Here is a 144,179-nt window from a genome sequence, read left to right on the forward strand (position 1 = left end):
TATTGCAACTTAACCCATGAGTAGTTGTGCAGACAAGAATTTGAGACTGATATGTAGAAACAACACTAGTGGCCAGGGGTGCTGAAGATACAGAACTATAAATAGGCAGGAGGGCTTCGAAGGATGCCTCGGTTCAGAAACTGGTTGCTCAGAGATAATGAACAGTCTCTGAAATTGAGCACAGCCAGGTAAATCAGAATTGAGAAAGGTTTGTGTGGAGACACACAAAAACAAAAGGATATGGAAATGGGTATTTACAAAGACACAGGGCTTGGCAGAAGTTTGAAGTAGTTTCCTGAGCTTGGTATGTGGGACAGCATCAGAGCTCAGGTATCACAATTCTGATCGTTGGTACTTGTAAATAAACCTCTGGACTTCCCAGCTGGAGTGGTAAATTCATTACCGGGAGTTTAACGGTTGTTATCATTGGTCTGTATGAATCGGTCTCAACTTACAGTTGGTCTGTTTTGCAAGTACCTGAAGACTATCACTAGTTCGTGTGTGTGCATATGCGTGTGTGTTTTTTGTTTGGTTTTTTTTTTTGTATGCGTTTTGTTGATTAGTAATCCATTAGCATTTTCAATAGGGCTTTAAGTCCAGTAGATTACGGGTAGTCAGTTGACAAAGATCTGGTTTACAAGAACTAATTAAATGTTTCATTGCATTTTGTAAGTACATAGAATAATTTTATAAAATGTTTGTAGTTTATAAATGCCTAAAATATAATTTAAGGGCACTTTTCTGTGTCTGTGTATGGATGTGTCTGTATGTGATCAGGTTTTTTTGATGGTACCAGTTTACTAGCTAGCTTTACAATATGCCAAAAAGGATCGCTAACTTGTCCAATTCATGGCATGTCCCTCTCCCCCTACCCGCCCAAGCTTTGTGTCCCAGTATACAGCGAATGAATAAAGGAGTTGGGGAAATGTTCTGTATCTTCAGTATCCTGGTCTTCCAGAGCCCTCTGGTTGGGGTGGGATCATCTTAACTGGTCATTTCACTTTACTGTCTAGGGCAGTTAACTTATGGATTACAAGAACCTCACTGGTCAGGGAAACAGAACAGGTTTTGCTGCTACCCAGTCTCACTTGTGCTGTTCAGTACCTGCTTTACGGTGGCCATGTGGTTTGAAGGATGTGACTGCGTTAGAGAAAGAGGGAAGATGGTTCTCGTAATTACTATTGAAGAACTTTGCAGATTTCTTATCACTTGAAAAGTTTGTGTGCAGCCTCTAAAGATGTTGAGCACCATTTGAAGCTTTGTTGAAATGAGCAAGGCAGGATCCCTATTTATTTTTATTTAAGAATGTTGAAGATCCCTTCCCCCTCACTCTCCCCAAATTTGACTAACCACATTGCTGAAGGGTGATTTAGATACTGTTTAAAAATCAGCTCTTCTGTTTTCTGAACCAGTGAGGTTTGAGATGAAAGGATTGGCCGGAGTTTGTCTACCTCTGGGACAAAAACAAAACTAGAAAGTGCTAAGGAATGGATGCAGTTGCAAATACAACATTTTCCAATTTTTCTTGTTTAAATTTTTTTAAGACAAAATTAAACAATAACATGGCCAATTTATTACATAAAAAGACTTGCTGTGTATAAATTATTCCTAAAGAAATTCCTGTGTTTATATTAAAATGAATCAGTAGATAAAAAAAAAAAATTCAAAATGTTTTTGTATATTCTGTTGTAAGAATTTATTCCTGTTATTGCGATATACTCGGGATTCTTTACATTATGAAAAGAAGAAACTTTGTCTATTTTGAATGGCTGAAGCTAAGGCTCCTTTAGTTTCTCTTACTCTGCTTTTTTCTAGTAGTTTCAGTACTACATGATTTAAGTTAAATAAAAGAATTCTGTATGCATTTGCCTGTTTCTGAATTTTTGTTGCTCCTTATGCAAAGCAAGTGCAGGTTAGAAAACTCACGGTAAATCTTCTCTGTTTTTCTTCTGCCCTTTTTGGCTGCATTTAATTTAGCTACTCTGAATAAATCTTAGTAGAGGTCAGTACTGCTGTTACGTTGTGTTGAAATCAAAAGTATTTTCAGCCAGCGACACCGAGTTTGTGGGCCCTTTCTTGATGGGACTTTGAGTCCTGTTTTGCAGTAGGTAGTTGCCTCGAATAAGGTAAGCATTTTTTTGAAATTTATTTGAAGAAAACCTGCTTATTTACCCTTGCAGCAATCCATAGATGAGGCATTCAGCCATCCAGCATGTGGTTATCAGTTTTCTGTAAGTGTCACTGGAAAAGACAGTGGCAAGAAAACTAGCATTATTTCAGCATTTCCAGTTCCTCTGACTTTTGTCATCGAAGTGTTGACTAAAATAAGGCACGATGGTGGCCCAAAGCTTCATCGTGTGCCCGTGCTGTTAGGTTTGTCTGTTGTCCTTTTTAATGATGTGTTGCTTGAGGAATGGGCTTTTGTTGCCCTGGAGGAATCCCAGGTGTCCAGATTAAGCTGCTGCTGTCCTGTTCTAGTGACTCTTTCTGAAAAATACCTGCTAATTTTATCTCGTCCTTGTCTGTCATGATACTAGCTATCAAGGAGAGCGTGCATTGACATTCCCTGTGTGCTAAAGGGGACGTGTGGTAAACTTCTGTCATACCCAGCTTTCATGGCACAGTTCTTGTCTACATAGTATTTAAGACATGGGGGAAGCACAGAAGTGATGTGTCACTGTCCGATTCAGAGTTTTACAATTTGGGGTCTCATTTGTTTCCTGTTTTGTAAGTAATATAATGTGCCACAGCACAGGGCTTCAACGATTGCCTTTCTTGGGACAAGTTAGCTTTTTGATTTTGATATGTAAGCCCCTGAATAGCCGTGACCTGTCCTACTGAAAGACCGTTGTCTTTGTGCTGTGCTCTGTGGAAGGACTACCGTATCCTCCTTTGGGACAGGCACTGAGCGTTTGGGGCAAGCAGTGTTTTCGAGCAGCTGAAGCCCGAATTACTAATAGCATTACAGTTCCTGCTGGATTCCAGCTTGTTGTTCACTTTCTTTTAAGTCACCCTGGGTTCATAGCCCATTTCTGATGTGGAAACCAGCATTTAGAGCAGGTCAGTAAGAGAGAATTATAACACTTCACATAACAGGATCCATATGTGTGTTTTGTTTCCCCCCATATTTACATTTTTTATGTGGGCACGTTGTACACCTGAACGATCTCTCTGGACTTGGGCAGGGGCTGAGGGGACCCCTATTCTGTCCATCTAATGCTGAATGTCCTTACGGCTGTAAGCACCCATCTTGGTTCAGCAAGTCTTCATTAATGTCTTTCTAATCATCAGAACTGGGATTAAGCAGCTAAAATGTTTTTAAGTCCAGTTTTATGCCTTCTTAAATCTGAAGCAACCTTATAATTGTTAGCACTACATGCTGCCATTCATGCATTTTTTCTCTCAAGCTTTTTACACCACAAAGATCTTGACAGTTGCTTGGGTTTTGTAAGGAAATTTCATTCAACATGGAATATAAAATCCTTTCTGTAAACAGGTTTTTAAATAATCTTTAGATATGCTTCATTTAAGAGAGAAAGGAACTGCATTCTAAGAATTCCCCATTTTTTTCTTATATGATCCATCGTACTATCTTTCTTCCCCACACTGTTTTAACATTTCTAAGATAATTGTCTGTAATGCTTTTCCTAGAAGGTCCACTGTTACCAATTTGGATAGTGGAGGCACATGGATGAAGGCTGCTCTTCCATTGCCGTAATACAGAGAAGCGTAGTAGGTATAATCGCAGATATACCTGCAATGTTCAGAACAAAACAAAACCAGAAACCTGAATTAAGTAACAGTAAACTTTGATTAAATTTAAATATTCTTTAAGTAGCCAAACCGAATCTGGTTTATGAAATTATTAAAAACATATTTGCTTAGTGAATAAAGGACATGCTGAAATAAACCAAGTTTGAGAAACGTGTTCCTTATCTGATCATTGATTTCTCAGACACCCACCTAGAAGGAACTTAAAAAAAAAAAATCGTAAGAAGCATTCTTTTCTAGGTGTCTATAAGCAATGTGAGATAAGAAAGGCAACGCAGCTCACTGGAAACTACAACCACGCCATTCTAGTAGATTACTGCAATACTGGGTTTTGTGTAAGTCATACAATCTCATCATCTGGAGGTTGGGTTTTTTCTTATCACCCTACCCTCTAACTTGCAGGTGCAAATCCTGAAATTAAGGGCCAAAATGAGAAGATTTTTGGTTGTATTTTTTTTTAAAATGAGATCATTTTCTGTTTTCTGTGTGTTCCTTTTCAATGAAGACTAGCATAATAGAAAATTGCTTCAGTACTACTGAAACACATAATGAGATCACAGACATCATTCTAAAGTTACCTGTAATTGCTCTGTTCTTCAGTGTATGTATTTACATTTTGTATCCCTCCCAGCTGGGGAAAATAGATTAAAATCTGCTACTAGTCAGTATTGCTTTCTGACTCTCTTAATAGCTCAGGTTTACTGGGGTTGTTAATCACAGGGTGTGCTATGTTGAAACTTGTTTCTTTTAGAATTTACAAATCCATGGAAAAATATCTACTGGCTGTAGTTTTTCATGAAGGCTGCTTTACATAAAATTTACATTTATCCCAATTTCCTACTTGTGCCCCTCTGAAGACTTTGCTTTAAAGCAATTTTTGTTGGAGGAAAAGTGATTGCAAAGATTCTTCAAGGTTAAATGAGTTGATTGAGTTACTTCTGCTTTTACTGTGAGACCCTGATATGCAACGTTTACCTTCCCGCATCTCTGGAAAAGATTATATCAATCCCTTCCACTGAAATGTTTTTCCAGAAAGTCTTCATATTAATTGTAGATTCAATCTTTTCCGGGCCATCTAGCATGCAACAGTCACCTTCTGGGTGAAAACCACAAGCATCCATCTCTTGGTAGCCTTTGTTCTTCCCACACTGCTCAAGGATGATGATTGCTTTGGCAGATGAAGCCAGCCCAACGTGAACAGTAAGCTGTTTTTTCCCACCAGAGTGAATAACAGGAAATTAAAAATGAGACCTGTTTTTTTAAAAACATGTAATGCAATAGTGCCAAGCATTATGTGAAATACTAGCTGCAAGGTAGGGAGTCTTGCTGTAGCTCATGCCTAAAGAAAACTTTTTGATAAGAGATTTTAAATGAGAAGAAGATTATGCTTTAGTTTGTTTGTGTTGTGTCTAGTCAGCTCAGGACTTCAGAGCTGTGGTACCTTTTTTGCAGTTTACGGTGGATTTTTTTTTTCCTTTGTTCAGTTTAAATGGCATGGGGTTAAAGCAGCATGCTAATTATTATGTGCTCCAAATTTCAGTTTGAAACCTTTATCATAGTTTTAATAGTCACTTTCCAGAGCTGTCTGATGCACTTATTGTGCAATACTCTTCTGGAGATCTTTTTAGAGATCTATTCAGAATAATAATATTCGTAAATGAAGAGTAACTTTCTAATTACTCACCAGTGGCTGAAGAGTTTTCCATATCTTGAAGACTTGCTCCTTTGCTTTTTGGTAAACAACCGGCAGCTGCATGATATGGAGATCTATGTTTTTACCAAGGCCTCTCTTGGACAGCTCCTGTGTTTACAAAAAAGCCACCATGGACTTGCAAGAGCATTGGATTTCTCAGGCTGTGATAAAGAAATTGGGCTGAACCAACTAAGAAAACATCTGAAAGAGTAGTGAAATTCATCTGATTTGTAGTAGCTCCCCCTTTTTTAACTGGAAGAGACTAAAATGTGCTAAACAATTTCCTAATGTCACGTCCATATGGAGCCATTGCTGTGTTTTCCAGAGAGATGCTCAGTGTCCAATGGGTGGGAGTGGTTATTGCTTAGGGACAGCTCCATGGGGAACCATGAAATACAGGATCTCTCAGAAAGCATCTAAATAGGCTTTGATAATAGGTAAGACCTGTTCCTCTGAAAGGTCCAGTAGATAAACCTGCACTATCAAGAGACAGAAATGAAGGAGAATTCACATTAGCTGTCCACTCAAGTGACACACAATCTGCTGTCTTGAACTGGTTCAGGTAAGCTCTGCTGGAGGTGACTGTCAACATTGAGGAAGGTTACATTTAGAACAGGTTTAATTTCTTTTTTGGTCTAGAATATGTTTCCCTAGTAAAAGGAAATGTCAATTACTGGCATGTCACTTTTCTGTCATTTACATAGAGTTGAAGTTCCACACGGGACCTTTTCCCAAAGGAAGCAAAAATTATGTCCAGGATTGAGTTGAAAGGAGCAAAGACACCCTTCAAAGCAGCAGATTGGCCAGATGGTTGGAAGATGGTCTGGAGCACAAATGTCATGTGGAAAGGACTTGAAATTATTTTGTCAGCAGAGTAGGGCTAACAAACAAGGCATAAGCCTCTAAGTAGAAGGTAGGCTGCTGCAATGGCAGGATGCAGAAGGAAGGCATCTGAGGTAGAAAGCTTTGTCCCAGAAAAGTAAAATGGTCTTTGAAAATCCCTGTTGCATTTGAGTAAACCACTATCAAAGGAGGGTACAGATGAAGTTTCTGTGGGGTAGCATAGGCAAAAGCTCATCAGCAGAGGTATCTACTTAGCCAAAGAAACCTGTAGCATTTTATTAAATGTCATTGTCTTCTCAAGTTTTCATTTCTCTCTAAGGATGCTCGTGTGGATGAGGCCCACAGTTCTAAGCTGTGTTAACTGGGAAATTTGCCCTTCAACACTGGCTTCCTATATAAACTGTTCCAATTTTCTTGTCAGCGGAAACATTGATTAGCTGTGCTCAATAAACTATTTGACACAAGCAAGGAAACAATGCCTGCAGGGAAGTAAACACATTTGGAGAACAGTGCCAGCCTTTTTTCCTCTGGGCACTGACAGTCTTTGAGAGACCATTGCATCATCTTGCTTAAGAATGCTGTACTCTGTTTTAGCTTCCAAAAAAGAAAATCCCAGCTGGTTCACGATTAGCATTTTCTTTTCTAAAGCATCTTTAATTTTAACATTTAATGAGATTCTTCCTTTTTGACTGTAAGGCTTAGAGGATTCAACTAACCATAACTTTGATACAGAATGTGGAGACCCAAGTAAGTTGTTAGGCTGTTCTCCTCTCATGCTCTCTGGATTGACATTCTGTTGTCACCATTTGTCATGGGAGAAACATGCAGAAATACTTTTGTGCAGGACAAAACCAGAAGCTGGCCAATACCAAAGAGCTAAGAATTTGTGTCAAAGGAATATAGTTTGCTATGTGCTAAGCAATTTCAGCATGTTGTCAATAATGTGTATTACTCTGTTGTCTAAGAATCCTAACCATGGGCTTACACCCCATTAGACCAGATGTTGTGCAAACATGGAACAACAACAACAACAAAAGGTTCTTTGTCTCAGCCAAGTTTCAGCCTTAACCAAAACCATTTTTGCATTTAAGGTGAGAGACAGAAGATGGTTAGAGGAGGATGACTGCATCTGGAAACTAGAGCTCACACTGGTGAGCTAAGTCAGTAAACAAGTGCCTGTCTTTTGTAGTTGAAACTTCAAAGGAGGACAAAAGCTTTGGAGGACTTCTTTGTGGGGAAAGTGGTTCAAAAGAAAGTATGAAGATTCTTTGTTGGGAAGTTCTTCTGAAAGGGAAATGAAATTCAGCATTATCAGCTGATGACCTTGAGTTGTTGGTGAGTTATGGTTGTAGTCCCAGTCCACTGGAGTTCTGGCCAATGGTGTTACACAGCCCTCCCCAAAGCAGTGATTTGCACAGAACCGTTGTGCTCAGATGCAGCGGTTGTGTGTCACATGGGGTGTTGGAAGCATCTTGAACTTTTAGAAAACTCCAGAAAATTTCACTGAATTTGTCTGAGTTTTTACTGATTTGGGTTGCAAGGAAAGGGTGAGTGGGGCAGGGGGCTGCACGTGTTAATTTTGTGGACCTCATTCAAAAAAGCGCGTGTTGGTGCAGAAAGAAAACTGGAAGTTTTCAGTCCACCCAGTCAGTCTGCAAGTGTGTTGCAAACAAAGTTTATTTGTTTGGGTTTTGGGTCATTTTTTGTTTGGTTGGTTGGTTGGTTTTAATCCTGTAGATGCTTTTTTAAAGCTTTAGGGATGTAAGAAATTTCCAGAACAGAAATGAAGGCACTAAATAGCAATGTCGTCTTAGTTTCACAGACGATGAAACTAAAGCAGAGAGGGAGAGAGAGAGATTAGATGTCAAATTTCCAAAGACCACGTGGCCAGTGGCAGGATGAAAACTGCACTCGGAGATCTGATCCTCATCTCCTGATAGCAAACATAGTTCCCAGAAGCAGTTGGAAATGTGACCTGTTCTTTGCACAAACAGTTTAATTACTATGAATGCTGTCACTCAAATTTGTGCCCTATTAACTGGGGACTTTGACCTTGATGGTAGACTGCCCTGATAGGTGGTTTAGCTGCCAAGTTGCATACAGGAGTTTCTGGAGGAGACAAAGAAACAGGGTCAGATCCAGGGTTATTAGGTGGGACTGTCAATCTGTAATAGGGAATAAATAATTCAGGGGATCTGGGATTCTGAGGGTCCCATGTGGTACTGAAGAACTAACACATCATGGTAACTCAATGTGATCTGTCAGCAAATGCAGAGTAAATACTTGGTGGTGTTTTCCTTTAGAGAGAACGTCTTGCACTTCCAGAGTTAAAAGCACTACTGGTGGAGCTTTCGTGTGTATTTTAGGAGGGTATTTCAGGTGAATGGAGTTATGAGAACCATAAAAAACTTAGTGAGACAGGTTTCTAAAAGAGAAGCTGTCTTTCTAGTGCTAGACAACCATGTTGGGCCATGTGACAGTGTCTATAAAAGCTCTGAAGCTTTTCTCAATGACCCTGAATTGACAGGTTCACCTGTACTTTCAGATCCATTTGACTATCCTTTTCCCTGAACACTCGAGAGGTACTTGCTGAGGAATGAGAACTCCGTGTATGCAATGCTGATGAAAGCCTTGTGAGTCATCTTGTGCTGTGCTGAGAACCTGGGTTCATGCAAAAACAACAGGGTACTTGTCACATTCTTGGAAAATTATATTTTCATATTACAAAACAGGCAATGCAGGACAATGCACTGCTACATAGTATCAATAAGAAAACCAAGAATTCAGAATAAATGCTCTTTCTAAACCAACAGAAATAGAGGGTTGGAGAGTTTTTACTAACATTTATCATCTGATTACTGGAGATTTCAGAAAATGAGAATTGGCTTATTCACCAAAAAGGTAGTAGTAAATAGTTAATTTGTAAGAAAAACAATGTCACGCAACCATTTTTCTGAGTGTCCAATGAGGGCATAGAAGGGCTGTGACTGTTGGATCCAGTGTGCTCACTGGATCAATCTCTGATCCTCCCTACAGCAAGAAAAGAGGTTTGGGAAAACAGCTGATTCCATCAGCAAGGCAGAGCGCAAGAGCATCTTACGGAGAAGCTGGTAACAGGGATTTTAAGGAAGCAGTGGTGCGTAAGAGCAAGTATTGCTCACAGAAGTGAAGTCATTGCTCTTTGGCAAAGACTCTATTTCAAAAAGCATGAAGGGTGAGACTATGCTTTGAGAATTAGGACCCTGGAACTCCTGTTATGTGTGTTTTTACAGGATTTCAGATGCTTTTGGTATGAGGACCCTTCTGGAATGTGAATTCTTAAGATTACATGTATCGGCATTACAACATCACTGAGGGTGCCATGGTATCCAGGCTTTTGATAAGAGCCCAGTTCATTTTGAGGTAGTAATTAGGATAGCTCTGGATAACGCTACAAAGGCATGAAGCCTGACCAATCATGTTTAGTAGCTCTGGTCTAGCTGCTCAGTACTTTCTTGAGGATGAGTTGGAGTGTACTCTTGCTTCATTCTCAGAAAAGAGACTTGGCAGGAGGGCTTTATGTCACTTTAGTGATCCATGCAGGAACCCCAAGTCAAGACAGGATTACTTCCAGATGTAAACGCTAAATTTTGCTAACTTTAATATATGTGCATAAGCTTCCTGAAGACCATAGGGCTACTCTTGTGAACAAGGCCAATGGAACAATACCATGAGATTGCTATCTAGTGTGGAGAAGCCTATCAAAATTCAAAGTACTTCCAGATTTGCAGCAAATGTCCCTGATTTGCCTGGATTAACCACCTTTGCCAGGGAATAGGAAAACTAAGTAGCATCCCCAGTATGAATACAAATTAATTCCACACAGAGGGTGTCACATCGGAGGGAAATGGATTTGTTCTCCTCCATACACAAGACCTGACATCTGTTTCATTATGGAATGCTGTAGCCCCTGTTATATAACTTCCTGGCATAGCCAGCACATGGCATTGTTACAGAAAACTCATCTCATCGGTGCATTTTTGCTTTAGGCTGTTTTGCTTGCAGATAAAGAACATGTTTTATTTTCAGCCAGAAGAGGATGGTCTTGCACCCAAAATTAGAACCAATAGGAATCAGGAAATAATGAGCAAGAACACTGTCAACTGACAAATAGTTGTGGTTTAGGCCACATGTCAAGGTGGAATTAAGGTAATTTATGGGTCTCCTGTGATGACTGGGGTGTGAAAAGCTATCATAGAAGTATTTTTGTTTCTTGTTAGCCTACAGGGATAACATCCCTCATGACTTTGAGCGGGTAATAGATTTATTCTACCAAATACCAAACTGCACTCAGCATTCTTCACCTAACAATGCTAAAATAGAAAATATGTAAGGGTTGGTGGAGTTGCTATAGCTTTGGTCTCTGGAAAAATGGACTAGCTCCTTGTTTTTCAATTGTCTTGGCTTGACTGCACTTCATTTTCAAGACAGATCTTCAGTAGCTTTCACCAAAACTTGTAACATGGTTATAGTCCTGTAGAGTCATCATCTTTCTAGCACTACTAATACTTTCTTATAGCTACCTTTTTCATTTCAGTGTCCAGAAGAATTTAAATATTTATGGGCTTATTTCAGTCTCCATAATAGAACATAGTCCCCTCAGTTTGTTTTACATGTCTTGCTTTTCATTTTTACCAGTATTATCTGTTGTTTCTTGCAGATATTGGACTAATCTTCCCATTCAGTTTTACTCTCTTGACTGTTCCCCAACTAGTTTCAGGTTTCATTGTGTTAACCTTCTTTCTACCTTGGAATTGCTAAGAACTTGTGTGAAAGACCCTCTCAAAATAACTCTGTTCATAAATATCTTATGAGAGTAACTGAACTCAAGGAAAGGCCATTGTCTGTGCTAGGGAGAATGAATGAACCTTGCATGCGACTTGTACACATACTCAACTGTTCCTACTGTTTGAACATATATACTATGACCTTTCACACTTTAGATCGAGCTAGAGTACTAAAGTACCAAACTAGTAAATTATTTCATTGTAGCAGAAATATTCTTACATACAATGTTTGGGTATTTATTTTGTAAGACATATTTAAAGACAGAAGTTATGTTATTGTTAAAACTTAGATAATATTTTAAAAATGAATAATCCTGTTCCTGAAAAATAATGTGTTTGTGGAAATTTTTGGTGTGGCCCACAAAATGTGGGTTCATGCAAACAATAATTTGAAAATAAGCAATTGTAACAGAAAAGTTTATGCTGAAAGCCAGGTATCCAAACCATGTCTTTGTATCACCCAGCTAAATTTGTTCTAATACACATATCTAGGAAATAAGCAGGAATTTTCAAGACTCCATCTTAGACCTGTTACTGCTAGTCCAAGTGTATGGAGGGGGCAGAAATCTGAATGGCCTTGTTTTCAGTTTGAACTGTAGACTTCACTGTCATTTGACAGTGGAAGCCAAAGCTGAAATGTGAAAACATACTTAGAATTGGCATGCTTTAGGTTTTGTGTTCCTGAAGTAGGCAGTAAGAACTCAATAGGCTACACTTGTACGAGAAGGAAATCACCTCACACAGACATGATACAATGAGTTGTGGTATGAGATGATCTGTTTACTGAAGACAGAGATAACCTATGGCATATGCATTAGTTGCAGAGAAGGAACCCTGGGTAAAAAATACCCTTTTTAAAAATCAAGAATAATATTTTGAAAAGTGCTTAAATAGCACAAAAAATATATTCTTCCAAATAAAACAATGTTTTACTTCTTAATTATCCTCTTTCTTCCATGTTGGGAGTCTGCTCCAGCAGGCACAATTCTGTTTGGGTCATGAGAAATTACTTTTTTGAAGGGAATGGAAAGCCTGAAAACAGTTTGTATTGGGATCTCCACAAAATAAAACACTTCTCTGACTTTTTTTTAATGCTTACCTTCACTGCTTCCCAGCTAGAATTAACCAGGTATTGTCTAAAGGGACCGAAACCTGAAAAGAAAAGTACTTTTAACCTATGCTTGCTCTGCAATAGTTGACTAGGTGCCAACATGTATGCACACACATATTTGTTCTTTATCTTTGTATTTTTGGTTATGGAAGTTGAGATTTTTAGATAGGATTTAGCCTTTATAACACTTAAGGGAATAGTATTTTCATTTTTTGCGTGCACTGATATAAGAACTAATCCTGCAATCTTTATTCATGTCAAGACTTACTTATGAGATAACCTTAACTGAAGCTGGTAAATGTACTGGAGCCAATAGGACAGATCATGTAAATCATGATTTTGGGCAAGGATCATCATCCATAGAAATACTGCTACTAAAAGATCTGGTGTTAAATACTCCCAGGTCACAGTCAATGTACCATTCTTATTGTTAAATGCTCATGAAGATATGCATGTTTAATGAAAATGTTTGAAAGAGTAAAATTTTATTTCAATTTTATTTCAAGTAATGAAAACTTAAGCTTTCTGTCAGGGAAAATGTGCTGCTTGTGGTGCTGGGCAAAATCTCTTCCTTCACTTTTTTCCCCACAGGAAAAGAGAGGAGGAAAGGGAAAAGGACTATGAATCCAAAGTATTAAACTTAATTTTATGCATCCTTTTTGTGAAAGACTTTTTTTTTAAATAAAAAGGGAAAAAAACTCATTTTGAGCTAGATGGGCATTTTGTCATGAAAAAGTTTGGTGGAAAACTCCTACTATCTTTATTAATCTCAATTACTGTTCTCAATCCAGAGCGTTGCGAAATCTTAGATACTGGGTGGGAGGAAAACAAGTTTGTGAAATGGTTTTAATACTATAACTCTTATTAAATATTTAAAAATCCTTAAATGAACAAATAAATACTTGACAGCATATGATTGCTATTTTGCACAGTGGAAAGTACTTCTATGGGGGACAATTAAGCCTAAATGCAGGCTTATGACAGCTTAATTAATGCTAGACTTTAAGAATTTCTTAATTTGTTAATACTTATTTCATAACTGCACAATCTTTTCTCTTTAATATTATGAAAAGCCTGATGGTGCTAATAGTTTCTGACAATGTTTTCCTGAGGTTTAAGTTTGTACTATGGAGTAGTAACAAGGGAAATAGTACTCATTTCACATTAACAGGGACCATAAACCCTCACTAGTCCCACTCCACTTTCAGAGCAAAATTGGAGTGACACCTACTCCATTTTGAAGCTGTGATTGTTGTGCATGTTTGCGTACCTCTGTGTGCAGAACTGTAGAATTATAATAAGGTTATCAAATAGCTCAAAATGAAATACATGCATCTTGGTGGTGGCCGTAAGAAACTACTGCTTAGGATAAAATTGTTCTGTGAAAGAAATTATGAAATGCAAGAGTTTTACAGTACTGAAATACCTGCAACAACTTGGAGAGCTAACTGGCTGAATATTATTAAGCACTATATAATAAACTGGGCTCACTGCCAGCAGGTTTATATTAGAGCAGGTGAGAACGTGACAGAGGCATGCTGTGATAATCTCTTTAACAGCTTAAAGATGGACCTGTGTCTTTAATGGGACACCCCAGTCAAACTATTCGAACAAGTAGATCTGTGCACCTAAATGGCTATCTAAGGGGAGGGAAAAACTAATAGGGTGTTAAGAAGTGCGCCCATCAAGGCTAAGTGCCTTAAATATCATAAGAGAGAACCAGATTGTCAGCCTTTTAAGAGGTTAGCAAATACCTCTTGCTCTCTCCTGCACACCCATTCAGCCCAACTGCAGTTGTCTAGAGCAAGCCAAACTAGTTCTGCCCATCTTGCAGCTATTAAAAAAAAAAAAAAAAAAGTGTTTAACTGAAAACAGCAAGATGCAAATCTCTTTGATGTAGCTTCAACCTCATTCCTATGTCCTCAGATGACCTGCAGCAGAAAATTATCCAGCAACTCACATGTCAAGATATGTGTAATGATTGCCTTTAGATGAGCCAGTGGCAACAAGAGGAATAGCGAGTAGCAGCGTTCCTTAAGAGCTTTAACCTTTTAAAGCTCAGAAGTCTCTAGCTGGTGGTTCTGCCACTGTGATTCAGCAGTAGTTAGAGCCAGCAAGAGAAGCTCCAAATTTGGTCCCTTGTGCTGCATGTTCAGGCATGCTTCTTTGGTGTATTTAAATTTAATTGTCTAGTTTTGTAGTGATGAGGCAGCATCTCCTGTTTACATCTCCCTTACCTTGCCATGAAACAGAGACCCTGAAACTTGCCATGTGTTGCTCTAATTCTGGACGCTGACTATGTGACATTGTGATGCAACCTGGTTTTCTTGCTTCAGAGCTCCTTTTGGGTAAGCTTTATCTAATACTAACCTGCACTGCCTTGAGCTATGTGGTTTGGATCAGAGAGAATGTCAACAAAGATTAAAACATGGAGAGAATGAACAACAAACCAAACTGCATGGCAGTAAAGAGGGCAGACTGCAGTCTGTTTCCTCTGACATGCATCTGATTTTTCTTAGGAAGGCACAGCAGCACGTTATTTTCCATTTGGAATTGTTAGTATGACCATTTGCTACTGTCTTCCCTCCAGGGAACTGTTCATGACAAAGATCAAGCATGTGTGCATGCCATCTCCAGCTAAAAGAATAATAAAATAAAAATCTTACCAGTTACAACCACAATGTTGGAATTTGAATCCATGAAATCTATGCTCCAGAAGGTGGAATCTTGTTGCCTTTCAGTTCCAAACAGTGTTATAATTCATTTATCTGTGGCAAACTTCTTCATTTGGGTCACCTTTTTTTCTTCAAACTGTGATGTGTCTGGATTCATATGACAGGGATGATTTGTGATTCATGTAAATTTCAAAGCAAAAATTGTCACGTCTCTGTATTAAAGATAGCAGTCTGACTGACTGGCTGACTGACTGGGACTGCCCTAAACTTCCTTTTCCCTTCTTCAGGCATGCAATACTATTTAGGAAGAACAGGAAAGGCTTAAAGAAACTTCTTGCAAAATATCCAGCAATATTTTTAATCAGAAACCTGTTTATGTACAAGTAAACAGAAAATTAATTGAAACAATTTTATTGTATCTCTCTGGATATTCTATTTTTAGCACAGCTGTAATTAATTTTAATTGTGAGCAATGACTTAAGTACAAAAACATATCTGTCTATTTCCAGTGTTCTTAGACTTTTTCTTACTGACTTAACTCAGGGGTAACTTTGCTGGTCCTTTTCTTAGCAGTTATCTAATTTACTAATATTGCTCTTATGCTTTTTATAAAAGAGTCCAAACACCTTACACTTTTAAAACCAAACACCAATAGGAAAAGGTGTGTATTTGCTAAACCAAAACATTTACTCAGTAATATCCTTGAATAGGCAACATGTTAAAAAATCTCACTCCAACTTGCAAGGTCAAAGGAACTGTAGAAGCTGGGTTATAGCTTGCTGAAACTGGTGAGTTAAATAGCTGGTCTGTCTTCATTAAACTAAAGCATGAGAACCAATAGGGGGGGCCTGAAATAAAAACATATGCACATTGTCACTGCCCAAAACAAAGGCATATGAAAGTTCTCTTGGGAATTATAACTATGTGGGCAGAGGGTTTCGCTGGGTCTTGTTTTGAGTAGGAAGTGTGTGTGTGTGTGAGAGAGAGAGAGGGAGAGAGGGGAGAGATACGCTAAGAATAGAAAGCCACTATATAATCTCAAGAGAGCTGGTAACTGTGAGACCTTAAGAAAAAAAAAATCTCTGGAGAAATCTCTTGGATTGGGTGGTGGCTGAATGAGGTTTGGAGCTGTGAGCTGTGTCTGTCATTTAAATCCTCCTGTGCTGAGACACAGAGAAATTTGTGGACTCTTAAATAAAAAGACCCCGATTCCACCATCCATTGCTTTCCCTGACTAATACAGCTTGCAAAACTAACTTCTGCTAGCTGCTGAGGCTGAAGGAGTAGCTAATACAGTAAACAGAGAACTCTCTGCAGCTTTAAATAAGGCAGAATCTGCCACTGACATCAGTGAATTACATCTAAAATTCTACAGTCTTTCATTCTCTTACATCAATTAAGATTTTTATAAATTGATTTTTCTGTGTGACCAGTTAGTAAAACTTTTCCTATTATACTGAACAGGACAATGACATACCAGTCTTCTCATAGTTATGTCCAATTTTTGGTGGTTTTTTTTTTTTTTAAATAAAAAAAAAAATTAAAAAAATCTAAGTACAGGGTGGTCTAATGAACAAAGCATATGCAAGGAATAAAGCAAGATTTAAGGTCTATAGTTGCTTAACTAAATTCCTGCATGAGAAATTATGTGTTTTGTTTGGGACATTATAGCTGCTTTATAGATATATATATATGAACAGTATGGCTTGAATGCTGTGAAATAGTAGGTATTTTATTAGATATGCTTGCATAGTGTAGATATAAGTCTATTAGATCCATGCACTCTGAAACAACTGATATTACCTTTTTGGACCATAGTAATAGTTTTCAAAGTTTTCACAACTGGAAAAAGAGAGTAGAAAAAATAGAGAGCAAGGAAGATTATTTCACTAATCCTTTATGAAGAAGCTGATAGAAATCTGGGGGGGACGCCCCCCCCAAGACACTTTTTAATGACTCATCAGTTAAGTATCTTCTTCAACAGTTAAGTTAGTCCCTTTCCATAAGTAGAGGTTTACTATTTGGTAGTAAAGATTCCAAGACCTTTCCAGTGCTGTTATATGCTTGTGCGAATGTGGGAGGAATGCTAGTGATTCGAATAAACCAGGAATTTGACAGAGTGCACTGAAATTAATTTTTGCACTGATTTAATTGATTGCTTCTGTTCCCAAACTTTACATGGATGGTAGTATACTTGGAGGAATAATGTATGTATTGCAGCTGTGCTACATTTCTGTAACAAGCAAAAAAGAAAGGATATGGTAGATCAAAAATGAATAAAAAAATCTTTTGGTTAGGCCTAAGTTCTACTGAGAATTTTATTCAGAAATGAAACCTTTTCTTTCCTCTAACATTTCTTCAGCTGAAATCAAAGCTACTCCTGAAATTTTTTGTGAAAGTGTAATTGTAGCTTTAATATTAGCACTCACATATGTATACGTGCCCATAACAATAGGTACCCAAGTCACTGGATATATGAGGTCTGTGCAAATTAATCTCCCCATCCATAATTAAGAAACCAAGCCCTGGATATTTGAAGGCAAGTCACAGGCACAGCTGACTCAGCTAAACACTGGTTATTTTTCTTCTTGCTATACACAAATGTGATTGGCATGGCACTCATCTTGAGGTAAAGAAGAAGTGGAAGCAACTCAACTATGAAAGCCCTGGTTATCACCGTGAATATTTTTCTGTGCAGTTGTCTGATAAATTTAAAAATTATTTGAACTGCTGAGTAAGAGAAAAATATATTTTCTGCAAATGCATTCTAACCACATTGCAGAACTGCCAGAACACTGCTCAAATAGCTTTTTAGTACTGACAGTAACAAGAACTGAATATGGCCCTTCATTTAGAAACAGCTCTTTAATTTTTATCTCTTTTATTATCACTTACGTATAGATTTTTTTATTTCTTGTTATTGGCAGGCACTGACCAACGTTTTAAACTGTTAAGTGGAAGTATTTAATATATTCCAATTTTTATCTCAGCTGTTCAACATTTAATGAGAGGAGGGAGAAATCAAGCTGTTATGCTATTTAAAATTAAACTATAATGGGACTTTAAATAGGTATTTCAGGATCTAACACTCTATATTTCTTTTCCATTCTAATAAAAATAAATGATCCTCAGGAAAGACTGTAGCTGGTCTTTAGGTAGATGGAATGCATTGTCACAAAAAGAGAGGAGACAAACATTTCAGTGTAAAGCTCACTGTTCCTTGTGGACCAGTGCCTCTTCTATAACAAACTCCATGGAAATGGTAAATGGAAAAATGTACCAGCACTTTCACTTACCTTTTTTGGATAGAAAGTGTTATATATTTTCTGTTGTTGCCTTACTTATATTAGTTCTTCTGCAGTTGATACCATTGGTGTATACCCAGTGCCTAGCAATAATGGAAAAAATTGAAATTTATATAATTTAAATGTAGACAAGCTGTTGGGTGGCTGTTATAATTTCAGTTCTGGTCTTGCAGTATTAGCAAAAACTAATTGCTGTGTATGGACAGATTTTTTAATTTTATTTTTGTTTATAATAATTTAATGCAGGGAGAAAATACTTTAGCAGGAGAGCATGCAACTCATAGTCAATGGGTTGCTTTTGTTCAGGTGTCATTTACCATGCACAAAGAGACTGTGTAAGCAGGATATGCACAATTTAAGTAATAATTTATCAGCTAATATGCAAAGTAGATAGCTAGGACTAACAGATTACTAGGTTAAACAGTAATATACTTACCACTCCTGATAAGAAAACTTATGAGTCTTAGCTGGCCAGGAAGTTCCCAATACGCTGGGGAAAGCTGGTCTCTGCCATTTGTTGGTATGGGCTGATCCTCAGCATTACTAAGTTATCTTTGCATTTTCTGCTTTTCTTTCCCTCCGTATCTTTTCTCCTGAATCTCTGACCAGCTAACTACTGTCATCCCAACAACAGTGCTTCTGTGACTTTAGAGTCTTGTCTTTCACAGCTTTAGCTCATGTAGTTTCTCACAGCTTAACAATTTTCTCAGTACAACTGGGGCAAGGTCACACAGCAACGCTGCATCAAACTAGGCCTTGGACCATGACACAGCCAAACCTCTAGGTTTGAGTGTGACATGAGGAGTGGTGGAAGGTACAAAGCTTCAAGTGCTCATGAGAAAGTGCTGAAATCTACTGACGTACTGTAAAGTATGGTTGTGTGACATCTGCTTTCTGGGAGTGTTAGTGTGTGGGCTGAGATTGCTTTGTCCTGTTGAGGAAAGAAAATACAAATGTACTTTAGTATGTGTCTTAAACCATTTGAAAGGAGGAGCATCCTTATGGAGTTTCTGGTCACTGTGCTGACAGGCAATGGAGTACCTAACAATAATGTGAAGCAATGAAGACGCCATCTTGAAACCTTGTCTCCAGGTCACAGCCGTGCTCCAGGATGGCGCAAGTGCAAAGGTAAGTTTGTTCCTCTGCAAATTTACTGTTATTTCTATGTACTTTTCTCTTCACCTCTTTGACTTTGATACTTGTATCTGCTGCTTAAAAAATAATTGCACCATGGTACACTCGGCTCCCAGGAGTCAACACCTGGATTCTACTTCCTAATTTTGACAACTGTCTGTTTGTTTTAATCTCTGTACTTCATTTTTATGGTTTGCAATAATGAACAGCAGGCTGCTCACCTAGGTGTTCCAAAAGCCTCTTTCACATTGAAAATCATCACTGCAGTACACGGCTGACGAATGCTATAGAAATGTCATTTCTGTACTTATTTTCCCTCGTAAACCTTCCGCCTCTGCCACCCCAGTTGAAAGAAACTGGCGTTAGCTCTACGGTTTGTCATTCGGTGCGTTTTAAATGAAGAATTTGGAGCTTGCGTTCGGAGGTTTACAAGTTAAGACGCAGCCCTGGGCTGGCCCTGAACGAAGGCCGGGCCTCGATGGCGGAGGACGAGAGCTGCCCCCTCAGCCTGCGACAACCTTTGCCGGGAGCTTGCAGCCAGCTTCCCCTCGCCTCTCCAGCCTTCGCTCCCACAGCGCCTTCGCCAGACTGTTTACAGTCACCTCCCCCGTCCTTGCGTTTCCCCAGCCGCCCCACGGCCGCCTTCTCCGCCTTCCGACGGCCGCTTTTCCTGCCAGCCAAGCCCCGGCCCGCCCGGCAGCTAACCCCCTGCGTCCCGCCCCTCCGCGCCCGCCCTCCGCGGCTGCGGGCCCGGGCCGCACCGCCACCCCGTCCGGGGCGGGGGCGGGAGCCCGCCTGGGAGGAAGTGATGGAGGCCGAGGGAGGAGGAAGAGCCGCCGCTGGTAAGAGGGGAGGGAGAGCGCTCGGGAGCTCCCCCGCGGGCCGGCCTCCTCCCCGCCGCCGGCCCCTGCCCCGTCTCTCCCCTCACGCCGCCTCCTCACGGCGGCCGCCACGCTCGCCTCGCCTCCCTCCGGCTCTTGCCCTCACGCCGGGCCGGCTGCCCACCCGCAGAGGCTGGACGGCGGTGCCTGGCTGACGCACCGCCCGCCCGGGCTGTCCGGGGGCGCCGGCGGCGCCGGCCCGCGCCTCCTGTGAGGAGCCCCGAAATGGCGGGCTCCCCGCGGCACCGCGGCCAGGCTTTCCAGAAGCGGCCAAAACGCCGCAAAACGCTTGGGCCTTGCCAGCAAAAACCTTGCTCGGTCGCCTGCGGTCATGCCCGGGCGAGCCCCGGCTCTCTGTGGCCGTCCTCCCAGCGCCCTGCTTTCGCAGGACCGCTTGAGGGAGATGGTCCGGTCCGACCCCCCGTGCACAAAGCGGGGTCAACCAGAGCGGGCTGCTAAGGGTTGGGGTTTTTTTTGGTTTGTTTTGGTTTTTTTTTTTTACCTTTTTTCTAAGCTACAGGCAACTTTTACAGGTTTTAGGCTAGTCCAAACCCATCCTGAAACAGAGAGGAACTGGCCTGATGATTGCTGTCAGCTGTGGTTCGGCAGGTGATGCTGGTGAAAGGCTCATGGCTGTTTCCAATGTGTGTTCAGAGGTCTTGCAGCACAGGTGCATGAGTTTGGGACTTTAATGGCTAAGGACTTCGGAACTACTAAAGAGCAGAGGGAATGTTGTGTAAAAACGTGTCTACATTTTTAAGGCCAAATCTCAGGCAGCATCAGCAAGTGTTTACCCTAACTGAGCAAAACCATGGTTTAACAGGGACAAAAGGAGCAGTAAACATGTTGCTTCTTGACCACAGAAGAATAATTAGTTGGATTGTTTTGGTGTAGAGATGAGATATAAAAGGCTTTCTGTGCTGCAGTGTATTTACCCTTTCTTTAAAAAGCATTCAGTAAAAACTTCCTTTGCTGATCATGAGTTGACTGTAGAACAAGAAATACATGGTTTCTAATGATGAATTTTTTTGGGGAGAAAACCACTCACCCTTCATTTCCTTTCAGCAGAAATTAAATTTACTAGTGTTTCTGACAGTAGGCAGAGCTGCTCTGCCCAGCAGAGGCCAATAGAGAGAACTCAGCCACTCGGTACATGGTGGACTTACACTGCTTTGAAATGAACAGACATTATGCTAGTTCCCAAATGGCAGTGCTCCTAGTGATTGGTAAGGGAGCTGATTTTAGGACAGGTGGATCTTCTGCACATGCTCCACTGTGAATTTCCAAGGGAGTCTGGCGTGTGTAGTGTTCCTGGTTTATATTTGACTAGGAGAACTTCCAAGAATCTCTGTTCACGCACTTGTTTGGATAAGGGCCCATTGCATCACCTCAGTTAGCTTTTGCACTGCTTTCCCTCCTGCCCTGTTTTTATACTCTTCTTTCTTAATTTGTCACGCTAGCAGGTAAATGGAGAGAAAGTGAATTTATCTTCTGAAACACATTTTAAGTTGCTGCCATTTATCTAAAGCACCTACTTCATCCCCTTCAGTAAAATAATGATGTTGTTCATTAGTTCCTCTAGCTGCTCATGGCTAAATGTGCCGTAGTCAGATCGCTCTATTTAATCCTTCCTATCAGCCACTTATGAAAGTCAAACATTTGTAATAATGCTATTGGGTTTTTTTTGGAAGACTCTCAATTCTGCTGATGTTTTTAAATAAAATATCTCTAGAAGATGGGACGTGGTTTTTCACGTCCAGGCAAACATTGTACTGTTGGGCACTTCAGTTAATGTCTACATTAAAATTGAATGTTTAGAATAGTTCTTCCATCCCCTTCCTCTTTTGGGACACCTGGTATTGTTTTTAGGTATCGTCCGAGTTTTGGCTTAGTTATTTAATTGGATATACCTATGTTTAAAATAAATATGAGTGTACAGCACACTATAAGAGCATATTGGAATCAGCCATTAGCTCTTCTTGTGCAAATGGTGCTTTTCAGTCTTAAGGTTGCACTGTGATTGAGATGCTACAACTAGGTCTTGTGGTCTGTTCCTGTAACTGTTGTTCACAGGGCAAGATTGCTTATGCTTCCAGGTTTCTGAGCCCCTTTATAGGTCCTAGGTAAACCTTACTGTTGAAAAGTAGGCCAGCTGTTGACCTAGAACTTGAGGTTCTTGTTTTAAATTCAGCCTTGTCACAAGTTGTTTTTTATTTTACACACTTCGAAAGTCAGATTTGCATGTGTTAACCATTTAACAGCAAGGCTAGGAAGGACATTCAGTGAATAACAATGTATATACGACTCTAGAGCCTGAGAAATAGTTACCAGATGAGAAACCTGTATGTCTAGTTTAACAATTGCATCAATGAAGCCTTAAATTTCCATCTGTCTCTCTAGCAAGATGGAAATCTCGCTGCCCTCCATGAAATCCATGTTAATCAGTTTACAGGCAGGAGGTCAGCACCCTGGAAGGTGGAACCACAAAATTCAGGTAATGTATAGGCGCTATATATCATGAATGTGGTCCCCACACATAGAAAAGCTACTCAAAGCTCTAAGATGAGACTCATTAACAACCATACTCTTTCAGTATAACTAAAATCTTGTGTGTGGAACAGGTAGAATTTTACTTGGACTGAGGAGTGTGTGTATCTAAGAGGTAAGGGCTGTCATAATCTCCTTGCTTTCCATGCTACAGGTAAGGCAAGTTACTGAAACCATGCTTTCTTTAACCTAAGTACATTAAAGTCTAGTTATGGTCTAGAAGGAAAGAACACAGGAAACAAAACCCTAACTACTTCCGTCAAAGAAAAAATACAGTCCAAAACCCAGCTAACAAACCTGAGTCCCTTTCCATAATAGCACTGCAGTGAATATACTCCTTCCCTTGGGGGAAGAAGTATGAGAAAACAAACAACACAAGAGAAGGTCTAGCCAGTTTAAATTTGCAGGTGGGAGGTATGCAGACATGGTTGTATGTTCAAAGAACCTATGTAGAACAGGCTGGTATGTATTTTCAATATTCTATAATGGTTGCATACTGAGAAACTCCCAAACACTTTGCGTGGCAATTCACAGTTCTGGTGTTGTCTTTGCAAAATGATTGGCAGACCCTCAGGTTGCATGTATCCGAAGTAAACTGTGTCCTGCTCAGTTACTGAGAGGTCTGTGGATGCTTAAAAATGTTGTGCTTGTAACCTTTGAAACTGCTGTCTGGTGGCTGGTCTTTATAATATTACTGACAACAGATGGCAAATGGCTCCGCTGATGTAATTCTTGCTAGTGTTTCATTCCTGTGAAGTTGCACAGTTTCAAAATCTCAGAAAGTGCCTCCATATTTTTTGTGTGTAATGATTTCAAGCCAAACTAAATAAAAACATTTTATATTATTCAAATTCCCATGGTGTCATGTGACATTTTTGTAATGATTGCCTTGCAGCAGTTTCAGATAAGTGCACGTTTGGTAGCAATTTAAGGCCTGTGTCCTTTAAGTAATGCTTATTAGTACGTAACAGATGCCATTTAGAAACATTATGCCTTTTAATAGGCTCTGCTTTTAGACTTCATGTTCTCATTCTAGGCAGACTGTGGATCAGGCAAGCTTGGAGGTATGCTGTCGTTTATGCAAAGCCTAAGTCAATTTTCTGCTCTGAAGTCAAGCCATGTGTTTTTCCTTGTTTTTCCCGTTCTGGTCATAGCTGCCTTGCTGTGTTTCCCCCCCTAGTAATATCTTTGGCTGATTGTCAAACCATTACAATCAAAACCTTTTGCATTTTTAACCACCAGCAGTGGTTCCTTTTGTCCTTACAGAAGAGCCTGTGTAAACTGAATTTGAACACTCTCAGCCTTACTGTCAAGAGCACAGCAAGCACAGTTAGCCCTCTGTTGCCAGCCTATCCTTCCTTCTCTGCTTCTTCCTCCTCCCAAAAGGAGAAAAAAGGGAAAAGCAGAGCCGTGCTGATTTTGGAGCACCTTCAAAGACATGTAGAACAGCTGACACAATGACACAGAGAAACAAGAGAGATGTTTACATATTTCCTCCACTACTTGCATCTGTTTATTAAAGCAAGTTCTGAGACAGGCTAAGAGGCTTGTGATAGCTAGTGCAGGTGATGTATTAATTTGCAGCTGCATAATAAATTTAGCAAAGTGGAAATTACTGGGGGAAGGGATTTTTTTTGTTTCTTTCCTTTTTTTTTCTCAAATTAATTGTTTTATTTTGAGATTATTCTGGCTGTACAAATTGCTCCTTGCAAGTAATTCGGAGAAAGGCTGCTGGGCTTTCTTAGGCGGACTTACGCACTCTACTGGTGGGAGCAGTAGTTTTGTCAGATGTAAAGCATTTGCAACTCAAAAGTATGTGATACCTGAAACTGGTACCCCTGAAAACCTAGACAGTTGTCTCATATTTTCATCGCTACTTCGTTTGTTTGGGGAGCGTTGTCCTTTCTGATAGCAAACCAGGGCTTTCAGGTACTCTTGGCATGCCACACATACTGCCATAGTTTGTATGACATGAAGATAAGGGCCATGCATAGTGCAGCATTAGGTTTCCCATACCTGCTTTGAATGATGGTAGTAATAGGGAAATGTATTTAATGTGGTACTTAAATGCTAGCCCTGGTGCCAGGTTGTGATAGTGAGTGTTTCAGTAATAATTTTAAATGCTCCTTGGTCTTAAAATATGGTTGCTTTCTGAAACTGTCCTAACTGTCAGTCTGTCTGGCTTCTCCCCATGGGATGAAATCATCTTCATGCTAGATCATTTGCCAAACTCAGTTGTCATTCCCTGCCATTTCACTATTCCTGGTTTATCACTATGGGAGACATTGTCTTCCTCTTTTTCCTTAAGTTATAGGATGACATTTGACCAATGCATCCTCCTTTCTTTCTTCCATTTTTGTAAAACTGGATTGAATTACCACTATCTACATTTGAACTTATGATTCATAAAGGCTCTACTGCTGTTCATGGAATCTTCTCTGTCATTTTCCTTTCATATCAGCTTCTTTGAATAATGAAGATACTTCAGTGATATATTTCAGTGTCATTCATGGCCTCCTACTTCTTCTTTGCTTAGATTTTAAGAGTCAGACTCTAATTTGAGGACAGGCCTGGACTATGAACTTCTGCTGGCATAGCTATTTTGGCTATGGGTACGATGAAATGAGATGTAGCACTGACATAATTGCTGGAAAAAGCCCCTGATAGGGACACAGTCATTCTGGAAAACTTGTATATTTTTCTTGTCTATTTTATTTGGTTTAGGGGGTAGACAAATAATTAAGTTGACAAATTTAGATTTTTTTTTTCTTACATATGCAAGAAAATCCATACCACTGCCTTCAGTAGTTGAAGTTCGACTTTTCCAGGAACTTTTCTGCCCATTTCTTGGTTGTATGAAGAACAGTACATATTAAGAACTCAATTCTGATGTTCATAGGTTCAGAGGTATTAGCAGCAATCCCACTGAATCAGTGGCATTTCCTTGAGGAAAACCTGATGTGAACATGAACCTTAAAGCCTTAATTAATTACAATCCTGAATGCCCCCTTTCTTCAGGACTACATCTTCTCTGAGTTATTCTGTAAGGCCCCTCCTTCTTTTTTACATCTAAGCTCTGTGAAAAAGAGAGTTAAATGTGCAGAAGTATGAATTCCTGACATGTCATAGTTACAGCTGGTAGCACTTCCATGGTTTAACAGTATGCTACAGTTTTTATTTATAAATTCTGTTTCTGGGCCATAATACCTCATCTTTTTTCAATTACATTAGGTTAGAACTTCGTGCAAAATGTGCCAGTCCAGATGTGCATTCTGTGTATAATAGGACGGGGTAGCCTGTTTACACAGATGTATTTTGATTATCTGTATTATGAGTTGGGTGTGGCTTTATTTTTGTAAGTGTAACACTGCTCAAGATCCATCTGAGGAAAAACAGATATAGTTGGAACCTGTTTGCTGGAACTTTTGGTAGGGCAGTACTGCAGGTTAGAGTGGAGGAAATATCCCTTCAATATGCACTTGTCATTATGTGATCCCTTCAATATCCACTTGCTTTTCTAGCTTTGAAAACATTTTAAATAATGTGGTTTCATCTAGGTATTTTTCAAAAAAGAGCTAAATAATTAAATCAATTATTTAATTCCCTTGTCTAATTTTTTTCTATTTCATAAGTTACTTTAAGTTTTGGAAAATAAATAATGTGTTTTAGAGACCCCAGTCATATGAGGTTCTGAGAGCTGTCAGAGCTCATTGAAGTGAGTGGAAATTGAAGGTGTTTGACCTTTTTCAGTTAGGTTTGTCTAGTCTCTGCCTTTGCTCATCTACATTCTGTTAAATATATGTGTATACTTAAAGCTTTTTTCTTCCCTTTTCTGAAATCAGTAGTAAAAATGTGTTAGCAGGAATGGGATGGCTAATATGAGAGCATCCTGCATTTGAGATGCCTAACATTTGGTCTGCCTTCCAGTTGAGTGACAGAACTTGCAGTAATGACATGTATAGCTACAGTTGAATTAATCTATTTAATTTGTCTGGTTTCTTAATTGGGAATGGGATTAGGATTATTTATTTCCTTTCTGCCTTCACTTATTGATTCCACAGCAGAAAATTATTTACAGACAGAAACTTGTATTTAGTTTGTCTTCATAAGCCCTTCTTGCCATTTGAACTGTGATAGAATAGTAAGTAATATATAAATGGCATTTTTGGATCAAAACATAGAAAACTGTTAATGCCAATGCATTTTTTTCATCCTTTATGTTCCAAGAGTGATTGCTCTATTAGTAATGTTGAAAAGCAATGCAGTGGGAAAGAAAGTTGTTTTCATTAATGATGCACAGCATGTGGTTAAGAGCTGCCTTGCCATGTTGGACAGATATCACACCATGGTGTTTGCCCACTAGCTCCGTTGCCACCACACGTTGTTATGATACTGAAATTTCACTTACACTAGAACTTGGGTTTTTGACATGTACTTGCTCAATTAAATTCAGGATATGAGAGTCAGGTTCTGCATGTACTCCCAGGAACGTGCCAAAGACCTCTTCCTTCCTTTGAAAGGTTAAAGAAATATGGTTGTCTAATGATAACCACATGCATAGAGTTGTTTAAGCTCATTGGAAGGAAAGGAGAAGAGTTGATGTTAGGCACTGCTGTTTAACACAGGGCTCGCACTCCTGTGGAGTGATGGAAAGCACTTTTGTTATATATGCACTATTTAGAAGGGAAAAAAAGTTATTTTTAGATCCTAGATGCTGTCATGGTTTTGCTGCCATAGTGTGGCAGTGACAATCCACAGGAGAACAGAGAACGTTTTATGTTATATGACTTCTTTGTCTTCTTCTGTTGTGACTTCAGAGGCACTGATAAGGAAAACGTCACACCCTTTTGAAGTGGTAGATAAGACATACACTTAACTGATAAGAAACCAGACAGAAGATGAAGTGATTTGTTGGGGCCACAAAAACACACCTGCATTAAGAAGAAATCTTAGGAGTTCTGGTCTCAGTTGCCTGGTTTAATTACAAGAACACTCCCTCCTAAATATTGACATCATATACTGTCATTTTGTGTTGGTGCACATGTTTGTCTCATATTGCACAGTGGTTTTTGATTAAAAAAAAAAAAGGGGGGGGAAATACTTCTTGGACAAAAACCCCGCACAATACTGTCAGAAACAGTTAAAACCTGCTGAAGTGTTTTGTTTTTTTTTTTTATTGTGAAATATATTGGCATGAAAATAAAGCCAATAAACAAAACCAGTACTACTATTGCAAGCATTAGAAATGGCAAAACTGAATAAAAAATAATGAAACTTGAAAGTTAGAAATGTTGTATTCTTTTTATCTGTCTTGTTTCTGCACCACTAGAAATCAGACTTAAGTGTTTTTCATATTTTTACATGTAAAATTATGCACAAATTTGCACAAATGTACAAAGAAGCACAGTTCAGATACAAATCCTGTGGTGACTGATGGCTCTTCTGTAAATATACAATTCTTAATGGATGCATGTAGTATCATTCTCTGTGTTTGTAGAACATGAAAAAGTAGTTGTAGGATAAATGATTAATTTACTTCAGACATAACACTTTTCATGCTTCATCTACGGTGAGGTTGACGTATTTTGCTTTACAATCTGGCTGCATCCTAAATGCCCTTACAAATCTCTGAAATGGGCTTTTCAACAAGTAAGTCTTCCCTGGGAGTACCAGCAATACCTCAATGCATCTTAATCAACCCAGTGGTGTGTCTAGTCTGAAAAAACTGCATCACCAACTTTGTTGGCTTAAGGAAACAGTATTAATAAGCTACACATGAATGCAGGAATAGAAAATTCTTAACAATGAAAGCAAATATCTCTTCTTTAATAAATTGTGTACTGGGTTCATGGTCAAAAAGGACTTAAGTATATTGGCAGTACATGTTAATTTGAAACTTAAATGAGTATTTAAAACATCTTTACAAATAGACAGAGTTGATTGTCCCAAGTTGTAACTGATTTTTTAGATAATGACAAAATAGTAAAACTAATATATAGGTACTAAAATGACTAGTCTTGTGAAAGAGAGCTTGAGGGATATAATGGTGATTTGAATTGCCATATCATTATATTAATGAGATAAGTCTATGGTTATCTATGTTCTAGTTAAATTATTTCTATTATGGCACAGGGTTTAGTGGCAGAGGACATAGAAGGATCATCAAAAAGAATCTTCAGAATATCTGATTAGATTGAAGCATGTCATTTACCTTCGGGCGTTACAGCAGTCTGTAGTTTCACTTCTGGAATTTCACATACAAGTGTGTGCACCATGTGTTTTCTCTTGTATTGAGAATAAATTCTTTTGCCCATGGAAAAATATTTCCTGCTTGCTTCAACTGACAGAATGGAATTCTTGCTGAATCTGTAATGATGGGGGTCTGTCTCTAATCTACAAAAATTAGTTTCTAGTTCAGGGTAGAATATTGTCTTCTATTTTGTGATTGCATTTGTTATTTATCTGCCTGATGCAGAACATAAGCATGTTAATCAGATCTATCTGGATTCCCACATAGTGATCTTTTTGGATCATAAGTGGAGTGAACTTTGTCTGACTTTCATCTCTCAAGAAGGATACTTGTCCACTTCATGAAACCACCATAAAATTCAGCTCTGTATTCTGGAGAAAATCAGAGGTGGAACAGCAGTGGGTTTAGAAAAAGCTGAGTTCAGGGATCAGGACTGAAACAGGGGCTTTGGTTTATGCCTTATTGGCTGAGTTGTGTCATGTTTTAGGCTGGGGTACCTTATAGGTGCCAGAGGGTAGTATCTCTTAAAGATGACTGAGTTGTATGGGCAGTGCCTGCTTGTTTGTATGGCTGGTTTTAGCTGTAGATTTTCACTTTAAAGATCAGATTCTTAGTGCAAATTGATGACGGATCACTAGAGTGAGATGAGATGCACTTACACATCCTTGCTTGAGAATGTGGCCCAGACTGCTCCAAGGAAACAAAAGAGAGGAGAAGCAGAACCAGTGTTAGTTTTTGCTTTAAAATCTATTCTGTATGCTTGAAATGGAAATACGCCCATTCAGATTTCTCATTTATCTCTAGGTAAGTTTTTTTTCAGCGGAATTGCATACACTTCCTCCTCCTTTGCCCTGAATGCTGGTGCCCTGTAAAAGACAACGTCTGGTACCTGTCTGCAAACCCTTCGTTCTAACTGCTGCTGTAGAACCCGCCTAGATGATGTCTTCACCTTGTTTACCAGCTTTGGCTATTGAAGATGTCAGCCACTTCAGCGTGAATGGCAGGAATCCCTCTAATGCAGTAGGCCTGCCATTCTAAATTTATTCTCCTTATGGTTTATGGTCCCTCCTCTGTGGCTGCAGCAAGAGGCCCCCTTTTTATGACTCCCCCCTCCGGCCCCCCTTCGCTCCCCCCTCCCTCCCTCCCCCAGATGGTAACCCTTTGTGCACACTGCCGGTTTGAAAGAAGTGCTTGCTGGGTGTCTAGCAGATTGGCTGCCACAGTGTGTTCTTTTGTTGCCACTAGGTAAGATCAAATTCGAATGAAATCCTGTAATTCAAATTAGGTTAAAAGGCTGTCCTTGGAACTTTGCGATTTTGGTATCCCAAGATGCTGATAGGGGCCTCAGACTGAAGCACTCACAGGAGAATAGTGCTGCTTTTCTTTTAAAGCAGAGTTAACAGATTATTTTGTGTTTGATTTTGGAACCTTTATAACATCCTGTTAGCCAGCAATAATTATTTTTGTAGTCAAATGCCTAATAACAATAGTTACGGTTAGACTTTCTTGAGGTTTTTTTTTGTTTCTGTATACAAAAAAAGCATAAAAGGGACATATACAGGAGGGCAAATATAATTCCTTCACTTTGTACTGGGGAAAACTGGGAAACACATCAGTTAATGTAAAAAAAAATTTCAAACTAGTGATTTTTCTCCTGCATATGGTAGCTGAACAGTATTCGTGGTATGTGCATGTGTGTGCAAGTTTTGGAAGCATGTTCGCAAAAGCCAGCCTTAGCACAACTGACTTCTTGAGGACACTCCAGGGTATCTAAAGTTAGGCTTCTGCTCCGTATTGTCCCTAAAGGAACCTCACTCTCACTCCCCCCCCCCCCCCCCCCCCCCCCGTCTCCCTTATATACAGAAGCTGAGACAGATTTGTTTTCTTTATGAAAAATTTTTGAATTTCCCCTTTATTGGAATATGTGCTCCTAACTCGCTTGGACATTTTCAGAGTATTAGACAGGAAAGACAAGTTAACTGAAAATCTAAAAGGATTTTTTAGAGAAGAAAATTACTTCCATGAAAGTTGTTCAGAAGTTTTCTCTAATGCCTCATTATTTAATCTGTGGCATTATTTCATCCTTCAAATGGTCACTATTACTTTAGAATACAAGCATATTACGTACCAGAAAGCTAATGTAACTTTGAAGGTACTAGTTGTTTCATTCAGTGAGGAGAAAACGTGATGGTGCTTATTAAATTGCTTTGGCTTAACAATGGCAGGATGTAGCCTTGTAAGCAGCATCTCATGAATACAATTTATTAGCATGGCCAATATTTTTCTTTGTGCTAAACTTAAGTCTTACATGCTGCTCTTTTGCAAAGAATTAATTTACTAGTAAATTTACTTCAGTAAATTACTAAAGTTTTTAATAATCTTTAATTTCTTTCCCTTATATGGCTTCTTTGCTTGATGGTGTTACACAGTACACAAGGGAAGGCCGCTGCAGAAGAAAACTGCCACTGCTAAGTACTGGCTGGGATTTTATAATGTGACTCAACTTGCCAGTGTTGCAATGCTGTTTGTCTCCCATTTTGCCACATACAAACACACTATGAAAACCATTTACAGAGTAGCTTCTGTTCAGCATCCTGACTACATAGCTTTGCTGTCAAGCCTCAGGATGTAAGCTGTTGGCTGCAAAGGGCAGGAAAATAGTGTTTAAAGCATTTTAAGCAGTGCAGGGTGGTGGTGAATTATCAGTTGTAGTTTCTTACCCCTTTGCTGAGGAATCAGATAGTGATCACTGCCAGAGGGAGAATGGTGGGACCATGGGTGAATAGTCTGACCTGTACTGCAAATCCCATGCTCCTACTTTTATATGGAGAGGTATCATTTTCAATATAGTACTTTTATGATTCATAGTTTCTGAATCTTAATATAGACAGTTCTTGCAATGGCCCTTGTAAGACTGTTCATTGTCTCAGCCGTTTACTTTGCACTTACAATCAGTGCAGTTATTTTCACTTTAAACTTGGGTCACAGGAGCTGCCATGTGAGAGCAAACCATGATTAAAAATGGAGGATTCAGAACTAAGATTCCAACTACAGCAGTGTCATAGAAGATTTTGTCTTCAGTTTGGGGTTTACAAGAGTTGCAAGTGTAGCATATTGATTGGAAGTGCCTTAAATTGAAATTATTTTCTTCCTATGATAGAAGACTGGCAGAATGCTATTTGGACTGCTAACGCATTTCTTTTGATGTTCTTTATTTGAGCTGGTGATGAGCTACCAATCAGTCTGGTTTGTTATGCCAGAAAGAGGTTGCTTGGTTCCTCACAAGCACCAAGTTGGACTTTGCACTTCGGTAACAGGCATCAGATGTATGTAATTTTTGTTTCCATGCGATTAACAAATACCTTGCATGAATACCCTTCAGCACTGAGTCACATGGATTAAAAGTTATGTTGCATAAAAGATGATGGTTACTATTTTGGGAACTCTTATGTAGGTGAATATTTTAATATTTTTTTACATTATTTCATTGTTGTGCCCAACTGAAGTTACTCAAAAAAAGAGAAAGAGAAAACTAATGATATGCAACAGATCATGGACTGACCCATAAAGGGGCAGTCTTCCAAGAAAGAGTGGAAGTTTTGGAATTCTTTTCCTGTTGTATTTTTGGACAGTACTAAAACTCAGGCAGTGTTTTGAAGAAGTTTTTTTTGCTCTTCCAGCTTTAAAGCAATTTACTTACACCTGGAGAAATTTGAGACTGTGCTTTTTGAATTCAAAGGAGACAAATGTGATTTGATGCTGTCATGGTTCTACTTTGTAAAATTGCATGTCAAGAGGTAAATAACATGTAGATAGGTTTTTACCAGCCTTACTATTTTAGACTAGGATTATAGAAAAGGCTCTAATGGGAACAGTAAGGGCCCAGCTACAAAAAGCAGTTGCTCAGGAAACTGCAGTTTAAAAATTCTTGTTTCTTAGTTCATTTAAAAAGTAAAAATATCGTGTGTTTTATTTTAACTACAGGTTGCCTTTATTTGGTAGATACCTTAGCAGGAGATCCAGAGGTTCTTCAAGTAGATGCTGAAGCATACTATGAAAAACTCTTGAAGAAATCGTCATCCACTCCTGATATTTTTTTGATCCCTGCAGGAGAAGAGGTAATGGGCTGATGTTTTTCATACAGCAAGTTAGATACTTGCAAGCTAGTTTGTTGGTTATGCTCATAGTCTGCCTGTGAATAGGGGTGAACTGGTGTGGCTGGATTACAAGTCTCTTAAAATCAGCAAATTCTGCATTATTTCAAATAGTTTGCATGCTGCAAATGAGAGGTAAGCTTAAACTACAAGTCTAAAACCCTCTGAGTGTGGATGAGGGTTTGAAGTACTTAGCCGAACTTTGCATCTTGACCTGCCTCCTTACAGGGCTGAATCAAAAGTGAGTTTGCTAGCTGTTTATACCATGGCACAGCTCTGTATTCTGCTTCTACTGTGCAGTTTACACAGGTATTTTGTAATAGTCTATCTTTTGTTTCCATTCTTTCCCATACTTATATTGATAATTTTGAATATGGGTTCTCCCAAAGGAATTCTGATCAGATGTGATTGATAGATGGTATAAATACTGTAGGTGCCAATGCTTTAGGGTCCATTCCTGAGCCACCTAGGGGGAATGCATTGGAGATGACTGAGCGGGCCTATTAAAAATTCTGACTCCAGTCAACCTACGAAACCTTTCATTCTGGGCATTTTCTAGATCATAAAAGGTGTGCTGGGCTAACTATTATTGTACTATCAAACCAGTAAGTGGATTAGTTGAAATAAATGTTTGGAATATGGTGGCTTTTCTACAATTTAGGAAAATAATATGCAGTAGTTTCCAGAAAAACGCTGTTTCGGGTGGATAGCTTCATCTTTGAGCCGTGAATATAACCAGTTTTAAATACTCTTTTAATGCCCTCTAGTGGACCATGTAGGGTTAAATACAAACAAACCTGAAAATGCAAAGATCCCCCAGTTTAGGGCTTCTGTGTGCTTACCTCAGCCTTTCATGCCTGGTTGTGCTTTTAGAGGCTCATTTGCTGTCCCATTAGAAGGGAGGGTAAGTTAAATCCCAAGCAGTGCTGTGTGTATTCCTGCAATAGCTAGACACAGTGAGATCAGTTTAAAGGTGGTCTTATGGCTTTTGATTCAGAACTGTCTTGATTTTGTGGCTTGTCATCAGACCTTAAATATATCACATGACTGATTTGAGTCTCATAGCAACACATTTCTCTTTGCATTCATTTAATTCAGCTCTAATCTAATCTGCAGTCAGCTAGTCAAGGCCATAAGTAACAGTAATGTTCTTGCTGTATTGTTTTTTTCTTATACTGTATAATAAATAGTTTGACAAATGTTGATATTTTGTAATTAAAAATAAATTAAATGTGGTAAGGTGAAGGTCCATCCCCAGTGAACATCTCGGTTAACAATCTCTATTATATACCTACAACCTGAAAGATGAGGATTTTGGTGTTTGAATAATGGCTGCAGTTACCAGGTGTATTTTTTTTCTCTGCATCTGAATTAAAGCAGGTTTCAAGTGGCAGGATTGGCAACCATGAATAATTATTTAGCAAGTGTTAAGTGGCTGTCAGCCCACTTGCTCAGATCACAGAACTTCTTTTTGGTATGGTATGGTCTTTGGTCAAGCATTTAGTACACAAATAGCAAGGATTATTGCAAGTCAGGATGGAAGCACATTTCAGCTTCCATCAATTGGCAGCATTCATACACAGAAAGCTATGCTTGGCTCATGTTGATGTTGTTAGCACCTGTGAAAGTGCACATTACCTTATAAAACAAAATAACAATCATAGCAGTATTGGAAATAGTGCTGGCCTTTTCATTATAGTAATGCTCCCAAGTGCCATAATGACATCAATGGTGTTATATTTGAAGCATGCAAAGAATGACTGAATCCCCAGAACATACTGAGATTTTTGGGAAGCTCATGAATACAGATTTCAGGCAGTTTTCAGTTTTTTTCCTGGAGTCCAGTGTTTGCATAGAGGGTCCCAGGATTCTGGTGCTAATAAACTAGTGAACACTAGTTTCAACTTAAAGTTATCTTGAATAATCCATATTCATACTACTCATTCCATGCACCAAGAAATATTAAATGTATCACATGACTGATTTGAGTTTCATAGCAAACTGACAAATGGGTGCAATTAGAGAGGCACACCCACACATACACAATGGACCAGATTTTTGAAAGTACAGTACATACTGTGCTAAATTATGCACGCTCTTTGCCTGTACCTAAACTTTACATGAGAGCATTTGCAATATTCATATGGAAATCGTCATTTCTGTGCATATAGAGCTGTTTGAGCACAGTAATTTTGTGTTTGTGTCACATCATTTAGAAATTTAGTCTAAGACTGAGAGCTTGAGAGCTGCATTTTGATTTTAGCTTTGCCTTCACCATAACCACCTTGTGCCAATTATCTACCCTCCCTGTGCCTCACAGATAAACTGCCCAGGCACTGCCCTGATGCTTTGATACTCCCTGTATCCTGAGGCTTAATTCATTGTTTGCAAAACACCACAAGTACTCAGCTGGACGATGCTGTAAGAAGTGCAAGTTGTATTTGTTTTTATTTGATGCATCTTGTCTGCCATAACACCATTTGTCTGCATGTAACAGTGTTCAAAGCCAGGTTAAGTACTAATCATAGTAAGTCAGCATTAAGGTCTTCACTAACTTCAGTAGCTTGATTTCTTTTAAATTAACATTACTTACTGATAATATTAGAATTTTATGTATGTTTCAGAGCCTTGAAGTTCAGGATTGAGAGGGTGTTGTGCTAAGCTTATAGCATGCATGTTAGTAAAACATAACTGCATCTAATACATGAAATACTTCTCGTGAGCTTTGCAGTACAAACAGCTACAGGGCTTGTTTGTTTTTTAGGTTAAACTTGAAGATTCCTGTGTGTGTTTTGTCCCTCTCTACCGAAATAATCCTACTTGCAGAATGTTGCTGTTAACTGATCCGAAGGATAAAGAGACAGGTTAGAATTGGTCAAAATATTTTGAAATTTGAGTAGTTGCACTTTCTTTGCTTTTAAGATGGTCTGCTTGTTTATATATTTAAATATTTTGGGTTTTGTTTTGAATATGAACTGGATTCAGTTTACCTGTCAGGGATTTGTGTTGGTGGGCTGCTGATTAGAAAGGAGGATTGACAATCAGGGCTTTTAAATTCTATGCAAAGCCTGCTGGTAGCTGAAAAATCACCTTGGGTAAATGTGTTATTCTTTCTGAGTTTGTTCAATGGGGTAACATTTTTCTAATTCAGGATGATGTGAAGTTAATGCATTATAGTTTGGATAGAATTCTGAAATCCTTAAACAAGGGCAAATATATATGTGAAATTGTATTAGGTTTTACTGATTCTTATTCATATTATTTTTACTTCTTCTTCAGTCTTAGGTTTAATTGCCTCCTATTTCCAGTACTGGTGTGTGAGGGGTAAATTTGGAGTGAGACCATGCCCAGGAGTTGAGTTAAATCCTTTTTATTTGGCAGTTCTCCCAAGATATTCTTTAAACCCTACCAGCTTTGCCTTGCCTACTGCTAGTAATGTTGGTGTTTTCCTAACACAGCCATGTGTCAGCCTGACAGGGATAAACTTCAATTGTGTTACAAGCAGTAGAAGTCAGTACGTGATACTGGTGTTTCTGTTTCATGAGTCACTGTTCAGAGTATCAACAGCTTATTAAGATTTGATCAATAATTGTATCTAAGTTTTATCTTCCTGCTATCAGGATCGCAGTATCTTCAGACAGCCTGATTTCTTCCTATTTACTCTCTTAGGCAAGTGTCTTTGACTATGGAATGTGAAAAAATGCAACTGTGTAAGTAATAACTCTTGATACCACTGTCATTAACGGAAATTTGACTCCAAGTTGCATAATACCAAAAGCCCAGGTTGCAACCCATCTAGATTAAATGAGGAGTGTTGAAGCTGTTGTGAAGTGATGGGCTATAGAATTTTTGGAACATTTACGGCAAAGACATGAACCTATGCATTGACCCACTGTGTCACTTAAGGAATACAGAACACAGGAAACCTCTTAAACTTTCAGCTTCCAAACTTGGCAGGAAACTAATGACATCTGTCATTAAAAACATACTTTTCTTTTTTGTTTTGAAAGGGTAAGCTATAAATTATGCCTGAAAGGCTTTAATAGTATTCTTAGTAATACAACAAAGGCAAGACAATGAAGTTCAGCACACCATGTTCATTTCAAGCTCCTTTTACATACAATCTCAATTGGACGTTTGCTAATGGGTTGTAATTCACATAGCTGAAGCTAGGAGACCTTTCCAAGGTACAAGTGTAGTCAAAAGACTTTCTGGTATTGGTATAGACTACTGGTATATACTATTGGTATATAATTAATTTCCTGACATTAATTTATATATTCCATTAACATTTTTCTGAAGCGAGATAGGCAGTGGTGTGATAATAGAGAGAAGTGTCTACACTGGGGGCCAAACTTTGTTCTATAAGTGCAGTTGTGCATACCTACTGATTCACATTCAAAGGAACATAGTTGAAAACAGCATTAAGTTTGTTTAGGCTGCACAAGAGGAATGGGGATCTGTAACAACTACAATGCAAAAATAAAGAATTATTAAATAAATGCAGGTGAAACTGCATTTGGCACAAATACTCTGTTAAATGATCTAATAGTATTAGGAACAAGTAGTATTAATGAGATACATGTACACAAGGAAAAAATTATTTCCCACAGGAACAAGTCAAACAAGTACACGTGGGAGCCTAAATTATATGATAGCTGTCTACATTAAAAGCTTAAACTTAGCAGAATAAACACCTTATTATATTATAAACAACAGACTGCCTGACTACTGTGACCCCCTTGCAAAACTTTAGCTTAAGTCACCAGCCCATAGTCACAGAAACAGTCTCACAGAGATCAGTAAGTCTAGTTAGTTAAGTAAAGCCTACATCATCTGGCTTTTAGTATTTCCTTGTAAAAGTACGATTTAAAGGATTTTACTGGAAGTTCTTTGTTTCTGGATTTTATATGCTATAAACATGTGGCCAGCCTTCCTACACACATCAAATTTGACTGACTGATGTGATTTTTTTCTTTATATGAGTTTTAGTAAATTTTCATTAGTTCTCTAAAGTCTGCTGGGGTGTTTGTATATGTGATGCATACCTATACATATGGATATATACATTTGAAGTATTTTGTCCAAATATTTTTCCCACAGTTCAACAGATTTGGAATTGACTCTTAAGGCAGCAGACTGTGTTAAAAGTGGCCAGTCCTTCTGGATTTGGCTACCTATGTGACCTTTTGTTCTGACTAGTGAACAGATCAAATTGTTTCAAAACCAATTCCTTCAGAGAAAAGCAGTACTTATTAACTCAGTCATTGTTAGTTAATGACATGGGCAGAAAATTAAAACACTAAACAGGTTGCATGATATTTTTTTTTCCCCTCCCTTGAGCTTTAAACTTTTCTTGTGAACTCAAGTTTCATCCAGATGGGAGAGGCAAACAGTCTTGCTGTAGTTGATCTCTTATCTTTCTCATGTGCTGTCCAGTGTGTCTGCATTTTAGTTTTACTTCACACCAGGAGTGCTCTTAGAAGCAAATTTCCTGATTGTCCCCATGTACTGTGCTTCAGTTCATATCAAGGAGCAGTCTCAGAGTGTGTGGATTACTTTTGGCTGAAATGAAATTAGAGGGTGCACTCCAGAAGCACACTGATGTACCCCAACCTCCAATGGGCTTTTTGTTTTCAGCACCAGGCTAGAATTTGTGAACATCAGGTTCTCTGCACCAAATGTTTTGCTCTCTGAATTCAGTTTTATTAGTGTTAGTCTTGCTACTGCAAACATGGCCCACTGATTTTTCCTCTTGCAATTCATGTGGACATTGCTGAGGTGCAGTCGGGAAAGGCAGCCAAGGGTGTCCCAGGGTACACTGGGTAGAGGTGCTTTACTGAGAAGCAATTGGAAACAGAGTAGAAGATAGAGCTAGTAAGTGTGTAGGGCATGTTTAGTTGTGTACTTCTCGGGTCGTGGTGTGGATAGTGAAGCAGCAAGAAGCATTAGAATCCTCATTGCTTGGTTCTGCCAGAGCTCACATGATGCTCTGAGACTGTATCACATTGCTCCCAAGAGCCACAACCTTCCTCTGCTCTGGTGGCTCTGCTGACTGCCAAAACCCTGGCTAGAGCCTCTTCAATTTAGTTCTCTTCTCCAGCTCTATCCCTGACACCATCGGTTCCTTCAGCTTCACTCCAACATCTCCACCTTTGCTCCTGGTGGCTCCCCAACATCCCTTGCCTCCTAAAATGAACTCTGTACAAAGCCTTGACAATTGCTTGGGTTAACCACATACCTGGGCAGTACCTTAATCTCAGTAAGAAACCTGTATGCCTTGTATGTCTTGTGTTCATATGTGGTGGGATTTCCTCTTTCAGCTTCATCTGTGTTTACATCTATAAAGGTTAAGTATTGCATAGGTAAAATGATGTCTATAATACTTATGAAATAAATATCCACTGCAATATACTTATTTTCCCACAGTTCCCAAAGAAAATATTGTCTATCTAATCATTTATGTTTGAAATTCTAGTAATTTAGACTCTGGAAAAATACTGAATTTAGCAGCCTGTCTACAAGTTTGCCTGTGAAGAGCTTTAAAGTTTGATGGCATTTAATTCTTGAACATGGGTTAAAGAGGGGTTGATTCCAACACTGAGATTTATATGTGATCATTGTGATTAGATGGGTTGTCCAGAAGCGATGTGTAGCTTGTGGTCTGAAATGACCTGCATATTTCAAAGAGAAAATGGGTATGGTTGCTTTTCCATAGGACTTGGTCTTGGTTGGGAGCATTTTTAATTTATTTTTGATGGGCTAAGTGTTCTGTTCTGTTAGCATATCTGTACAGATATTTTTATGAGAATGTAAATTGTGTTGTAAGGGCTTACAAAGCATAGCATGGGTGATTAACATCTTTATAACACTAAATAAACATACCTTATTGTAGCATTTTCTATATGCTGTATATAATAATTTACAATAACTGTTAGGTGCCATGGAACATTTATCACAAGACATTTGCAACAAATCACTGAGTAAAACTCGAGTTGTAGAAGAAAATGTAATTGGTTGCGGGAAAAATATCTATCTTAGATACTTGAATGGCTGCTGTTACTGCAGCAGCTGCATGCCTCCCAAGCTTTGATGTATTTATTTCAATAAGGCTCTTAGGAGAGAGAGAGAAATGCTTTTATTCCATTGTAAAGACAAGGAATTGGGGGACACAGCTATTCAGGCTGTGTCAACGTTACAGAATGCAGTTTAATGTAGTTTCTCTGAGCTTGCTCTCTTATCAGAGCTGACCTAGGCTTGGTTATGTGGAACTACTTGTTGGGGTAATTTACCATTCTCCTTCCAAGATGGAAATCTGGCAAAAGCAGCCTCTGTAAGTGTGTCATCAAACTGAAATACTGCCAAAATTAAGGTAAAGGTGACTTTAGATAAAGTAAAGCACTGGTACATTTTATATTTATTAAACAAACTCAAATTACATCTCTCGTATAGCATTGTCTTTAATTTAGTTTGTGACTGAAGGATGCGTTTCAGCAATTCAGATAAAGGCTGGGGAAAAAGCAGTACCAAGCTGGATGTTGCTTTAATTTTTCTGCTTTACTCTGTGTGTAGAGTCCTGATGTGCACATTTCATTGAAATAGCTGCACACCAGTGTGGGAACATTTGGCCAGCATAGCCTAGAAAGTAAAAATATAATCCAGACCTGGGTTGGGAAGGGATCCGTGTTTGCCTAGCAAAAGGAGACATTTCATAATCACAGTTGCATTATGCTTACTGCCTAATTCAACTCAGTGTTTTTCAGTACTATATTCTGAATACCTGTAATGGTATGGAATCGTGTGCTTCACAGGCTCTCAGCTTCTTGCAACACTCTGAATATGTCTGTCTGACTGCAAGTGATCAAAGTACTGAGGTTTAGCCAGCTGGTGCTTACAGGGCAAGCCACCCAGCTAAGCATGTATATACTGTATTAATTGTGAACTTAAATATATTGGTCTTAATCCGTTTCACCTAGTCTTACAATTGCAAGATCAAGCACATAAATTCTTGCAATTGCGAGATCTTTGTAATCATATACATCATGATTCAGAGGGTTCAGGTGATGTGTGTAGCTTAATGTTGGCAATAACTTGATCTTTTATGATCAGGTGAACATAACTGAATGTCTTGGAAAGAACAACAAGACTGGGAAAGGAGAGTGAAGGAACATGTGGTCTCAGAAAACATGTTTGCATTTGAAATAGTGTTCCTCAAAGTTGATTATAAAATGAAAATGAGAATATGGGGAAGCATGGATGGATTTAACTGTGGACCAGATGTTGACTTGAAAAATGATAACAAAAAGCAAAGTACATATGTTTGCATGAAATCTGGAGGAATGTTTTTCCTTCAAGGAAGGCATCCATATAGATAAGGTTGCTCAAGTAATGTGATGTGACAGTTGCTATGTCAACTAGTGTTCCCTTCCACACATTTAAATTATTGAATAGCACAGTAAATATTCTATAAAAGTAGCTCCTTAAAACATGGTTATGCATCTTCCTGTTTTCCGCAAAGCTTTTTAAAACTTCTGACCTTTACTATGTGTGTTGTATATGTCTGAACTATGTGCCAAACCTCTGTGCAGCTCCCATTAAAGTCAGCATTTGGCCCATTATATCCCCTTTGTCTGACTCAGCTCCCTTTGTAGCTGCATGTTTCATGGATATGTAATGGAGCAGTGGCTGCCTGCATTTGAAAGCAGAGTGAAGGGTTTGAGGGAACAGATTGAATCCATCACAGAAAGAGTATGAAACTCCCATGCAAGTAAGTGCATAATATTTAATGAATTGAATCTGGTGCTGTAAACAGGCATCTGCCCTTGCGTGCAATACTTCATTGTTAACCCAGTACACAAAGTGTAACGCTTTTTGGCACATGCTTTAATAATTTATTTGAAATATAAGTTAGCTAAGCGGAATCTCCAGCCTTAAAGCCGGTGGGAGCTGGTAGAGGCTGAAGCAAAAAGGGAAAACTGACCTGTGCGCATCAGTGACATTTGTATAACCTGAGGCTAAAACAGGTAAATGATGAGTCCTGTTAAAGCCATTTCACACCCTTGTGTGTGAATTTGAGTCTAACTCATAGACGGCTTTTAACTTTCTTACGTTTGTCTCTAGTTAGGTAGCTTAGAAAACCAGTAGATGGTGTACTCTCTTAGGGCTCAAGAGATGTGAACTCCATGCTGTTCTTAGCGACATACTTCCTATATTGTGTTTTATCTTTTGTCTAAAAATGGGGGTGCTAACTGCCCTATTTGAAGATAGTAAAGATATTGGTGTTCTTGAGCAATCCTGAAATTGTGGCCATGTACTTTCTTTAGGTAGATGTCACCACTGTATGGATAATAAAAATTGTTTTTGCTGAAATATTTGCTGCTTGATATATTGGGGGTCATAAATGATCAGATTTCTGTGTTCATTCTGAAACCTAATCTAAACCCTTAAAATCTATTCTCTATTCTTTGAAATGACCCCGTGTTAAAGCTTTTCTTTCTGAACAGGGCTTTGGAGCAATTTCAGTGTCACTGTTGCTGCTTCAGTCTTTCTCTTATAAATCTAATGGCAGGCAATGAATTCTGTAGATGAACATGTGAGTGTAGGGTTTAAATACTTGTTTCTGCATATGTCAAAGATTCAGGAAGGATGGGAAGAAGTAGGGTGCAAGTTTTGCATAACACCTACACAAGGACTTGTCTTACATGTAGGTTGGTCATACACTTTGCACTTAAGCAAAAGTCTATCTTACTTATGTGTGCATATGTCTGTCCTTTGTTGATAGAAACCTCTCTGCATGCATTTGAACTTCTGTGAATAAATGTCCATGTAGAGATTTAGGAGTCTGTATGCTAAAAGTATAGATATATAGAAATTCAGTCACATAGGCATCTGAAAAGCTATTTGATAAAGTGGATATGAAAACTTTTGTGTTTGACTTGCGTGGGTGCAAATATGGGCATGTAAGCATGTGGAGAGGGGAAAGTCTGAAAGAAACTTCAAAAATGTAACCTTTAGCTAGGTAGCGCTCTCTGTCCCAAATGCCGCTCAAACTTACTATGCTACTGAACAGATATTATGCAGGAAGTGCTTTGTTCATATGGCTCACAGGTTTTCACACCAAAATCACATCAATTCCTGAGAAAAATTATCTTCACTTGATGCCTCATGTGGTACTGAAAATTGGATATCAAGGGACACAGAGGTGAAATTGAAATACAATTGTTGTTCTGCTGTCTCACAGCAGATCAAACTGGAGTCAGCTGTAGGGAGAAGTAGATCTGAGACTGTTTGTGGAAAGGTTCAGAACAAACTTTGTATTTATTTGCAGGTAATGTGTTCCCCTGTCTTTTTCTTTTTGTAGTTTTGGCAGTTTATTTGAACCAGTGTTGGTGGCCTGTTGAAGATGTATTAAAGACGGCTGATCCTTCTAGAGATGGGCTAATTTCAGTAAGGATGCTATTTTAAACAGTTGCCTTTACCCTGGAACTTCCTGGCTAGAACAATCATATGTAATTGTCTCTGGTCTCCTATAGCTCATGCTTTATAACCTGGGGGATCTGGGCTATGTGGTTCACCAAGTACTTCACATGTCTCCCATTCACAATGACATGCACATTAATCCTCTCTAAACAGTTTTCTGCATGCATTTTATGATTAATTTGTGGGATTTATTTTGTTTTGTTTTTAGTTTACCCTCACTGCCTACTAAAGGAATAATCAGATAAACCAAATTACTACATTAGCAATAACTCTTCATGTTAGTGTTGCTTGACTGACTGATGGGAGGTGTTACTACCCTTTAGAACAACGCCTTATCTAGCTCGTTATGAATTTTTTTGCCTTGGGTAATGTTTATATTGTGTTCATTTTATGAAATGGCTGTTATTTAATAGTTTCTATATCTGTAATTCTTTTTCCCAATAAATAATCTTAGGATACAACTACTTTTTCGTAATTTGAGAGATTTGGGTAGCCTGTAGTGTGTTTTCAACTAAGAAATCTGATGCCTACTGCATATGAGATTTGTGTTGCCATGAGGTTGTTAAGTCAGTTCTGTTTCCTATCCAACCCTCTGTGTCCAGCTTTGGTCCTTAATGGTTCTGTTCCTTTATCATCTTTCCCTAATATCTGCCGTACATAGAGTTTAATTATTCACTGAATTAAGTAGGCTTTTTGTGGGTGACTGAACTGGAGGGAATTTGAGATACAAATCCTTGCAAGATAGAACTTGGGGCAGAAACACAGGCCTTCGGGCTTTCAAGCATCTGCTGTATCAACAGAGAATGAAAAAATACCTGAAAATAGAAAACTTGCCCCTTCTAGCTCATTGCTAAGAGGTAAGTTGTCATTATTTATGGAAATTCTCATTTTCTTTTTCAGCATTCATATAAAGCTTGTTGGCACCACTTTTTACCTTGATGACCAATATGATCTTGTTCCTTTATATTCCTCCATCTCCCTGTCCTGTTGGTTGTCTAGTAAGAAGCACAGCATAAAAACTAACTGTTCATGTTACACCTAGATTATAAGCTATTTGGGACAGACTGTATTTATTCTGTTTTGTATAGTGCCTACCTCAGTAAGGTCCTGACTCACTAAAGTTTTTTGATGCTGTGGCAAGACAGGTGATAGGGGAGAGGTGACCAGGATAACACAGTGAATCCTGTCTTTATTTCACTTCTGGGTAGGATTAGATTGCCTTGATCCTGTTTCCAAATCTGTGACTAGTTTGCTGTGACTACAATCAAGATACTTCTTTTCCTGCTGCTTTAGAATTCCTCTCTGTGACAACAGGAGATACGTCAAGCTTCATAAATTGTTACTAAATTATTCTATGCCCTCTGGATAGAGGGTGGAACACTGGGAAAAACTGTTTTTGTTATTCTGTCTGAATCAATTAATGAAGTATTTTCCCAAAATTAAGTGTACATGTTTCCTGACCTCCTCCATCCCAGCCCCTTTTAATTTGGAAGCCTTTTATGAAACACAAAATACTATTCTCTGCTTCATTTTTCTTTGGTCTGTTTTTGTTTGTTCTCTAAGGTCCAGACATTTCGAGAAAGGATTGTCCTCTTTGTTCTGAACTACATTATTTTCGGAATGCTGGAAGGGAGTTCAGCTAATGATGCATTCTTTCTACCTCACTCTGCCACCGAGTGTGCCAAGATACTCTGGAGAAATGGTGAGGCTGTTGCCTTTTACTCGGTCAAGATGAAAGGTAAGGTCATTTTAGAGACACATTTCCATTGGTTCCTAATAGTTAGAAATGTAATCCTTTTGTTTATCTTTCAGTATAAATAATCCTGGCTCTAATTTACATTTTTATATCAAATCTCTCTCAGAATGAATCTGGGGAACAAACCTTCCCAGAATTTGGAAGCCATCCATATTACTTTCATTTAACACAATGGTTCCAAACTCTATTCTCAGTTGCACTGAGTGATCTGAGGTACTGGCTTATCCCAATAAAATATATTTTAATGCAGCCAAGTAGAAGGTCGTACATCTAGGAACAAAGAATGCAGGGCCTACCCACAGAATGGAAGACTGCGTCCTGGAAAGAATGATACCTGAAAAAAGGAGTACAGTTCACAGTGGAAAACCAGTGTATCAGGAATGGATGGTGGCAAGAAGTGGCAATAACCTTGGATGTGTAAGAAGCAGTGGCTGGGTTGTGTAGAGGAAGGTGTGTGCACTTGATCAGTCCTGGAATGCTTTGTCCAGTTGTGGTACTCCCAGTTTAAAGGATGATTATTGATTTAATCATTAATTGATTAACTAGTATAGAAAAGAAACAAAATGTATTTGATTCTTTAGGGATACTCCCACCAGTATAAGCTTTAGCAAAGGTCTTTTATTAAATAGTGAGTTTGTATTAATGCAGGTACATTGCTGTTAACCAGTCTAGAGTGGAAAAGGCTTCATTAGAATAACTCTAGGTATGCAGTTGAGTATGTACCCCCATGTAGGAACTGGTTACCAGTCTGCGCTTAAGATTCATGGGTGTCATCTTGATACCAGCAGCTTAAATGTAGAGAAGTTGGTATCTTTGGAGGTAAATTATTGTTCAAGTCAGCAACCGGTAGCCATCTGTCCAAAAAGGGAGAATAAGAAACAGCTTGAGAGCTGTACAGGTATGGATTGCTTAGGATTCCAGAGGATAGTCTGAAGGTGCCGTTTCTGATAGACTCTCAAAGGCCAGCAGCAATAAGAGGTGTTCTGCTCTTCTGCTGCCTTGGGATATGCAAAATCCTTATTCACGCCAAGGTGTAGCTTGTACACCACTGTGCTGGTACAGTGCTACTGTACTATAATTGATGAATCAAGTCTCACTCTATAATAAAAGAATCTTGTAAATATCTGTGAATATGCTGGTGAACTGGTTTGTAATCAGCAAACACTTCAATTGCCATAGTACATTTTCCTTTAAGTCCATAAATATTTCTGAGCAAAGCTTTTGGAAAGAAACACTTGTATGGGCTGTAATGATTCATGCTTCAGTAAAATAAATTTGCACAGTAGTCTGTTATGGGTGGAGTATTAGCCAAGTTGAAACTGTTTCTGAGTAAGTTGAGAGTCACAGTTTGGTTTTAAACCAGGTCCACATAAAATACAAATTCTTCAAGTCCAGCTTTGTCAGCATCTGTCTCTTGTTGCCAGCGGTTTTTTTCTCTGGGCAGCTATATTTGTTAGTTTTTGGCCTGTGTCACAAATTACTGCAGTCTTTTGCCAAAGTCTTTTCGGGAAGCTTGAAACTGATTGTTTTTGCCCCTTTTTGCTATTTGCTGTATGCATTTAGAAAATAATTCCTTTTTCTGAAGTTCTGTGATTTCAATTTCATACCAGCCATGCTCTGGCTGATCCTATTCTCTCTACTTTCTAGGAGAGCCATGGATTTATTAGGCCCAAACCAGGCTAAGATAAATATCTTCTCTTAGAAGTTGTATTTCATATGGTTGTTTTAGATATTTTTTTTAACTTTTCTTTTTTTTTAATCATAATGCAAGTTCTTTTTCCTTTTACTGTCCTGGTCAGAACATTTAGTAGGGGCAGCTTAAGCACAGGACTTTACATTGTGCTGGACCTCTCTTACAGCTTCTGGTCCTAGGAAGAAACTATTTTCCTCTGTGCCCACCATGTGATTCAGATTCCCTTTACTTCCATGCTCTGCGATTACCTGGCCATTCTTTATAGTTTTGTTTTCTTCATTAGGTAATTGAGACTCTGATGCTGATGTTGTATTCAACTGTATTTCTCATCTGTGAATTTTCCATTATCTACGGTACAGCAAAAACCATGCTTCAGTGGAGCCAAATAAGCCAGAACAGATCTGTGGAGCATGGCTATTTCAAACATAAGTCATCTGGGTGAATCATGGAAAGGGTGACCAAGGAGGAGAGAGTCTGTTCTATCTTTGCTACAGATTTAGTGTGCCGTTATGCGAACTAAATTTTCAATGGACTTCAGTGATTCTAATTAACTATCTTGGCAATGTTGTAAAGTCATTTCCATTTGCCAGTTCCTAGGTGGCCTGTACAAAGTGAACTTGGTAATTTTGGTCCAGTTCCACACATCCATCCATCCATCTTAACTGGATCTCTTTTGATAGTCTAGCTAAAGAGGGACAGATGGTCTTGAGCACCCGCCTTGCTCAGAGATGTAGTAACTGCAAGTCAAGGTTTTGAGACAATTTGGCAACTACTGACACTGGCCATCCTGCACCTGTTGTGTAGATAAACAGAAGACTCATTCTTCAAGGCTATCACTTTTCATGAGCATTAGACACCTTAATTAAAACAAAATTTATTCATGACTACACAGATCATCAACCTAGCCTCTCTGGTATGTGCCTATTCCTGTCCAATGACAGGCATGCAGCATTTACCACTGGGTATACTAAAGATTGATGAGACATACTAAGCCACTAATGAGGCTGATAAGACACTTTGTCACGTGCCAAGATAAATGTCTCCAATTTTATCTATGTCAGCGGCTTCCATATTAGACAGCTGAGGAGTTAGACCTCACTGAATGTAGCTACTTAAAGGTACAACACGAAATGACAGTTCCCTGTCCCTGTACCTTTTGTTGCAGACAGCAACCTGAATATGAAATATTTTGCAGAAAGCCTTCATATAGATACTTTGGTTTTGAGATATGTTTTATGTTCTTTTAAGTATTTTTATCAGATTTTTTTCTTAGCATGTTCTAAATCTGTGTGAAAACCTCAAAAAGAATGTTTTGTGTAGTGATATAGGATTAATGATTATGGTTACTGACACTATTTTTTGTGCAGCGAGACCTTGTAATTCCCTGAAAGTTTTTCTTTTTTATTTACTGAGGACTAGTAATTACTGAAAATGGACTTTTACCACCTTCACATAAATGTCAGGAGAATGTAGAAAATTCATAGTGCAAATAAATCAGTAAGGAAGTTGGAGGATGCTATGAGCCAGGAGTGTCTTAGTCCCTTTAAGAATAAAAGAGAACAAACCTCATTTTTTATATACAGCTTTTTTTTTTTTTCCCCCTACTGTTAATGTATTACTGTTACTATAACACACAGGAGCAGCCCAGTTGCAGACCAAGCTGTCTGCGGTACAAAAAGCAAAGGAGTCAGATTGTCAAAGCTTGTCCCTTCCCCAGTTCGCTGTGTCCCTTTTGTCAGATCTTAGTAGTAGAAGTGTGGAGAAAGATGGTGTTCTCTGTGATGTGAGTCAAACCACCCTTAACAAAATTGGGTCCTCTGAGAAGGCTGTAAAACATGCAGTTGATCCAGGAGTAAATGCATTGTTGGCTTCTCATTCATTCTTTAGAGATGCTCCATAAATCACAGTTTGGGAACACCTGACTGCAAAAACTCTAAGCTGATATAAAGTAGGCAGCAAAGCAACTGTGGCCCAGTCTCTGCTTTTTGCTACCCCAGAGCCTTAGACAGTGGTCTTTGCAAGTGGCTACCCAAGCTAAAATCCATTTCACGCCCCTCTTCATATCAGCGTTCGCAAATTTCTTTTAATACTTTGGTGGTCCAGGTTGTATTCTCTACAAATAAATTCCTGAAAGATAATAGGATTTTATTTTTCACTGATTATATACATTTATTTTAGAAAAAAAATTAAATCAGAATTGAAGTTAACCTGACAGACAATAAGCTGAAATCTTGTTGGATAATTGCTTTTGTCTCCCTCTGTTTTCTAGCAATAATATTTTTAATGTGCATATCTAGGCAGACTGAAGGTTCTGGCTGTAATAAAAATTAAATGACTACATACCAGTCAAGACATGAATTCATTTAATTTTATTGAAGCCAGAACCTTTGTTCCTCTTCTCACATACAAACTCACACAATGGGTTGACCTTGGGTTCTATTCAGCAGAAATATTCCCCACCCTTTACACAAGTACTGAGCCTGCTTAAGGCCTGTCCAAACATGTGAGTGCCAAGCCAACTTGTTCAGCAGGGAAATAGTCAGTGTGCACAACCTTGTTTTGTTTGGGTCTGTTGGATGTGGGGACTGGATTGTTTTTTTTTCTGGTTTGTGGCTCTTTGGGAATGCTAATGGGTGTCTGCTTTCCTGCCCTTGTAATATCTGTTTACCATTTTGCTGGCTCATAAGTTGGTCATTTGGCACTCGTGACCTAACCAAACAGATCAAAGGCTTTCAAAGGGCAGACTGTATGAATACTTCCATCTCCATCGCCAATGCCCTTATTTTCCCTGTCTCCTCCCTCACCTCAAAACTTAGTCTCTTTGTGTGTTTCAACAATGAAACAAACCTCTGAACCAAATATGTGAGAGCCTAGTGGTCACCTGTGGGCCACCATTAGCTTATGGTAACCTCTTTGCTATTGGATGGGAACTAGAGACAAAGTGGCCTTTGTTCCAAAGGTTGGTTTGTTTGTTTATTTAGTTTCAAATGGCTGTGGGCTATGACTTCTAATATGTTTCCCAGGGACAAGGTGAAGAATGGCTTCTTGGTTTCTTTATTTACAGTGCCTTAAACATTACAAGTTTTTGTTGTCTTCTCAACACAAAATTAGGAGCACAGACATAAATCACTTGGCTCCTGGGATTGCTGTACTGCAGTCTCATCAGGATTTATAGGAGACAGACTATATGAGGTAGTAATAAACTTATAAGGACCCTTGCAACATGAAGGAATTCTTAAAGCTATTGATTTCATAAGGAAAAGTTTGTCCCTTTCTTAGAACGTATGGTGCAACACTGCTGGAATCCAACATCTCTGTTGGGCTGGCAGCTAACAATGGGACTGGGGATATACTCAATTTTTTGGCTCATGAAAAAAGGGTAACTACCCATCATGTGTTACAAATATTGAAAGGTTATAAACACCACCACAAATCATCCTTTTCCAACAATGTGTTTGAACACGTGTTTGAAGTTAAGCATGCACTTTGATTAAGCAGGGGCAGACCAAGCCTGGATATGAATTGATTGGTTATGTAGTTACATACTCTTGTTGTATGGCTGAGTATGTGTGATGTGGATTCTTGCTAAATGAAGAGCTACAGCCTTGACAAATCAGGGTCTAGAATTAAATATAGTCACGTATGCTTTGCTGAATTGTCATCCTAGAAAAGAGAGTAATCAAAGTCAGGCCTGGCAACTATCAGCAAAAGGCACTAGACACCAACTCAAGGAACCGAAGCAGACCTCAGTTTAAGATAGCTGTGGGGTTGTGATAAAGAAAAAAATGGTTCTATTATGTAAAAGTCTTATACTGGAATTTAGGAACAGCCATTCAATAGGAGATCTGTGAAACTGTGAAATAGGTCTTAAGTGAAGCAATGAAAGTTTCATGTGTCAAGACACTGAAAACTAGACTGAGTGGTACACTAGTAAGTGGTAAGAAAGAAAACCAAGAAGGTCTTGATGAGATTTAAGCAACAAATTAAGAAAATTTTATCTTTTTCTTTTAAAGGCCTGGATATCCATTTCTATTTAAATTGCCATGTACCAGCATAGAAGCAGCATAAAATCTTTATAAATATTTTCTAACAATGAAAATAAATCAGCAAGATGTTTCTATGGTGACCTTATCCTATATGTAGGGAGTTGGTGAACTGATGTTGGTCATTCATTTCAGGGTTGAATGCTTATGCTAAGTAGTTTGAGGTTCTGTCTTTATGGTATTGTGCACTGAATGGAAGTTGTACAGTGAATTGCTAATGTACCTCCTGCAATAGGACCCTAAGTTGTTTAGGGTGACACTACAATTTTGGACCCTGAATGTCTGTTCTTAATCAACTTTCTCTTGACTCCAGTTTGAGTTTACCATACATGATTGCAAAATAAAACCCTTGGTTCTAATTTTTTTTTGACAGTTTTCACTGAGGACTGAGTTTTAATAGTTTGGAGGCTTATACTTGAGTCTGTATTTTGTCCACATATAAAGCATTATGTCATGTCCCCATGATTTCAAGTGACTGACTTAATGTGTTTATTAGCAAGGACTGTCCTTGAGTGAAAACCCTAGTTTAACACTGATAGTAGCAGTTCAAGCAATGAACTAGAAGCAGGTACATGTGTGATAAATTACCACTCAGTAGAAATTGAGTGACTTACAAAGGCGCACTTACAGTATTTTCTTAAAATGCTCTACTCATTTGTTTATGACTTTATACCCAAGTGCCTTAATTAGTGTCTATACTCATCAAGTGATGGACTTCCTTTCCTCTGGCCCAGAGTCACCGTGAGCATGAGCAGTTAGGGATCTGTTTCCAGTTTCAGGTGGAGCAACCCCAACACTTCTTGTGTGGTTCTCTTACCAACAAAGGGTTGAAGATGACTGCTGAGTATGTGTTGACAGATAACTGAACGAAATATTCTTTTGTACAGTTGTCTGTGGAATTTACTGAACTAGAAGATCAAAGACTGAATATGGATTAAGAGGGTTGTATAACTTTCTGACCAGTAAAAGTCAGAAAGGAGGTGTAAATGATGGGGCCAGTCAAGTTTCATACTTAGGAGTATTATCACACCATTTGGGAATGCACAACAGCAATGTATGCAGAGGCCAAGAGAGCCTCTCTTCTCTCCCTGCAGACATTATGAAATTGTTAGCTTCAACAGTATTGGGAGTTTTCTCTGGAAGCCTTCTTCACTGTCCAGCTGCATCAGGCAATATGGACCTTCTGAGTATTTAGATCATGCTGCATTGTGTGGTTCAGTGTATTTCATGAAAAGAATTTGTGGGGTGATTTACCAGAATAGCCAAAAGCTAAAGGAATATACTGAGATTACATTCAGAATAATGATGCCTCTTCGGGTATAGCCCAGTTATATCTTTTAAGTGAACTTTCCTACATACATTGCCTGTGTACCTAGATGGTCTGATTATGAAGAATTTGAGTCTGGAAAATACTGTGGTGAGATCTTTAAACCACATGTTAAGCAGGTCCTCTCAGTTTGATGGCACAAATCTTCCTCCTGGAAAGTGTTTTACTGTCTATGCAAATGCACTTCAGTTGGGGTCATCCTCATAGCCCATGGAAAGGTATCAGGGCAGTATTTGTGGCTAGAATCACACAGCAGTTAGTGCAGCAATACTGGTTTTGTTTTCAAATTAATGTATTTTTTTACTGTCTGCTTTCAGGGAGCCTATGTGATGGTACAACCAGTCAATGTTACTTGCTGCCGGTTTTGGATACTATATTCGTCCGGAGAAAGTACAGAAGAGATGGCCTAGGGATGAAAATGCTGCATGATTTCTGTCAGTCTTTCATGGCTGAGGATGCCTTGGGGATCAGCTGCCCTATTTCTGCTGCCATGTATCAAGGTAAATCATTTGATGTGGAAATGTTAGGTAAGGGTTATGTATAATGTATAAATTTCAATATGGTCTTGGTAGGTTTTTCTTAACTATATAGGAGTTCAGTGCACTTGTCTGAACTGAACTGTTGTTAGCGTGCAAATGGTTACTTTTCTCGAGACATCTGGAATTTCCTGTAGCAAGGTAGGCCAATATTTATCTAAGACAATGAGAAGCATAGAAATCATACTGTATGTTTGACATTTTGCATTCTTATCTCACTCTTAGAAATAGAACTGTGTCATTGTCCTAGACAGTGACTTACCCATTTTATTTCACACCACAGGGAAAAGAATTATAAGATGTTGTCAAGCCTACACTATGCACATAATGCTCTTGTAGATACTGCATTTGTAAGAAATTAGATTTAATAAGCCATATACCTAGGCTCTGCTCATTCATCCAGTCACATCACTTCGTGTTTCATATTGACTGTCTTTGAACATTTGTCACTTTTAGAAGATCACTAAGTAGTTATACGTCTTCTCTGTGTTCAGGTCGAAGTTCTGGTTTTGCTAGTAAAATTTGCAGAAAATATCTGTGCTCACATTATTTATAAAACTGTTTTCTTTAGAAAAGCATTTTTTCCTAAAGTTGCTCTCTGTATGGTATACAGTCTTTTCTGTCATTTTTTGGAAGATGTTTCTATTCACTTATGACTTTACAGCCATTTCCTAATAAGTGTCAACAAAATTTTGACTATATCTGTTCTTTCTCTTGGTCAATATGTGCCATTGAATGTATGCAAATATACCTCAATGTATACAAATGTACCCCATGAGTTTCTGAGGTACTACTACTTCTAAATTCAGGAAGGAATAGTATTGACAACATTCTTTCTCTGCTCCCAATAATATCCATTTTTCCTATGGCAAGCATCAATGGGTTAGACATTATGGATCATAAAACTGCATTGTTTATGTGTTAACACTAGTGATATATTGTAAGACTATACTTTCATCTTAATTAAGTTTAGAGCTAATAGTGAATAAATTTGACTTATATCATGTTCTAATTAGGTTTTCTGGGTCCTACTTTTATAAAAATACTAATGCTGTAAATTTAAATTTTGAGTATATTGAAGTCACTGCCTGTTTTTAATTTTATTGGAACCACACTCTCATACTTTGACAAAAGAATGCAACCCTTTAAATCGCTGTACTAAATGTGCACAGTTTTCACTAGGATGTTATTTAATGTGCTATAGAGACCTAAAAGCAAGTAAAAAGCCATTTAGCAGATATGTCTATTTTGGCATATGTGTTATTTTCAGTAGCATTTATTGAAATGTTTAATTTAGTTTGGATATCCTTCAATAAAATTAATGACATCGATCTGCTCATTACTGTAAGGCAAATGTTTACATACCAGAATTCGGGTTTTTGCTTTGACATCCCATTGTTAAACTCAACTGAATGTTGAAGATAAATTACCCATTCTGTAGTATCATGAGCTACAATGGACAGAGGAGAGCATGAAAATAATTTTGTTGTCTACAGATTGCTGTCTTAGTACAGCTGATGGAACTGATAGAATGGTGGTTAAGGAAAGTTTAAAAATCCCCTTTAAATTTGTGGAACAGTTTGTCCTACAACATAGGCCTCCTCTACAGATTTCAGTTTGATAACATACCCAAACCTAAATTTGATTGTTTATCCAAATTATATTAATGTTCAGTATGTATTGACAATGATGGGAATCTGTGGAATATGGTTTCTAAAGGTGACCATACATCTAATACAGGTACCCCTGTTATTCCTCTGTTAGTTCTTCCTGTTTCCTGTTTTCCACACCCAAAGAAGTAAATGAACTCCAGCAACAGAGTATAGGGTAGCAGTAGTAAAATGGAGGATGGTATTGGCCTAAGAACAAACTGATAGAAAGGTTTTGTTTATAAATAGAAATTAGAGTAGCATTCTTAATGGTTAAAGCTGGAAGATACTGAAACACCTTTAATTTCAGAGTAGTGAGGGTGAAAAAACCCTTACTGCTGTTAGTGTAAAACCTGCTAAGTGTCTGGAGATAGTTCTGTGATGCAGTGCCAGAAGAAGGTGGCTCAGTAAGTCATTTTAAGTCCTGTGTTTCTGTGCTCACAAGGAAGTAATCTAGACTGAAGCAGATGGACAGGATTCACTTGTGAGTGTTCAGGTCATTCCACACAGACTTTTCCTAAAACCCCCAGCTAAAAGAAAAAAAAGGAAGATGAGAAGAGACAAGAAAATATTTCCAAAGGAACTAATGAAAGTAGGTCTGAGAGAATGTCGGGGATAGAATACACTCCCTCTTCCACTGCACTTTTCACTCATTCATGCTTTTACCCCTTGGTTTCCCCTACTCAGTTTGCCAGAAATTCTTGCAGACTTATCCCAAGGAGCAGAAGCGACTGTGGGAGGTGGAAGCACCAGGAGATTGGAGCCAGCGAGTGAATATCTGGTTAAAAATTCAGATGGAGTCATCCCCTTCAGGAAGTGAGTTAAAATAAACAGTGTGAACTTGGCCATGTTAGTTATATAAAGATAAGAAATAAAATCAAGGGTTAGGTTGTGATAACAGATAGGTGGTTTCTCTGTTGTTTGCAAATGCAGAAAATACTGAGTGTGCAGTCCAGTTCACTGGTCTTTTCCCAGTAAACAGGACAATTCTTAGAAATTTTGAGGTAATGAAATTGAACTACAGAGCTTCTGAGAGATACTGAACAAAGCATGGTCTTGGCATGAAGTGGCTGTAACTCCCATTGCAGTGCACTTACAGCAGGGTAGAAGTTAGCCCAAAAAATTCCTGTTGCACAACGCGATGTCTGGGTTATAGAGAGGGGGTTTCTCTTTGAAATTATTACAAAGAAGAAATTTGAATTGCCAATGGGCAATGTGTTTAATTACCTTCAAATTGCTGCCAATACCATTCTTGGATGAAAACAAACATTTTCACTATGGCTTTTGGAAGATTCAGAGTGCCCTCCTACAGGGTAAATCCTTCTTGCTGGGAGCATTTTCTGCCTACTTCACAAAAGATAGCACCAGAGTAGGAAAACCTTTTGACAATTCATACAGGGATCTTGTTGATGTAATCTGTTCAGCTGGCTTGAGTGTCCAGACAGGTCCCTCTGCTGCAGGCACACAAGCCGTGATAAGCATTAGGTTCCAAAAGGACGCACATTGTCTCTTCCTGGAAGTGCAGCAAGGAGTGCTGCAGAGCAAATTGCTCCCATGCCATCCCACATCCATCCTGCTTTCTATTGGCTTGGGGACCTTCAGTTGAGACATTGTGTTTCATCTTGTCTGCAGCACCCCATGGGAGAGTTAAGTCAGAATTTAGCCCTAGGCTGGGTTTCTCTCTGAAGCCATTATATTTATGTTCCTCGTGCTTTAAACCAACAAAAACTGGTGTTGCTCTTTCCTTTAATCCATCTTGCTAAGTTCAGTTTATTAATGGCAATTGAAGAGAACTGTGATCAGATCAGCAAACAGAAAGTGTATCCTGGAGGAGGGTATACTTTCTTTTTTCTTCTTTTTGCCATCTTCTACAAAAACAAACAAAGGAAGAGAAACAACCCAAAACATGGGTAAATATAATTCCACGAGAGTTGCTGTCAGTAAAAAATACACATGAGGCCTGGGAACTGCCTTGGCCAGTTCTGCACATAAATGAGATATCTCGTATCTAGAAAAAGAGGAAGGAGGGAAAGTATAAACCAGAAATGGGTGTGTGTTTGTGTTTATATATATTTATATGGATTGTGAATTGCAATGTGATCTTTATAGTGGAAGTAAGCAGAAGCAAGTGAATTTGGCACTAAAATGTATAATAAAAATCTGCTTTTTAAATTATATTCTCCACTCTGGTGCACAGCTCACTGGGCATCACTTTCTTTTACACCGAATATGCTGAACAGGCTTTATTTCATCCATCTTCAGTGGAAAATCAACCCACTGTAAAAACAGTATTTAAAACAGTGTGTAATACATTTATTATGTCTGTTTTACATATGGAACCTACTTGTGTGCTTCTTGTGCTTGCATATTATGCAGCCAGGGAAATACCAAGGGAGAGTGCAGGACAGATAATGCCTGCTAAAACTAGGGGAGAGTTCCCGTGGTTTTGCTTTGTCCTAAAGGCCGCATTACTCCTGCATAGCTCTGTCTGATAGCTGGTGAGGAAATAGCAAGAGAATTTTCCACGGGTTCATGCTATCTGTTAGGAGTAGATAAAGCAGAAACATTTTCTGAGTGCAAGAATCCTTTATCATCTGACCTAGTGTGCTGCTTACCATACGTGTAAAGAGAAGCTTGTGTTTCCAGAGTTCTTGTATAGGGACACAGAGAGGAAAATGATGTGGCATAGAATGGAAACCACTGGAGTTGTACACTTATGTGTTCCATACACACACAATCATTTAGATTTTCTGCAAATTTGCAGACGACACCAAGCTAAGTGGTGTGGTTGACACACCTGAGGGACAAGATGCCATCCAGGGGGACCTGGACAAGCTCAAAAAATGGGCCTATGTGAACCTCATGAGGTCCAATAAGGCCAAGTGCAAGGTTCTGCACCTGGGTTGGGGCAATCCCTGGTATCAATACAGGCTGGGGGATGAAGGGATTCAGAGCCACCCTGCTGAGAAGGTCTTGGGGATACTGGTGGATGAAAAGCTGGACATGAGCCAGCAATGTGCGCTCGCAGCCCAGAAAGCCAACCGTATCCTGGGCTGCACCAAAAGAAGTGTGGCCAGCAAGTCTAGGGAGGTGATTCTGCCCCTCTGCTCTGGTGAGACCCCACCTGCAGTACTGCGTTCAGCTCTGGAGCCCTCGGCACAGGAAAGATATAGACCTGTTGGATTGGGTCCAGAGGAGGGCCACAAAAATGATCAGAGGGATGGTACACCTCTGGTATGAAGAAAGGTTGAAAGAGTTGAGGTTGTTCAGCCTGGAGAAGAGAAGGCTTCGGGGACACCTCATTGCAGCTTTTCAGTGCTTAAAGGGGGCCTATAAGAAAGATGGGGACAAACTTTTTAGCAGGGCCTGTTGCGATAGGATAAGGCGTAATGGTTTCAAACTAAAAGAGGGTAGATTTAGACTGGATATAAGGAAGGAATTTTTTACAATGAGGGTGGTGAAACATTGGAACAGGTTGCCCAGAGAGGTGGTAGATGCACCATCCCTGCAAACATTCGAGGTCAGGTTGGACGGGGCTTTGAGAAACCTGATCTAGCTGAAGATGTCCCTGGTCGTTGCAGGGGGGTTGGACTAGATGACCTTTAAAGGTCCCTTCCAACCCAAACTATTCTATGATTCTATGATTCTATCTTTAGGGCGTCACTTGGGAACACAGTGCTTCATTCCTACTTGCTCTGTTATGTAGAAAGCAAAACACAATGTAATTCAATATTGTCAGCTCCAATCTGGATCTATGGCAACAACTATGAAAATAGACAAGTCTTATTCTCCTCTGATTTCTTAGATCCCCATTGACATTTGCAATGCTATATTTTGGAACAAAATTATTGAGAAGAAAAATTGAAAATTATGCTCGTATTACACCCCCCCCCCAGCACTCAGGCTTGAATACTATTAATGTTGTTGTAAGAATTCTGCAATCACAGATACTCTGAAAAAGGTTTCTATAACCCTGAGACCAGAATTTTGAATTTTGCAAGGTTATGTTGTGGCATCTAGTGGGAGTACGGGTAAACTGCAGCACTGCGTTTACTGCAACTGATACTTCAGTTTGGATGTGCACAGATATATATATTTCGGTCTCCATGTGTACATATATCTATAAAAATAAAGCTCTTTAGCATATTGTCACACATAGCTGCAATCATTCATTCTGAATTAATTCCTATTGTTTCAAAAATGGAGAGATTTATTTACAACAAATAGTCTCAGTAACAGGAACACAGTGACATTTCTCTTCTGGGGCTGACTGGAGGAACAGAAATTATTTAATATGATTTGGTCCTAGTTGCTAAATCTACCAGGCAGTGAAATGAGCTGTTTTTGAAGTAGTTTAGTAATATACATAAAGCATGTAAATGTGAAGATAATGCAAAAAATAAGCAGACCGAGCAAGAGTTAAAATCAATTTCAAATGACTGCTTATAATCCTTTATCTGAATTGATCAGAGTATCTGCATTTTCTGAAAGGGAGGAAGGGATATGGGTTTTCTGGGTGTAAGAGATGAATGGATTATCTATTTAGCAGAACTTTCAAGCTAAGAAAGACCCAGAGACATTTTGTTTCCAGTACAGTTGTTGACCTTGGTCTTTTGTGGTAGTGTCGTCAGGCACCCTGGTTTGGTTAATTGACAAAGCAAGGCAAGAGGGTTGAAGGTAGCATTCAGGTGGCTTTTTCTGGTGTGTTTTTTAAATGAAAATTGCCATGGAAGTCTGCTAACATTTTTTCCTTTTTAATCTCTTTCTGGGGCAAAACTATTTACCCCATTTCTCTAGAGGCTGAAGTGAGCTCTCACATAGAAAATGCTCAAACCAGTAAACCCAGACAATCAGATGTGGACCAGATGAATGAGGTACAGTGACTAATTTGCTATTTTATGACTTTCTTTTTCATTGGTGGCCTTTTGCCCTTTTAGTGAAGTAGTGAGGTTTAAATATGAGAGTCCATCACAGACAAGTACAGGTGTTTTTTTACTCCTGACTCATAGGTTTATGTGGGTAATCATAGTTGTATAATATATATATATGTACACGTATAATTGATTCATATAGCTAATTTACATAGCTGTTGTAGTTTGAGAGGCTAAAGACTACAGGATAGTTTTCGCTAAATGTTTTAGTTTGATCCTTACCGAGATAAGGGAAGTGTAACTAAGCTGGCATACAGGAAATTTCAAGGTTTGCATATGCAATGGCTTTCTGAACTGAACTGTGATTTTTCCTGTGCCTATACATGGGCTTGAGTGTGACACCTTAAGAATGCGTAAGCCAAGCTCTTTACTGTCCTAATTATTTTATCCCACTACTGAGCTGCAGATCTGACTGTGCTTAGCTTTTTGCAGGATGAAGGCCTAAAACAAGCTGAGAGGTTTGAATGAAGCCTAAATCTATTTAGGGGTACATGTATTTGAGAAAACAAATCAGACTAATGAAGCTTTTTCAAGTAATAAAGAAAAAGGAGAGACGAGTGGAAGCAAAACAAAGAGCTGTAGGGGTTGTTTCCCCAGCACATTTTGGTTGCTGCACAATTAAATCAGTTTGTTTTCTTCAGACGTGGGTCTCCTGGGGGAGCTATGACAGCACTGGCCCCTGTGGTCCACGCTCTTGCGTTATGTGCTGTGGTCATGGCTTCATAGCCCACCCAGCCAGATCAAGGCTCTGTGTACTCCCAGTTTTCTTTGTGCTGACACTTCTGGGAACTCAGGCAGAGCAGCAGGAGTGAAGCTGTTCTATACAAACAATGCAGCTAAGTTTCTTGCCTTGCACGTTTATGGTGGTCTTGGTTGACAGTGGCATTTTGTATTAGGATCAAGTCACAGTTGATGTTGTTTGTGTATAATTTGGTGTTCCCTCTGTCTTGGTTCTAATTTCAGAGCATTGAATATATTCCTGGTGTTGGGAAAGTGGCAGGAGGTGACACAGCAAAAAAAGATGACACAGCAACAGCAGGGACTCTAAACTCACGGGGTCCTGAACAAGAGGACTTAGAACAAGGTGCAAGCAATACTCAGCAATGCAAAGGATTCAGAAAAAGAGCAGGCCCCGGGGGCTTAGTTGGAGACAAGGCCACCAAACAATTTAGAATTATGCCATAATTGCATTTTCAAAAATCAGCAAAATCTCAGTATGGTCTTAAAAATTGTAATTGACCGTTCATAATTTGTAACGCTGGAGAGATTTCTTAAGGTAAGATACAATTTTTTTTGCAAGACACATGTTCTCCATCTTGTGTTTTGTTTTAAATAAAGCTTTTGTTTGCTAATTGTCCTTTTCGTTTTCTTCTCACCAAGTAATTAAGTAGTAGTTGAGCCTAGTTATTTCCCAGCTCTGAAAAGATTTTATTGGATTGCATGAGATGACCAAAAGGGAATAATTGGAGGGCTTGTAGATACTGATGTAAGAAGATATTTCTATGGAAACCACATCCTGCATTATGGACGAGAGATACCACAACACACGTTAGTATCAGAATGACAGCTGTAACCTTCCTTTCAAAGCAAACAATTGATCTTGAATTGCTTTAATTTGAGCTTTTCTAGCAGAAAAATCTCCCCTAAACCCTGTGGTAGACAGGATGGCATACAAACTCCATTAATGCAGAAGAAGTTTGGTACAGTGAAGAAGAGTGAGCAAGCTAAAGGCCTTAAACTGCCTTTAAATTCAGGCACTGTGATCATGCTATGTGTGAGTTCAGGGTGTTGAACTTTGTGTACATTACATATTGCACGTTTTATTTCCTGTAGGCTTTTTCCTAATGTTTTGCATTTGATTAACTTGGAATTATGTTATGGCTTGGTAAAGAAATTTAGTTCTTTCACTACAAGCTCGTTATGTATTAGAATTTTTTTTTTTTTTTAGTGGGGAATTTCTAAAGCTTGAATGTTGTATTAATGATTACAGGTGAAACTCTTAAGGATCAGGTATTTAGTCCAGTGGCAGAAGACTTTGCAAAGAGGTAGGCTCAGTGGTGAACAGCAGTAGGGTCTTGATGAACCTGAATAGATCCAGCAGCCTGTAATTCTTGTGTGGGTGCCTTGGAACAAGGAGAGTTAGCTGTTTCTTTCCAAAAACTAATCCAGCATTTCCAGGGAGACAGTTCTATAGGCAGGCATTGTAGGTACACTGTAGGGATGTGTATTTTTCCTCCTGTGCAGCATAATTTCTCACACAGAGTGCTGTCACCCTGTTTTTATTTAAGGTCATGATTTAACATAGCATTTATTCACGTATCCAAGTAACTCCTCCCCTGTTGAGCTGCTCAGTAAACTATATGCCTGAGACATATCAAAATCAGACCTTTCTAGGCATCTCTTTAAAAAAAAAAATAAAAAAAAAAAATCTATAATTAGAACTTAGAAGTTTTTGCCAAGAGGATTAAAACACTGAATTGCGTGCCAGCCTGAATCATGTTGCTATGGTTCTCTTGTCTCAAAGAGAATGCATTTAGGACTAACTTTATAATCAGTTGATCTTCAGGTTGTTGATTCATCAAGTCGCAAAGGGCATGCTATAAAGGCTGCTAGAAACCGTGCGTCCTCCTGTGCAGCAGCCTATATTCTTACTTAATGTATGGTTAAATACATACCCTTTTTTTAAAAAAAAATACAATATTTATGAAGAGTTGCAATACCAGTTGCTCCTAAGTATGACAGAAAATTATTATATCTCTCCTCATGAAAGCTGATGCTGGAGTTGCAGTAGCCTAGCAAACTAGCCTCATGTCTAATTTGCATGTAACAAGGTATATTATAATTGTCAGCATAAGGTAAACTGGAGTTGTTCCAGCAAGTGGGGACTATTAAGAAGTTTAATCTGATTTAAGTCTTTCAACAAAATTTTATTTAAGAAGGCCTGAAGAAACTGTACATGAATTTGTATTAGAATAAAGAACATGCATAAGGTACTGTGTGTGGAATGAGCAGATACCTAATTTGATTAAATTCATTCTATATCTGGGGACACTTTGAGTCAGAGGAAAAAACAACATTTTTTCAATATCCCCAAACTGAATTTTTTTTTCACTCTCTATTATCCAGTAAGCCACTGGCTGCATTAACAGCCACTTTACTGGCTGTTCTCACAGAAAAGTTGCTTCTTTCCTCTGTGTAAGAATTGTCTTCCTTGATTACGTTTAGCTTTTTGTTTTCTGTGTAACGCTTTTTCATAAAAAATGCTCATGATGGCAACTGGGCATATTATAGAAGTAAGCAAAGGTGCATTTGATGAGGTGGTGTTGGCAGATGGCTTGGTACTTTCTAAAGAAAGTGATCACGTCATCCTTCTAATTAAAACGTGTAACAATTAGGGATGTTCTACATTCAGTTCATCTGTCCTGCCTGGCAAATGAAATACAGCGAGCAGAAACAGTAGAATAAGAGGATACAGACATTTGCCCATGATCTATATCCGGTAAAGGACCAGAGCCAGGAGTTCTGAGTTCCTACTTAACAGTACTAAACTCCTGGGCTACAGTATGCAGGAGGACACAGGCTTGCTCCATATTATTTCAGAAATGCTGACTTACAGAACAATTAGTCTGAATATTGATTTTGTTTGGTGTTGGGTTTTTTTGTTTGTTTGGGGTTTTTGTTGTTATATTGTTGCTTTAAGGTATCTGATTAATTTAGAAGCTTGGACCTACAACTCATTCTTGGCAGTCTGAAGCACTTCTTAGTGAGATCACAAGAATCCAAAGAGGGTCTGAAGCAGAAACAGATCCAATATCTTCACTGTCTTAATAGAATATAATAGAAAAAAAAAGACCCAAGAGCACAAACATCTTTTTCTCACAGTGGAAGTTCTTTTATTTGAAAGAAATCTGCATTTACTCAAGGGTACGATGGTTTCAGAGTGCTGGAAAAGTTGGCAAAGGCTTGAAAGAGCATTCCAATTTTTGGAGTTATGTTTTCAAACCCTTGGATTTAATCTCTTTCTAAATCTACACTCTGGTGGTTGTGGCTTGACACAATGGTATTTCTGCTTAGGAGACAAGGAGGCAAGTCTGTGTGTGTGAGAGAGATGGCAGACCTGCTGAAAGGAAATTTGTACCTATTGTTCTTATAAGCATAGACACTTAAGTCTGGCCTACAAGTAACATGCTAGATATCAACATTAGTGTTAGCAGTGATTTGGGTGGGTGTGTGCCAACTAGATAAAGTGTTTGAATCGCTCTCAAGACAAGTAAACATATGGATTTTAAGGCTAGAAATTTCATTACATTAATCTGTCATGATGTTTCACATAATGTAAGCCAGACAATTTCATGCATGGTTGCTGTATCAAAAATCATTGGTTTTGGTTGAAACAACCCATTTTTTAGAAAGATTGTTTTGATTTGACAGTTTTGACTTTCAGATGTTGGGCAGTGGGAAATCTGCCACATTCATTGGCAAGTTGTTCTAAAGTTCTGTGTTTACAAGTGCTCCCTTTTTTTTTTAGTCTGAATTAATTTTGTTTTAGTCTCCTATGATGGGTTTTGCTTTTCTGTTTAATGCTGAGCTATGGCTCTGGTACTATCAAGGTTCTTTCAATGTGGGGATGGATACCTTGTGGTCCATCATGACATCAGTGAACAGCACTGTTTTTTGGATCTGTCTCTGTGAGGCAGATTTTCCTGACCTTGATTCATTCTTCTTGTCCTTTCAGAGAGATTTTCAATTTTTCAAATTCCTCTTAGAAGCCTGAACATCATCAGAGACCCAGTTCCAGTTACAATCACACTGACCGTTACGGGTTAGCATTTCCCGGCTGCTATGACCTGTGGTTGTAAATAATCACGGGATTCTTTTGTGCTTGCGGGTGTCTTAATGGTGAACATGCTCTGTAAAACTTAACGGCACAAAGGAATTAAGAGGTATCTGTTTTAGTGTGTTGACTTTAATGGCCACAATGGCTGCAGCGTACTACTGAAAATGTAGCCGATCCAGCGTCATCTTTATTGTTACCACGAGATGGCACCATTACATAGTTTAACATTGTCGTCGTTTCTTGGGTGCTTGAGACGGTGCCCAAGATTTAAATACATCACTGGTTGTCTTGACTTCTTCAGAGAAGGGTTACCAGTTCAGAGAAAGGAGGACGAGGGTATGGTAAAGCTTGTCTTGTGTTTGCCATTCAGTCACATTTTATCTGTGGAGTTTGTCTCGAGTGGGCCCTGGGTTGATTTTTTCAAATATTTGTGAATCCAAGATGAAGTCGTAGAGTAGCACAAAATGTAAACTGCACCCAAATTGTTTCCCTTTGTACTCTTGTATCATCAGAAAGCCTGGGTGGGACTTTTCCATGTTGTATTTCATGGTTTCCCAGCACAAAATGATTCTACCTCAGTTGTTTGACAGATAAGTTGAGCATCTAATTTTCATTTCTGTCCCTGCTCTGTCTACCACATACTTTGCATCAGAGTACTACTTTGACTTTCTTTGACTTTATTTTGTGTAATAACACCTGCTATGTAATATGCTGTTAATATTCCCAGCATTAGAAAAGCAAGGATGGTCTATATTTGCCCTAAAGGCCAAGTTTCTTCCTTTGCTACTGTGTTCTATATGTGACCGTTCCGAGGGAGAAAAGAGCAGGGTAAGCAAGCAGACAATTTAATCTAATTTTTATTTTTAAATTTTTTGAAATGTGTGATGTTTAGTTTAATTGATAAAATAATACTTCAGTGCAAAGATAAAGTTGTACATTAAAGACAGCTCTCCATCCTAATCAACGATTGTAATGCAAACATTTGAAAGCAAGTCATTCTCTGTTCTTTCACTTGCTTTTTGAAAGCCCAATGCTAACTCTATTTTTGGGGTGATTTCCCAGTCCTCCAGGCCTGCAATATCACACTCCATGATTAGCGTGGCATGATACATCTGACTGCTAAATGGTAGGAGCTCTGAGCAACTCTTAGGGTTTATCACATCAGTAACTTGGACCAATATCCTTCCCTCCCATCTCCGATGACATTAATGTATTATGGGATCTGTTTGGACACTCATGGACTGCTCTTGAAGGATCTGCTAGAATTCACCTTATAGAAAATTCCGATGCCTTCTTTCTGCTATGATTTTTGTGAAAAGTTTTTAGAGGTTTAGAAATACAAATTAAACACTTCTAAATAACCTCTTTTCACTTATATTACTTGATTAGGAGAAGTGAGCCATCCAAAAGACTGCTTTGTAAGTAGGTGCCAAAGTAGGAAAAAACAGCTAACTTGTCTGAACTCATTAGTCTGAAAAACAGACTAACTTGGCACCTTTGCATTGACTGTGTCCAAACAAAGGCTCAGTGACATCCTTAGAGCTGAGTGCCTAGCTGATGTAATTAGGATTGATTCTGAGTGACCCATGGTCCTAAAGAAAGCCTTGGCAGGTCAGTAAAACACAGCAGTTGATTTGGAGTAATTTCGGGGTGTTCAAATCCACATTTTAGTGTCTTTCCCTATGGAAGAAGAAGGGAGGGAACAGTCTAAACTTCAGTACCTAGCTGGATCATTCTTAACATTTGCATATCAAGGATGTTGCAGAAAAAGACAAAATTAACATGTCCAAATAGACTTTCTGTTTTGTCAAATTTATTGCTCAACTGCATGAGCAAAGAACGCATCTGCTATAGTTAGTTGCTTGGTATTGACTTAGGCCTTTCTTTATGTATTTCTTGTTACAGATGAGCATGCAATAAAATTTAAGTACACAGGAGACAAAATTAGAAGCTTGTAATTAGCCTGTTTTTCAGTTTGTTTCCTCTTGCAGTCCAACTTGATGGTAAAGTCCCAGTTTGATCTTCTCTATTTGTCTTAGACTTTATCCTTGCTTTATTTAATTTTTCTATCTTGAAAGTTGTTGGGGTTTTTTTTTGGTAGTGGTGTTTTGAAGAAATCTCTTTGGTTTTATTTTAAATTGAAGGCTCCATTTTTGGAAGATCAATAAACTCCATCTGGAAGAATTCTTTTCTCCCAGCCACCTGACACTTAGATTAAGTTGAGCTTTTTTTTTTTTTTTTTTTTTTTTTAATTCTCAGGGAGGAGATCAGAGGTTGCATTCACCATGATGAGTACATTTGGGTATGTCGGTATTCATTCACCAACATCTGATTTGTAAATTAATAGCTCAGCCTCTCTGGACTGTGGTATGTTAAAGGCCAGTGACCATGAGAGGAGAAACCCTTCAGAGCTATGTGTGCCCTCTGCTCAACAGGAGTAGCCTTGGCTTAAGGGCATTAATTTCATGCTGCTTTTAAAAGATACAGCTGTGCAGCATACCTTCAATCCTCCTACCTGGAACCAGTAGTCCTGTCCCAGCTTTCTGCAAGGAGCAGGGAGGGAGAAGAGAAAAACCCTTCCTAAAAAGATTAGTTCAACTGACTAATTTTCTAAGTTTCTCCTTGCTTGGCATGTCCCCTCTTCTCCAAGCCTTTGATAAGTATCTTAACTAAGATGCATTTTAGGTAAATGCTGTCTTCAAGCCTCATGATATAAAAGAGCTTTCTGATTCCCCCATCCTCTCCAGATCTTGGGGCTGGTTCAATCTTTTTTAAAGCAATTTCTCTTGTGCTGCATGCAGAGCCCATCTGCTGTAATACAGACTGAAATGCTGCTTTTATCCTTGTTTGCGTAGAAGGTTGGTGGGTAAATCAATTGGAGTGAAAGACATATTGTCCCTCTTTGCTCTATGTCACAAGCACAAATATCTTCCTTTTAAAGTGTCTCTTGGTAGAAGCCAAAGCCTTTGGCACAAGCCACCTCTGCTAGTTTGACCTCTTTTGTGCATCTGGAATGGAGGAGCAGCTCTGAGACGCACAGAACAAAACCAGCAAAATAGCAAAAGAAAAGGTCAAGAAGGGGTCTTGCTCCCTGTAGACATCAGACGTTTCTGCAAGATGATATTTAGCATGTCCTGCCTGAACAGTTAAGGCATCAAAGACACTAGCACTTCGATAGGTAATATCCTTGTGAGTTGTCAAATAGATTGCAAAGCACATTGCTCTGCCATGCTGGGGATGGGAGGGAGGGACCTTATGTCTTTCTACTCATTGAGACTGAGAGCTTCAGAGAGCCTTTGGCTTCCAACAGATGGATATACCATGCTGTGCTCTGTCCTTGCCTGGCTTTTGACTTACAGGCCTAAGCTTACAGAGTGGTGCTGTGGTCCTACAGAGGAATGGGAAAGCAGGTTTCTACCAAAGACAGAGCTGACATCAGTTATAAGCAATGGAAGTGCTTGCAGTGACTTACTCTCAGACGAGCTAGTCTCTTTGATTCAGCACAATTACAATGACAGAGATGATTCCCTGTCCCCTCCCATTCCAGCAATGGGATCTGAAGGGGAGGTAAGACATACTCTGATAATTCACGTCTCAACTTTGCAGGGTCAGGACAAACAATAGCCAAGGGAAAAAGCCACTGGTATTAGGAATCCAGGAGGCAGCCGGTATTCTGCTGCTCAGGACCTAAAAATGCAGGGAAATACAACCCTGGCAGCTTTGATGCTAGATTATTCTCTATATTTTTACCAGTGGATTGGTGTAACTCTGATCAGAAAGAATCATCTTTGCCAAATCCCATGGCTGAACCCCTGCGCAGGACAATAATCTCATATGGTGATGACATGGGCTGATTTGTGTTCTTCATTGTTGGTATAGATTTTTCACAGTTCCCTGGTTTCATCTGCAATTTTTCATGCACAGGCGCAGTTCTGCTTCTCTCCTTTTGTATCCTGCCCAGGAGTAGCATGGAGCCTCAGCCGAGTCTGCTTTCCCTCACAAAACCCTGCCAGTATCTGCAATTGATTCAAAACGACTTACCCTGGATTCACTTGTCCTTACTTAAAAATAAACATGGACTGCCAGGTTTTGTATATAATGCCTGAAAAAAAAGAGAAAAAAAAGAAAGAAAGAAAACAACCAAGCATAAAACAACCAAGCATAGGACAGAACTCAGTTGATACACAGGCACATGATATAATGCCAGTTTGGCTAAAATCTTTCCTGAACGTTGGAACTCATCCAGGGTGAAACTCACTGTGTTGCTGCTTTCTGAAGCCAACCTTGCTCATTCAACAACCATATTGGTGCACATTGGTCCTGCCTTTCTGGCCGCAGCATCCAAGTAGTTTGAGCCTCGCTGTGTCCTGACAGTGGATATTCGTGGCAGCCAGCATTCCATGCTGTGCGCTGCTGCTAAGGGAGCAGTTTGAACCCAGGGATGCTCAGACTAAAGTTAATAGCTGACTAATAGCACCACTTGTTGAGAAATGCCATTTGAATATGTGACTTCTGATGATGAGGAGTGAGCTCATTGTGAGCAAAACTAGCCAGGATATATTTTTGGCTTTGTTAAATTCCTTTAAAGCTTTCCAAGTAATTTGCAAAGGTACAAATGAGAGCTTTAGTGAGATGGTAGGTTAAGGAAGAGAATGAGACTGTTGGCTTGGAGGAAGGGGAGCGATGAATTAAAGTACCTTTGTGGAAGTAAGTGTCCTTCTGCATCAGACTGTAGTTTCCACCTCCCTAATTAACGTTATTGTTTTTCTTCTTACTGTATTGTAAGCTATCCTAGCCTGACCTATTGGTTCACAAGATGAAAGGGGTTACCTAATCAGAATGGAGATCCGCTCTACTGGCTTATCTAAATCTTTACTAAAAAGTGTGATATCCATGAACACAAATAGAACAATACATCTAAGAATTATGTATCTGGGAGGTTTTTTTTGGGGGGGGCGGGCGCGGCGCGTGGTAAAAAAAGGAAAAAAAGTCCATGTGGCTTTGAGGTTATTTTAAAAACTGAAACCGAATAGGTCAATACCCCTTAAGCTTTTTGGTCTTTAGTTCTCTTAATGGTATGGCAGAAATCGTTAATTGTATTATTAAAAAAGCTTTGAAGACTGTATTAATGTAACGTGACCTCGGATCAGTCAAGATCACATTTTCATTATGATTAAAAGATTCCTTGTCCTGAAACATTGATCTCATCTTCAGCTGAATGTCAGGCGGAGAGGGGATGTTTCACGTCCGGGCAGTAGATGGCAATATTGCATTTCATTCTGCAGTGTGCTCTGCTATAAAGGCTCACCTTAGAAAGGGGCCATGAACTTTTTCCCTCAGCTTCCAAGAGCGGGTTTGCACTTACATAGTGTGTTAAATATTCCGGAAGCAAAATAATTCGATATTCCATTTTGAATCCAAATTTCTTCAGTGACTGGTGTCAGGTGCCTGTGTCACAAACTGCAGCACCTAAACAGTCTTGATCCTGCATGTCAGCTCTGAGAATGGACATTTGCATGTTAGGGACCATCAGCGTTGTCTGTCTTGTAGCAGGGATTCAGTGAAGCAGTATATGACGCTTGAAATTAACATCTCCCACTTGGTTACTGTGATTTTTCCTAGCTTTTTCGTGGATTTTCCACCCTTGCATCAAGAGAGTGAAAGCTGTATCAACTAGTTTAGTTTATATCATGGTTGGGGAAGTTCAGAAAGGTACCTAGCTAATATGTTGTCTTCCTTTGTACTGTAATATTTGGACAGACCTTATAGCAGGTCCTGGGGAAGATGAGAAGAGACACTTTGCAAAGAGCTAGGAATCAGGAAGGTGTGTGTTATAGGGTCTTACACTCCTCGACTGTGCTATGCCCTAATGTGCTATGCTGCTGAGTAGGCGGACAAGGATTTCAGAATGAAAGTGACATCTGGGGTCAGAGATTTATGAAAATGAAATATGCTGTGGCAGCCCGAAGATACAGTGTATGTAAAGTGCTACTCCTTCGTTGTCCTGTGGGCATATGCCATGTGTCTCTGCAGTTTTGTGAGGTACCAAGGTAATTGCCTTAAAACTCCTTGCTACACAGGGTGTTGCAGGATGCTAGCACACACACTAAGTGATGGGAAGCAGAGGGGTGTGCTGGCTGGTGTTAAAGCTTCAGCACTGCTGACTTTTCTATAAATAACTGCTGTCTGCTGTAATAATTGGTCACATCACAGTCCATGGTGATCTTTTATATTATTGCTGGCTGCTGGAAAACTCCCGGAGGCGTAAAATAGATACCAGGAAGATCCTGCACCCAGCAGTGTGTTTCCCCATGCGGCACAACAGAGTAAAACAGAAATAGTGTTTACAAGGAGCTGATGAAGAATTTTCTGCAGTGGGGAGGATGAAAAAAAAAGAGATTGCACCTCCAAAATGATAGCAGCAGGCCATCTCTCATGCAGGATATTGCTGGGTCTTGTGGAAACAGAAAATCTTCATAGGGTTTCTAGTGGTGCACTGAATGGGTATTATTATTTGCCTCTGACTTACGGTTATTTTTCGGGTCTCCATAAAATAACAGTGTCTTGCAAGAAATTGAAAACTAGAGAAAAAAAACAAAACAAACCAACTAGGTAATTGGCTTGTGTGAAATGTGTGGGGATAAAATGTGTAGTGTTCTCTGTCCTGAAGGATTCAGAACACTTCACAGACCAAGAATGCCGAATGCTAGGTGCCACCCTCCCTTAAATGCAGCCAGCTTGGGGTGAGGCACAACACTGAGGTGAAGCTGCCCACCATCAGGAATCAATGTTTGTTTTAAAGGAAGGCAGAAAAGCACTGGAGTTAGTTGTTCAGGAAATGATTTGAGTGGAAAGGGTTGAATTGCCAAGCTTTGCTTGGTAGGGAGCATTTGAAATAGTTACTATCCTGAGAACTGAGAGCTATAGTGAACTGCTGTAAAACTGTAGTGGCTTTAAGGTCACCAGGTGAGTGTGTGTGTATGTGTCTCCTCACTTTGTTTCTGCCTCTGTCTTAAGATGCATTTGCCCCTCTACAACACACAGTGTGGTACACTACATGCATTACAGAATGCATGCTTCACTGGTGTAATAAAAACTTTGCTCATGTCGACAAAGAATTTATTAGAACTGAAATCTTTCCAGCATTACACAGAAGCTGGCACAGACAACAGGACTGTGGAGGAACTTGTCAACAGCCTCTCAATTGACTTTTGCTGACTGATATTTCAAGATTAGGTGCTATTGTAGGGCATTTAATGTAAGAAAGGATTGCTGCAAGATCTTAGCTTCTGTCCCGGTTATTTGCTATTGGTGGGAACTCTTTGGTTCCAGCAGTTTGGTTCTTTGTGATTTGGAAGAAGCATTCAAAGTCCACATAGCTTTGGGTCAGAAATGTATTCTCCTTCAAATTATGCCAGGAAAGTGTCAATGTGACAGAAGTAGGGTAAAATGTCTACAGGGAAGAGAACAGCAGGATGCTTTCTGTGGCCTCAGCCCCACCAAGTAATTCCTGGGGCCTAGCTTGAAAGCAAGCTATATTGCTTGCTGTAAAAAAGGCAGATACTGTGCAAAAGCCATTGGTCACTTATGAAAAAGTCTAGGCTATTCTGGCATGGATTTGCTCATCCAGAAAAGAATTAACTTGCTGTGATTGGGCAGGCTGCCTAGTTGTAGTAGGACATTATCTGCTGTATATACTGAAGTCTCCAAAGCAATGAAGAATCTGGCCCTTATGCAGCAGAGCACTCCAGTAACATGAGACTAGACTAAGACTTACACCTGCTGATCTTCAGCCTTGGTGTCAGCCCTGCTATATGACAGTATCAGTTTATATGCGTGAAGGTGCATACCCAGAGCCATATTCAGAACACCTGATCATGTTTAACTTTCTTTGGTTTCCTGTCTTCTTCCAGCCAGGATCCACTAACTATATAGCGATTGCCCTCAGTTGTTCATTGTGCTCATGAAGTTGTGTGCCTGTATTTGTCTTAAGTGCCATCATAAGCTGCCTGCATATGGTCTGTGTGTATGGGCTGGTCTTAAAATTTTGTAACAACAATGTAATGACTAATTTATAGCAATTGCCCCTCAGACAGTAAAAAAGCAAACAAACTAGAAAAATTGTGGAGGTAATTGGCAATTGATAGAATAGACTGGAGAAATGGGAGGAAAAACTTACTAATATCTGAAAATCCAGATGGAGGATTTCAGATGTTTGCCTTCATTTGAATACTGCATGGGTAGGAATTCAGCACTGAGACTCCTCAAACTAAAAGTGAATGATGTTGAGAGAAGACAATACCCATTCAGAAACAGCAAAGACAGTGCTCTGTGAGAAGAAGGAAAGCTCTGGGAGTGTAAAATCCCAGCTAAAAACAATGCTGCCATCAAAGAAATGAGCACATCTGGTGTAGCTTCTTGAGACCCAGCAGTAATCCTGAGTGACCAGTTTGTATCGGGAGAAGACAACAATGAAACAAAAGAGTTATGTTTGGAGAAGACTGTGGTCTGCAAACTGCAGTACAAAAGCTTTTCTCACCATCTACCTTTGAGGACTGTGCACCAGAGAAGAGCCCTGCCAATCTTCTGAAGTCAAACTGGTGCTTTCCACGCTACTCTGCGCTACTCTGGCACCTTGCAGAAAGATAAAGGTAAGCTGGTGAGACACCTTCTGCCTCTTTCTCTTATTGAAGCAGTTCTTTCTCCCTCAGATGACTAGTTCTCGTGGCAAGTAACTAAATTCAGGAGGGAAGGGGAGCTTCAGCTCCTAGATTGCTGATGTAGAGTTAGATTTTTGTTTCACTAACATATTTTTTTTGCTCTCATCTTCAGGTACCAGGAGAAGAAATGAACAAACTCCTCTGACACTGGTTTTCACCATGACAGTAATTTGAGTAGAAGCAGCTTTGCCTGCAAATAAATAAATAAATATTATATGAAAAGCTTCGGATGGAGCTGCCATGTTCATTCTTGTTTCTAAAGCCCCCACAGGCCATGTCACATATGTGGGTCATGAGGTCTATCGATTATGTGTCAGACCCTTAGGTGTCAGTAATCAATAACACTAACCTGCAGAAAATGCAGCAGAGACTTGCTAAACCAACTCTTCACATTGTTCTTTTTCTTGTATTTAAGTTTTCTATGCCTCACTAAAAATAACTGAATGCATACCAGCAAAGGCAGGGGAGACAAAAACATCATTTGGCTGCCAACTCATTTACTGTCCATTTTCATCTGATTCTGCATGGTTCTTGGTGAGAAGACAGGATGAGGAGGGGCAAGACAGGAAAGGATATTTCCAATTGAATGGCTTCTGAGAAGTAGAAATGAAAGTGATTGAGTTTGGAGGACCTAAACATTTTGACCCCGACAGCTTATTAATATTTAACAAGGTGCCAGATTTTTCTTTGACACTGGAAATTGTTGCGACTGTCTGTCTCCACCAGACTGAGTCTGCTTTCTTAGTCCACCATATCTAATGTACCTGTTTCCAGTCATGAATAGTCCTTATTTACAAATGCTTTCCTTTATTTGCTATTTCTGAGAATAAAGAAGGTAGTTTGGCAGATTAAGTTGTGAATTTTTTCATTCAACTTCATATCGCTTTATGTTCTCAATGGGTCACTGAGCAGACTGTGGTTTTCTTGTGTTGATTGTGGTTTTTAGAATCATTCCTCAAATAACTTTTAACAAAACATTTATTTGCCTGTTTAGTTTGCAGATTGCCTGTGAGCTGTTCACTGTGTTACATCTTTTACATGCAAGCAGCTCTGATGAGATAAATATCACAATTTGGAATTTGTATTCTTATTTTTGTTTGTATTAATGCAATACTTCAAGATGGTATATGAAACTGGGATCCTACTGGGGGTAGGAGAAAAGTCTACGCCATAAAGATAATGCAGCATCGAACGAGCAATACTCAATAGGGGAGATGAAGTGTAGGAGAAAATAATATCTTTATGTATTATTTAGGTGGTCTGCATCCACAGTCTTTTGGTTCCTGTCTCTGTCTCTCTGCATTATCTAGGTGGATTAGCTTCCTAATGTAGATGCAGAGACCTAAGTGACTTTTCCAAGGTCGCATAGAAAGTTTGTGGCAGAGCTGGATATTGAATCAGTTTACCAAATCTCATTCCAGTGTCCTGAATATGTTTTTTAAAAAAAAGACTTTCAAACATCCAAAAGCATTTATCTTTCTGTACTCCCAATTAAATCAGCGAAAAATTAAAAAATTCCCTTTGCTAAAGAGTTAGTTTTGTGTTAAATTGACAGAGAGGATCCCTAGATTAGAGAGCTGTTGGGTTTGGCTTTAGGAATTTCCAGTCAAGACCATGAATTCTCAATGCTATTTTTGTGAATGCTCCACAACATGGGTGTAAACTTTGAGTTTCAGTGTTTAGGGTTTTCTCGTGGAGATACTTGTCTGTCTACTTCGGTAATTATTTCATTGCATCCCAAGACCGATGTGAAGGAACTTCTGTCTTTTTGGCTTGTTTGAAGAGTAGTCCAGAATATCTTTTAAAATATTTTACTGCTCCAGCTGCTCTGTAAAGTCTGATTCTGATAATTCATCTGTTCCCCTTAATAGAACTAGGCAAACATTTGGTAATTTGAGTTTACAATGTGTATTTATGCCTTGCCATTGGGGAATTGGCTTCCATTTTTGTATTTAGAAAGTTTTAAAATGAAACCTGAAAATATTTTCCCTTTCTTTACAGTGTTTACATTGCAAAGCACCCTGTTGCTGCCTTGAGCTTTCTGCATTGTGTAAAATCACTCATTTCAATGATAATCTACTTACAACTGTGCTCAATTACGCACTTGTGCTGTGAGTTGCCAAGTATTTGCCTAGTTTCAGAGGATAAAACCTATTTGGAAAAATTGGCTAAAAAGTGAATGCTAGGAGGGGTAAACCTGGAGGGAAAGGCTACCGGGGAGGAGGAAGGCTTGAAGTTGAGAACAGAGGTACTGGAAGAGAGATGGACATAAAGAAGAAACATGGTAAATGCTGAAAAGGCAGAGGATCATGAAAGAAAAAAAAAAATCAAGAAAAGAAAATATGAAAGCAGTGTGGCTTGGTGGATGAGGTCTGGTCTAGCAGACGGAAGAAAAGATTTATGCCTAGCTTTGCACGTGAACTTCTGGGTGACTGTGGACCATTTGTATTGCCTCTTCGTCCTCAGTTTCACCTTCTGTAAAATAGGTCCTGTGGTACTCACCTTCCTCTGAGATGCATGGATGGAAAAGGCTAGACAAGAGCTACAGTAACACTGGTTATTCTGATTTATCATTTTTCCTTTGCTAAGCCAGCATTTAGCCAATGGCACTCTGTCCTTTCACTTGTAGGAGAACTAAAAACCTAAAGAAAGAAAAACACACTCTCTTTCGGGAAAGGAGGGAAGCTTTTAATTATTTAAGCATCTCCTTTTCATGTTGCTTCTGGTTTTTTAATCGTTATCATTATAGTTGTTAAGGCTATAGGCTCTACATAAATCATTTAAATAAATAATAAGTAAGTCATATCATTAAGTAATACACTGGTATTATTTATGGCTGTAGGGAGAGGGTAAGAATACTGTGGATAAGATTGTGTTTAAAATGAAAAGAAGCCTTTGTTAGGCTCATCATTTTAAACACTGCCTTCTGGAATTAAGGCATGAACTTTTGGAAACTGTCCTGGGAGGTGGATTTGCTCTGAAAGAATTAGCCACCAAATTGACTCTCTCTGATTCTGCTGTCCATTGGGCACATCACGTGTCCCACAGTGTGGCCCCTGCTGAACACAGTCCTGTCTTGCAGACCTCTTGTTCCTCTTGTTCTTGATTTTTTTCTCAAGAAGGACCAAAGGTTTCACATCAGGCAGCACTCGGCATTGTGGTGTTTTGAAAGGCAATGCTGTCCTGGGCAACACTATGGTGTTGTCAGGTTTTACAGCTGCTCAGGTCCTACGGCAGCACATGTAGAACATTGCCTCCAAGTTATTCCTTTGCTTAAGAGGATAAGGGCTTGATATTTACTGGGCTGCTCTGAAAGTCTTTTCTCACAGCTTTACCACTGAAATCCTCTCTCGCGCAGTAAAAGCAGAAAAAGTAATTTCAAGTTGGAATATATATTTTTATAATATGTATTTGTAAACAAAGTTAGAAAGGTATCACTTCAAAATCTTATTTCTGAAGTGAAAAATAAAATTAATTTAATTTTAAATACATGGTAGTTATTAACTTTTATTTTTGCTCTGAATTTTTGTTTGTCTGAATTTTCCATACAATTTGAGTATTTGAAAGAAGAAATTTGTCCCAGCTAGTCTTGCTTGTGGCTCATCATTCCAAGTGGCTGGGGAAACAGCAGTTCTGTAATTTGGTAAAAATAAGCAAGACAATTATAGAAGAATTATCAGTGGGTGATGAGAAGTATAATTTTATCAGTAATTATGTTTTTGCGCAGGGTGATAAATATCTTTACTGAACCGGTACCTATAAATGCTTAACTTTTTCAGGAGGACTTCTTAAACCCAGATGAGTCACGTGATCCTCGGGACCTGCCCTGAACACGGCCATGCTGCCGTGCGTGGGAAAACCAGTGCACGGCGATGGTGCCATTCCACACTGCATCGAAAAGCCAAGTCTGCAGTGAAACCTTGCAATGCCTTGTGTGCAGTAGGACAAGACACAGAGCCAGTCAGCATCCCTGCGAGGCTGCTCAGTTGCACAGGTAAAACTTTGGGTGCCTTTTAGTCTTGACAGAGAAGACCAGGGGAAGGAACTGGGCCAGGTGCTGGTTGCTCTGGAGATTTTGAGATAGAAGTAGAGCAGAACGATAAGGGATTGCAGGAGGAGGCCTTTGCCACTGTGGGGTGGGCCATAGCACAGCTCCTATTGTTGGGAAACACTTTCCTGCTTCTCTAAGATGTTACAGCCTTATTTTTTTACCTTCTCCTCAACCCCAAAAGTCACAATTACAGGTTGTTCCCATGCTGCTGCCTACTTTTTCTGCACCTTAGGCCAGCTTTGGTGGGAATCATACCCTTTCGTCTCTGGAAGCAATGGGTTTTCTCTTCCTAGGAAATATTAAGTTTCACAGACTGGATTTTCACAGTATACAGAGACTCAGAGACACAGACAGCAAAAATATATGAGGCTGACTTGCATGTTGCCTCCACCCTTGAGAGAAACACGTGGTGTTTAAACCCACAGCAAACTCCCACCATTACATGCTGTGTTTTAATATCACATGGTGAAACCCAGCTTATCAAAACCATGTAACGCTGCTGTAAGGGGTGTCCTGGATTAGCAGGAAGTGAGGAGCAGTGGTACTTGTTACTAAGCAGGTAGTTAGCTATATGATCTGTGAATCCTTTATCCCTAAGCAGGTCCTTTATTCCTAAGCAGAGATTCAGTTTTACTTTCTGAGGTGCTACGTTCCACAGGTAGTTATTTGCCTGTGTCCTGAATGCCTTGCAGAGTTCGGGATAGAATGGATGATGGATTATTGTCATAACTTCACTGAACTGAACTCATTGACAGTGATCTTGTTTATGCCTCATTTATGCAGTGCATGCCGTTTTCACAGGAATCTTTAAAAAACCAAACAAACAAAAAATTGCATTTCAGATTCAACTTCCAAGCACCTGCTTGAAGTTCTAGAGTAACTGTTGTAGGACTTACCTTCTCCTATATAACTGAGGAGTGTAGTTTTCCATTGGCAAGTCCTCTCGTAAGGATATATAAACACAATTTTTTGGCCTTTGCTTTTGAATCAGCTAGGTGGACCTGGCTCCAGTGAGGTGGAAAAACTCTGAAGTTTCTTCTCCCCTGGGGCAGGATCCATCCAACTCATTGCCAGTGAGAAATACCACCAAGTCAGCATGACTAACATTCGGAAACTTACTGCTGTCCTTACCCATAGTGCAAGTCCCCAGCTGGGACTTCAGCTCACTGCACTTAAAGGCAGAGGTTCAGTGCACTAAAGCAGTTAGTGCATTTAGCCAGCACACTTCCTGATCCCCTCACCCAGTCCCACCAATCACTGATGTAGTTTCCTCGTGCTTATTCTAAATTGGCTTTAATTTTCTTTTAAATAATTCTGAAGTGTGACTTTTTCAGTACAAGACTGGGAACTATGACTAATTATAAAATCATTACATGATTAAACTCAATTAACTTCAAATAACCCTTGAAATTTGCTTAATGTCAGCCCTTGGCCCTGCTTGAACCAATAAATATTGCTCACCTTTTGTAATGGGTATAAAAAGAGGTTGTTGCAGAGCATGATTGTTCAGAGTCAGCTGAGCCAGAGAATGGCCTTACAGAACAGGGTTAAACTGGTCCCAGAGAGTTGAATACTGCCACATCAAGAAGGGGAGCAGAGTCTTCTGCTCCTAACTGCGACATTTTTTTCCCCCAATATTTTTTCTTTCAGGTAATAAAGCTTCAAAAATTCTTTTCAGCCTTCCATTCAATGGTCCCAATCTGCTTTGCAAATGTTAATAAGGGTTAAACCTCCCAAACCCACCAAAGCATGGGAAAGTACTGTCATCCCCATTTAGACAAGGGATACCGAGGCATAGATGAGTGAAGTGAATTGCACAAGGATCAGTGGCAGGAGCAAAATCCTAAGAGTTGTGATGTCCTATTTTATATTTTAGCTAAAGCTGTTTCTCACATAACACTGCAAGTTTCATATAGCTGTATGAGAGAAAGGGTCTCTCTTCTCAATTATTGGGCACATCTGGTTGTTGGTTTTTTTTGGTGGGGTTTTGCTTTTTTTTTTTCACTTTATGAAGCCATCTCTGGATCCAGTCTGTCTTACAGCTAGATCCTGGCAAGAGAGCTGGCAAAAGTGTGCAGAAGAATCCCAGCAGCTATATTTCTATGTTCAGTTCCGGTGAGGACAGAAGGGGATGTCATTATCGCTACTGTTCCTGGCAATCTGCTCGGACTGGGAAACTGGAGCGGACAGTAGCATTGTTCTCACTGAAGGTAGATGATGAATAGAATTTTTCCAATAGGTAATTAGATGGGCATGGTAACTGGGCAGTCATAAAGATGCCTGATCATCTACTCACAAATGTCCCTTGTATGGTGTGCTGGCCATGAAATGTTCTCAGAATTTTATTGACTTCCAGCCCTTCTCCATGAAAAATCTCAGCATTCTTGCTGGGTCCTGCCTGAAAATGGATGTAGAGGCCCCTTGGGGAAAAGATTTCATCATTCCCCCCCCCACCCCCCCTTTTTCTTTTCTTCTGTTTTCTTTTTCCTGGAGACAGCACATAGCTCTGCAGTTGCTATTGAAAGAATAGTATTTGGGAACTGGCTCCTAAGGAACAGTTGATTAATGCACCTATGTGCAATAAAGCAGTGTATTTGGTCTTCAGATTTTTGAACACTTAAATTTTTTTTGTCTGTTTATGATGAATGTGAGTGGATCATCGGTGTGCACTATTAAGAGAGTCTCCTTTTTCTTTTCATTGCTGGAACTCATGTAGCTCTTTATACTCTTGAAGGACATCACATGAGGTCTCAACTCATTTATTAAACAATAGAAGTAGTGAGAGAGAGAGAGACAGGATGTAAACACTCATCCCTAAACATAAGCGTTTATATCCCCAGCTTTCTGTTAGAGTCTGGTTTCATGACTGGGAGTGCCCTCGGGTCATCATTGAGCAGCTTGTTCGACTGTGACTTCTGAATGATGAATGTCTCCACTTAAATTACAGATCACTACCCCATAACAAAAATCACCACTATTATTGGCCTCTGCAGGGGCACCAAAGGGTGACCAGGCAGTGGTGGAGGGCTTCACCTGCTACACCACTGCTCTCTCCCTGACAGTAAATGGAGATTTGTCAACAGTCTGTCCTGTAGGACGTGCAGTGGGGAAGTTTGGCTCAGCACTTGCTGTTCTGTCTTTTTACTTATAGACAGAGTTTTCCTGTCTGTGGTACTGCCCGTCAGATTAGTTAGGGTCAAAAGCTGAATACTTGGATTTTTGACCTTTGAATGAACCTCACAAAAAATAAAGACAAGGAATTCAGTTCTCCAGTGCACTGTCCAGTACTTGAGGATGGATTTGAACATCAAAGGATGGATCGTTCAGAAAGACAGAGACACAGTTGTGTTCTTGAAATCAGAAGAGTGTATAAATTCCCCTTATCTCTTCGAGGGAAAAACCTCCCCCATGGATCTAGGTCATGCTTGCTGTTTGTGTTGTGTTGCTCCTTTTGCCATGACAAGTCCTGATAAAAACAATTTAAAAGAAACAAATTGGGGTCCAGGATGGCTCGGAAGTGAAGGGACCATTATGTTTAATTAACTTGCATTAAAACGGTTTCTGGACTGGAATTAGTTTGGGAATGTCTGTCCCCTTGTTTAGATAAACAAAAAACTAGTTGTCATAGCAGACTGCCTGCTCATTGTCTACCTGCTGGGGGCAAAGCAAAGCCCTGTTTTCCCCTCAAAAATGAGCAAGTGTAGGAGAAGCAGCAATGGTGGGCATGCAGTAAAAGGTTGGGCCATTCTAGAGTGTGCTGCAGCCAGTGCAGAGTTGAGGCAAACATTTGGCACCAATTTCCTCCCAGCAGCCTGCGGACCTCCTCTTGCGTTGGTCAGTCAAGAGCCAGTTGCAGTGGTAATGCCTCCCTGCTGCCCCCAGCAGATTGATTTTGACCCTTAACTTCTCCTTCCACCTGCTAATTACTTGATCATGTTCTCTCCCAATGTCCTTTCCACATGGTGGTGGCCTGGTTATGTCATTCTCCCATTCTGCTGCTGCCCTCTCCACCTTTTGGCTATTTGTTCTTAAAACCCTTTCCTCCTCACTGCCTTCCTCCTCTTCATGCCCATCCCAAAGTTTGTCATTAATATCCAAAAATATTTGGATATTTTGGATATCCAAAATTTTTTTGATTTTGCTGACTCTCAGCAGTCTGGTCTCTAATGCCTACTGGTTGGTGGCAGCGGGGGGTGTGTGTGAAAAATCAGGGTTTTCCCTTTTAATTTGTGCTTTGTTGCTGCTGGTTTGACCTTTAATCAGGTGTCTGGCTGTTGTTTGCTTGCTGATGTTTTTTACAGAATGGTCCCTTGTAAATATATACAGAAGGGGCAGGAGAGTAACTGGAGATTGTAGACCACTCTTTTATTTCCTGGGAGCCTATTAAAGACGGTTTCCAGTTTATCCATCCATCTCTTTGTCAAGTTGCCTCCTGTGTCCATCCACTTGTGCATTTATTTAGTGGTAATACCAGCTGCTGTATCATCCTCTAGGATTGTAACAGTGTGCTTCAGAATAAAGCCAGAGATGCAAAGTGTGCTGAACCCATTATAAAAAAATAAAAGGGCTTTCCTTGATGGCATTTAGCTCAATAAACACAGTTTGTCAGAGATGTCTTTATCTCCCTACATTTAAGCGATTAAATGTTGGTAAAAATAGCTTCAGAAATAAAACATGAAGAGAGCTTCTGGCAAAGCCCTGTCCAGTTTAATTCATACATTAAATATTTGCTAGTAGGGTCAAAAGCTGAATGCTTAGATATTTTGCCCTTTGAATGAACCTAGCTAAAATAAAGACAAGGAAATCGGTTCTGCAGAAGCCGTCTCCAGAATACTAGGATCAATTTAAACATCAAAGGATGGAGAGATCATACAGATGGACAGCCATATTATTCTGCACAATTAATACTCGGAGAGGTGTTTTCTGAATTCTAAATCTTGTGCAGGGAAGATAGTATTAAAATTTCAGAGTTTTAATTATGTAAAACACAGTCCTTGATGCTTAGCTCCTGAAAACCAGAGCAGTTTATTTTGCATTAATGAATGTAGAAAACATCCCCCAGTCTGAATCTCTGCATTGATGCAATCTTTTTACAGTCAAATTAGCATTTATATTTCTAAAGGTAATTTTTAGACAACACAATAAATAAATGATATGCCGATAACCTCCAGATGGATAAAGGGGTGCTCATATGGCATTTACAATGCAAATTGGCAGAAGATTACATAATGGTCAGGTCTGTTGAACTTGGGCAGCAGTGAGCAGGGAGGGCTGAGCGGCGTTCTGGGTCTAGCGCCGGGCTTCACACCCCTGCAAACTCCTTGTGTCCTGGTAGAAATGACGCGCTCGGCCAGGCACTAGTTACAGGGCACAGCAAGTTTGTGTGGAGGTCAGGATCTCTCGTGACTTTAGGTATGCTAGCAGGATCTGTATCTCAGACTGCTAGGTTCAAAATGCACTATCAGTATAACAGTGTAGAGTTAAATTCTGGAAAAGTTTCTCCAAATTGAAGTTTTGGGGTTGAGCTCTTTGATTCTGAAGTCCTAAGAAGAGGGGAGAGAGCAACAGCCAATTGCTCTGAGCAACTGGAGCTGAAATTTGCCTGAAGTCTGCTGTAAGTCTGTATATCTCCACATAGACTGTGAGTTACACTTGTTCTTCGGGTTTCAGTAGTAGCTTTAATCTGGTTTATTAATTTCTCTATATGCCTTAGTTTAATAAGACACTGACCAGGATTTCAGGATTGAGGTCAATGACTTTTGTAGTTCAGAAGTATCATTTTAGGTTTGGGATTTTTTTGATGGCTACTGAAACTTCACTTCTAACTTGAATTTTCTTTAGGCACCTAAATAAGTGTCCTCATTTTTATTACGTGATTTCAAGAGCTCCTGTGCTTTTAAAGACCTTACCATGACTTATTAAAATACCTAACTTAAGTATGAGTCTTTTGAAAATCTTAGCCATGATTATTTTCTCACTGTTATCTCCAAAATCCCCTTGTTTGTTTTTTAAGTAGAGGACTGTGTTGCTTCATGTGGATTTTACCGTACTGTTTAGTGTTGGATGGTAAATGGCATTAAGAATGGATTAAAATAAACAAAATAAGGCCCAAGGACTTGATCTTTGTCCACTGAAAAAAAGGAGAATTTTGTCATTTACTTCCGTTGAATCTATCAGAGAAATTCTGTGTGGTGAAGTACACGGTATCTGCTTAGTTTGGCTCATGTGGTAGTCAATGGAGTGACTTGACTTCAGAAGCAGAGTGTTGCCTTGCTGTACGTAATTAACATTACAGTGCTGTAGATTCTGCATATGAAAATCCAGGCTATTGTAAACTGTGGTTTCCTTGCCAACCATATCTCAGCTCTTGCACTTCTGTAGTTGTCTCTATGATGCTTTGTGCAGTATTATTACCCCTTACCTAATACTGGAGCTGGATGGATCTGCAAAATCTAGCTATTATTCTTTCCATTTGAACTACATTAATATGAAAATAAAAATAAAATCTAAGATGTTTCACTTCCCGAGTAATTCTATTCTGGAAACATTAAAATAAACAGACTTGACATTGGGAATGTTTCAAAAAGACATTTTTTTGGCAAATGTTCATAGCTAATGAATTTGCATTCATAAATGTAAGCATTTATATCAGAATCATGATTAAAGCATTAAAATTGACTCTTCTGCCAAACTGTAGGTCACATAGCTTGAATTTCATGTTTTGAAAATTTCATACTTGGAGCAAACTGCTTGCCAGCAAATTACAGACCAAGACTTATTCCCAAGAAGTACTTTCTGGTGAAGTTCAAATAATGAATATATGTTTGTGTCTGTGGAGAGGGAGGAAGCTGATTTTGCTGGTAGTGTTTTTCACGGAACATTATTTGGGCAAGTGGCCATAGAGAAAGCTTTCTTGAATTTCTTCTTGTTTCTCTTTGATTTGTCCCCAGAAGATATTGATCTGGCTGGATCTGCGGCTGTGGGCAGGGTTCATTGGTTCTCAACAAATTTTTGCATGCTCTTGGCAGCATTTTCTGAATTGGAGATATCTATTCAAAATGCTAGTAATAGCTGCAAGTAGCGTCATAGTGAATGTACTTATAGTCTATGCTTAAGGTATAAGCAAGACCTTAGTCCTTCTCTTCCCTTTTTGAGACAATTGTTTGCATTGCTTGTTTCCATGTTATTTTGAACTATTATGTAGATTGGGAGATAAATCTTGTTTCTTCTTGATCAAGGTTACTTTGCACATGGAAGACCTCTCTAATCCAATTTATGCCTTTCCCGCATGATCCCCTGAGATGGAAATGTGAAGTCATGCCTAGGAATGAGTGGAATATGGCAGTCTTCCTCCCTCATGGTAATGTGGTACCACTTCAGGAGTGTACTGCAATTGCACCTTAAAGCTCGAGGAAAGAGAGCAGGATCTTGCACCATCCATCCCGTGGTGGAAGTTACCATGTTTTATTTTTATAAGTGGCTGTACTGCTACAAACAAAAGGTAATCAGGCCAGAACCACAACAGCTGTAATTTGGTGGCTTTGCTATCTTCAGTGCAACAGTGCTGTGGATCCTGCTCAGTGACCTCCACCTGGCTACGTGTCCTCTCCATATGTGCCCTTGTGATGTTCATACTTAACATTTACAGCCAGGCTAACTGGAGTGTCTAAGGTGTGATTCGATCCATTGCCCTTAGTTGCAAGACTTGGATGTTATTCTGCTTTCCTTGTCAAACCAGAGATCCTCGCTGTTCTGATTCCTTCACAATCCAGACTTGATAAAATAAGAGGTTTGGCCAGCTTTTGAAGCCAGATTACTTCCTAGATTGCAGTGCAGCACTTTAGTCGGGTGGGTGCAGAGGAGAGGATAGTGTGTTGTCCTGTGAGGACAGGGGCAAGGAGGGAGAGGTTGGAATACCTTAGGCTGGTTCTGCTGCCAAAGGCAATGTATTGTCAAACTATGGCCTAATTTTCTTACCTAGGGTGTGTTTAAAGAGGGATTAGCATCAGGAATAGGCCATTAAGCAATTGAAACTCTAATAGAAAAAACATAACCTTATCACAGATTTTTTTAAAAAAACCCTTGGAAAATAGCTCAAATATAAGGTTAATTGGAGCCAGAAATGTCAAACTAATGTAGCAATTTACCCTGGGAGACTGCCCTGGCCTTTGAGTATAGCAATAGTACAGACTACTGAGTAAGATAGTAAAGAAATATAATAGGATTTTATGTAGTCCCCTGTCATATTAAACGTTCTTTGCAATTAATTTCTTGTTGCAATGTTATTTTCACTGACCTATTTTTTTTTGACCTCCTACAATCTTTAAGCTACCAAAGTAGGGCATACGGGAATTCACATTTCTTAAAAAAAAAATTGAAAAAATCTTAACTTAAACCACCATCAATGTACACATTGCAGTGTAGACTGATACTAACTCAAAGCAGTATAAAAATGCCATTGGCTTATTCTAGAATAGCCTTTAGTCTATAAGCTGTACTGATCCATTCAGGAAAATGCTGCCTTTGAACAGCTCGTTCAGAAACAAGTGGGAGTTTTCTTGGACTGAGGGCTTGAGGATGTCTGCCCTGTGAATGAAACATGATAGGTGGTCTTCTTTTCCTCCTGGTTGCTGGCTCCATTTCTTCTACTCCTAACTGAACATCAGACCAAGATAGCTTGGTATTGTGATCTGGTCTGATTAATCCAAAACTGCTGGACTTAAAATTAGCAATGATAAAATCCCAAAGTTGTGGAATAGCCAGGGAATTCTGGTAGGTTCCAGCTGTTCCGACTCTAACTGAATCCCTTTCCACATGAGCTGGATGCATAATCCATTTTCACTTTTTAATCAAACATTACTGAAGTGATGTGCTCTGTGTATTTTTATACAGCTTCCACAGTTTACTACAGAAGTGGCTGTATTTCTCTGGAGGTCTAATGTTTCCTGAAAGCATCTCTGTCTGAAAGTGTGAGTGGGTAGGATAGTCAAATTCCAAAATAGATCACTCTGGGGGAGTATGAAACGTCCATCACAGAGACAGATAAATGTCTGCTAGAAACAATCAGGTGGTTTGGGAGGGAAGGGGAGTGACATGATCTCTGGAAGTCCCTTCCACTCCTGTTTTTCTATCATTCAAAAAGATAGAAAATGCTACCCCAGGAGAGTATACCTGGTGTCCAGTCTTGCAGTCAAGGTGACCAGCTCAAAGGAGAGAGAACAATACAGGCAATAAAACTTTCTGATCTTGAATAAGAACTCTTAACATAAGCCCAAGTGTTTTCCAAGCAAGTGTCCTTAATGTTTTTCCCTGTGGTAGTAAGGATTTTTTTTTTTTTAAAGTGGAGCTGGAACCAAATATCATTGAATCAAAGAAGCCAGCATTAATCGAAGCACATCAAAGAGGTTCCTCATCAGTTGCCTGGAGCAACAGAATCTACAGCATATCATCTTTCTTATGCTAAGCTGGAGGAATTCAGAGAAGAGAACTTTGTCTGTTTGCTCTCAAATGAACACAGAAATAGTGTTTTCAAGGTTTCTTTAATAGTTCAGTGAACTGGTCCATTTAGCTGTCATAATTTCTGAGTCCCAGACTTACATTTCCCAGGAATGTTTTTCATGTGAAAATCAATCAAACCGACCTTTAAAACTAAATAGGTGGTGGGTTGCCTCTCTTGACAAAGTTATAGAAGTGCTTCCTACTCTTACATTGTCTCTTTCTGTTCTGTCTCTCTCTTGGACATTAAAATGGTACCCCTAAGGCCCCTCCTTGCCTCGCTACAGCTGCATTTCATTCTTAGCTAATAGTACTTGGAGGGAGCAATCAACTCAGCTGGATAAACAAATACAGTTCCCTCTTCAAGTAAAAAACCCTCCCCTCAGATCAATATTTTCTAGTGTTCCCCAATACAGAAATTAGTGGTGCTTGTATTTACTATCTATTTCCAGAAGACACGTTTGTTACCTAAAAACTTATAGATGCTCAGTACAGCCAAGTGATTACTCAGGTGTAGAAAGGCCTGAATTTTAGATCTCAGCCAGATTGATTCTTACACTTGCTTGAGCAGTTGATAAAATGCTCACCAGCAAAACCTCTTTGTCCAGCCTAGGGATTTTCAGGGCAGCATTGATAGATACCCAGACCTTTCATATTGATTGCATTTGCCAGAAGTAAAATCCAACAACACACGAGCATTGTGATCAACTTGCAGTAATGCTGAGGCTGGAGCTGTGTTTTTATGGTTTTCTAGGTCACATGTTGTGCACCTCCTTACTAACGAGTCCCAGAGCATTTTCCAGAATGTGTACCCATGGGCTGAGTCCCGTACCCCAGCTCAGGTCTGGAATGTGTTGGCAATTCAGCATGGGCGACACTTTGCTCTGGTTGTTAAAAGAGGAAGTGAAGAACAGAAGTTCCCCAACTGAAACTGCAGGGGGAATTTTAGTGCAGTAGAATGTAATTATCCAAACTGGAATATGGCCAGGATCCTAGAGTTAATAATACCCTCTGCTCTTGCAAAAAGTGCCATAGGATCTTTTATGATGGCTAGTGGTCAGCAGGCTTCACCTCACATCGCAAAGATATCTATTAAACAGATCAGATAGGTGGATCAGAAGTGTAGGTATTTCAGTCTTTCATGTAACACAAATATTTCTGGATGGCCTCTGGCTGCAGCCTTCAGGTTCAGGAGGGAATTGAGTTAAACAGCCAGGGAAGAGACATTAGTCTTAATGAAAATGATCCCACTAAAGGCAAATGACAAGCAATTGGTGAAGAACAGCTGAGATGTACACTGAAGTACCCATAAGGTAATATTAGGGTACATCAAATCACCAGTCCTCTTCCTTGACCATCAGCATCATGTAGTTTGGAGGAATGGAATAGAAAAGGTTAACAGCATCCTTTGTATGATAGGGTCAACTCCTGTGGAAATCTGTATTATGAATTTACCCTGATTTCTGTAATAGTGGAAGCTATGTGCAAATGAATTGGGAAATGGGTGTAAGTGGCAAGATTACATTGTGTTAATTAGCCTGGCACTGATGAACTGTACAAAGCCTGGGAACTTCCACAGCAGGAAAGAAAGCACATCACAGAGAATCCCTTTCGTCACAACTGACTTGTGCCATGGGACTTCAATTAAAAACCAGACCAGGCCACTTTTAATCGCTTTAATGAGAATTTTTTTTTTTTTTTAAATCTTTGTTAAACTGTCTGTCTACTTTTCTACAGTGCAGCCCATCATGATGGTAGCTGAGGTTCTAATTACCTGTCTTGGCTTCTTTTTCTGAGCACAAGGTTTGTTATTCTATACTGCACCTGGCACCATAGGCTCTGATGTTTGGGATCAGTGGGCATTACTATACTACCAGCTATAATAAAGAGTAGAAGGCCAATGATCCTGTCTGTCTGTTGTTAAAATGAAGAAAGACTTGCACAGTTCTTCCCCTTGGTACATCCCAGTACATTGGTACTTACACCATAACAGTATTATCTCAGGGAATATAAGTCTGCTACAGGATATTGCCACTTTAACCACCTGAACTGCCTTTTAGTTCCAGTTTCAACTTGGTGTCAAAAATATTACCCCTCTTTAAGATTAATTTGTGACAAAATGTCATATTAATACAGCTATATTTCCCAGGGGATAAATACAGCCTTTTGAAGAGCAGCCATGGCAGAGTGCTATATAGGACTATAGAGAATTATCAACAGGCTTTTGCTTTAGCAAATGTCATGCTACCAGAAGAATGGAGCAGTTTGCAGGTAAGTATAGTGTACGGACAGTTTTATTGTAAGAGTGAGGTTATGATATTTTCTTCCTATTAATCCATATCTCATCCCTAATTATATTAGCACCTCTCAATGACACCTGATTAAGAATGTGAGGAGAAAACTGTCAGTTACCTATAAATCCATCAGCATTGTATCATGTTTATTTTTGGCATCTTAGCTATTTTGGGAGGCTGATGTCTACCTTGAGGTTTGTGCATTGTTGGTAGAATTACTTCTGATTTACACCAATGGGTGTGCAATCACAGTTGAGCCCTATGTGATGCTGAGGAGTTTACCTGTAAGGGGCTAAATCCAGCACCAGTTGTAAGCAACTGTAATTCCAGTGAAACCAATAACAGCTGCACCTGCATGTGCTAAGGCTGACTTTGGAACAGTTTATCAGGTATTCTCTTTGTACTGAAGTAGGATAAACTTTGTATTTCATTGCACCTTCGGTACCTGTAGTACACCTTGGATATGTCTGAGCTATTGAAACCAAACTTTTTAACAGCCCTCAGATGTAAAGAAAGGGAAGATGAAAAAAAGTCCTACAACTAATCTCTTGCCTCACAGCATTCCACCAAGATGACTCAGAAAATGACAAGGGAACCAAACTGCAAATTAGGCTCTAGTGTTTGTTGAAGACATTTGCCACCGGTAAAAATGAGTTATTGAAACAGTAAAGCTGAGGATTTCAGAGGAAATTTGATTGACAACAATAATTACAGCTATTCTTGTTCCTATAAGAAATACAGTGCAGGCTAGCCATAATAAATGTATGAAAATGATATTCTGAATCTGAGCAGAAGTAAATGTAGGTCCAAACAGTTTAAGTGTCTTCTGTACAAATTTCTGTGCATTTTTATGTGTTAAAAGTAGCAGTAGTTACCAGGTAGGTGTGTAAATTTGCTTTATGTGACTAGTAGGCTAATCATGGAATGTTTTCTAAATAAACCTCTGTGAATAAAGGCTGTCTTTAGTGTTCAGTCCAGTGGAACACTTTGGGTTTGGTACCCAAGCCAGGCTGTGTGGCAGCAGGGTCAGGCTGGGGGTTCTGCAGAGCAGATGCAGTTCATGGGACACTTTCATCTGATCTTTGTGTCCTGTCTCTGGAGGAGACGCCTAATGATTGTCTGAGCCACATCCAGATGCTGCCAGAGTGGTCAAATGATTTCTGTTGTACCTGAGGACTACCCCGTGCTCAGCCTGAATTTCCACAATATTCCTCATAGGCAAAGAGGAGATGAGTTGAAGCGCGTGGTCTTCTGTATCTGCATGCAGCTTGGTGCCTCAGGTGGGGAACCTGAGGAGGAGCTCTACAACTAGGAGCTCTTCTTTTTGGCTAACCAGGCTTACTCACATCTGACATGTATGTGTTACCAAACATCAGGCTTTGCTAGACAGAGCCTTAGAACAGGGATGGGTGCAAAAGTGTCGGGAGTACTTGAGTCTTAGATACTCTTTCTTATTTGTCTGTATGACCTAATGCTATGGTGGACTAATGTATGAGAATATAAAACAATGAATGTTTTGTAGCCAGTAACTTTTGGTTTTGTCTCACTAACTTGATGTCTGCCTTCTATTTTCTTCTCCTGCTGTTGCAGTTATGCTTGTTACCAAAAGACCCTGTATCCCTCCCAACTCTCTCACATAGTGAAGGCAGGCTTGTAGGTGTGCTCTGCTAGCAAGTGGTTCCAATTGCTCCACTAGATGTTTCTGCTGTGAGAAGATCACTTCCCCTCTCCCCAGTCCTGGTCTGAGATCTGGATTCATTTTATGACACCAGGCAAAGTGTGGAAGAAGGCAGCACTGCAGCTAACCCTTCTTACAAGGCCACAGCAGTGCCAAGAAAGTGACTCTAGACCAGTGGTTGGTTTTATTGGACCTGTTAGATCATGTCGCTGGGAGTTGTTCAGTAGAGTTAACATTAACAGGGAAAGGGAAAATAAGAAGTTAGTCAATCCACAAGTGCCGAGAAAGAGTTAAATTAATGGGGGAAAAGGAAAAAAATTCTTAATGCTGGAGAAAGATTATGCTGGCTTACTTATCAGGTTCATGCTGAGCCCAGTCGTAATTGGAATGTACCCTTTGTAAAGTTTATTGGGTCCTGGGGCAGCTTGTTACTGAACCGGTCAATTAATCTATTTTTTTTTTTAATGAGTTAGGGGATTTCCTTTTGTGGAAAATCACCAGGAAACCTGACCAAATGCCCACAGCTTGGGGAAAGCATGGCCTTAACATATAGAAAACCCTTCCTCCACAATTAGGAGAGGAAATAGACACCTCCCCTTATGGGCAGCATATTTGACCAATCCAGGGACTAAATAGATGGGATTTCACCATTGACTTGCAGGTTGTCGAGGGAGGATCACCATGAAACAAGATTACTTGAATGCAGCTTGGTGTTGAAGGAAATAAAACTGTTGAGTCTCCCTGCTGAGAGACAAATGATTTCCATTTAAAAACCTGTTTGTTCCATGCTGTAACTCCCAATGTAGCAATAATTAATGATATCAGAAGGTTACGAAAGACATTCTGTTGTGCTTGCTCTGTTCTGGGCATGAAATTGGATTAACATGAAGATAAACTTAGACTTTAAATCTGTTGAGGAAATCAGTAATTATGTCAAAATTCACAAATATTAATCTGTTTAAGTGTGGCAGGATACTGTTCGTCTATCAGCAAAACATCCTACCTTGTCAGAATTCTGTTGAAAGGTTAATTTCTTAAAATACTCGGATTTCCAATAATAGAATATTGTGAAGATGCAGCTTTTTGAATAAACACAAACAACCTCACCTCTGGAAACATGGTTATTTCTCTTTCAGTGGCAACCAGCCAGTACTCTCTCATGAGGAAGAATCAATTTGCAGGGTATTGAATAAACCCTTGGGCTCTGCTGTGGAGAGGTGACCACCCATGAAAACAACTGACATGAAAAAAACACAAGGTATGACAGTGCATACTTATTAAAAGTGTACCTTTGCTGCAAATGAGCACATGGAAACACTATTGGCTTTAGGGGCAAGAAGTGGGGATGGTTACAAAGGCTCTGAAATTAAGTTAGGTAGAAATTCACTGGGTGATTGGAAGGGGAAGGGACTCCATATCTTATGTTCTCAAATATTTCAGGAGTCCAGTGCTGGCCCTGATTCTGCTGTAGCTAGTTTTAATCTAGCTGCTGTAGAAAACAGAGGTGACACAGTTCTGTGAATATGTGTGCAGTGATACAGTCTGCAATGAAGCCTCCGCAGGTGTAGCTTTGTTGCTACTGATGGTCAGGAGGTGCAAGTTTGGCTTGGTGTGCCTACATAAGTTGCAGTCATACCTTCCCATTGCAATTTAGATTTATCCTGAGGGAACACGTTAGCTTTGAGTGCCCATTTAAGTAAGTAGCCTGGTAGTGCAATTGTATTAAAAATAGAAAAAATAACCTTCAGTGCTAGATTCCCTTCTCAGTGGAAATGGAGGTAGTGAGCACCTGTGTAAATCTGTTAGGAATGGTCCTCAATACCATCTGCCATGAAATGTGCATCTAAAACCACTTGAGACATAGAAATCTGTCTAGTGCAAGAAAATTACAGTAGTTTCATTCTATCTTCATTCATTTAAAAATGCAGGCTGAACATACCTTACAGAAAAAAAGGAGGCTTCAAATCAAGGAAGATGGTTAGGAAGCTGAGAAAGTGTTTCTATAGTCATGTGTTGTTGGGGCATCACAGAGATGGTATCATTCAAAAGACTGGAAAGTTTCTTAGGAAAATGTTAGTTTGCTTTTGTGCACAATGCTGGCAAAAAGAGAGGGTGTTTGTAGCCTCAAGTGTGTAGCTTGTAAGAAAGGTGAGTTTTGCAGCTGCTGAAAGTTAGGAAAACCTCAGCTGAAGGCTAACAGGTAACTTCAGTATTTTGCTGAGCAGGTCTTAAAGCAGATGAGATACCACTATACCAGAAAACTGGAATTTTGTGCCCCTAGGTAGAAAAAATTATAATAAGGAAATATTTTTACAAATAATAACAATTTTTAATGTGTTCTCATAAATAAAAACAACAACAAAAAAGCTTTTTATATATATGCTGGCCATGCCTGGCCTCTTCATAAAAGTCTGTGGTGAAAAAGAGTATACAACCTCCATAGGTATTTCTTGTAGCCATGAAGTGGTTTCTCAACACTTCAAAATCTCTTATTCTGCTTAATTGCACATAAAGCTAACTCCTTTTCTAGTGGGGAACATCTGGTTCTCTACTCTAAAAAAAAGCTTTTACTTTTTGGAAAGTGTGTATCAAATCTCCTGCTTCTCTTCTGTTTTCTAGATGAGCTGTCATCTTAGTAAACATGAAGTATGAAGGCAGAGAGTGGCTGTCGATGTATTTTCAGCTCTGATGTAGGGACTGGCAGCTCCCATTCAGCAGGTCTGGTCTTTGCATCTGGCTGATCCATAGACAGAACGTGGCTTTTCCATTTCCTGACTTGAGGTGTAAAACCAACACAACTCTGTGCTGTGCCATGTGGCCTTACTGGTAAGTTGGATATTTCTGCACAGTGCTCCGTGTAGAGATGTTGTAAGTGTCTTGGCTGAGATCATTGAAGTGCTGTGTGACTGGAAGGACAAGGAAGCTGAGCCTTAACCTCTGGTGACAATTACAAGACATTCCTTGCTGTTGTTGACTTTAGTGAGAGCTACAAAGTGTCTGTGTGTAGGAATTTTTTAAGTCTCTAGTGTTTATAAAATATCCAAACCGGTTTATATGAAATTCTATGATGACCAAGTCAAACATAAAGAGATTATCTCATTATTTTTCATTTTATTATGTACTACTTCTCTTTACCAATTTATTTTTCATTTTTTCCTATGCCCCTAGCTCTTTTCTTTTACCATAGAGTGCTTGCATGGGCTCAGCCATAAAATCATCTCTCTCTGAAAGAAACATCCTTCTATTTATTGTGTCTATTTTTTATGATGACTTTTACTTTGAATTTATGTAACAATACTCCACTTCTTTTCTTTCACTACATTGTAACTGCTCCTTCCTGTGTCATTTGGAACTGGCCAAAGTTGGCAGATCTCAAATTTCTTTTTCCTCTTTGAAACGTGCAGATTCTTTCTCCTTCAGTGATAATGGGCATTGTGTTTCCTTAGAAATATTTTTGGCGGCCTATTATTTCTCAGCCACTTCAGTTGGCAAACTGAAGGCTTGGAAACAAATTAGCTTGGATGGCAGCCCAAGCTGTCAAAATGAGCCTTCCATTCATTACTGAATCATCCACCTCCTGCATTTAGATCTTCAGCCCCACTCTTCCAGTTAGCTTCTCAGTTGAGTTCTTGGAATTTTTTTTTTCTGTCACTTTTGAACTCACTACTCCAGTCTACTTCACTTACGACCACATAGCAAAGCTACTTCCCCATTATCTGAAAGTAATGAACTAATAACACCAGTATAGAGGGCACAGCTGGTCATCATTTTTGGTAGAAGACATTAAAATTATATTTTTCTCACATATTATTTCTCTATGAGTTACCTGAGGCTGAGGCCTTGATCACTTTGTCAGGCAAGAAATTCCAGGTAGGAAAACTGGTTCCTACATAGGTATCATTAAAATCATATTATTAGTCTTGCTCTGAAATGTTCTGGGAATGAGGTAGGAAGGTCTTGTATCCCTTATATATTTATGTCCCTTGAGTATTCTCCCCCACTTCTTTCTAGGTTTTGGGTTTTTTTTGTGTGGGTTTTTTTTTTTTTTTTTTTTTCTCCTGTCTTTGACAACAAACATTCTCGCAGAGGAATAAATCTTTCAGAAATACCACGTAGCATCTCTTTCTCTCTTCTCAGTTGATGTCAGTGTGGACTTCGATTGTTAAGGGAATTTTCAGAATGAAATGTTTCCATTTCAGACATGAATTTTTTTCTGACCATTTTAGTCAACTTTTTTGTATTTCTATTTCAAACAGTATTTTTTAAATGCATCTAATTTTTATTTTTTTTTAATTACAAAAAAATTCTGATTGTTAGTGAAAGGTAGTTAAAACAAGTTAACAAGTTTGAAGGTTCCAGTACCAACTGGAAATAGGCTGAACCATGTTGGGAAATTTGTAGAGGAGGGTAGTGTACAGGCAGAGTCACATCCTTGACACTCTTTCTATGGGTAGACAAGGTGAGCTAGTGTAGAGCTTGCTACATCTTATCCCATCAGGCTGAGATGGCAACTTTGAGTTACTATCTCTAGAGTGTCTTACTGAGGAGAAATTCTGCAGGCAAGACAAGAAGCTTTCAGATTTCTACCGAAAATTTCTTACAAACCCTATGAAATTACCCTTGATTCTACAGTGCAATTCTAACCGGCTGAAATCTAGGAAAAGGAAGGGCAAAGAAACAAATTTCTTGGTCAAAACTCACGTTCTCAACATGCACAATGTTAATATTAGAGACTATGAAGAAATTTCCACTGGTGATGCAGCTGTTGGGATGAGGTGTACAGGAAAGAAGAAGTGTCAAATCTTGTAAAGTTTTAGAAGATAATGTTAGAAAAAATGCATGTATATGACAGAAAGTGAACTTTAGTCCTTCATTACTGGGTTTGAGGCTGGTCAAGAAAAGGTCTTAGATTTCTCCATGGGAAAGGTCACAGCTTTCCTTCTCATTTATCTCTAGAATCGTGCTTGCCCCTCCAGTCTGAATATAGAACAGCACAAATTAGGACCTGGACAATGAAGGCCTTGGCCAAAGATCACAAGGACTTCACAAACCTGCAGAAATGTGGATAGAGCTGGGGACGATTACAAGACTGTGTAACAGTCTAAAGAAGGTACCTATTCCCTTGGCTGCCACTATCTTGTTTTGCTCTCAGGCAATGTTTTGCTGCTTTAGAGCTGTACTCTTTATTCAGGCACTTGCCGATCTCCTTAAGCCCAGGTTGGGCCAATAACCCTAGCAATTCTACTTTTGCCATGGTTGTCAACAGGGAAGTGAAGGATAAGCTGGAAAACTGCTCTTAAGTTTTAGATTCACAGCTCAGTTGTAAATAAGTGCTGCTGTACACAAAAAATCAGCATGATAGTGCCGCAGAATGAACTGAATAATGTGCAAAGTTTAATAAAGCTTGATTTTTCAAATAATGGAACTCTTGACATATAGTAAAATCAGATCAGCTTTTTTTGATTATATCTAGCATGTGCATCTTCACCAATAGTATAGGAAGTCATTCTATCATGTATGGGGATGGCACCCTTGAACCAAGAATTGAAACCGTCAGACTGTTCAAGGACATCCACAGGCCTCTTACCATCAATAGCAGTACAGTTATTCATGGATGTGGCCTGAAACAGGTACAGCAGCAAGGCAGCAAGAGCTTGAGGTTTCTTTGATTCTGCAGTCAGGTGAAAACAAGTGTATTAACTATCACATTGATAGTGAGAAGAAAAGCACAGCAGGGCACACGTGGGTTGTCTGTGATGTGTTAACTGGGATAGTTTTCTAAGACATTTTATACTATGTCCACGTCAAGATGGACACTTACACAACTGCCAGTTAGCAAGGAAAATTTGATTGGTATTGCACTTACTGTGATGAAACTTTATCTCTTTTTTCCTTAACCAACTTCTCTGGAATTTTGACACAATTAAAATTCTGTTACAAAATTAAAATTTAACTGGAAAATTTTATAGGATTGTTCTTCTAAGCAAGTGAAGTCTATTTCCCTTTTTGGTATGCAAGAACGTTGCCTCCCAAATTAAATACGCATTTAGCATAAATACACTGTGGTGATTATTGCAATTCAGGGACTAACAATTTCCTTTTTTTTCTGGCTTTCCTGCTATGCAGTTGGTTGTGTTTCCACACTTACAGTGGTGAATTAATTCCCTGTAGATAATATAGCTTCACTTGCGGCAGATGTCAAGACTCTTAATCAGAATTTAAGTAGCCTCAATTGCATTTACCTTAATTCACTTTGGAAGTGAAGTAAATTAAATGGAATTAGGACTGCTTTAATTCTGAATAAGTATGTCCACACAGCTATTCAATGCATTTTAGCTAATCTGTTCTAAAAATTTATTCAGATTCTCTTTGCAAGTGCTCTCCGAAGTAAAGATACAGAGTTTGTGGGTGCTGGAGAGAAGGACTAGGGAGGATAGACTGTGCTTGCTGTGAAAGCAATGGTTGAGAACATTTGGGTGTAAAGGGTTGAGTTTTGGCCCACAAAGATTCTTGACTTGAATGTAAGACACTGTGCTTGGCTGGGCTGGGCTGGTCAGGAAGTGCAAGAGAAGTATAGCTCTGATGAGTGCAATTCCATAGCAAACACGAAATGTATTTGGCCACAATGCCCAAAAGTCTGGATCTTGTTGTGCCTCCTTAGAATGAAATGCATTCAGATAGCAACTGCCTCATGTCTGGGTTTGCAAAGCAGTCGGCTCTATGGGATGCAACTGTGATGAAGATAGTTGAAATTATACACATATAGACAGACGTGGTAAATGAAACCAAAAATGTATCTGTTCCTTTCTCTGTTAGCAACAGTGGCCAACAGCAGAGCTTCTAAGGAGGATAAAACTATGGCACTAATTCCCTGGTGCATTCCCCTGGCATAAGTTAGCAGGGGCTCAGGATCTCCTCAGCCAGAAGTGAAGTTTTGGAGCAATTATTAATTACTCATAATGGATTTTTCCCATGCATTGTTGAGCACTTTAGCACTTTACTAAAACAGAAGTGTTTACAATTGGCCTTTATTGTTTGTGTCATTTGTATTACCTACCCATCATTTGTATGTAGCATGCAGTTTTGGGATTAACCCTGCAGGTACATGGCCAGTGTGACCATTTCCTGTAAGTCACCATCAGCAAGCAGTAGGGTTAGCTAACTTAGGTTTGTCTGGCAACCTGCATAAAAATTGGTTACCAGCATCTACCTTCAGAAAGTCTGTTTTGTAGCCCCCTGTTGTGCAGTAGACCCTGTGCAAACTCATGATCAGAAAACAGCTCTACCCTGAAGAGCTTACAGCATAAATAGACAAGACAGAAGTGAGGCATGATTAAGTGAGAAGTAGACAACAAAATAGAAAATGACCTTATGCAACTTGCAAACTTATGATCCACTGATGTCTTGAACAAGCACACAGTCCTGATCATCGTCTCCTAAAAGGGGTATGATAGAAAAAGAGATGGTGCAGAGGAGGACAACAAGGATGTGCAGAGTTATAAAATGACTTTCCTAGAAGAGATTAAATAAAATAGGGCAGTTCGCTTGGAAGAGAGACAAGTAATACAGGTGTGTGTAAAGTCATAAATGGCATGGGAAAAGTGAATTGGAAATGACTATCCCCTGTTATAACACAAGACTAAAGGGGCAATGAAGGGAATTTTCAGGCAGCTACTTTAGACCAGAACAAATAGAAGTGCTTTTTCACACAGTGCATAATTCAGTTATGGAACTTATTGCTGACAGATATAGATTCAAGAAGCAATTAGACAAATTCATGGAAAATAGGTCCAGAAGGGGCTATTAAACACGCTGATGCAGATGCAACCTCTGGTTCAGGAAATCCCTAAATGGCGGATTGCCAGAAGCTGGAAGGTGGAAGAAGCATCACTCTGGGCTTGACGTGCTTCTCTGTTCTTTCTCTGAGTAACCACTTTGGGTTGCTATATAGTGTGGGTTTCAAGCCTCGATGGAAGGCTGTGCCTCTTAGGCTTTTATTTATCCTTTCTTGGGAATTGGTCATATTCCATGTATTATGTCAGTTAATTCCCTTTCCTTACAGGGCTGTGTTATATTTTAGGGATTTGATGTTTGACAATAGTTGAATTATACAGTATGAAGCATAAAGTATCAACCTGCTTTTGTAACACTACAGTAATGCATAAGCCACCATACTTAACCCTGTGGCAAAAGACACAGGTTCCACATCCCCATCCCCGCCCACATGGATGAATGAGAAAGATTAGCATTTCAGCACTTATAGAAAGTTGCGCAACTGAGGGTCTGGCAGAAAAAGGGAGGGAATGAATTCCAAAGTACCTACCAGTAGACCTGCATCCTTTTAAACCACTTTCAGATCAACAGTTACTGGTGAGACTCTGTCCAGCCTGCCTAGCAACATTATAAAGAAAGGTGCCACATTTCTAGACTAGACTTTGCCTCTCATAATTTCCAGTTGTAGAAACCTGTGGATTGCATTAATTCACCTGTAGAGGCTGAATTAAGCCAGAGAGATTGGTTTGCTGGAATAATGTCCCTGAGCAATGGAGAACATGAGGGAAGTGGCCCCTACCACAGCTGTGTGATAGGAATAAGCAGCACCAGGCACATCGTGGAAATACAGAGGCAACTTCTGCCTCAACAGTAACTTCTTGCACAACATTGAGCAAATCCTCTGTCCTTCCAACAAACTGGTTCCCAAGGGTGAATATATCTCTGTATATTCAGCTGCAGAAAGGCCACAGCTTCATCCCTTTGTCTGCCTTTTTATTTCTCTTGGGTTAGGGCTTAACAGAGCTCCAACCAACTATAGACCAATGTACCTGATACTCTTACTAATTCTGTATTCAGATTCTGATTCTGTGTTGAATGATACCCCACTAGTTCTGGGAGGAAATCTTTGTCTTTTTCCTTCTGTGACTAAGAAAGGGCTCGTGTTGCATTGAGCTTATGGGTTCTCTTTGATTGTAAGTGTAACCTTTCAGCATGAGGCTGCTGGTGCAAGTGAAATCAAAAAGCCTTTGTGAAAGTGTCTTAACAAGCCAGTTGCATGACCGTGTAAGCTCTCACCTAGCTCTGAGTCAGCCGGAGCTTGACCAGGTTCTTATATATTCCAGAAAACTGCTAAAAGGTGATTTCAGGCATATTGTGCTTTCTGATTATTTGCCACAAAATAATTAAAACATTGGTTTTGCAATCCTGGAGAGTTTGTCCCTAACACTGCCTAAATGAATCACATACTGTTTTTCTTTTCTTAACCCAAATGGGACAGATTTGGAGTCACACTGTGACAATTCCTGAGTACAATAAATAGAAAGATTTTTAGACATGTGTCATTGTTGTAGTGACTACCTCATAACTGAGAGGCTATGGACAAACAGACCTCAGCGTATGTAGAAGGCTGTGACAAATACCTCCAGTCTCACCCTTTGTACTGCCACTCAATGTGTGTGCCAGACTGCTTGTGCTGCTACTGACTCATCCTGAGGCTCACCTGGATTCCTGCCCAAAGGGACACTCTTTCTGTTCAAGGCAGCATGTGTCTTGCTCACTGAGGTGGTCTAACACTGTCTGTATGCAAGTTATTTTTCCAAGGACTCAGGTGGTACTGCAGCCAGTCGAGGGGCTAACACACTGTCCTCGAACTATTCTCCTGGGTAAAGCTGTGCCTGTACTTCAGCCTGTCTTTTTGGAGCTTCATGAGCATTAATGGGTCAAATGCTAAGTCTGTCAAACTGTCAAAGTGTGGAGTTTTTCCTCTCTCAAGCCAATCAACAAAACTAATTTGGTTGTAGAAAAGAAATGTCTTCAAATATTGCAGAACTAAAGAAGCAGAGTGAGGATGGTCTCCTGGAGAATGTATAGAGTAAATAAGTACCACTTCAGGGTGTTGCTTTTTTTTAAAAAAAGCCCAACCTCTTTTTAAAAAGCTCTTTAAAGCTTTATTTCTTTTGCTTGTGGTTTATTCTTTCATTAAAAAAAAAAAAAGGCAAACCCTTTTCTCATCACAGCCTCCTGAAGGGGAAACCCACAAATGCTCAACTGACTTTGCAAAATGAAAACAGTTGATGCCCAGGGCCTGCTCTAAGTGCAGAAGAATAAGAAAAACTATATCCAGGATAAATAAAAATGAGATACCTGCCATATACATGAGTCTGTTCCTCAGGGAGGCAGTACTGACTACTCTACACCGGTGCCTGTATGCATTGGCCTGCCTTCACCCCGAATGCTGCCAACATTCGCATTTTTGTCATCTAAAAGCTGTTGCTCTTTCTGAGTTCTGCGGCTATGTCTACATAGCACTAAGAAAGAGTGAAAAGCTTTTCTGTAACTATATAAGTGCCTAAATCAATCAATAAATATTGGTTTAAATGAGTTTTAGGTGCCATACAAGTGCTCATGATGTGAACTGGGGAGAAAAAGACAAGGCTTGAGTGATGCAGGTCTATTCCCCCCAGAGGTGTCCAAGTGTACTTATTTTCCTGTACTTTTAGCTTCTATAGTGGAAGTAAGCACCTAAATTCCTTTGAAGAGCTAAGCTTCTATTAATTTAGTAGAGGCTCTGCTAGAACCTCATTAATAACTTAAATTTTTTCAGCTAATCTTCCTGTTTTAAGGGTTTAACATAGTGATAGTGAGGGTCATTGACTTTCCAGAGGTCCTACAGTGGGTTAGTAGTAGGACTGTAGAAAGAACCCAGACCTATCAGTTCTGAGATCTGAGTACAACATGCTGTTTCTTTTCAGACTGGCTGTTGATTTGAAATATAGTATTTAGCAATAACCAGGCAGTCTTAATGTGGCATCTTACAGAACAGTGAGCTATGTAAAAGCAATCTGTAATGCATTCTGCCCAGTACAAATGAATTCACCTGCTGTATTGTTTACAGAAGTGAGTATTTTCTATCCTTACATGAACCCTGCCAGATCCCAAAGGGAGATGCTGAGAAAAGAGAAGGATCGAGCTCTCAGATACAGGCTCTTTTGCAGTGTAGAGGGAAAAAGTAGCAGATGTGTGGTGCATGTAGAGGAATGAAGGTGCCTGTTAGATTAATTATTAAGGCCAAAAATATATTGTCTTTCCTGCCTTGGAAGAAAGTGCTTGGGGAAGGAGACATAGGAAAAAAGCTTGGTTCTCATGGGCACCGTGGCACACTGAAGAGAGGAGGCATGGATCCTACAGTGAGACAGGGGTGATTCAGAGAAGGCTATGAGTAAAAGAGTTTCCAAGTCTGAGGCTCTGGTCTCAACAGTTCAGCTGGTTTGCACGTTGCAGTAATAATTATTGTTTATTAGGAGCCTATCCATCAACTGATGCCTCAGGTGCCTCTTGCTATTAGAATATAAAACAAATTGGGCTGCTGCACTCAATAAAAAGATTTTTGATCTATTTTTTTCAGAGCAACTATGTGACACTAAAGTCATTCTAAAGTTAAGTGGGAAGGAGTTCTTGGGAACTGAGGTTGTAGGAAAAGTATATGTACAAACAGTGTCTTTCTCCAAATACAACCAGTTTGAGGGTTATGCCTGTGCTTATTAAGGCAGAGTAGTATGAAAAGAGTTTGAAGATTGGAAGTATATCTTAGTGCCTGCCCATTAAATGCCTGAGAAGTGAGAACCAACTTTTTAAACTCTACTTTTATGATCGGCAAGTCTGTGACAGGTCAGTGTTTAGTCTATTAGCTTATCAGCTAGTGGCTACATATTCATTGGAGAGAGATGAGCTGTCCATTATATGTATTTTGTACTTTTATGATGAAAGATAATTTGTGTAAAAGCATCCAGAGCGTAGGCATTTTGGGATGCTTTTAACATATCAAAAGAGTCTGATCTGTATCTGTCTTTTTCCTCTAGCCAAATTATTCACCAGGAATACTGATTCTTTTATTTCCTTTCCATTCCCTTTCCACACAGTCTGTGTTAAACACTTACTTTTTTATTTTTTAAATAACGGGAGCAGAACAGGGAGTGCAGGGTAAGACACAAAAGAAAGAAATAGAAATAAGGGCCTCTTGGATGATTCTTAAAATATTTTATTCTAATTATTTCTTGCATCAAAATAAAATATTTTTTCTTCCGTCTATAAATTTTCCCCTATGTTCCCTCATATTTGTGAGATTGGGAGCAAAACAAACAATCTGGAAGAAACTATGACTTCTTTATAAACCTCTACTTTGTTATTGGCTTATTTTGAATGAGTTAATATTAGTATGCATCTCTAGTTATCCAACAGAGAGGATGCTTCTCTAGCTGCCAGATGGGAAGCTTGGAAGCAGTGTTAAGTAGTCAAGTGGGCTAGGTCTTGGGGTTGCAAATCTCATTTTTCTGGAGATGTTTTTGGTGAAGCCAGAGAAGTTTGGAAAGATGTTCAGTCTTCTGAATCATGTGGCAAGTTGGAGATATGCTGCTATAAATTCTTTGACCAGAAAAGGATATTATTTGACTGGGAAGCTGTCTTCCACCCTTCCTTCTTTTCCATGTATGCGGTGGTCATACACTGTTGCCATGGAGTTGTGGCAGGCTGGTCTACTCACTTTTGCAAGCCTCTCAAACTTTCAACCCTTTTCAATTTGCCAATCTTCCCCTCCCCCTTTTTCTTCTTGGATAGGAACTCTTGAATTTAAGCCTTTTGACAGCTCTCTTGCCTTTTTTTTTTTTTTTTTTTAAAGTTAAATTTCATTGACCTATTTTGAAGGGGGCCATGGACACCCAGGGCTCTGAAGACCAGAGATTAAAACCACCATATAAAAGATCTAGAAAGGTACAGAGCATATTAGTCTGATGAGAATTATTTTAATGGCTATTGCTTTTACTTTCAGATGTTTTACAGAGCATATACAATATGTATAATATGTTGTCTTGAAACAAACATGTGACTTGCTCCCATCAACCATAGGAATGGCTGATATATGGCTTTAGGTAGCAAGGGAATTCACAGCTGTGAGCTTCAAGTGTTTGTTTATGTTCAGGGTCTTCTCTTTGTGTTTTAAGAAAATGTTTCATGCTCCTATAACACCTTTCACTTCCAAGGGCTTGCTCCTGATCTATCAAGATGAGGAGTAACTACTTGATTTAAGTCAGAGATTTAAGGCAGTATAAATCCATGGCAAGATCAGTTGCCAGCTCAAATAGCTGAGTTTCCCCAACAAACTTTAACTGCAGTCTGCAGCAGCTGGTCTTGCAAAAGAAGTAGTTTCCGTGGAAAAGGAGAATAAAGAACCTCCTCTGCTCTGGGTCCTTCCGCGCTCCTTTCCCACTGATTTGGGTTAACAATCATAGTGCTCTTCCTCAGTCTCATCGTCCCACTATGTCACTTCTCTTGATTTCTGATTCCCCCCACTCCTGTTTCTACATTTCTTGGCATCTGCCTTTGCAACTCAGTTTGCCTAGTCCCTCTTCTCCCTTCACAAATTTATTGCCTCCCAAAGACACACAGACTTTTGCTGCTCAGACTGCTACCTAGACAGTGTTCACCCTTGCCCCCCCCCCCCAGTGTGTGTGCAGCCTAGGGTACATTACACAGTTCTTCCTAAGCTCTTTTTAACTCCCTATAGCTCTTTTCTTATCGGATTCAATCTCTTAGTCATTGGCCTTATGGGTTTGTGTGAAGTTTCGGACCGGCTTCTCCAATTATTACCTTCTTTCAGAGAGCCATCCATCCATCAGCACAATTAAACCAGCTCTCGTTCCCATTCCAATCAGGAGGAAAGGTGTTCCTATCATTCAGTAAGTGCTTGCTTTACATGCAAAAGTGCATGTCTGCATTTTGCCTTCAGTAAATAGTGCTGCATTTTTAATGAGCTTGTCCTTAAGTAACAGATTGTGCTGCCAAATGCTTTAAATTTCTGTCTTTTCAGATTCTAAAATAAGTTTTTGCTGACTTTTTGTTGGTAATGGCTGAAGGGGATGGTTTTCAAAATATGCATGGCCGGCACCAGCTGAAGATTGCTTTTTATTTTACTCATGCTGAGCGTGCTGGCTCTTTTCTCTCATTTATCCCAGGGAAGCTTGTTTAAATGTCCCTTGCATACTGTAATTGAATCCACTGTCGGAACTCAAGCTTGTAGCATCTTTCTCTGGGCCTCTGGAACTTCCTGGGGGTGAAAATCTGTGTTTAATGATGAACTTTGCAGTCTGAACCCTTGCGTGAGAGACTACCCAAGGAGTAAGACAGGAAATATGTTGATATGCTCCATTTTAATTCAAGAGGTAAATGAGGGCACCATGGGTCATGGCTATAGGTGTCAGCTTTGGTCTGAAATGCTCAGCTCGTTGGCTCAGCAGTTTAAACAACAGCATATGCAAAGCCTCTGCCTATTGCTTGTTCTGAACTGAGAAATTGGTGTGAAGAGAAACGTGTTCTTATTCTTTAGTTTCTGAAATAGATTTGGCAATGTAAAATCCCAAGAGTGCAATGGTGCTTTTTGAATTTTACTCGGAATAAGTGACTTGATTCTATTCGAATGTTAGTTTGTGGGGCCAACTTACTGGCTGATGCTACTCAACACACTTTAATAAAGCCAGTTATGTTTCATGGATGTCAACAGAGCCATGCTGGCTTATGTTTTTTAAGAATCTGGCCCCACACCGCTTACAAATATTTCATTGTAAGTGCTGTAATATGGAAAGATATTTTAAGATTTGGTTTTGGAATAGGGAGCTAGAATAGTTTGGGGTCAAATATGAGAGGGAGGAGTTTTCAGGGAGACCATGCATGGCCGTTGTTACATAGTATCGTGTATAACCCTCATGTTATGCCCCAAAGATGTGAGGTCTGAGAAGAACAGCTTGTCATCTGAAGCCAGTGTGAGCACATGAGGCTGGGATGTAACCGAAGGAAGCAGAGAAGTGTAGCATAATTTTATTTTTCGTGGTGATAATGGTTATTTTAATGTTTCGAAATGAGGAAGAGCTAAACTTACTCATAGACAGATGATATATGGATCTGACCTGGTAGAGTATTGTGGCCTGATCAGGTTTCTGGCATATACAAGAAACTCTGATATGAGATTGGAAGAAAGTCATGAACAAATTGCCTCCTGGGAGACCTGAGGAGCGCCAGGATGAAAGTGAAAAGAGGGGGAAGTAGAGAGAAAAAAAAAAGAAGTTGTGCAAGGTGCTGAATGTGAAAACAATACACTTTGATGTGATGAGCATTGGCTGGGAAGCAGAAGGATCTGAGGATGGCAGAGAAGGTAGGTGACTCTGGATAAATGGACTGGAGGGGATGAGGGCAGAAGCCTGGAGGGGAGAAAGCTTCAGTGAGATGAGGCGTGAGATGACTAAGCCTTGGCTGAAAGGCTTCAGCATTATAAATTGGGCACGCAGATTTAATGGCAGCTTTGACGTCTGGGATAAGAGGGAGGAAGAGCTAAAAATGCCCCTAAGAATATGATTCTGTGAGAAGGACATCGCCACTGGCAATGTGGAAAGGAAGGAGAAAACTCATTACCCCCCCCTCCCCCCCCCCCCAAAGGCTAACAGTTCAGAGGCTGAAATTCTGAGCGCACACAAGTAGATGGGGGGAGCAAGCACCGTCCGCCCCATTAAGCCCCTCTGGATCTCGTGCAGCGCATGGGTGGTGTGGAGCTTTCCCTTCAGTGGAAGGAAGGGGTCACACTTCTGTCAGTTCAGTGTGCCAGCTGTAGAGCTTGCTAGAAGTGTGAAGTAGGTATTTTAAGGCTAAAGTGAATTACTTCTCCCAGAGCAGAAGGGGATGTCAGGGAAATAATGTGGCTCTCTGTGATACCAATTTATTGTGCAGTACACCTGAACTATTGTATCTCATCCGTTGCCCTTATCTCATCCAAGGCTCTGCCCTGGAGCTCTTTCTAGCCTGGCTAACTAACACCTGGTCCATGTAGAAGTAGGCTGCTGCCTTTCAGGGCTGGATGTGGCTGCAGTGTTCCTGGGGAAGCTGTGCCAAGGCACAGCATTTCCTCTATTGTGTATAATACTGCGGTCCCTTGAGTCCTTCCTTTCCTTTCTCTTCACCCCTCCCAGTTAAATCTGGTCCTAGTTTTAAAGCTAAATCTGCTTTGTGATTTGGTACTTCAAGAGAGATCCTCATCCCCATGCCGCATCCCACTGTGCAGTGTGGGCCCTGGGATTGTGCGTGTGGGAAGGACGTTCTCTGGAGAGGCCTTGGGAGCTCTCTGCTCCCCTTCTGGCACCACCCAGAGTTTGTGTCTTCTGGATACACCACAAACCCCATCTTTTTCTTTTTTTTTTTTTTTTTAAAAGGGTTTTGTGGCTCTTTTTAGGCCACATGCAATGATAGCAGCTGTGATGACGAGACTAAGGTTGACCTAAGGGCTTTGTGTGCCTTTTTGGTATGGATTTCCCAGTCTGTGACTGTAAGGAAGCTTCAGATTCCTTTTCCCTGCTCCTTCTCCAGTTCTGGTGTGTTTGCTCTGGTTCACATGGGCCAGAGGCTGCTCCTCTCCTTTTTCCAAAATGCACCACAGCATCTGCATCTGGTCCTGCCCAACACCTCTGCAGGGCACTAATTTTCAATGCAGCCATTGTCAGTCTGGGTCTTTTAAGTTTGGTGCCCACAATTAGAGAGTGCTTTCAAAAATCTTGGCCAGATGGCTTTATAAATGCAAGGAAATAAAATGATAAATGGCAATATGGCTATGGTGAAAATGTGACTGTTCAGGGATATTAAAAGGATGGCATTTCACAGGGAGTCTCTTGCACTCCTTTTTTCTTTTCTAAGGATGCCCAATTTTTTCAACAAGCCACTTTCAAATATGCAGACATTGAAAGATCCTGAGTTAAATTTATCCCTTCCACAACTCCATGGACTTCAATAGAGTTGCACCAACACTTGTCCCATCTTTTGTAGCTGATTAATTTATGTTCATTTTACTTCTCTGGTGCCAATGAAAGAATTTAATAGACCTTTATTGTTCCCTGCAGATACTCCCCCTCTGCGCAGAAAGGCATCCAGCTCTTCGGTGGGTTGGCATTGTTGTTCTTTCTCTTTTTGATTTCCTACACGTAACAGAAAGAGATTACACTAGGGGAGCTAACTCTGTACTTGTCTCCCCAGGGAATTCAATACATGCCTGCAATTAACCTGCATTTAACTGGCCATTGGATGTTGCTATTCCTCTACAATAAACACAGATGGTAGGCAGTTTTGACTGAGTATTTGTATACTGCAGGTTGGCACAGCTCAAGTCAAAATAAATACAATTTCCAGACGGCACAGATCCTTGCCTCTCCTTTCTGCTTTCTTGACAGAGGAGGGGAAAATCTGAATAGTATCCAAAAAAGCTTCTTGTTTGGCCCCCAAAATAAATATTTCGCCTAAAACCTGAAGTTGATTTCAGATCTCAGCCCCATCAGTCTGTCAGGGAGACAGTAAAAGGGGAGAAAAATTTTAATCAGGATTTAGCAGGGAAAGTAACTCAGTGGGAGGGAAAGTACATTTTGAATTGCACTTAATATCACAAGCTCTCATCTTGCTAGTGCTTGGAATGTTGCACAGCTTTACTCCTCTCATGGGCGGCTTGAGTTCTGTGGATTAAAATAAGATTTTGGAGGTTTGTGGGCAAAAATACATGTTTATGTGTTTCTCAGTCTAGAAAGCGAAGAGAATATGTTCTGACTGGAATAGCTTTTTCTTTACTTGTTTGGGGAGGGAAGGAAAAAGCACCTCATTAGCTATTAATTATTTTCCTCATTCACAAAACCAAGAGGTTTCCTCCATTGCCAAAAATGGGTTGTCTGTGGGAAAACCTGAGTTCTGGGAAGATTTTAAAAAATAAAACAATAAAAAAAAGCACGGTTGTTAAGTTTAAAGAAATTGAGCTAAGCATATAAAAAATCTGCCACCAGGGTCAAACTTGATGCCATGTGTATTTTTTTTTTCATTAAAGGAGTGCAGATTTTGAGCCTGAGCTATTATTTCAGGTGACTTGAGGCCCTCCGGGGGCAGCAGTGAAATGGAAAAGAGCACGGCAGCCTGCTCTTGGAACTGATGCTCACTGAATCTGAAAGGTCATGTCATGTTTTCTGGCAATTGACTCAATGGGTTTGGATTCTACAACATAAGGTCGGGCCGTTTTCACTCAGCACATGTTTACTGGGGAATGTGCCTTCCAGTTGTTTTCACATTGACCTTATTACCCTGCCACACTGATGAGCCTGGCACAAAAACTACTTTTTGTATTGCTGTGTGCACCACGCTCCCTCTTCCTCTCCTGCCTCCCCCAGTGTTGTTACTTTGGGCTGCAGATGGAGGATTTGGTGTTCGCATTTCCCTCGCTCCTAACCCCCTGCTTTCCGTGTCTCTGTTACAACACAGATGTACAGAAGCCCATTGGCTGCACACTTTGGAAGGGCAAGAGGGTGCAATGGGACTGACTGATGTTTGGTTCCCAGATTTTGCGACAGGAAAGCTGGGGAGGAGAGGAGGCACAGGCTCTGGACTGTAAACTCGAGCAGGAGGGTTTACAGCGTCTGATGTAATAGCCCTTCTCAGTGCTCCTGCAGTAGATGTGGCCATGAGCTGGATAGATGCTGGGAGGGCAGGGCTCACAGCCTGGGGCTGGGACGTGCTTCGCACTGGGCAATGTTAAAAGGGATGGAGGCAGCAGTTCCCTCTCATCATGGTAAATCTGCTCCTTCAGTGCAAAATATACTGGCCAAGCTTTACAGGGATAAATAAAATACTGCTGCTATTTCTGCAAGCGCATTGGCAGCTCCCTCTCCTTGCAGCCACAGAAGTTCTTGTGCTGAGAACACAGTATGCGTCTCTGCCACCTTTTCAGGCTTAAAAAAGTGTTTGGGGCTTCTGTCAATTTTAGGAGTTATAAATTAAAGACGAAGAGTTTATTATTGCTTGGAACACTCCTGTGTTTTAAGCAGTTTGAGACAAAATGGAGCTAAGACATTTGCAAAAAGTCATTGATAAAGACAAGGAAATAAACCCATGAGTGCTTTTTTCTATGAATGCATTGCTTAACCTTGTCCTGCCACCTGCTTGTCAACCCTGGCTGCCCCAATAAGATAAAAATGTTGCACTGCTTTGTCATTGTTTGAATATTGTTCTTTCAATAAGGTCAGAGCAGACTTGCAGCAAATCCACTAGTCAGAGAGTAAGGCACACTGCGATGTTACCCGGGAGTGTCAGGACCTTGGGAGATGAGAGTTTTGGTTCTGGCTTGGACTTCGCTGTCCGAGCATGGTACTGGCAAGTTATTTTTGGAGACAACTTCACAGTCTGCTGAACAGAAACACTGCGTAAGACCTAGGGATCAGTTATTACCTTGGGCATGTTTCTGTCAATAAAATGAGAGCCTGCCTCAGAGGCTTCAAGGAGTCCCTGTTATATTCACCAGGATGAGGGCAGTGTCAGTGGTCTTTGCTGCTGACCAGTTTGATTAAAAAAAAACCAAACCATTGTAGTCAGTCATTGTTTGCCATCAGGATAGCTTTTGTCCGTGATTTGCACTTGAGGAGGGAACTTGCTGGAGAAGTGTGAAGGAGGCTTTCTCCATGCTATGGGGAATGTGCCATGACTGGATTCCTAACGCAGCTATCTCCTGTATCACATGCTTGATGCTGGTGGTCTGAATATCTTCTCAGGATATAAAGCACCATGCAGAAATACCCAGCATAGCTCTGGAACAGGAACATACAGCCATATCAGCTTGTTGCTGTGTCCAAGACCCATACATAGGCTAAAGGGGTGATAATGGCTGAGGAGGAGAAGGGTTAACACATTAACATAGCTAGGAGGTGCTGATCATGCTATGTAGACACACTGATCTGTTTGGCACTGGCTTCGTTACCACATAACCAATGGGCAGTGTAGAAGAGCCTGTCATGGCAGATTGTTCCCAGAGTCTCACACAGAACATGGCTGCTCATACAATTTTTAGAACCTTAATTTTTGCAAGACATGCAAACTCGTCTGATTTTGCAAGTCCATCTTGGGTAAACCCCTGCCTGACTTAAACCCTCAGGTGAAACTTTCTTGAACAAAATCCTGGCTTTTGTATTCACAAAGTGAAAGTTGTGTACTGAAAAGCATAGACTGTGCAAGCATAGCAGCTTTAGAAAATACTTCTAAAATTGTATTTGTTAAAGTCTAGAAATTAGTATTCACCTCATCAAGGCAAGGCTTGAGAAACACAAGTCCATTTTAACCTGAAATAGAGAGTCAGTGATATGTTGGTTCTGTGTGAAATTCCCTTGTTTTACAATCACATCAATTAGATTATTTGCTTTGATTCTTATAGTTTGACTCTGTTTTCCCAACAATTTTGTAGTGCTGCATATGTGTTCACTTTGACTGGAAGCCATTTTAATGGATCAGACTGCTGATTTCACAAGAGCCTGAAGGGTAAAACTCCTTGGAAGAGTATTCAAACCTCAAGTAGTTTGTCTTGGAAGGAAAAATCCAGTTTAAACTGTGTGATACCCTTTCTTAACTAAGATTGCAAATGCCCTATGGCTGGCTGTTCTGTTCTCACTTTAGGTGATGGCTATGGATTAAGAGCCTGAGGCTTTGGCTAACATCTATAGGCAAGGCAATGCATCCCTAGGGTCTAATTCAAGGAAAGTTGTGCAGGTGTCATAATTAGCAGTTTCCTGTTAAAGCTCCACAAATAAGCTTTAATCCTCAAGGCACTGGTCTCCAAAACCCCTTGCAGATTTGTTTTCAGACCAAATAATATTCATCCGTAACCTTTTTTTTTTTTTTTTTTTTAATTGTCCAAGCTGCACATTTAACTACCCTGGACCCACTGGCTTAGATGTTGCCGAAAATCAGATGTGAACAGGGATTAATGGTTCCAGTTGCTCACACTACCTAGCCACCATGCCGAGTGCAACTTGCCCTTAAATGAGGCTGAGGTACACAATAGTTGAGTCAGAGCTGAATGGAGGACTTCGTTTTCCTAGGTTATCCCTCCTCGCCCTTCAAGACCAATAAACATGTCATAAAGGGAGGAAAAAATGTGAAAAGTTAGGAAGCAAAACACAGCCCTTAATGGTCTCTACATGTGCTGCAGCCACCTTCAAGTGAAAGTTGAGGTACCAGATTTTTTAGCACTTGGACAAAGAATGCCTCCCCTTCCCAAATGCAACAGCACACAGACTCCCAACACAAGCGTTCTTGGACTAAATAATGTTGGCAGTGTGTGTATGCGCATGTGTATACATCTGCAGTGAGGGAAGAAGAAAGGGAGGGGTGTGCTAATTGCAGTGTAAGTACATGTCAGGCAGATACAGGAAAGTTTCTCAGCTCCCATGATCAGCAGGGCATCTGAGGACTTTAATGTTTTTCACAGTACAATAAAACTACCAGTGCCAGCTGGAGTCTTCAGTCAAACTGTATGCCTTAGAGCTTATATGTTTCACATCACTGAAGGCTACATAATACTTTCAGCTGGCATTGCATTCCATTTGATATGTCTGGGGATGAAGATAGTTAGTTAAATAATCACATTGGCTGATGTGTTAGCTCAAACAGTGGTTCTTTCCCCCTCTTTCCAAACACATTTTGGGAGTATTAGTTTGGGAAGAGGGGCACAAAGGCTTTTAATCTCTGTTTTCTTGATCTGTTTCTTTCTTTGTTTAGCCTCTAAGTGTTGACAGGTTGTGATGATGTCACTTCTCTTGGCATGAATTTTTGTGAGACAAAAAGAAGGATCTGGTCAGGTTTCTCAAACAGATCAGAGATAAGTCAGAGAGAAATGAAAACTTCAAGGCTTGTTTATTCCGAAGGGGAGAATTTAGCCTCAGTAGTGGATAGTGTGCGTTGGGAGGGTTGAATAGGAAACCATTTAAAATAAACTCAGTATGTGCTATCTCTTCAAGTTGCAAGTAAAAACCCCAGAATTTATTCACATGCAAAGCACATGGGAACAGAATCATAATTTTACTATTTAAATGTAAATAAAATATACTTTGGCCAGCCAGGAAAAATCCTTGTTCTTCAAAAGTCCCTTTAAACCACAAAAGCAGCACCTGGGGTACTGAGGTGCTTATCAAAATATCTACCTGGTGTTGTGACTCTGTGTCAGGTTTGACAATGGTTATGCCATTGCTTAGTTGATCATAAGCTAAGCAGAAATGAAGTGAGAGCTGCTGCAGGGATGTATGGCTAATCATCACAAGTAGTTCTGTAGCATTTTCTTTACTAGACCCTTTGCTGAAGTTTAAGATGTGTTTTTCAGTGATTCAAATACACAAAATTGAAATTTTGGAGCCAGTTAGATATATGGGTCTACGGCTTTCAGTGTATGGATTTAGGTTATGGATAGCATGGGAAAGGAAACAATAACATAGATAAAATTTTCACGAGTTCATTTTGGAAGGGAAGTCTGTATTATCAACCAGATTTTAGCGATATATCTGGATTAGAGTTTGTTTGGAAGGGTGATCTTACACAGCAAAGACTTCTAGGTCTGACAGAGGCTCTGAAGGCACTTTTAACTCAGCTTTGCTAGCACATGCACCATCAATGATGCATCTGGTAGTCCAAGTCCAAGGCTCAAACAGCCTCACATTGAACCTCATACAAGCAAGGTTCAAGAAGACCTGGATACCACAAAAAGGCCCAGCTGCATGCGTCTGTGCGCCTTCATGAAAGACAGTGAGGCACCTGACTTATTACAAAACAGGGGTTTTCACTAAATGCAAAGAACAGCCATCACACAAATGGATGTTTTAATGGGAAAAAAAAAAAAAAAGTCATGGGTGTTTTGAGGAAGCTACCCCACCAGAACCTTAAAAGCAAGAGCAAATTAGAGCACCTTTAGTGAGCTCTAGGAAGAGAAAAGAGGAATGCTGTTGGTATGTAACGAATCCCAGTCCGAGTTTCCAGATGCAAAACTGTTTTGCTTCCCAGTTCTTGTAGAGTTTACTGTGCTTGTCTGCATAGGTTCCTAAAGGCCTGATACCTTTCATTTCAGGTGATCTCAATTGGCATTCTCTACCATAAAAAAAAGTAGGCAGTCCTTAATCTTGTAACCTTATGTGTCACATGCAGCAAAAAACCTGGGCTGATGGACAAGAATAGATTCCAGCTCAGCTGGGCACCTGCAGGGCAAATGTAACACCTTGTGTTCATTTCCGCTTTACACACGTTGGGAAGTAGCAGTATGAACGCTTAGGTGGTGGAGAAGTTTTTCATATGGATGTAAAAGAATGAAAATGAAGGACAAGTTAGGATTTAAGTACCTAGTTTCATTCTTGTAATGTGTGTTACAAATAGGTAGGCAAGAGACGATGTTCCCTTTTGTTCTTGGAATGCTAAAATTACAGAGTCCTGTCTGGTTTAATTCCAGGACCAGAAACCTGAAGGAGGGCAGACTATTAGGGTTTGCTCTGTATGTGGTAATGCAGGAAGGATAAGACATGTGAAATGGAATGGTCCCTCCCCTTTCCTGCTTACCTGGAGATGGAAAGGGATATCACTTAATGGATTTCATCCTCCTACATGTAGTCTTTGCTTTCAGAAGTACTGAATTACTTTATCTTCTGCATCAGTGGATTGTCTAACTGTGCCTTTTCTTGCTTCTGAAGTTTTCATATGAGGATTTTCTAGGAACCTTGACAACCTATATAGATGATGTAAAAGAAGCTAACTTGATGCATTCTTGAACTTGCTTTCTATCTATTTCTTTCATGTCTCCAGCCTTAAGTGTTGCTAAAACGTAAGTTGTAAGCGTGCACTTTTCCCTGACACAGAGAATTTTCTTGCAACCTTTTGGCAAGGTGATAAAACCTGTTTTCCTTTGTCCTCAATTTGTTGTACAGTGCTATGGGAGTGCATGTAACCGATGATAATCCATTGTAATCTCTAAACCCATGTTATGCAAACAGTTCTATACCTTCTGTTTCTTTTCTGTGCAGGAAATCACTCTTATAAACAAACACAAATTGCTACTGTAATATTGTGAAACATTGAGACTATTTACACTGCCTGTAAATGATTAGGTTAGAAGGCCAGCTCTCTTTGCTTCCTCCATAATCAATGGAGAAAGCTGAACTGCCTCTTAATATTGGGTTTTGGGTCACTCTTCAGAGAAGCCTATCTCTTCCCACTGTTATGTAATGAATGTGGTCTCCCAAGTGAGACACGTACATTCACACTAAATTTAAGTGGGGTGCATGCCCCCGTTGCTTTCAGTTGTAGCTATCCCCTCCACACCGTCTGAAGAGACTGAAACATTCATCTAATTATGAAGAGGATCCTGTGAAGAGAATTAGGGGCTTCAATGAAGAGTGAGCATCAGGCTTCATTTGAAGTTGTTAAGCTCTCACAGTGGCACAGCACAGCAGTGTGCTTCTCGCTATCTGCATTGCTGGGTACATTGTGTCAAATAATGAAGCTACCTTTGCACCTGCAATCACAAGCTCTCTTGAGTTGTAATGTATGAGATGATATTTAAGAAAAGCATTAAGAGTTATGCATGAAAGACAGGATCCTTCTTACTTCCTGGCGGCCCTTCAAATCTTGACCTCGTTCCAGGAAGAAAGCAACCTGTGAAAACATCAGCTCCTGTCAGCAAATGCAACTCGGAAAGAGCAGCACATGTTCCATATGCTGGAGGAGCTGTGAAAATCCATAGAGCATCATGTGCTTGTGCTTAAAAAGCAGCTGTCCTTATACCTCCACTCTGATAGCAATGTAACTGTTTACTTAGTATTCTCCAGCTCCTTGATGCGGCCACTGTGAATGCCACAGGTGAAACCTGGGTGTAAATTTGGAGTGTTGTAACTTCCTCACTACAGGTTTTCAGCAGGAGTGTGTAACATCAAAGACATTCTCATTCAAGGTAAATATTAAAGTGATCAATTCTCTCATTCATCTTACACCTGAAAGTTACTGATACTGAAGGACGGAAGTGGGAGATGAGTTGACAGGATAGTGCTATATCACAGAGGCATGAATGGAGGACCTGAGATTGTCTCAGTTCACCCTTGATATCTGTCTGGAATTGGGAATATCTTCTCCTTCAGACTGCAGCAGCTTGTCACATTAGGCTATATTATGTTAAGTTATGTCACTCTGGAACCCTATCAGATGCCTTTATACTTTTGCACTGACTGATTTAAAGGGGGTCAATCAATGAAATCAATGGCAATGAATATGGGGCAGAAAAAAAAGAAATGCTTTCTCATGCAGCACAGGAACTTGCTGTCATAGGAGGTTACAGAAGCAAATGCTGTGGATGAATATCAAGACCTGAACCATTTAATGAGATTGCTGATCTTTGGAAAAAGTTATGCATATGAGAATATCTCTATCTCTTCTGTTCTGCCATTGCTTCTTGGTCCTGCCTCCTTTCTTAACACATTTTCTGTATTGTATAGCACAACATGTATTAGGGTAATTAATTTTGTTCTGAAACTTAAGGCAGGTCAACAGGCTTCATGCCACCCGGAGCACAAAGTGGGGGGAATGTGATGTGCTGGTCCAAAACCTAGTGGTGTTTCTTTAGTGAAAGAACACTTTTTTCCCTTCCATGATCCATACTAAATATCCCCTGTCTGTCCCTACATTACTGAGAAATTCTGTGCAGCAAAAGGTACCTTTTGATAATCAGTGCACAATGTTCCTATTGCAGCTACTAGAAGTGAGTGAACAATAAGCCATTTTCCCTGAGCCCCATGATGAAAATGGCCTTGTAAATTCCTGAATACATGAAAATATATGCTCTGTTGAGGAACTGTTGACAACTTTGAGTTATTCAGTACCTCTCTGCATCCAGTTCAGCTTTTCCAAAGTTCATGAAGTTATTGTGATACACTGGAAGTTATCCTGCCATGACCTAGACACTGTTTTGCTCCAGGCTCAGTATGCTCCTTGTTATTAATCTTATCATAGAAAGCCTTGAATAACCTGACTCAAGTCTCTCAGTGATGAACAGTGCTAGGTTATGCACCATTTTGATCATGAACTCTTGTACATTAAAATACCCTGGGAGTGTCTGCTTTGAGTGTGCGTATGTGCAGAATTACAAGACCCATAGTTTCTGCCTTCTGGATCTACAGGGATAAATCTTAAGTTTTGCAGAGTATTCTACCTATTTGTTATATTAACTGAATTATCTTCTAGCTAGTAAACAAGGGCTTTTATTAGAAACGGGCAATAATTTATGAGACTTTAGAATTCCTTCTCCCTAATATTTGTCTGTTGCTGCATAAACATGCTACCCCTATGCACTTCTGTCTTGTGGTATTTCTGTAGGACGTGTTTCTGACTACACTTCATGAGTGCTTCATTTCTGAGAAGAATTAACTCATGTCCTAGGTAATTTTTGTTTTGCTTAAGTCTCCTTCTCATGCTTGAATACTAGTAATCTACTCAAAGTTGCTGAAATCCATTTTGAAGTCCTTAATTATTATATCAGTATGCGACCTCTTCATATATTACAAGCATTGAGGCTGCTATAAGAGTCAAAAGTGAGAAGAAGAGGGATCTTTATCTGATCCCTCTCCTTGATAACCACAGGCTCTGACATTTTGGGCTGTCAGGAGACAGAGGTACGACTTAAAAGTAAGGGCAAGGAAAACTATTTGGAATCAGAAGATATGCTACATACTGGGAAAAATGCACTGGCAGGCAGTGGATCTGAAGAGTCATGGGAAGAGGTGGATAAATTCTGAATGTCTGAACTTGCATCTCTCTTCCCAATCCTGGCCAAGCCTCCCTTTGAAGTCATGTAAGTTCTTTGCGTTCATAATACCTTTGGCGGAGTTCCACACGTCTGTTTTCTGTTATTTGAAGAACAACCTCCTTTTGCTCATTTGAACATAGCTTTCACTGGCTTTATCTAATGGCCTGTCATTCTTATATTTGAAGAGATGGTGAACAGTCCATTTCTGTCCAACCCCTATCAGACCACTCATGATTTTATAGACCACTCAAATAATTTCTACATCATCTCTTTTCGAAGTTGAAGTCCTAGAGTCTGTATGAGCCTTCCTCACACAGAAGTTTTCCATACTGGCTCCCTGAATCTTTTCCAATTCTAATAGACCCCTTTCTGACATGGATAGTCCTCATCAGGGAAAAGTGGGATTAGAATCTGGATCTCCTTGTTGTGGGTTTTATTTCTAAGGATGTATGATAGTCTGCTTTAATATCTGCATTTCAACAGTTGTCTTCTCAAGAATGTACCATGTTGGTGATGTGAGGGTGAGCTGCCCCTTTCTCTCATTAGGTTATTCTTCATCAGTATTTTAAGAAACAGAGGAAGCCCAAAGGAGGATGAAGGCAAAAGCTCCAGTTACATCATGATCACAAATCCTTGAAAATGAGCTGGGGCTGATGATGTTTTTTAAAGTGGGATATACTAATGGCCTTAGCAGGTTTCATCTCCAAGCCAGTTTTACAAGCAATCTTTCCTGAATTGTTTCAGCAGGACCTGCTAACCAAGCAAACATCTGCAGTATAGATATGGGATGCACGAGGTAAACTCAGTTTGTTTTCTGAAGTCTAGCTTCAACTATCTACAACCATTTATCTTGGTTCCATAACTTTGCATGCAAAATGTTGTAAAAATGCAGAAGCCTACAACAGGCACAATGTTACTTTTTTGCTGCCAGTACATCCCCAGAACGTGGACTCAATGCCCTGAGTATTTTTCTTCCTATGGGAGATTTCATTCCATAGCAACCAAAACACAATTGGATCCCAAACAGCATCCTAAATATTAAAAGTCTCTGGCTTGCCTGCTACTAATGGAATCCCTAGCTCCTATGATACTTGTTAAAACCCTTAAGCTAATAAGGCACTTATCCAAACTCTGACCTTGGGCTGACAAATACAAAAAATCATCCAAACCTGATCAAACTCAGTTTAAAAATTGAATTTTGGAACAATTAAAAAGATAAATAAATAGCTGAAGCTTGAAAATAAAGACATAGCCTAAGGTAATGTTCACTATTTAAAACTGATTTGAAACCCTCAAAGTTTTCATGGCAAAGACAGATTTTTAGCTTTACCACTAGCTCTGGAAGTTAGTCTCACTGTTACTTGTCTGAATAAGAAGACCTGCATACTGGCATCTCTTGAATAATTTTAAGAAGCAACTCTGGCATTAAGGACCAATAAAACATGGGGCTCTTTCCATTAATAACCTTCACTGATTAAATGAGAGAGAGAAGGAATAAAGGGATTCAGAAATGGAGGTCATTGTAAATGGAACATTCAGACTACCTTTTCTCTACTTCTGAATCTTCTCTGGGAGTATGAAATGTTATTACAGTTTTCAGATTTACAGACAAAACATGAACAAACAATGACCAAAAATGCTGCCTGCAATTCTAATCAGCCACATGCCACTGGGCTTACAAAAGGAATCTCTGACTCTTTTCTCACAGCTGACTTTTTTTCCAGTCTCAGTTGTGTTTGGGAACAATCCACGAATTGGTGATTTAGGCTGCTCTGTGAGCCACCTAATCTTGACTCTTCTTCTGAATTCTTTTCAGTGCTAGCTGGAAAATACTTGCATTGAGTTATAACAGCCACTTGTAACCCCTTTTCCACTTCACCGGGCATGGAGGTGTTTCAGTTTCCTCAAACATTCTTCAATCTCAGCGTAAGAGTGGAAAATGCATCGGCTGTCTCATTTGTTCTAAATGCTCTAAACATTGTGCTGAAATGATTGCCTATTATTAGAAGCTCTGTGAGGTGTAAGTCCCCAAAACACTGTATTCAACTGTCCTTTTCAGTTTGTGCCTGCTCACAAGAGTGTCTGCTTCATCAGAGCCAGATACTCTCAATTTTCTCACCAGACTAGCTCTAAGTTGCTTAGTTGTTCCCTCCATGTTGGCTTGTATTTGCCTGTATCTTTTTGAAGTACCCTCACCTTGCATCATAGCCTTGTGTTTCCACTGCATCACTTCACTGACTTGCCCAGCAATCCTTGCTGGGACATCTGTGCCACATATTCATTTCTGACCCAAAAAGCCTGGGCAAGGTTAGGCTGCTCCATGACAATTCTTGCGCAAGCTCATTTCTGTAGAAATAATAACAGTAATAAAGTAATGTGTACTCTACAGAGGCTTTGCCAAACATAATGTTGTGCCTGGCTGTTTATCAGAGTTAGAGACTGCTTATTTGTGATGTTATCCACACCATCTTTTTTTCCTGAAAAAAGACACTTCTATCAGAGCTTTCTTTTATTAAAGCCCAAATCTCCACAGAGCTCTTCCACTTCCAGCCAACATGGGAAATTTTTAGCCAGTCCTACTTTTTCTTTATCTATTTCTGTAGACTTTATTCACCTGCTAGTATTTGTTGCTCTGTGTGACGTTTTAGTCCTACTTAGTTCAAATTATAGTTAAGGCACTTGGGACACTTGGACGCAACTCCCACCTTTGCCAGAAATTTTGAGTACTCTCAGTTCCTGACCTTGAAACGGCGGGACAGAAACACTTCCTGTGTCATCTTGTGAGATTAGAGCATAATTTCTCAAGGCTTTACAACTCCCATATCTCATTATATGCAAGTGTGGTGCCAAGTTTAAAAGGATCTCTGTTGTTGGTACTTCTGTGTGCTATTGTAACCTGAGCAATACTTAAATAAGGTAGGGCATGGTGTGTCTTCAGTAGAGGGTGAAAGTGAAGATGGCTCTTACCTTTCCTTGAGACTGTTCCACTGATTCATGTTGATGAGCTTTTTAGTTAGGATTCTCACAGTCTTCTATCAGAGGTGGCATAAATTAGGTACAAAAGAGGGCAATGCATTGCACAGCCCCCTGGTAGGACAAGAAGTTTGGTATTCCAGTTTAGTTTGTAGTATTTATTTCAGTGCAAAGTAGTTTCACGGCAAGTAGTTTCTTACTGTCAAAGGCACTTTCCATTCACTTCATTGTTTACTATGAACTTTGACAAGTCCTTCAAATTTGGTTTCCCCTTTCTGCGCCCCAATGTGTTACAAAAATGGCTTGATGGATATTTTGAAAGCCAGTAGATCTTTCTGAACTAAAATACATTCTAGGTTTAGCAGCATCACAGAAGCCAAGAGGGAGAAAAGGGAATAATGTGAAATTGTATTCAAGGCTGTTATTTTCTACAGCAACAAAGAGTGAGCTTTTGCATATTATCTTTGAAGATAAGGGAAATCTGGATTTAAAAACACAGTTCTTCCAATAACATCAATGAAGCTCTCTTGAAAATGTATCTTGTTCTGGCCTTTTTGTATACTTTTGTTTTATGACACTGTTTCATTTTATACATATTTTGTATATTTAAAGCAGAGAGATTCTTATTCATTGCTTTTTAACTGTTATTTCCCTGTTCCCTTGGAATCTTTTCTGGTAGTATGTGCTCACTAACCCTGACTATTCAGAAATAGTGAGTTTAGATGCTGTTTTTTAATTTTCTAATCTCCGTCCTCCTTTTGGTGTGGTTTTTTTTGTTTGTTTGTTTGTTTGTTTTTTGTTTTGTTTCCTTTTTAAAGTGTATAATTTATTTGGTTCATTGTTATACATCAGGAAGATGCCTGAGTTCTTGATTTTTTTCCTTTTTTTCATCAAACCAGAGCACATGATCTTCTTATGAATCTGTGCATTGATATCATTAAAATTGCATTTTCCCCTTAGAAGAAGATTTTCTTAAAGTTACCATTTATGTTTGACATGAATTTAATACATTAGACATCACTTCTATTAATGTACCTGAATGCAGCATATAATAAAATGCAGTGAAGTCAATGCCTAGCAAAGAATGTTATGAGAAGGCATTTGAAATGTGATTTTTAGAAGTATGTATTTATTTCCTTATCATTGTTTCTAATAAGAGCTTGGCCCAACTGACAAGCTTGCGTGGACTCCTCACTTTAAACCTTTAGTCCTAACATTTTGTGGTCTTCTTTCAGCTTCAGCTACCTTCCTGCTGAAGATAGTGTTTGAACATGTTCTGATTGTGATAGCCTCCAGAAATGGGGCTTTTAGTAAGGTAATGAATCAGGTAAGGGCAAAGGGAAATCCTCAACATTTACTGGGCATTTCACCTGAACAGAATTTGAGTAGGAAGATCAGGATGTGCCCCATGATCCAGATTAATAACATTAATAATGCTTTAGAGGAAACCGGTATCTATTTTATGGCTATTCACAGTCTGGGACATAAAGCCCTGCTGTTTCAAGTATGGAATATTGGTCAAGACAAAAGTGTTGTCCCCCATGCTTTGTGAAGAATGTCATGTGATCTTTAGTATCCATCTGGATGATCAGGAGAAATCCAGATTGGACAAGTGTTTAATTTCTCATTTGAAGGGTGTCACTTCCAGTATCAGCCTTGCTTATCATAATGCTGCACCAGAAATGGGTATCTATGTACATCTTACTGTAAGATGTGATATATGTTACTTCTTGACCCACAGGCAAGACATTAAATAGAAGCAATGTGAGCAATGCTAAATTATTTTTACTATAATTTTTAGTTCTACACATACGGTCTTCTGGAGCTCAGTTTAAAGGGGAGTAAGCAGTTACCAGTCAGCAACATCAAAACTTTGTTTCCAGATTTTCTTTCTTAGGTACTTTTGAAAAATTCCTAATGTGTGGAAATGTGAATATGAAACATTACTTAGGTAAAAGGAGAAACTTTCCCTGAAGTTAGTGTACTAGAGTATCGGTAGATGGAGAACAGAACCCAGTCACTGGTAGATGGCTGCTGAGAATCCAACCCATTTTGTCCTTTGCTACTCTTTTGCTCTATAAATCTAAATCGAGGCTTTTCTTGTTTTTTCTTTCTTGATTTCATTTGGTACCTTGGCACTGCAGGTTATATGACTGTACATCTTTCATAAAGCGCCTTGAGATGTCTCAGCCTGATAAGATGCTAATTAAATGGAAGTTGTTGTCAAAGTGGGAGAGGGAGTAAGAGTTCAGGGCTACCTAGTTTATACACTAGTCTAGTTGATGACTTTAGTGAAACTAAACAGGAAAGCTTCAGACACTTATGAAATCACAAAACTTAGGCTAACTCATGTTAGATAGCTCTCAAAACTTTATTGATTCAGTTTGGATGCATACTGAAATGGCAGGGATGGATCTTAGGTAAGATCTCTTGAGTCTCTAAGAGTGCGCCTAAAAAAATAGCAGTTCCAAGGTCTTGGGCATATAGCTAGTTCTCCTCGCCTTCAGCACAGTGACAAATTTCACCAAAACTGTCCTCATCTTAACTCCTCTCTTTTTTTAGCTGCATTGTATCTTTTATACTGCTGTTAGGACTCTTCATAATAAAAAGGGGTTTGTGATTGGCTGTTAATGATATCCAGCTGAAATTCTAAGGTCCAAGGAGGGTATTCATTCAACAAATTTATTTGTTCATATCTCTAATCTCCAAACCATTCCTGGAGTCATATTTCACATTTGGCCTGTACGTCTTACTTTACATAACAATTTAAGGTCACTTAGAATGCATCACTAAATGTCATACTCCTCAAATTGTGATTGCAGTCAGAAAAGTGTTATTGTTCTGAAAGCTGTAAGGGGGAGGCACAGCCACTTATGTTTACCTAGTGCTTTGTAAACAAAGCTTTACCCTTGGGATAGTCAATATAATGTCTTTAGAACAAGATGAAGATCACAACTTACTAGGTAGTAAGATGATCAGGTGAACACCCTAAACTCTGAAGACTTTATGTGAAGGCCTTATGTGATTTTTTTTTTTTTAAATTAGTGGGTTTGTTAAAATTGGCTGTATAGCTTAATGCAAAAAATAGGTGGAGTAAGAAGACTCACTTTGTAAATTGCACTGAGGTGAAAAAAAGAAAGAAAATGTAAACATATTACTTCAGATCTTTGTTTTGAATTTGCTTTGAGCTCTGGAGGGATTTTGTCAGCTGCTGAATTAGTTTTTGCCATGCTACATGCTAAAAAAATTGAACAATTTAGTATTTGGTTCTATATCTCAGTAGTATTGGGACCACTGATTCTGTAACAACCCCAAATTTGGCTGAACTAGCTCTGCTACGTAAAGAAGACTGGAAAAGGTGAGGCAGCCTGTATCTGTGCTTGTATCTGAAGGTGGAACTAGGAAACATGGAGAGACAGTTAGAAGTCAGAGACACAAACCAAAACAGAAATGAAGGGTCAGGACAGGGGCCTGAACAATCACAGATCTCTCAGCCTCTCCTGGAATGAAAGATGCTTCAGAAAGACTGCTTTATCCATTCTATTTTTCTTCTCTCCCTTGGTTATGCATCGCAGAGGTGGTAGTAGCTGAGGCCTCAATGGCTGAACAAAGGTGACTTCACTTGCTGTGGCCTCTTGGCTGGAGAGAGTGGTTTGACCATTTATAAATATATCTTCAGTGATGCTGGCTGAGAAGGACCTCTTCCCTTTATATATATCATCTAAGAACTGAGGAGTTTTATTCTGACATGTTAGAAGGATCAGTGTAAGCGAGTGATACATTGAAATGACACAGTCACAGAATGTCATGTTGAAATCCAAGAACAAAAATCAGATGGAAATTTGGGAGTTCACTCCGAATCTGCCACTGTTATCAGAGTTTGGGTCTTGCTTTAGTATTTTCCCTGCTCCCTAAAGGACCTACACCTTTCCATCATCTTGTCTTCTTAGTGATGGATATTGTGTTTGCAAAAAGAAAACACATTATAGTGAGAGAAGGAGGCTCAGTATAGTTTTTTCCTCAGCACTGTTTTCAGGACCTGAAATCTTGTAGATACAGGGGCCCAGAGCTGTTACATGGGGACAGGATCGATTCAGTCAATCAGAGGAAAAACCTACTGTCAGACTCTCAGACCTTTAACCTGCTCCTCAGAATTATTAGAACTCCCAAATCTCTTTGCAGGCCTTTTCTATTAGACAGATATTCCCATGTTTTGATTTTTTTGCTCCAGAAGTAATTTTTTTTATAATTACCTTCATTGAACTGCACTTACCATCTGTGAAGTGAGAGGCACTTAAATGATTTATTAGCCTCAGTTTTTAAAATGTGCTGAACAGCATGGGATTGATCTGGCTAGTGACAAATACAGGATACATGACAATGGATAGGTGGCCAGTGTTTGATGGAGCATCATGCTGCTCTGGTGGGGGCTTGCTCTGCGGGATTATGTTGGCTCTTTTCCAGTTGTACAGCAGATCAATAAAAGGCAGGTGTGCCTTGGCTCAGAAATACAAAGAAATATCTTGAAGCACAGTTCTCCTTTTGAAAAAATCATGGGGCACTGTACCTCTTGTTTCTGAAATAACTCCCCATAAAAGGATTGAAAAAGCTTTTTGGCAGCAAAGAAAACCTTTCTAGAGTCCAAAAATTGATTCAGATTCTTTCTTGTCTATGCACTGATTGAAATCCTGAAGGCTGATTTTGGTCCTCACATTGTTTCTTCTCTTGCAAGTAGTATCCATGATATGTAAGATGCTTTCCACGGTCTTCCCTTAAACCTGTACAACGTGGTTACTGTTCAGTCGGGTTCAGCAGTGGTAGCACAGTATGGAGCAGAAAGCTGGGCTCTGTGGATCTAGCTATGAACATAATTAGAAGGTAGTGAAAGGCTGTAGGTATAAGCGCTGCTTAAAGAGGAGAATATGGTTCCTAGCTAAGCAGGAGATGGGAAGGAGTATCTGTCTTTCATGCAAGAAAAGTCCCATCTCTGGTAATAGGCAGGGGCTCCTGACTTACATCTCCAGCTGCATTCTCATCTGAGCAGAGGCTGTGAGACCCTGCTACTTGCAGAGCAGCGTTTTGCTTCCCCATATAGCAGACACTCACAACTTCTGCTGACCTCAGAACACAGCAGGAGCTGAGATGAAGCAGCTCCAGCCCGTCACAGTGATGAGATGCCACCAAGCAGCTGATCTCACAGATGCAAGTGACTGCAGGTGAGCCAGAGCCTGCTCCGTGCAGATTGCCTGGAGGATATTCACAGGAACATTGGCAAGGAAGAGGAGGTTACAAAGCTAACTTCAGTGGTGTGCTCCTGCTGGGGGGTTAAGCATCTGCGTTCCCCTTTCTCTCAGCACAAACTGAGAGAGTAAAAAAGTCTAGTATAGATACCGTGTTGATCTTTCTCTTCACCCCCCAGTTTAATGTATGCAGAGAAACACAGGACTGAACTTAGAAAGAATAACAAAAGGGATGTGCATGTGTTGGTTTAGCCCCAGCCATGAAATAGCTTGGACCAACGCTGTGATTTAACAAGCTGGATTCCAGATCTGGCTGTATGTTGCAATAGTAAATAGAAACTGTGCTATGGCTGGCAGCTGGTGGCAAAGTTGACATGTGGGGCTCTGAGGATGGTTTGCAGTAGCAGATAACTCAGTGTCTGAAACGATGCAAGTTGACAGGGATCAGCTACAAACCCACCCCACTGCTTTTCTGTGCCCTAGCACTCCCCTGCAGCCTTGGGCAACACGGACCAGATGTGTGGTGTCCTGCCTGACAGGGTGGGCACAGACCAAAATCAGGCAGCAAATGAGCCAAGCAGGAACTAAGAGGGAAAGGAGGTGTGAGGAGATGTTGGAGGGCTGCATGGAGAGGATGGGATTTGTAGGGAGGTCTTCCTGTGTCTTGGGCTCAGCTTTACATTTGCAAGATGGTTAATGGCCTGGAGGCAAGTGGAAGGAAAGCCCCACCACAGGGAAGTTATGCAGTATGTAGGGTCCGATCTGAGCTCCTGAAATTTCTGGGATTCAGCTGTCATTCAGAGCTGCACAAACCAGCATAACTGTTACTATGTTTGTACTCTGTACTTAGATGGACTTGAGCTAAGTTTTGGAATCTGAACATTCATGTCTACCTAGATACAGGTTCCTCTGTCTCCTAGTTGTGATTGCTCTTAGGATCCCAGTTGCACCACTTCTACTTGAATCAATATCCACTTCACCTGCCAGACCACAGATGTTGATGAATGTGTTCCTCCACTTTTTCCATAGTTCTCTTTCCTAAAATAAAGGTTCTCTTGTCTCACAGTACCTGCACTGTAGCAGTTTCTCTTCTGTCTATCCTTTTCTCTACCCCATGCCCAGTTTTCAAGGCATCCACAATGAGGCATCAGTGAAATCGAATCAGACCTACAATCTGAACAACCCTGAACTTGGAGTTAGTTCAAACTCAGTGCCACATTTATGAGGGGTGGGCGAGGCCAGACTTGGTTACCTTCAGGAAGCACAAAAAGAGTAATGGGAAAAGAAAACCGTAGGTAATGTTCCTCTTTACTGGCTGATTCATCCATATGCCCTGAAGAGAGGCATGTGGCCAAATGGAGTTGGTGAGGAGCAGAGACAGATGGCAACATGTGATCTGGAAGGAACACAGGGTTTTACACCCAGTCAGAGATGCAAAACCAGAGCCCTGAATACTCAATGATTCTTTTGGTGTAGTTGACATCATCTGATTCATTATCAAAATATCAAGATTTAGGCTGGCCTTTATTCCAAGGATTCATTTTGGTTTCCTCTTTATTTTGAATCTGGCCTTCCATAAAATGCTATTTCTTCTGTCCTCCAAATGAGTGAGTAGGTCCATTCATGGTGGACAAACAGCCCAGAGGAGCCAAGTGGTGAAGAGGACAGATCTTTGAGAGTGGTAGCCCAGGGCATAGGACAGCAACATTATGCTACATTAAAAACTTCAAAGGGTCTTTCAGCCAAAGTTCAGATCTTGTCCCTTTCATTTCATAGATCCTCCCCTGGCTCCTTCTGGGCCTAGAGCCAAGGCTTCAGAAGCTGAGGTACCAGCATTGATGTGTTTGCTGGAGAAATTGTTATTGAGCAATGGTTTCCTGGGTGACAAAATACATCCCTATTCCTGGAAGAGTGTTGGGCACACCGCTTGCTGCAGCCAGGCCTTTCCTTCACGGAGCTGTGTCAGCATTGAACTCAGGTGAGAGGTGCAGGAGGCTTAACAAACCCTTCCCCTGAGACTGCCGGAGCTCAGCAGCAGTGACTGGGCAGGCTGGAGCTGGGGCTCCACGCTGGTGGAAGGGTGAGCAGTGAGGCAGGATAGCTGTCAGCTTTGTTCAGAGTTCACTCGTGATGCTCGCTGTCCTCGGATTCAGGGGGCTTGGGAGTTCAAGGGAGGAAAAAAAAAAATAAACAAAGGAGTGAGAAAGGGCTAGAGAAAGAGAGCAAAATATTTTTAAAGCTCTGCAACATCAACCCACGAGTGATGAATCTGCAGGGCACAATCCGGTTTAGACTGGCTTTGGGAAACTGAGGATAGCTCACTTATGCTTAATAATTAAAGGAATGATATGCTCTCCTACTTGCTGCACTAAAGATGAGTGAGGTTTTATCTCTGCATTGCTAACAGTGCCAGTGACATGTTCATAATGCTGTAACACATTTCTCTGCACACACAGCAGAGAAGAGGGCTTGTGGCAATGGGCCAGAATCACTTAGATCATTTTACCAGGGGCACACCAGAGACCAGGGGACCCCATCAAGGAGCCGTTTTTTCCAGTCTGTAGCACCTCACGTTGTGACATTCCTCGCACTGTTGTCCCCCCGTGTTACTTCTGATGACACAAAAAATGATCGTTGTCTTTAGATGTAAAAATCAGTTTAACTCAAGCCAGGGTCAAACTGCTGTCAGTGTATTCAGATATATGTTTCAACTTAGTTTTGTCACCCTGTGAGTTGGAAAATTGCAGCTCTGGGTGAGGTCAAATCAGGGTTATAAACTTTCTTTGTGAGCAATTGAGTATGAAACAAAATCTGATTTGCTCAGATACAGGTAATGTTCTTTTTTTTTCCTCCTCTTTAAAGTGCAATCCTGCTTCTCCATGTTGGTTTTAAATAATTCAGTTTTGTGAAGCAGGAGGGCTTGAGAAATTTCAGAAATAATGCATGCAAAAGGCTGGGTTTTATGCTCCTGATGTCTATGGGAATCTGCAGCATCCTGGAGTGATGTGTGGGTGTGTGTGTGTACATGTGCTTTTTTTGTACTTGCATGCATACTCACACACCCGCTCTCTCTGTATGAATTGATTATGCTACCCAAATACCTCCTAGGGTTCTCTCTCTCTTTCTGTGGCTCTGGTACAATTTGTTCCTGAAATTACTCTAGGAATTGTACAATCCTGTGTTAAACACCCCCACACTGATACAGATACAGATTGAAAGCTGATAGGCATAAAAATGAATTTATGTTTAAGTAATTGCTTTTCTGCTCTCAGAATATTTTCTCCTGATAATTCATTTCTTGGGAGTGATATAGGTCCTGTCTCCTATCTTGGGCCAGGAGGAAGAACTAGATGACCCCACATGAGGTCCCTTAAAGCCTGTGAATCTGTAATTCTAAACACAGAAAACACTAAGGTGTCCCAAGAGAAGCCAGGTTATCACTCCTCAGTGCCATGCCTCTGAGACACAAGCCAGTCTCAGCTCATGGCACAGGTGCCATGGCTGGTTATTGTAGTGGTTAATGCAGAGTTTGCAACATCTCATCCCAGAGGAACCAAACAGGGACAGCATGGCCCCAGCTGATGGGCCTGCTGGGCAGAAGGGGATGCAGAAACCACGGAAACAAAGTGGAGAAGCTCCTCAAAAGATAACAGTTTTTTTTTGTCATCATGAGAAGAGGTGTAAAGACAAGCCTGTGCAGAAGGGTGAACTTGTAGACTCTTGGCTCCCTATGTCAGTCACCTTTTCAAGTAATGCTTCCTCATCTCCTGGGGCAGGATACCTGCTGACTGATTGAACTTTACAGTAATATATTGCACACCTTGGTATGTTAACTTCTTACCTAGTGTATTATTTCTGTTTTATGGAATTAATGTCTTTCCAAAACTGTCAGAGTCTCTTCTCCAGCTCAAAACACTATTGCATTTAGCCTTTGTTCTCCTGACAGCATAGAAAGTGTGTTGTATTCAGCAGTAATAAACTGTGCATGCTGAACATGACCCAAGTGGTAGTTAAAGGTGGCAGCATCTCCCAAGGAAGGCACTGAGTCCACCCAGGCACAAACTCTGTTTTTGTGACTTAACACTGCTGGCAGAACACTGCTGATGCATCTAGCATGGAATAAATATTAGCCATTGGGCATTTCTCCCAGAATGTCTTCTCTTGTACGTAGTGGAAATCACCCCATATTTATATGATTTGTGCATAAATGGAGTAGGTGGTATGGGGGGAGAATCTCACAGGTAGTCTTCTGTCCTCCAAGTTTCTGAAATATGCATTTATTTGATGTCCTCACCTAAAGCAGACATTCCCATTTTTTCACGTACTAGATTTCTGGCATTTTGTATCATTGTTTTGGTTCTCATAGTACTTTACACACATGGCACCTACTCTGTTTTCTGTCCTTCTGTCTGACGTTCTATACCCTGCTGTGTCCTTTATATAAGGATACATGATTTCTGTGGCTTAGTCCTTAAAGAAGCATCAGCCAAAGCTGTTTGCGCCTCTGCACTTGTTTGGTTTCCTCTGCTTTCCAGTTTAAAAGCCTGCTCACAACCTTCCTGATTTTAAGTGCCCATAAGACTATTGTGCAATGAGTCAGAGACATCTGTCCCTCTGGCATGGCCCCCTCCCTTCCAGAAGTGTCCCCAGTTCCTGATGAATCTGCTCTTTCAACCATCTTCTCAGCCAGGTATTAAACCTTGGCTTTTCTGCCTCTCTTTCCAGTCCTGCATGGGGTTACTGGGAGTGTTTTCAGAGAGTATTCATTGTCTGCAGTTTCCTTCCCCAGAGCCCAAATTTTGCTTTCAGAATCTCTGTCCTGCCCTTCTGTATGAAATTTGTGCCAAAATGGACTAGGCTTTTCCCCAATACCTCCTGAAAGCCAGTTCAGACTCCTGTGAGATCTGCTGCCTTAGTCTTGGCAGTCAAGTCACCATGTAATCCTCTCTGGGGTCACAGCCCCACCTGCCTATTTGTTGATGGTAGGAATCAGCTTCAAGCCCGAATTATGGTTTTACAGAGGTGCCTTACTATTGGCAGGAGACCGATGTCTGAGTATGTGAAGAGGCCAGGTTTCAGATATGTGCTTTTGCTTGGTGTTCCCTATTATGCTGGCTCTTGTGTCTCCCCATCAAGTCCTCGCCAATGGTGCACCGACATGGGCCCTTGCTCAATATTCTGCATTTTAGTCTCAAGCCTGGATAGCCCAATGCCTAAGACCCTTTCTTGATTGCTGGCCTGACTGATTGGGAACCAGAATCAAGATTTGGAAAGACTTCCTTATTGCTTTTGGCAGAAGGCTTTGGATTTAACAGGCCATCCACTGTATATTCTGACTTCTAGATGTCTGACAGCACTCCTGGAGCGATAGCTATTACTAGGTTGCTCTACAAGCAGAAACCTCCAGCAGATGGGCACTAGGATCTCATGGACAGAGTCCACCTTGCATGCTCTTGGGAGGTGTCACAACTTCACATCATCAGCTCTGCGTGGTTGATGCTTGACACCTCCTGTGTAGCATGATTTGCAGCTGAGCTGTGAATTGAGTATGTGGACTTATCCAAGGCAGCTCATGCATTCTGGTAGTCATTGGTTTGCTACATGATTCAATTGTCCAGTATGTGTGCTGCAGGTTGGGTATAGCACATGGGCTCTACCTGTTTTAGAACTTCTGACAATATTCCATTGGGATGTATGGACTGTTAGTTTTTATAATGAGCTGATCTGTAGTCAGACATATCTAAATCAGAAGATCCTTTTAATCTAGACTCCAATGTGGAATTTATGATCTTCTCTAGTTTGCAATCACTTTGAGGCCTGCAAGACCCTCTGTTTTCTATGACAAATCTATGTCAGTGTGCAATTGCAGATTTTTACATTTTTTCTTCCTTCTTTAGCTGTATTCCGTTCCCTTCCTTCAAGCAGACTATGTACAAAGTACCTGGTACAGTCCTAGCAGCTTTGAAGACTCATTTGAATTCAGCATACCCCATTGTCCTGCTGAGTGTTCTATCAATGTGCCAACTTTGCTGTATTAACCCAGGAGCAAGGGAAACTGCAAGTCAGTCAATCCTTGGGCTACAACAGGTTTATTTTATTTAATGACGTTTGAGTCATTTTATGGAAGAACTGGGCTGCAATTCCAGCTGAGCCCTTTTGAGCCTGCACATTCATCTCTGCTGCACAACTCTGGGGTGTGCAGCCAAAAATGTAAATTAATGAAGACAAAAGGAGAGATGTTCCTGACATGGTGATTCTTCTCTCTTGTTAGGGCACTGATGCTCAGGCAATACTGGGAGAGGCTGCAATATTATCACTTCACTCATCACAATGTTAGTTTTTTTCTTGGGGAGATCTGTGGCAAGTAGCTGTTGACCACCTTAACATTTTCTAGAATTTCTGTCTCTCAACAAATTCACCCTTTCCTGCAGTACTTTGGTATGCAATATTGTAAATTATCTAATGAGATTTTTTTTCCTCCTAGACATATCTAAAACATCAAAGGTATTTTTCTGGAAAAATAAGTCAAGAAACAATGGGTCAAAATTGGAGAGGTGCACAGCTGGCATATGTGTGTGATGTCTGTCGCCCAAACGCATTTCTTTTTTAATTTTGCCATCCTTCTCTGTCTTATGTAATCATAAATAAGTTAAGTGCTTTGCAATCTGTGGAATGTGTTTTTTCACATGACCACCATCTGGGCTGCTATTTCTCTGGCCTTTTGTACCTCTCTCTGTTGTTTGGGTTACTGATAGTTTTCTGTCTGGTGGTGTTTGGTTTTAGGTTTCTCCCTTGATTCCTCAACAAGTTACACCTAGAAACTTTCCCTAATTTTATCTTTGAGGTTTATACTTCTATTGGCCCTAACAAATGTATCTGAATTCTACAGTTTATTCCTGTCAATACACTGCATTTCGCTTTTAACAAGTGAGTATTTGTCTATAGGAGGAGATATCAGTCAGGAATAACTCTGGATTATCACTCCATGGAAGCTCACATTTAGGGCCCATTGCCCTTTGGAAAAGGATGCAGATTATTTGCACTGTTATGCCAGAATCTGTGTCTTCTCAGGGAGTCTCCAGGCATCCTTTAATTTTTCTCCCTCCCACTTGAACTCAGTGTCCTGTGTTGAACAAGCCTTAATTTCAGTCTTCATCAAACCTGCTTTCACTTTCAGCTGAGATTTCTTCCTGGTGCAATGGTACCCAAGGTATGCTGGGGATAGGTCTGTCAGACTGGTTGTGTGTTAAATGCTTGCTGAAGTTGATGGAAACTACTCCAATGACTCCAAGGACTATTGGGCCAGTCCCTGAGAACACTGAACCAAAGAATAACCAGATGTATTCCAGGCTGCCACTTCCTTAACCCTTCTTGTATTGTATTCCTCATCCCTGTATGCTATCAGAATATCTCCCCCACGCCCCCCCCCCTCCGCCCCCAGCAGTGGATTCCTTTTCTGGCTTTTATGATTCTGATATGAGAACAGGTAATTTTGAACACAGAGTCACTCTCTCATGCCTAATCTACAAAATTTCTTCCCCCCCAGCTGAGGACAGTGAGTTCTGAAGCTTCCTGCAGGCCTTGGTTCAGTGTGATGTGCTGCTCCACTTGGCTAGCTCTGCTCATGGGTAATTTGATAAGTGATAATCATGGCCTGCAAGGAATGCCAACCCTGTCATTCACGCCATTCCTGTTCATGTCTTCATTTCGTCTGGAAAAGCCACTGTGTCAGCTACTAGTGGACTTTCCAGCCTTCCCTGCTTAAAATAGGCACTTGTCTCTTCAATTCTTTTGTGTAGGTGAAAGACATCGTACGAGGTTTTTAAATTAGATGTTTTGCTTTATTTTATTTATTAAATCTTAGGCAATGTTCTCTTCATTCCATGATCTGGGGGAAGAGGTGTGTGTCACAGGCTGTTGTTGGTCTGTGGAGGGTGGAAGCCCATGAATTAAAGTAGACTGTCAGAACTCAGAGTGGTCTGAGATGTGCTTACAGACGAGGGTAAAAAAGAGAGAGAAAAGGAAGTAGCTAAATGCGCAGAGGAATTGGAAATGCCAAAGAAGCATCTGTAAACCCTGACTTCATTCCATCAGGGAAAATCTGCTTACCTCAGTCCCCCATCCATGTCAAAATACTTGCATTAATTTTCATTACAAGGAAAACTGAAGTTGTAAGATTACATGATCACAGTTAAAGCCAGTTTGGTGACATCCTGACCACTGGTCTCCAGCTCTTTCCTCTTCTCCTGTGAGCTTTTTCTGCTTCTGTACTTCCACCATTATACTAATTCTTCCCATTCCCATTTGCCTTTCATCTACCATACGTGCCCCCACCGCCCCTCTCATCTCTAGTAACTTTTCTTGTCCTTTAATTTTAATTCTCACAAAGGAAGGGACTCACCAGCACTGAAGTGTGCCAGGCAGGCTAGCAGCAGTTCAGCTAATGCAGCCTTGCCATGGCACCTCACTTATATAACTTGTTCAACTTTTGCTAGTTCAGGCCATTGATTTTAGGGAAGGCATGTGAACATTGTGATACTGAATAGGTGAAGTCTCACTGCACATGACTAAAAGGTAGTACATGGATATCTTGTGCTAGACTTGCATCCCTGGAGTACACAGCGCTTCTAGCTCTTCAGGTACCTGAACTGACTGTGGTCTGAAGTGGGCTTTAAAAAACATTTTCTGGTCAACTCAGTAAGACCTGATTGAACTTTGCTTATGTTATGTTATGCTGTGTTATACTTATGACCCTACTGCAAAGATCTGGAGGGTTTGTCTGCAGTGTGGTTTTGACCCTTCTCCATGGATGTCCAATATGCATGGTTACTGGGGGCAGTGAGGGATAAGCAGGAAGAGTCAAAACTATTTCTTTCTCTTCTAATCAGTACTGGAACCCACAGCCCCAAGGAAGCTGTGGGGAAAAAGAAAATCTCTTGCTGCAGGAATGATTGTCAGAAGGTGCCTGACAAATGATGTTCACTTCCAGCATTTGCTACTGTGCAGTGATTCAATGACCTTCACATCTTGGGTAGGGTTGCTTTGATTTGAGTGTTCTTGCTGCTCATCCAGACTCAAATGGAAAGCCAGGCTTAAGAGGTGCCATGTGTCTGTGCCCTCCTGGCAGTGTGCTAGAGCTCCTGGGTTTCCAGAATGGAGTTGGAAAGATGCAGGAGTAAGTAGCCTTTGGAGGATGGCGCTGGTTTGGTTTGCTGTTGAACAGCAGGTCTATTTAGCTGCTTTCAGACAGACACCTGGGCTCTGTAGAAAATAGATTAAAACCTATGTTTGCTTCTTTCTCCCTCTTTTACCTTTCCACGCTAACATTCATTAGGGTTTTAAAAATCCATTAAAACTTCCATGTGCCAATTAGTAAGAGCGGCAGACTGCTTTCACCAGTGGGGAAGCAGAAGACATAGGAAGGACCAAGGCCAACCACAGCACAGCTGGAAAAGCCTCTAGGAGGTATGTCATCATCTGCCTTAAATAAGCAGGACTCCAGTAACATCAGTGGGAAGATACCAGTTTAGGTCAGCTGGGAAGCTGGTCATAGCCCATGGACTCCGCATAATCTCAGAGGCCCTCTGAACAGCACGAGAGGTTTTCTTGTCAAACTCTTTGCAGGAACGCAAAATGCAAATACACTCAGAGACGTGTTGCACTAGAGCAGGAGAGGGGCCGGCTCGCCACTTCCAGAGGTTTGATGGTGCTCCCTGGGCCCTCGTCGAAGAAATAAATAAGAAAGGGCAAAAGCCCCGGCTGTGGTGAGGGCGGGTGCCGGCTGGTGCCGAGGCTGACGGCGGGGGGGAAGGCGGGTGCCCGCGGTGAGGGCGGGTGCCCGCGGTGAGGGCGGGTGCCCGCGGTGAGGGCGGGTGCCCGCGGTGAGGGCGGGTGCCCGCGCCGCGGCAGCGCGCGGTGCGGGCCGGCGTGTCTGGGCGCTGTTGGTAACACTAGAGGTCACTCTGTGACCACGGATGGAGACTGGCGTTTGGGGCCTCGGGAAGGTCAGCGGCTGCTAATCCGTATAAATTGCTGAACTACAAGCAAAATTTGTACCTAATTATGAACCGCTTTGATGCGGCATTGCTTCTCTCCTAAGTTCAGAGTGCCGGTTTCCGACAGGACACCCCCCTTAAGCGGCGTGTTCACGAGAGCGCCCAGAACAAGGCTGGTGCTTCAGGCACAGAGTGGGGACGGCTTTGCGAGGGCTGGCCCGGGCAGCGTTCCGTTCCCCACGGCGTCATCCCGAGTGAGCTCTACCTGCCTCCCTCCTCTCCGCGGCGCAACCGTCAGCTGCCTTATCAGCGTGGTCAGAAATTCATTTAGCTGATGCTGCCTAGCGAGCCGAGGGGTAAAGATGGATTTAACACAGTCACTAGACATCTGCGTGCTAAACTCGCTGGTTGTGGAACCTATATCGAAAGGATTTAATTTTATTCCCCAGTAATCCCTTTTCTCTCAAACAGGTCAGACTAGAGAGGCTGCTGCTACTGCTGCAGCTTTCAGCCTCACTGGCGTTGTTGTTATTGGTTTCAGGGCTGGACAGTCACGCAAGACATCTGTCTCATCTTGGTGAAAAGTTTTCCTTTTAATATTATTTTATTGAACTTGTTTACTCTGGCCGCTCAAAAAAGAAGGTATCTCTGCTTCTCAGTTCCCTGAAATACCTCTGTAGAAGTTGTTCTGAGAGAAAAATTTCAGTGATTTCTTCTCCTGCCCCTGAAGAGGCAGATAATTTTAGGTCAGCTGAACCTACTTGGAAGTTGGTTGCATAGTTAGCCATTAATTCTGGTTGAAAAACAAAGAATAAGAAAAACAGTTTAAAAAAAAATTAACATTGTCTATTGCAAAATATGTCTCATTTTTGACCAATAAATAAAGCACGTTCTCACCCTTCCCCCAGTCTCCCAAAGGATCAAAGGTGAAACACCTGAACAAAACATTTTAGTTGACCTAAAGCATTTTTGCTAAGTTTATTTTTTCACTTTGGCTATAAAAGGCAAAGCCGGTTATTTGCACAGCTTTATTTGTAAGCCTTCTCTTAGCTCCTGTGGAGGCCAGGTGTCTGCTGGCAAGGGAGGGAATATGCCCCACATCCCTTTTTCTCCATGGAACATGTCATTAATGACCCAATTTTGCTGGAGGTTTCTAATGCTCTCACAAGTGTTTCGTGCAATGAGGAGGCTTTGCACTTCCCCCATTAGGGCAAGTACCTTCTTGTGGCTGGATTCCATGGTAGTGAAAACATCTCACAAATCTAGTCAGAAATAATTGGGATAACAGGGACTCCTTAGTCTTCGTTCACGCGAGGGTCATAGAACGTCAGATTTGACTTTGCTATTGAAGTCAGCTAATGTACTGGAAATGCCTTCATTTTCTCCCTCTGGAGGCATGGGTTTAAATCTGCCATAAATTACAAGTGACACAGGTTCAGTAGCCTTAATTAAATCCCACGAGGTTATTTTTGTGTGTCAACACTCCCCTTCGCCTCCCTTCTGCACTGTTTGGAGCAGCCAAAGGGCAAGGAGGACTCCAGCACTGTAGGTGGAAGTTCTCAGTGCAGCATTCAAGTGCTCGAGTTGGCTCAGGGCTGGGGATATGCCCAGACTCTTATCTGGCCTGGCATCAATCTTCCATTGAACTTGTAATGTAGTGGATATTCTTCGTACATTTAAAGCATTCAATTCTGTGCAAGATCGTTATTCCTTGTAGGGAGATAACTGGCTATAGAGGATTTCTGTTATCTACAGCATCTCTCCAGCCTGGAATTCATTGATTTCCGATCTACTCTCTAAAGGTGCAGAATAGGGGTGATCAATGCTACAGTGCTGATGTGAATAAAGCGTGCCCCTTAATCTGCATTATCAACGGCCCACTTCCTGATATCCTGAGCTGACCTGGTCATGACTGTCTCTTACACAGATAAATATGCTGGCTGTTGCTAACATGGCTTGAAAGCCTTTAAAATAGGAACAAATCAGATTCAGTGTAGCTTTTCCAGGGAGTGGCTAGGCTGATTCAAACCTCTTTTAAGCTAATGCTTTTGTAAAGGCACTATAAGTTGCTAGCATTTCTCTGAGCTTGGATTTAAATTAAAAGCTTTAATTGGTCTCCTGATTTTCCGAGCAGCATGTTTAAAAAGAAAAAAAAAAAAAAAAAAGGAAAGCTAGGGAAAAAAACCTCTGAGCCCCAAAACATGCCACTTAAGGAAGAACTGTTTAGAGAGCAGGTTTTTATTTAATAAACAGTGATCAATTGAATTGATTAGCCATGAACACATTACAGCAGAGTTTGTTGTTGCTGCTGCTGATAATTGCAGTTCATGTGCATGAGAATATTAAATGACTGTTTGCAGGAACATTTTCATGCTCTTTCCATTTAACAGAATGGAGAAAACAACAACTGTTGACAGTGATTTTGGTTAGGACTCAAGTGCTGCAGACTGTGCCCTCAGGATGCCTGTGCAATAACTCTATCAATTGTGGCCATTTACTCTGCACTTCCAGACATTTCTGCAAACCTTGCAGCTGTTTTTTTACTAATTCGCTTCGTAATTAGATCTTATCATGCTGGCTCCATGGCTTTACATAAACTGTAAGCATTTGGAGCTGCCATGTAAGACATTTTAGAGTTGTCTGTGTTGGTTTGTGCTGCTCTGCAAAGACCGAGATGCTCTCAAAAAGTGGTAGAAATAGGGAAGCAGTTGTAACAAATGAGTTGCTGGTGATTTAAGAAGTTTTCCACAGAGGAAAGGAGTTCCTTCACTTAAATTAACAACTGGAAGCCAAGCAGCATTGGTGGGTTTCATCCTGCTTGGATGCTGGGTGCAAACTGGGACCTGCACTTCTACCCTTTCTTTCACCCTCCAATACACATCTTTGTTTTCAGTAGGAGCTGAGGGCTTCAGTAAAAGCATTTAACCATTTTAGATATCTCACTGATGTTAAGGAGAGGAATAGCATGATCCTATGAGCTCAGGGTCAAGAGTTGGTATCAGTCATGCCCAAACAATATGAATGGAAAGACAGTGAGCCCTTTTGTGGCAGCAAGTCACCTTGGAATGCCTTTATGCGGTGGTATGTGTAGTACAAATTGGGAACTGTGGATCTAGATTCTGCTACTGGTGGAATGACCTTACTGACACAGACCTATTGACCTCAAAGGAGAAAGTGCTCTGCCAGTGACTGCTCAGCTGGGCCCTGTTCAAACATCATAGCATCTGATGATCTTCCCATACCAAAAGGAAAAGATAAGTCATTCCTGTGCAGGCTAACAATTTGCAGTGAAACAGTCTTGTTCCATGGCTAAAGACGTTGGAGCCTCTAAGATCTTTTCCAGTTTGATCTCTCCAGTGTACTGAGATTGTAGAAGATGTTTCTCTATGACACATCTACACTGGCTGATAGATCCAGCCACACCAAACCTCAGGGCAATGAAGATGGGGAAGAAAGACTTCAGTAACTAGATGCAAGCCATCTCAGAGCCTGATGCAGTGTTCACCATGTAAAGAAATTCTGCTTGCCAGTCCTGGGCTAACATGGCTAAAAAGCGGTAAATCTCATGGTGGTGGCGGGGGCCATGTGGGCTTACTGACATAGCCATCTCTTAGCAGTGGTCCTGCAGTATTCAGCTCCTGGTGCAGTGTAGAACAGTTGCAGGTCAGAAGAGTGTCACACGTGCCCCTGATGACTGACAGCTAGCTATGAACTCAAAAGCTTTTTATTTTCAGATCACATCTTTAGTTCTGCCAGTTCTGTGCTGTGCCAGGGAGAGGCAGAATGTGGTTTAGTTTCAGGGTTATTGTTTGCTGCCTGTAGATCACTTCAGTCACAATATGGTTTTCTGTTTCGTACTCTGCGTGGTTTGCGCTTCCTGTGGGAGTACGAGCTAGGTTGCGTGTGCTGCAGAAAAGTGTCTTTGCTCTTATGAGTTTAGAGATGTACCCTGTAACATTGATGAAGATCCCATAAATGGCAGCATTACAAGGTTTGCAGGTCTAGAGTTCCACCTAGTTATGGATGAAACTCAATTAACAGGACCCTGAAGAGAGTTTGAATGTAACAGATGTCAGAGTGATATATAACTCTTAAGCTTTTTTTGTGTTTAAACAAATCGTTACAAAATTTTGCAAGAAAATCTCATGAAGAATGCAAAAATATTATGGGAAAAGGCAGGTTTTCCAGATGGGCTTTGGTGCTTGTATCTGTCAGGTGATACTGGCAGATGTCATCGTAAACACATTTTTGCCACTTGTAAAGGTAGTAGTAGTAATGCAATAGCTGTGAACATCTAAAGAGGTACGTGAGGCAACATCTAGAGGGAGAAGGGATAAATTTTAATAGACAACTGATATAGTTGGGGAAAAAACATGAACTTTTGAGGACAGGAGCCCTACTTTCTGGAAGATTTCTGGAATTCTGGAAAGTCACAGTTCAAGGGATATACAGGTCTTCTGGAATTCACCTTTGATAGCACAGTGAGACTTTCAAAAGGGTGCCATAGTTTTGGGTGATTTTTGAAGCAGAACTCCTACACCCTGTGCTTAAATTGGTGCTTAAATTGGTAATCCAGTGGAGCTGATCTCTGAAGACTGACTAAGATCTGTCTGGGGCATGGCGGGAGAATGCCTTTGGGAGCCCTAGGGCTTATCCCTGCAGAGGAACTTTTGCCCTCACTCCCTGCTTGCCATGAAGGATGCTAGTAAAATGGCAGAGGTGGTTCCATTAGAAGCATTAGAAAAGTCTGCATGGGTGATCTTTTCTCCTCCAGTACTTCAAAAAAGTTGCTATAACGTATTATGCAGTATCATCATCTCAGTGAAATCATGGCTATATCTTAGTTTGTACTTGTGCCAAAAATGATATTATGGGCCCTTGGGTGAATTCACTGAATTTACGCTGTAAAGTGTAATAATTTCAGAAACAGACAAATTTGGACCAAGTGAATACGCTCTGGATACATTTGTGTTACAGACTTTGGCATTTGCCAGCAGCTGATCCAACAATCCAGTGTGCCCAGTATATATGTATTTTGTATCACACAGAGACCTTCAGGTCCAGCATGGTAGAAACCTAAATGCTTTTGCCACCTTAGATAAATGCAGTAACTGGAAAAAAGAGTGTATATATAGGTAGATCTACGTATATCAGGTATTTGAAATTTCTTTTAGTAATAAACACTTGGGAGAAGTTTAGCTTCAGTGTCAAGCTTTGATCCAAACCTATACCAACTTTAGTTCGAAATCTTTAAATTAGTGCTACTATACCTCACAGATAAACCCTCCAATAGCTGATATGCTCATAAATTTCAGTGATGGTGGTGAAAGGGGCACTGCAGGTAGATAGATCTCAGGACAACTGAATGGTGACAGCAGCATATGCCATTGGGATTTTAATAATAGCAGCAATAATAACAACAATAATAACTTTTTTCCCCCTAATTTAAATAAGTATGTTCAAACATCTGGGGTATATCTGTTCTGCAGAATACAGAGATAGCTATCCTGGCTCTGGACAAATGAGGTTGAAAGCTGGGTGCAGTATGGTCAGACCTGCATGACAAATTAATTACCCCAGGAAGCAAATGCTTTAATTTGGAGGTAATGCTGTGCTAATACAGGTCAAGGGCTGCTCTCTGTGCTATGTAAATATCTTGGGTCATTTGAAGTGACCTGGGACGTGTATGTGGCAGGACACGTGTCCAAACCTGGCACTTTAATCAGCTGGGCACACATCTCCCCTTTGCTGCACAGTACAGGCTGTGGTGGGGAGGGTTCTCTTTTTCCCATTATGTGGGAGCATGTAGAGAGAGAATTTACTCCTCAGGTTCTGAAAGCTCTGTGTGAACTTCAATATGACGGTGCCAATTTTAATCAAAGAAATGTACTGTGGATGTCACCTGCATTTTTATCCAGTTCTCTTTGACAGAAATAGAATTTAGAGTTCTGCTAGAGATAGAAAGGGCAGAAAAACCGACTCCTAGACTCATTTTGCTTGCTGTTATTCTGCTACCATAATTACCTCTAAACATAATTATGGGCAAGACAAATGATATTTTTAGCTTTGGTCTTTAAAGACAAGAGTTAATTTCAGGCTTTGACCAGAACTATGTTAATTAGCCTCTACTCACTCTCTTTGTATGGAAGTACATCACCCAAGACTTAGCATAGGTTGCCTTTGCTGTATCTTTGAGTAATGAAAGGACACGGCATGGCAACCAAATCAAGGGCTGCTGCATTAACAAGGCCACTTTTCTGCCCATTTATCATCTATTAAAGGTGCACTAGTTTGTAAAGTAACACCACCTTCAGCAGGGCCGCCAAGAACGGCTCCTCATTTATTTTCTGCATGGTTTAAGTTGGAGTTAGACCCACCTTGTAGCTCAGAGGTGACAGCCAGTAAGAAAAAGTACACTAATTGAGACATCTCAAGGGAGAAATAGAAGAAAACTGAAAAGGTAATTAGAATGAGAGGGTTTCAAGCTGGGTAAGTAAAATCGAATAGAGGTGCATATTAGGGGCTGTTACAGATGGAAAAGAAAGTACTTGGAGAATAAAAAAAGAAAAATGAATATTAGAGAACAGAGCACCCTTTTCACACTTGAAGAATAGAGGAGAGAGATAAAAAATAATGTAACAGTGGAGATACAGGCTGGGGAAAAAAAAAAAATCTCCAGAAATATGAAGGACATATTTAAATGTAAGAGAGAAAGAATGGGGAAAAATAATAGAGCAGATCAATTACTAGAGCTGTAGCCAAGGAAGGAAAAACTGTCAGATGAATATTTCTGGAGCTGTGGAAAAGTCTCCTTCCTTTGTGGGGGATGTAGAGTGTTTGGTCTGTGTAGGAGGGGGTTCTTTTGGGGGCTAACTCAATATTTGAATTTGCTACAGTGTCAGTAGCCCAAATGGAGTGCTGGAGTGAATGCCTACCTGGGCAGAATTGGATTAATTAGATGTTATTTGGCAGAGCTTATAGCTCATACTAGACCTTTTTCTAGTGGTTGAAATTTTAGCCCCTCAACAATATTGCCTGTATGTCTCTTTTTGTTTAATGTCAGTAGTTAGGGACATGTTAAGGTCCAAGCCCAATTTTCCCCATTTTAAACCTTCCCTTTCCTGCTGGAAAAGAATCACCTGGGTTACCCCCAGGTAATTTCCACCTCACAGACAGGGAAGCTGATGCACTACATTCCTTCAGGCAGATATACACCCAAACCAAAGCAAATAGTCACATGAAGACAAACACACTTTTCAGGTTAAGAGTGGAAGATGGCCATTGCTTTCTATTGTGGTCACAGCTGATTAGGCAGGATTTCCCCTTTTGGCCCTTCTGGAGGCAGGAGGCTAGAGGTGAATATCATCTTCATTGGTAGGTAGAGGAGATGGAGCATGGCTTCCTCTGGCTGCAAGGCAGGAAGGTGTGACCCCAGAGCCAGGGACATCGCGAATCAGTTATTAACCCTAAAACACCCATGGTCTCAATAGCCAGTGGGCTGGAAGGAGCAAAGTATATCTGTGTGTTGCAAGGAAGTGCTGCACAGAGGTATATGAGCTAACTCTAAACAAGAAAATCGTGCTTGCACGCTCAGGTAAATGATTCAAGGGAAATCAATAGGAGTTATGTGTCTGGCTGTCTTTGTGGGACTGAACCAGCAGTATTTGTTCTCATTAGAACTTGTTTGTACAACAGCCAATACATTTAATGCTGGTTTTAGTTACTAAGTTGTATCCTTGAAATTAATATTCACTTACTGTGGAAATGGAATTTTCTGATCCAAGCACAGTATTTGTGGTTTTAATTGTTAGTCTCACTAGAGCACTCTTCCTACGCATTGTCTGTTAGGTTTTTCTTTTAAAAGCTTCACTGATAAAATAGTCAGAAGAGGGTTTGTTGTTTCACAAAAATTGTACTGGCTTCTGCTGAAAATTTTGAAAACTTTGAAGCTGTTAATAACACACTGGCATTTTTTAGCCACTGAAAATTTTTGAGCACTTGATCAAAACCTATTTTCATGTCTCCATTTTAATTTTTTTGTATTTAAGAAAATTTGCCTAGAAACTGGAAACTAAAAATTTTAATTACATTTCAGAGCCTGATTCTGTTCTTTCTGAGAAATAACTAAAACCAGTTGAAAATTTACTAAAACTGGAAGAGAAGAAAAAATACCCCAAAACTTTAAAAAAGTAAAAAACCCCAGACATTTCAAAGAGAAACCATATTGGCAATTTAAAGCAAAACAGAAAACCAGTCCATGAAGGTAGACATATCTTGGCTATTTCCCATTATTATAAAAGCCATTTTATGGCAGGAGTGTTCATGAACAGCCAGGATTGCAGCATTTGGTACTAGATGCTGCCCAAAGAAAGAAAGAAAATGTACGTCTTCACCTCAAGTTAATTACATTAGTTATGGAAGTGCTCTAACCTTATACTTCCAGGATAACGAATGAATGTGTACTTTTCTTTTGCAAGATGTAGTCAGCCTGCTGCATAAGGAAACAGTGGCAAGTTCGGTGGAAAATGACAGTGCTCTTAGTACCAGTTTCCAAGATCACAAACTCACTCTAAGGACTTGAAATACAAAGAAAATCCTGTGACAGAGGATATTCTTCTTCATTCATCATTTGAAACCCTGCCTCT

General features: G+C 40.1%; 2 protein-coding genes across 5 annotated transcripts; one reads left to right on the top strand and one right to left on the bottom strand.

The window, feature by feature from the left end:
• Positions 1 to 1,572: 1,572 nt before the first annotated feature.
• PGPEP1L (pyroglutamyl-peptidase I like) lies at positions 1,573 to 15,176 on the bottom strand. Its single transcript, XM_075045027.1, has 5 exons — positions 14,911 to 15,176; positions 12,233 to 12,285; positions 5,456 to 5,572; positions 4,747 to 4,976; positions 1,573 to 3,754 (listed from the first exon to the last, which is right to left on the bottom strand). Exons 1-5 carry the CDS (start codon positions 14,942 to 14,944, stop codon positions 3,589 to 3,591), a joined length of 600 nt encoding a protein of 199 aa, XP_074901128.1. The 5' UTR covers positions 14,945 to 15,176; the 3' UTR covers positions 1,573 to 3,588.
• A 4,889-nt stretch (positions 15,177 to 20,065) lies between these two features.
• On the top strand, positions 20,066 to 60,950 carry LOC142038980 (protein FAM169B-like). Of its 4 annotated transcripts, none has more exons than XM_075045023.1 (9): positions 20,066 to 20,200; positions 33,021 to 33,154; positions 35,955 to 36,054; positions 43,551 to 43,636; positions 45,233 to 45,407; positions 52,806 to 52,988; positions 55,361 to 55,489; positions 59,471 to 59,547; positions 60,568 to 60,950. In XM_075045023.1, exons 1-9 carry the CDS (start codon positions 20,167 to 20,169, stop codon positions 60,787 to 60,789), a joined length of 1,140 nt encoding a protein of 379 aa, XP_074901124.1. In that variant the 5' UTR covers positions 20,066 to 20,166; the 3' UTR covers positions 60,790 to 60,950. The 4 variants fall into 4 exon arrangements, with proteins under 4 accessions (XP_074901124.1, XP_074901126.1, XP_074901125.1 ...); XM_075045024.1 differs by having other exon boundaries at positions 20,138 to 20,200; positions 33,039 to 33,154; XM_075045025.1 differs by lacking the exons at positions 35,955 to 36,054; positions 43,551 to 43,636.
• The last annotated feature ends 83,229 nt before the right edge of the window (positions 60,951 to 144,179 follow it).

This window comes from Buteo buteo, chromosome 13 (assembly GCF_964188355.1).
Source record: "Buteo buteo chromosome 13, bButBut1.hap1.1, whole genome shotgun sequence".
Taxonomy (NCBI): domain Eukaryota; kingdom Metazoa; phylum Chordata; class Aves; order Accipitriformes; family Accipitridae; genus Buteo; species Buteo buteo.

Excerpts from the sequence above, each read along its gene's own strand:
- PGPEP1L (XM_075045027.1), bottom strand. The coding sequence starts at position 14,944 with ATGGATTCAAATTCCAACATTGTGGTTGTAACTG. Across the intron at positions 5,573-12,232 it reads CTAGCTGGGAAGCAGTGAAG|GAGCTGTCCAAGAGAGGCCT; the intron begins GTAAGCATTAAA and ends TTGTAAACACAG. Across the intron at positions 4,977-5,455 it reads GGAAAACTCTTCAGCCACTG|CTTACTGTTCACGTTGGGCT; the intron begins GTGAGTAATTAG and ends GGGAAAAAACAG.
- LOC142038980 (XM_075045023.1), top strand. The coding sequence starts at position 20,167 with ATGGAGGCCGAGGGAGGAGGAAGAGCCGCCGCTG. Across the intron at positions 20,201-33,020 it reads AGGAGGAAGAGCCGCCGCTG|GTTGCCTTTATTTGGTAGAT; the intron begins GTAAGAGGGGAG and ends TTTTAACTACAG. Across the intron at positions 55,490-59,470 it reads GGAGTCATCCCCTTCAGGAA|AGGCTGAAGTGAGCTCTCAC; the intron begins GTGAGTTAAAAT and ends CCATTTCTCTAG.